At 36.3% G+C, this 116,633-nt stretch overlaps 14 protein-coding genes across 19 annotated transcripts; 9 read left to right on the top strand and 5 right to left on the bottom strand.

Moving 5' to 3' along the window:
* The first annotated feature begins 2,183 nt into the window (after nt 1-2,183).
* Nucleotides 2,184-3,352, top strand: LOC133864219 (methylesterase 10-like). The gene is made up of 3 exons (XM_062300496.1): nt 2,184-2,576; nt 2,694-2,807; nt 2,913-3,352. The coding sequence occupies exons 1-3, from the start codon at nt 2,214-2,216 to the stop codon at nt 3,192-3,194; spliced, it is 759 nt and encodes a 252-aa protein (XP_062156480.1). The 5' UTR covers nt 2,184-2,213; the 3' UTR covers nt 3,195-3,352.
* A 2,890-nt stretch (nt 3,353-6,242) lies between these two features.
* Nucleotides 6,243-8,433, top strand: LOC133864104 (methyl jasmonate esterase 1-like). 2 transcript variants are annotated; one of them, XM_062300320.1, is made up of 3 exons: nt 6,250-6,671; nt 7,013-7,150; nt 8,039-8,433. In XM_062300320.1, exons 1-3 carry the CDS (start codon nt 6,309-6,311, stop codon nt 8,315-8,317), a joined length of 780 nt encoding a protein of 259 aa, XP_062156304.1. In that variant the 5' UTR covers nt 6,250-6,308; the 3' UTR covers nt 8,318-8,433. The 2 variants fall into 2 exon arrangements, with proteins under 2 accessions (XP_062156305.1, XP_062156304.1); XM_062300321.1 differs by lacking the exon at nt 7,013-7,150 and having other exon boundaries at nt 6,243-6,671.
* A 15,288-nt stretch (nt 8,434-23,721) lies between these two features.
* LOC133864674 (uncharacterized) lies at nt 23,722-48,694 on the bottom strand. 4 transcript variants are annotated; one of them, XM_062301076.1, is made up of 15 exons: nt 48,436-48,689; nt 48,225-48,293; nt 48,075-48,125; nt 47,908-47,994; nt 47,415-47,501; nt 46,722-47,330; nt 46,003-46,482; nt 44,708-44,769; nt 44,515-44,620; nt 44,331-44,410; nt 43,115-43,444; nt 41,562-41,902; nt 40,968-41,424; nt 30,501-30,611; nt 23,722-24,034 (listed from the first exon to the last, which is right to left on the bottom strand). In XM_062301076.1, exons 1-12 carry the CDS (start codon nt 48,502-48,504, stop codon nt 41,854-41,856), a joined length of 2,079 nt encoding a protein of 692 aa, XP_062157060.1. In that variant the 5' UTR covers nt 48,505-48,689; the 3' UTR covers nt 23,722-24,034; nt 30,501-30,611; nt 40,968-41,424; nt 41,562-41,853. The 4 variants fall into 4 exon arrangements, with proteins under 4 accessions (XP_062157060.1, XP_062157059.1, XP_062157061.1 ...); XM_062301075.1 differs by lacking the exons at nt 23,722-24,034; nt 30,501-30,611 and having other exon boundaries at nt 40,152-41,424; XM_062301077.1 differs by lacking the exons at nt 23,722-24,034; nt 30,501-30,611 and having other exon boundaries at nt 40,152-41,380.
* On the top strand, nt 24,177-26,622 carry LOC133864675 (salicylic acid-binding protein 2-like). Its single transcript, XM_062301079.1, has 3 exons — nt 24,177-24,627; nt 25,844-25,981; nt 26,252-26,622. Exons 1-3 carry the CDS (start codon nt 24,256-24,258, stop codon nt 26,531-26,533), a joined length of 792 nt encoding a protein of 263 aa, XP_062157063.1. The 5' UTR covers nt 24,177-24,255; the 3' UTR covers nt 26,534-26,622.
* Nucleotides 33,819-36,089, top strand: LOC133864676 (salicylic acid-binding protein 2-like). Its single transcript, XM_062301080.1, has 3 exons — nt 33,819-34,210; nt 35,242-35,379; nt 35,623-36,089. Exons 1-3 carry the CDS (start codon nt 33,839-33,841, stop codon nt 35,902-35,904), a joined length of 792 nt encoding a protein of 263 aa, XP_062157064.1. The 5' UTR covers nt 33,819-33,838; the 3' UTR covers nt 35,905-36,089.
* Nucleotides 48,695-50,663: 1,969 nt separating the features above from the next.
* On the top strand, nt 50,664-53,069 carry LOC133864333 (pentatricopeptide repeat-containing protein At3g50420). Its single transcript, XM_062300632.1, has one exon. It carries the CDS (start codon nt 50,776-50,778, stop codon nt 52,897-52,899), a length of 2,124 nt encoding a protein of 707 aa, XP_062156616.1. The 5' UTR covers nt 50,664-50,775; the 3' UTR covers nt 52,900-53,069.
* An 878-nt stretch (nt 53,070-53,947) lies between these two features.
* Nucleotides 53,948-61,204, bottom strand: LOC133865038 (nuclear pore complex protein NUP58). Its single transcript, XM_062301508.1, has 6 exons — nt 60,692-61,204; nt 60,002-60,116; nt 57,296-57,769; nt 56,008-56,536; nt 54,718-54,758; nt 53,948-54,395 (listed from the first exon to the last, which is right to left on the bottom strand). Exons 1-6 carry the CDS (start codon nt 61,021-61,023, stop codon nt 54,357-54,359), a joined length of 1,530 nt encoding a protein of 509 aa, XP_062157492.1. The 5' UTR covers nt 61,024-61,204; the 3' UTR covers nt 53,948-54,356.
* Nucleotides 61,205-68,200: 6,996 nt separating this feature from the next.
* LOC133863590 (dof zinc finger protein DOF3.4) lies at nt 68,201-69,353 on the bottom strand. Its single transcript, XM_062299603.1, has one exon. The coding sequence runs from the start codon at nt 69,055-69,057 to the stop codon at nt 68,356-68,358; it is 702 nt and encodes a 233-aa protein (XP_062155587.1). The 5' UTR covers nt 69,058-69,353; the 3' UTR covers nt 68,201-68,355.
* A 6,382-nt stretch (nt 69,354-75,735) lies between these two features.
* Nucleotides 75,736-78,704, bottom strand: LOC133864983 (GDSL esterase/lipase At2g23540-like). The gene is made up of 5 exons (XM_062301441.1): nt 78,290-78,704; nt 77,651-77,781; nt 77,251-77,499; nt 76,894-77,149; nt 75,736-76,321 (listed from the first exon to the last, which is right to left on the bottom strand). The coding sequence occupies exons 1-5, from the start codon at nt 78,546-78,548 to the stop codon at nt 76,098-76,100; spliced, it is 1,119 nt and encodes a 372-aa protein (XP_062157425.1). The 5' UTR covers nt 78,549-78,704; the 3' UTR covers nt 75,736-76,097.
* A 1,436-nt stretch (nt 78,705-80,140) lies between these two features.
* Nucleotides 80,141-84,825, top strand: LOC133864440 (uncharacterized). The gene is made up of 5 exons (XM_062300777.1): nt 80,141-80,526; nt 80,815-81,051; nt 82,797-82,880; nt 83,608-83,737; nt 83,816-84,825. Exons 1-5 carry the CDS (start codon nt 80,237-80,239, stop codon nt 84,635-84,637), a joined length of 1,563 nt encoding a protein of 520 aa, XP_062156761.1. The 5' UTR covers nt 80,141-80,236; the 3' UTR covers nt 84,638-84,825.
* Nucleotides 84,826-92,105: 7,280 nt separating this feature from the next.
* LOC133862789 (uncharacterized) lies at nt 92,106-95,902 on the top strand. The gene has a single exon (XM_062298661.1). It carries the CDS (start codon nt 92,682-92,684, stop codon nt 95,529-95,531), a length of 2,850 nt encoding a protein of 949 aa, XP_062154645.1. The 5' UTR covers nt 92,106-92,681; the 3' UTR covers nt 95,532-95,902.
* Nucleotides 95,903-97,768: 1,866 nt separating this feature from the next.
* LOC133862386 (uncharacterized) lies at nt 97,769-103,794 on the bottom strand. Of its 2 annotated transcripts, none has more exons than XM_062298176.1 (11): nt 103,392-103,794; nt 103,073-103,251; nt 102,545-102,767; nt 102,288-102,429; nt 101,996-102,196; nt 101,477-101,608; nt 101,222-101,350; nt 99,969-100,387; nt 99,537-99,753; nt 99,027-99,217; nt 97,769-98,611 (listed from the first exon to the last, which is right to left on the bottom strand). In XM_062298176.1, exons 1-11 carry the CDS (start codon nt 103,742-103,744, stop codon nt 98,434-98,436), a joined length of 2,364 nt encoding a protein of 787 aa, XP_062154160.1. In that variant the 5' UTR covers nt 103,745-103,794; the 3' UTR covers nt 97,769-98,433. The 2 variants fall into 2 exon arrangements, with proteins under 2 accessions (XP_062154160.1, XP_062154161.1); XM_062298177.1 differs by having other exon boundaries at nt 97,770-98,611; nt 103,073-103,296; nt 103,392-103,518.
* Nucleotides 103,795-105,441: 1,647 nt separating this feature from the next.
* On the top strand, nt 105,442-107,378 carry LOC133862591 (putative B3 domain-containing protein At5g66980). The gene is made up of 4 exons (XM_062298430.1): nt 105,442-105,543; nt 106,295-106,664; nt 106,773-106,921; nt 107,079-107,378. The coding sequence occupies exons 1-4, from the start codon at nt 105,442-105,444 to the stop codon at nt 107,376-107,378; spliced, it is 921 nt and encodes a 306-aa protein (XP_062154414.1).
* Nucleotides 107,379-111,643: 4,265 nt separating this feature from the next.
* On the top strand, nt 111,644-114,447 carry LOC133864070 (cytochrome P450 CYP82D47-like). Its single transcript, XM_062300268.1, has 2 exons — nt 111,644-112,846; nt 113,665-114,447. The coding sequence occupies exons 1-2, from the start codon at nt 111,878-111,880 to the stop codon at nt 114,292-114,294; spliced, it is 1,599 nt and encodes a 532-aa protein (XP_062156252.1). The 5' UTR covers nt 111,644-111,877; the 3' UTR covers nt 114,295-114,447.
* Nucleotides 114,448-116,633: the final 2,186 nt, after the last annotated feature.

Here is a 116,633-nt window from a genome sequence, read left to right as displayed (position 1 = left end):
GTTTACAAAAATCATCATGGTTTAATCAGCTTGAACTAAAATGGTGTCCATGAAGAAGGCCGAATTCTAAGAATCATTAGGGCAATTTTTATTGGGTGAAAAAGTATTATAACTACCACAAATCATTTTGAAAAAAATAAAGTGTCAGATTAAAATAGAAAGATATATCGCTTGTGACCTTCCTCCTAAAAAAAAAATAAAAATTGTTTTATTGAAAAAAATTATAAGGTCATTTTTTTTGATCTTTTGGGGGACATTGACATTTTTTTGGTAGCTTATGGAGATATTGATACAATCGGTAGTTTGAAGAACATTGGCAATTGAATGGTAGTTTGAAAGGGTTATGTGTAATTTAATAAAAAAAAAAAAAATAAGCAAAAAGAAGAAGAAACAAAGGCTCGGGAGGCCGGCAGTGCATTGGTAGAAACGGGAAGAGAGCAAACCCTTTGAAGTGCCACAAAAAATGTATGGACTGATTTAGTTTTGGGTGGTCAGTTTTTGCTGTGGCTTCTCAGTATGAGGAGGCCGGTGATAGCAACAAGGCGATTGGCCAAAAAAAAAAAAAAAAAAAAAAGGAAGAAACACGTTTTGTTCTTTTCGAAAAATGCAATAGAGAAAAAAAAAAGAAAAAGAAAAAAAAATAGGAGACAAATTCTGTGCCAAAAATGCCGAGCAGTTTACAGAGGCGATCAGGGCCAGGAAAAAAAAAATCAAAGGGTAAAACACAATAAACATGTGATGGGAGGAGTTGCAATTAATTTTTCGGGCAAACAAAAAAAATTGAACGAAAAAAAGAAGAAAGAAGATCATCTGGATTTGTCTAATGAACCAGAGAAGTCCGAATTAAAACACCTTCATGAACATGAACTTGCAAGCCAAACCAAAAGAACTCAAGCAATTAATGCAGCAGATTTGGCTCTCCTTCAACCGTCAATAATGCTACCATGCCAGTATAAGAGACAAATTTTGTTTCAGTAGGTGGACAAGTCAGACGCGTACGTGGGACCAACGAGAGGACAAGAAAACTTGCACTGGTGCTCGACTTGAAGGGGAGAGTCTCGTTTGTGGGGTTCTTTCTAGAGAGCCGACGGTAGCTGGTTTAGTTTTTATTTTTATTTTTATTTTTATTTTTTTTTATAAGTACATCAGAAACTATTACAATGAAAATTTAAAAGAACAAAAAACAGAAGGGCTTGGGCAACTCAAATTTAAACTAAGAATGAAAGTACGCGGGGGCAATGCTTCCGAAGATGCGGGTCCTTTGGCTCGAGGCACTGATGCCACAAAGCCGGGGTCACCATTAAAGGTGATATCACAAGTGTATTGAGTCACAAGGACCCAAACACAAAAACAGGGGTAAACTGAGGGAGATGGATACAACAAATAAGCCCAAAAAAACAACAAAGATGCTAATGTTGCCTAGTTTAATGTCTAGCACTTTGATTATGAGTCCAATTATCGTAGTAATGAATGCTAATGTTTAGTTTTGTCTTATTTAATTTTTAAGCTTTGTAATTACTTCGGCGCTCTTTTAGTTTAGTCTGAGTCTATTGTTAGAGAGCCTATCATTTTTTCATTAATTAGATCGTCTACTTCTTCTTTCTTTTGAATTAGAAGTGGATATGTCCACTATTGTAACATTTTTTTCCTATTCAATAAGAGAAAAAGAAAAAAGAATGCTAATGTTTTAGTCAGATAATTGAGTATATAGGATAGGAATTAGGATTACTCACAATATTTTCCAATATTCCACAAAGTGTACGTTACCAAGATAATACTTAATTTTTGAGTAATTTTAAATGCATATTAACTGTTTATTAAGTGTTCATAAAAAAATAAAATAATTTTTAAAATTATCATTAAATAAATAATTGATCAAATTATAATTTTAAAAGACACTCTTCTTCTTCTTTTTATTTTTATTTTTTATGTACACTTAACAATACTTGACGTACAAAAATTCTTATTTTTGAGAGCTGGGTCGGGGTTGACGGTGCACGCGTGAATGCGTGCATGTATGATTTGCTTTAAAAGGAAAGGAAAGTCGAAATAGACGTCCACTGTAATAATAGATACAAAGAAAAAGGCACTAGAAAAAATAACGTCTTTCCTTCTTCCCGCCGTCCACGATTTTTTACTGTAATAATTATTGGTCAAAATCCTTGTATATAAACTGAGAAAGTGCCCCAAGCAATAAGTGCGAGAAACCGATAATGGAGGGTGTGAAGCACTTTGTCTTAGTTCATGGAGCCTCCCATGGGGCTTGGTGCTGGTACAAGCTTGTCACCCTGCTCAAACAGGTTGGTCACCGTGTCACTGCTTTGGACCTTGGCGCTTCTGGGATCAACCCCAAGCAGCTGACGGAGGTCATTTCTATTTGGGACTATCTGCAGCCGTTGATGGAGTTCATGGCCTCTCTCCCTCAAGGAGAGACGGTGATTTTGGTTGGTCACAGCTACGCCGGCCTCTGTATATCTCTGGCCATGGAGAGCTTCCCTGAAAAAATTTCAATGGCAGTTTTTCTCACGGCCTATATGCCAAGCTTAGAGTCTCCACCAGGAACTCTCATACAAGAAGTAAAAAACAAAAAAAAGTTACTCATTTCCTAATATATCATTGTAGTGCTTTAAGAAGAGATATTTAATTTATTCATGTGTTTACTTTCTGTCTTTTGTTTGGGCGTTGGAAACCAGTTCTTCAAAAGGAACCCTGCAGAATCCTTTTTGGATTCCCAGTTTTCATGGGATTCAGTAACCCTTGGCTCGGATTATATGACGACCAAGATGTACTCCCACTGCCAATCAGAGGCAAGCATTTCAAGCAGATTGATCATGCATGCTTTTAATTCCTACTATACGATATTTTTGTGGATTGTTTTAATTATTTATGTGCTTTAATTAATTTGCATGCAGGACTTGGAACTGGCCAACATGTTGGTAAGGCCAACTAAGATGTTCTTGGGAGACTTTTCCAAGGAGTGTATGCTGACAAAAGAGAAATACGGGTCAATCAATCGGGTTTTTATAGTTTGCGAAGAGGATGAAGTGATGCAGGAAGATTTTCAGCGTTTGATGATTGAGAACTGCCCTCCTAAGGAAGTGAATTTAATTAGAGGAGCTGCCCATATGGTCATGCTCTCAAAGCCCAAGGAACTCTGCCAAATGTTACTTGAAGTTGCTGGGAGATACCAGTAGACAAATTTTAGTATCTGTTAAATAAATATATGAAACTATGTTAAATAGCTTTGATACCATGTTAAAATAAATATTTGAAATAGAGAAAATATGTGAAAGAGAGAAAGAACGGAAGAGAGAACGGAAATATATTAAGAACTACGTTGTATTGAGTCTTATATATGTTTCTATTTACAAGAGACCTCTATTTATAGAGAGGCTAGCTATAAGTGATGGGCAAGTAATCTTAGACTAATTAAGGTAGGAAATAAGTCATAATAAGAAAGGCAATAATATATTATAACATCTCCTGTCAAACTCAACGTGCAAGATTGAGTTTGAGAAAAAGAAAGGGAAATTTGGCCGGCTTGGACAGCTGGGCCAAGGAACCGGGTCTAACCGCTGGACAAGGTTGACGAATTTGGGCTGGTTCGACAAATTTGGAGGCAGAACTGGGTCTAACTACTGCGCCGAGTTGACAAATTTGGGCTGGTTTGACAAATTTTGAGGCAGAATCGAGTCTAACCGCATGGCCGGGTTGACGAATTTGGGCCGGTTTGACAAATTTGGAGGCAGAACCGGGTCTTCATTATGAGGCCTAAAACCCACTGAATCGGGTCTTAGGAGGCTTGAACCGGATTGTAAAGGCATGAATCGGCTGAGAAAGGCAATTGGAAGGAATTGGCTCTGATACCATGTTAAATCACCACTTATCCCAAAAGTTTAAGCTAATAGGAATAGGTAAATTTAATCACTTAATCAATACTTTGACACTCCCTTTCACGTGTAGGCTCAAACTACCTTTTCATAGGTGATGCTCAATATGTGAAATATTTAATTAAAATAGAGGTAAATGACAGAGTCAATGTTTAAACTCAAGACTTTTGATCTGATACCATGTTAAATAAATATATGAAACTATGTTAAATAGCTCTGATATCATGTTAAAATAAATATATGAAGTAAATAATATATGTGAAAGAGAGAAATAGCGGAAGAGAGAACAGAAATATATTAAGGACTATATTGTGTTGAGTCTTATATATGTTTGTATTACAAGAGACCTCGATTTATAGAGAGGCTATAAGTGATGGGCAAGTGATCTTAGACTAATTAAGGTAGAAAATAAGTCCTAATAAAAAAGGCAATAATATATTCTAATAGTATCTAACTCGGATTTCAAGTGTTTCCAAAGGGATAGCTCAATTGGTTGAGGACCATGTCTCATGAAGTGAAGGTCACTAGTTCAAATTCTCCTTCCTCTCTTGTATGAACATTTAAAAAAAAAAGAAAAAAAAAAAAGAAAAAAAAAAAAAAAGGATTCCAAGAATGAGGCTGCCCTATTTCACGAGTACTTCAATTATTTCCATATCAGTTTCCAATTATTTTCCTCGATCTGTTCAATCAAACTGTGGAAACAACTTTTTCTCCACCACCTTTCCCTTATCCTCCTTTTCCTTTCCCCTCTTTCCGTTCAATTCTCAAGCCTCTTTTTATCGTTTTGCAGTGGTGGGCTAGGTAGAGTAGCTTGGTGTTGTACACTTTATTTGGCTTGATGCTCCTTTTACAACTCAGCTTAAAGATAGTTGTCCCATCTTGTTGTTTTTTTCTCATGTTATTATTTTTTTCTTTTAAAAAAAAAAAAAAAATCATTTGTACCTTATTGATAAAAGCATTGTTAACAAGCTCTTTAAATTTTAACTAAAAAATATATTTTTGTTATTTTAATTTTTAACTATTACTTTTAACAAATTTCTTACATCAAACTCTTCAAATATTTCTCTATTTCAATTAAATATTAATTTTTTATTCGTTTTAATCTACCACTCCTAACAAATGAGGAGAAATAAAAAGTAAAAAGTGAAATGATAGAGAAATGATTACAAGTTAAATAGCTCATGAAATTTGTGAGCCAAATTTAAAGTGGAATTTTGACAAGAGCTAAAATAGAGAATTTGTTGAAATAGATTTTTTTTAAAAAAAAAATTTCACTAAATTTTATTGAAAAATTTAAAATAGAGGTCCTGCTAAGAATGCTCTAATATATATATATATATATATCTACAACAGAAACCGATCACAACAAAAAATAAAAACCACAAATATAAAAGAGCTTGAGGAACTCAAAATTTAAACTATGGATGTAAGTACGCGGGAATAATACTTTCGAAGATGCGGGTCCTTTGACTCGAGGCACGGATGCCATAAAGCCGAAGCCACCATTAAAAGTGATTTGACAAATATATTGAATCATAAGGGCCAAACACCAAAACATAAATAAACAGAAGGAGATAATACAACAAATAAACACAATAATTAAATGTATCGCATCAAATTATTAAAGACAATAGTATTCTCAAAAGCAAGTCCAATGATGATAAGGTAGACAAAAAAAAAAAAAAAAATGATGACAAAAGTGCAGACGCCACTTGGTACGTAATTCCAAAATATTAAACCGCCGTTGTAAAATGTTTGTAAAGTTTCTTGAATGAATTATTTAGACTTAATTATTTCTCTACTTAAATTATATAATTTCTTTACCATATGATAACAAAATTTACTCATTATATCATGATGACAGAAATTTGATCATTATCACGAGATTTACATTCTTTGTACTGTACATCTATATAGCCTATAAATATAAATTTTTACTATATTATGGAACAAGTTAATAAGGTCAAGATGTAGCTGATCTCTCAAACACTCTCTAAAAGTAGATATATACGTGGGCCTTTAAGCCAAATTACCTTAAATTCTGTGAACTCTTTCTCTGGTTTAGGTTTTTTATATTTTACATATATATATTTTATAGGAAAAAATACATATTTCTCTTTCAAACAACCTTCACATTGTTACGTTTCTGTCAAACTACCAATTCTCTCAAGGTCTTTTTGTCCCTAAACCATGTTCAATAAGACAAAAACAACCTTATAAATTTGAAAAATGATAATAAATAAATAAATAAAACCTAAACAAAAATTAGAAAGTTACTGTATACTTTTCCCTATGTTATATTTTTATATTTTCTATATTTAATCTAAATTTGTGTCGTCGGACTCCTTAAAAGCCAAAAGGAGCCTCCTTTTACACCAAATAAAAGAATAGCAAACTGCAAGCCGCAAGGAAATTAAAATGGTGAATTCGAAGCACTTTGTTCTGGTTCATGGAATTTGCCATGGAGCATGGTGCTGGTACAAGGTTGCCACGCTGCTCAAATCAGCTGGTCACCGTGTCACCGCCCTGGACCTTGGTTCTAGCGGAGTCGACCCTAGGCGGCTAGATGAGGTATATTCCATTTCTGATTCGCTACAACCGTTGATGGATTCCATAGCTTCTCTACCACACGACGAGCGGGTAATTTTGGTGGGTCACAGTTATGGAGGCATGGGCATTTCCCTAGCCATGGAGAGTTTCCCAGATAAGATCTTAGTGGCAGTTTTTGTCACAGCCTTTATGCCAAATATTATATTTCCACCGGCTACTCTGGTGCAAGAGGTAGAGTAGTCCTAGCTTCTTTAGACACCAAAGTACTCACAATGTAAAACCTTGCACAGATCGACATGAATCTCCAACATTAATTAATCTGGCTGCTTTCACAATATTTTAGCAGTAACTTGTAGTCTTGTATATGGAAAAAAACATGATATTTAGCATAATACTCCGTTTTTAATTTTTTTAAATGTTTTTTTTTTTTAGAAAGTGTGAAAATTGTTTTTGAGTATATTGTAAATGTATTGTGTTTTGAGTTGTTTATTAATATTTTTATTTTAGAAAAGAGGGGAAAAAAAAAAATTTCGTCAAATAAGATTTTTTTTTTGGTGGCTTTTTGAAACCAGTTTTTTGAGAGAACCCCCAAGGAGTCCCTGTTGGATTTGTACTTCTCCTTCGATCATGGACCAGAAAACCCACCAACTTGGGCAATATGTGGACCGAATTTCATGGCAGCCAATATCTACCAACACTGCCAAGCGCAGGTGAGTGCCGTAAGCAACTTCACATGAGCTGATCGACTAGGGTTTGACAATTTTTACCCTATTCGCAAACTAGACACACGAAATTAGTGAATTAGAGTTAAGCCGTAAGGACATGCAAATACGGATGCGATTATTAATTTGCAATATTCTCATTATTTTTTACTAACCGCATCCGCGCAGTTATTATCTATAATCAGCATATTATGTAATGAGCCTTTTGGACTTATTTTAATCATTTAGGCTTTCTTCGGGTCTTTATTAAAATTTATTTTAAATAATTTAGGCCGATTTTTAGTGTTTTAAGATTGTTTAATTTTTTTTTTAAGCCCGAATTTTTTGAAAATATATTGATTTCATATTATTTTGTCTTTTTGCCCAAGTATTATATGAGAAAGCAACACAACCAACCAAAACAATGTAAACATAACCTATATCTAATCCAAAACGACATTATTTTGGTATTAAACACCAAAACAATGTTGTTTTGGTGAATTTATTAAATATAATATATATAAGAAATATATATTATATATAAAGGGTACGCGGATGCGGTTTATAACCATATTTGTATAATTTAAAACCGCTATCCGCATTCGAATATGCGGATAGTGGTTTTTGCTAACCGCATCCGTATTCGTATGTGTAGATATCGGATAACGGATGTGAGGGGTTAATATTCACTCGCATATACACCCTAATCGAGCTGTTGAGGGATGGTTTAACCTATTTAGTTAAATAGGCCGAATTAGAGCTAATTGATTTATATAGTTTTATATTCAAGCCTTAACACGACTCAAATCCAACACACGAACACGAATTATCACCCTTAGAGTTGATAGCTAAGAACATCAAAAGATTTTAACGGGTGTATTAAATTATTGAATGCAGGATTTGGAATTAGCCAAAATGTTGGTGAAGCCAAGTAAGTTATTCTTGCAAGACTTGGCAATGGAATCTCTGCTGACAGAAGAAAAATTCGGGTCAGTAAGTCGGGTTTATATAGTGTGCGATAAAGATGAGCTGCTAAAGGAAGATTTTCAGCGATGGATGATTGAGAAGAGCCCACCCAAAGAAGTGAAATCGATCGCAGGAGCTGACCACATGATCATGCTTTCAAAACCCAATGAACTTTGCCTTTCTCTCCAACAAATTGCTGAGAAATACTAGTGAATGAATTTAGTTAGTTATCTTCTGCTAGCTATTTCATTATTAAGGTTTAATATTGTTGTATTTAAATCTTAAAGGTTGATTTACGTTGATGGTTGCACAAATATTTTGATTAAGGTGATAACAATGGTATTTGAACTTATGAGAAGTCAAATACAATTGGAGTTTGTAGTATGCAATTCGCATACAAGAAAGATGAAATCAATTAGTGGTTGAAAAGATGAAGACTCTGTTGGGAAAAAAAATTTATCTGATTTATTTGTCAGAAGAAAAGCTTGATTTCATTTGTAGATATTGGAAGTGAAAATATTTTTGACAAAAAGAATTTTTCAATTATTTGAACTCAAATTTGTATTATTTAATTTGCTTGTCAAATAATCTTTTTGTGTTAGGTCACGAATCTTACAATAAAAGTTGAGACTTTTATAGATTTTTAGAACTTAGCAATTTCTATTTTGTTGTGCTGAGTTTGTTGGAGAACATTCACATCGATTAATTATAACAAATGTGAATGATTATTTATGTTGTAAAAGAAAAATAAACATTGCTAATTGTGTGCAAAGAATACCATTTTGCTGAAGATTATTGCAGACTAGAGTGCATGCTGAATTGATCGTCTTTTATGACACCCAGTTGGTGTGTGGTGACTTAACATATTTTGGAGGATCTTGAAGTAAAACCGTTGGCTCCGCTGTGAGTTATTAAATTATGTTTCATATGCTTTGATTTTTTTTAAACATGATATACAATTTCATTTATTAAAGAAGAAAAATCAAGTGATGAAGGTGGTCCTTGATTGAATTAAAGTTGATGAAAAATTATAATATATGAATATTGTATCTAATAAGCGGCATATGTTGATTGATCTATTTGAAAAAAAAAAAAAAGAAATAGCACATATCACTTATGTTAGCTATGGAATGCTAGATTAGCATAAATACTTTAAAAGTATTTGCTAATTAATTTTTGGGAAAACTTCAATTTACCCCCATGAAGTTGTCACCAATTTGCAATTCTACCACCGATGTTTCAATTTTGTTAATTGCACCCCATTAAGTATAAAAAATTTTCAATTTAGGGAATCCGTCCAAATCGACCGTTTGAATTAACGAAATTTGTCTCACGTGCCGTTCACGTGCCTGTTAGTGATGTAAACGGACGAGAATGCCCTACTTCTCAACGCACATGTGTCTTTTACACTTGTATGAAAAAAGATGAACAAAAGTCATCATTTTTAAAAGTTGGAGCCGAAAAGCACAGACCCGTTCGTCGTCTTCTTTAGGGTTTATACACACCTTATCCGTGTTCCTTTCAGCCTTCGTGATTTCGCCTTCCTGTGTGGGTTTTCTTCAACTAGCAAAACGACAATCGACAATGTTGGGGAAAGTTTCGTGATTAAATCGAAGTGGTGTTAATTTCCAAGGTATGTTAAATGACTCATCTTTTCAAATTAGGGTTTTGTGCAATTTGAGATTCTGTCGTATTTTGTTATGGAATATCAAATTCCTTTTGAAGTTAGTTTATTATGCCTTTCTTTTAGTTGCAGATTTTGCTTTCAATGATTGGGTGTCTTTTTCAAGGTCGAAAGTTGGTTTCACTTATTGGGTCCGTGGGTCCGTGTGTTTTGTTTAGGGTTTATACAGCTACGAATTTCTGTGGTGTTGGGTCCATGTGCTTTGCCTTTACTGAGTCTATGTGTTTGGTTTTTGTTAGACATGTGATGCTTTGTGTTTTGCTTTGGTTGGTTACATGTGGGTGTAAAATCCGTAGGTGGTCCCCATAGGATTTTGTATGCATATATATTAGTTGATGTTATCAAGACTCTTGTTTTAGCTGCTTCAAAATTAAAGTGCTTTGTGTTTTGTTGGTTGGTGACATGTGGGTGTAAAAACTGTAAGTGGTCCCCATAGGATTTTGTATGCATATATATTAGTTGATGTTATCAAGACTCTTGTTTTAGCTGCTTCAAAATTAAAGTGCTTTGTGTTTTGTTGGTTGGTGACATGTGGGTGTAAAAACTGTAAGTGGTCCCCATAGGATTTGGTATGCATATATATATTGGTTGATGTTATCAAGACTCTTCCCTTTTATTTAATTCCACTATATATGTGACTTATTGTGTTTTATATCATTGACCTCATAGGATGGGAAGTAGTGAATTGGTGGTTGAGGTTCATTATGGGGGTAGGTTCGATCGGAGGTTTGGTTGTGTGTATGTAGGTGGTGAAGTTGAAGTGCATCACGAGAAGGTTGACCTTGATAAATTATCATATTTTGAAATTGAAGGTATATGTAAGAAATATGGGTATAGGCCAGGGGATTTAATGTATTTTAAAGATCCTGGGAAGAATCTTGTTGATGGCTTGTATTTAATTACTTCAGACCATGATGTACTTTCACTGTCTGCTTGCCATACTGGGCGTGTAATATTGGAATTATACATTGTGTCTTTTGGGAATGAAGGGGGTGGTGAAGAGGATAGTGAAGACGATGATGAATACGGAGGGAGGGTTAATTTTGATGATCCTTGGTGGGCAGATAAGTTAAGTGAAGATGAAGACTTATTTGATGTTGATGTTGGTGCGGGTGCTGGACCATCTAATGTACAACCTGATAATCATAGGGTTGAGAGTAGTGAAGAGAGTAGTAAAGAGGGTAGTGATAATGATAGTGAAGATGGGGACCACACTGAAGCTGACCAAATGACATATGAAGATGTTGATGAAGATGTTGATGATGACTATAACTCTGATATGGGTAGAAGTGACATTCTTGTCTCACCAGTACCTAGTGATGAAGAATGTGAAATAACCTCTTCTCCAGGGCCTGAGTTCCATTCAGTTGACATGGTAGATCCAGTTTTGGAACTAGAGATGAAATTCCCAGATATACGGACATTTAGGGAGGCTATTAGGATGTTTAATCTTAAAAGGGGGAAGGACATCACATTTAAAAGGAATGAGAGACAAAAGTGTATAGTTGTGTGTAAGGAACCAAATTGTAATTATAGAGTATATGCCAGAAAGCTGCCTGATGAAGAGACATTTCAGATAAGGTCTATGCAAAGTGAACATTTGTGTTGCAGGCAATTTAAGAACTCAATTGTCACATCCACTTGGATTGCTGACAAACTCATAGACAAGTTTAGAGTTCAGCCTAACATGCCTTTGGGTGCGATTCAGAATGAAGTGAAAGAAAGGTGGAGGGTGGATGTAAATCCAAGCATGATGTATAGGGCAAGAACAAAGGCTAATAGAAAAATTTTTGGAAAGCATGAGCTTCAATATGTGAAGTTGTGGGACTATTGTGAGACATTGAGATCAACCAACCCGGGAAGTTGTGTTGTGATGAAAGTGGATAGGCCAATGCTTGAGGTCAATCCAAAGTTTTTAAGAATGTATTGTTCCCTGGCTGCCATGAAGAAAGGCTTTCTAGAAGGATGTAGACCTGTTATAGGGGTGGATGGGTGCTTCCTTAAAGGTCCATTTAAGGGGCAACTCCTAGCTGCTGTTGGACGAGATGCGAATGATAATATGTATCCAATTGCCTATGCTGTAGTCGAAGCTGAGACCAAGGACAGTTGGATATGGTTTTTGGAAACCTTAGTATCCGATCTTGGAAACCATGAGCAGCATAGCAGGCCAACATTTATTTCAGATCGACAGAAAGTAAGTTATGGTACATGATTACACTTCATTCATTTTTTATTGTTAATTTACAATGTTGTACAATCTTAATGTAATATATTGTTATAATTTTTGTAGGGGCTAATGCCAGCATTTGAGGTGGTCATCCCAAATGTAGACCATAGGATTTGTGTCAGGCATTTGTATGCCAACTTTAGGGACATCGGGGGGCATCGAGGAGTGGCCTTGAAACAGAAGTTATGGGCTGCAGCTTCTGCATACACTGAAGGAGATTTTATGAGTGTAATGGATGAGCTGAAGAATATGAACAATGATGCCTTTGAGTACTTGCACAAAATTGACCCAAGTGTATGGTCCAGAGCATGGTTTACTGAGGATACAAAGTCTGACCTTCTGCAGAACAACATTTGTGATGTTTTAACTCATACATTTTAAAGGCTCGTGATAAGCCTATCTTGACCATGCTGGAGATGATAAGGAGAAAATTGATGCGGAGATATCAAGCTAAGAGGGAGGGCATTCAAAAGCTGACTGGAAAGATAACTCCTAAAATTGCAAAGAAGTTGGAGGCATTAGTGTATGAATCAATGGACTGTGTTGCCCTATATGCTGGTGATGACATGTTTGAAGTGAGTGGTCCAACTGGCAAACAATTTGTGGTGAACATGAGGAGAAGAACATGTGGCTGTAGGGTTTGGCAAATGACTGGAATCCCATGTGTGCATGCATGTGCTGCTATACGACATAGTTGTAAGGATGCAACAGACTATGTTCATGACTTCTATTCTTTGGAGATGTACAAGAAAGCATACGAGCCAATTATATATCCAATGCCCAGTGAGGAGCAATGGATAAAAACCCAGCATGAGGAGTTGGAACCCCCAGTGGCTAGAGTGACCCTAGGTAGACCAAAGAAGTTAAGAAAAAGGGGAGTTAATGAAAGTAGGGATCCGCAAAATAAATTCAGAATTAGGAAGTTTGGAGCAAGGATGACATGTTCTAAGTGCAAGGGAAAAGGGCATAATAAAAGGGCATGTCCAATGAGTATGAGTCAATTAAGTCAAGAGTTGCCTACCCCACCTCCAGCAAGTGTGAGTTTTGCTATTGGTCTTATTATCCTTGTTGTTATTGTGTAGTACATGCAAACTGATTGGCTCACACATTTTGCTATTGACCCTGTGCAGACACAAAGTACTAGCTCCAGCATTCGTACACATCCCAAAACCAGAGGTGGTGCCAATCTAAATGTACTAGCATCGGGGGGCATCATTGATTTCTATGGTGTTTTTTTTTTTTTTTTTTTTTTAGTTTTTTCCTTTGTATAGTATGCTTACATAAATGCTGTTGTGTTTTGTTATTGGTGTAAGGGTTCAAGGACTCGACAGTCCGAAAGGATCAAGAGTATTTTTCGGACCACTGCATCCAAACCCACCATACATATTGATCTAACTGGGAGTGGGTCAGATAGTGGGACAGCAACAATAGGAGGTGCAGCAACCGGAGGTGGACATGCAATCAGAGGTGGGGCAGCAGCAAGAGGAGGTGCAGCAACCCAAGGTGGACATGCAATCAGAGGTGGGGCAGCAACCCGAGGTGGACATGCATTCAGAGGTGGTGGAACTAGTGGGGCAGCATCAAGAGCTGGGGCAGCAACCCGAGGTGGACATGCATTCAGAGGTGGTGGAACTAGTGGGGCAGCATCAAGAGGTGGGACAGCAACCCGAGGTGGACATGCATTCAGAGGTCGTGGAACTAGTGGGGCAGCATCAAGAGGTGGTGCAAATCCAACTGCTGATACGGCAACCAAAGGCAAACGTATAGTTGTAACCGTTGAAAAAGCAATTGAAATTGCTGAAGAGAAAAGGAAGAGAAGGAAGCCAGATTTGAAGATATAATTTCATAGACAATCCTTTGAAAGTTTTTTTATGAACAACACTTTAAATGTTGGTCTAGTGTGTAGTTGGTCTTTTGTTTAATGCACATGTTAGGTAGTTGAATTTGTTTTTGCATTTGTGTCAAGCATTTGCACTTTAAATGTAGTTGGAATGTTGGTCTTTTGACATGCATATGTAGTTGGATTGTTTTTTGCACTTTAAATGTAGTTGGAATGTTGGTCTTTTGACACGCATATGTAGTTGGATTGTTTTTTGCACTTTAAATGTAGTTGGAATGTTTGCGATTTTGACATGCACTTGGAATGTACAGAAATTTATGCGCGCAGTTTGTGTAACACATATCATTTATGTGCCCAGTTTGTGTGCTTTGAAAGTGACATCCAGTCCATGGCTCTTAAATGGAGAGCGTGGGAATGTTCTCATAGTGGCACTCATTTGGGTGAATAAGCAATTCTGATGACTTTGTGCAGGGTGCATGTATTGTCCCTTTGTTACTTTTCTATAGTTCCAGCCTTAGTGTGTTAAAGTCAGTATTTTTTTTCAGTGAAGTGGAATTGATATTATGCCATTCTGTCTTTCTTTCCTTTTTCATTCTGTATCCCATTTTGGGGCGTGAGATCATCGACGTATTTAACTTGTATTGGTGTAGATAGATCTTCAGCACCAACTTTGCACTTTCTAAAAAATGCTTAGGTGTTCCAACTTATATATTTTCAGAAGAAATAATATGAAAGGGTGAAATTGTTTTTACATTTTGCACCGTTGACAATCTGTGTTTGTTAATGCTTTTTAGAGGAATTTTCTTTTCTTTCTCTTTAACAAACAAAAAAAAAAAAAACGTTGAGGGGCTGAAAACGTTGTATTAGTCACATCCAGTCCATGGCTCTTGGCTCCCCATTTTTGGGACCATGATAAATGAGTGTCTGATATTGTGCGTTGGTTTGTAAATGGGACAGATGGTTTACATCGTATCCCTTTGTGATAAGAATTTGCCGATTTCTTAGGAGATGTCTCTATCAAATTCCTCATATAATAGCGATAGGGTGAGGTTGCTTTTGTTGCGTGATCAATGCTGAGATAGAGAGATTTCACTCCATTAAATTTAAAAAAAATATTTGTTTCAAGATCTCGCCGTTTGGAATAAAGAGGTGAATTAGAGAATGTATTTTGCTGTAAATTTATATATTCATTTTTCTCAATAATAGAGGTGAATCAGAGAATGTATTTGAGCAGTTTTATTTAAACTAAATAAAGTTATTAGGCCACTATAACCAATTAGATGGCATACAGCACAATCGGATTTCTTTCAAAATAATTCAGTTGACATACATATTGATCACAAAACAACTTGACACATTACTTCAAAAATTTGTGAGTGTTTGATACCACAACATGTTCCAACTTAATACATCGCAACACAAAACAACTTTCAACAAAAAACATGCACTGTTCCACGCTTGCATCCATCATAGCAACCTCAAACGACCAATTGTACTACCCTGCTGGTTTTGGGCTGCATATCCGAAGAAAAAGCACAGTGCAAACATAATCCATGAACACACAAGCATTGTATGGTAATTCTTCTTCATTGCTCCATGTTTGATATCCAAAATTTCGATTTCTTTACGATATTGAAGATTTTCAGTCTTCACAACCTCAACTTGTTTCTCCATTTCGGCCTTCACCTTCCCAACTTTTACTTCAACCATGCCTTCACATCGTTTAGCTTCTGCCACCAAACCTTCATGCCACTCAAACAATCGATCAACAACTCTCTTACCATGTTCACACATTTTGGGATCAACCCACTCAAAGAAACCACAATCCCTATTAATCTGCCAAAAAACAACACAAATCAAATTTCAAAAGTTGACATACTAGGTTCATCTACATATCAAGGTTCAATATTTCAGCACAAGTGAAACATAATTGAGATGACAAAGCCAATACTATTGCAGTATCAAAAACCCATATCACATTCTTTAATTATTTTTACAAACACTTTAAAAATTTCAACAAAGACGAAACCCTAAAATTTTGAACCCTAAAGTGATTAACTCAGTTTTATAAACCCTAAACAAAATCATACTATAAGCTTGGAAAAAACACACAAAAAACCCTACAATTTTTTGATCACCCAAATGTATAATGAAACCCTAAAATTGAAGAGAATAATTAGCACTTGCCTTCCAATTTTCACAACCCATAAACCTTCTTCCGAAATTTTTTCTGGTGTGTGCCATTTTCACGTTCATAGGCCGCTCGCAGTAGCATATTCGTTGCCGTGAAAACAATGCAACAGTCTGGGTGGACTCCGAGCTTGCATCTATCCTCTCCTTTGAATCCCCATTGGAGTTGGTTATTGCATCTATCCTCTCTTAATCTCTCAGTATGAAATAAGGGCACGAGAGGGAAACGGGTTGGGTTCTATAGTTATTTGAGAAAAAAGAACGGCTAAAAAAATGAGGGCATTCTCGTCCGTTTACATCACTAACAGGCACGTGAACGGCACGTGAGACAAATTTCGTTAATTCAGACGGTCGATTTGGACGGATTCCCTAAATTGAAAATTTTTTATACTTAATGGGGTGCAATTAACAAAATTGAAACATCGGTGGTAGAATTACAAATTGGTGACAACTTCATGAGGGTAAATTGAAGTTTTCCCTTAATTTTTTATCTATATCATTTAACTTTCAATTTTCCTAACATGCTGATTAGGAATAAAATATATGTGATGATTGATGTTCCTGTTAGAGCTCATTTAACATCTGAGAATTTATCATATCGTAAGATTGATAACAATGGCATATTTATAACAAAGAGCAAGTAATAGTTGATTACTATATGGTTGAGCCTAATACTCTGCATGTTTACTGTGGCTTAAGTTGAAAATATTTTTTTTATCTTGGTAAAACTTGGAAAAATTGTTACAAGCAGTAACAATTATTTAGTGAAGTTCCTTACAAAATCACAAGTAGTGATTGATATAAAAGAAAAAAAAAATGATAGATCGTACTTAGAGAACGATTGGCTCATGGAAGTCACATTTCTTATAGCACTTGTGTGCTATTAATGGAAATTTTTTTTCCTGTTTTTAGTTGGTTTATTCATTAATATTTGGTATAATAGATTTGTACATGTAAATCTTGACTACATCAAGCGAATGAGAATAAATTATGAATGCTACAGTTGTTAGTTTTGGGCTATCTAGCAATACGTGGGGGAAGCCAATTTTCGGCTTGTTACATTTACAATAAAGTGCTTCATAAGAAAATTATTAAAACTTCTTATGAATTTTTTTAGAAAGATATTAAGTCTACCTTGGAATACCTCAAAGTGTGGGGGTGTTTGGCAAAGGTTATGTTGACTGAGCCTAAAATAAGGAAACTTGATTCTAGAATTTGTGATTGTGAATTTGTTGGTTATGCTTGCAGTAATTCATGCTATAGATTACCTACTATCAAAAGTGACGTTTTAGATTACAATACTATTATTTAATCTAAAAAATGTTGTTTTTCTTGAGCATGTATTTATTTTGAAAAATAAGGAAAAGTTATTGCATAAATCATTTGTTGCTTCTAATAAATTCATTGATGATTTGTAAGAATTGAGAAGAAGCAAGCGAGCTAGAAAAGAAATGAATTTCGGTAATAATTATATTGCTTATATTGTTAATGATGATCCAACATGTTATTGTGAAGCAATTAAATCTATTTGATGCATTTGTTTTGATTAGAAGCTATAAATAATGAATTGGAATAAATTATGTCTAACCATATTTAAAATTTATTGAGTTACCTCCTTCAACCAAATCACTTGGTTGTAACTAGATGTTTAAGAAGAAGCTTAAACTGGATGATATGATAGATAAGTACAAGGCAAGCTTGATAGCTAAAAGCTATAAGCAAATGCCAAATGATGATTATTTAGTACTTATTATCTGTTTACTATAATTGCATATATAAAATGTTATTTGCCATTGCTTCTATTTATAAATTTGTTATACATCAAATGGATGTCAAAGCTGTTTTTCTAAATGGTGAAGAAATTTATATGGAGCAGCCCAAGGGACTTATAATCCTCGTTCAAGAACACATAAGTGTTCAAATTGGTGAAATTCTTGTAGGATTAAAGCAGACTCCTAAACAATGGCATAAAAGTTTGACAACGTGATATTGTCTAATGCATATTTGATTAATAGTGCAAGTAAATGCATAACATGTTTTTACAATAATGAATGTGTCATTATTTGTTTATATATATCGGTGACTAGCTTGTTTATTTTATAAACTAGCATTGATATTGTGGATGAAGCTAAAAGATCTCTTGCATATAAATTTGATATAAAATAAACGGGTAGAACTAATGTCATATTGGACATTAAAGTTCTTAGAGATAATTATTGCATTATTTTATCTCAGACATATCATGTTGAAAAGATGCTTAAAAGATTTGAGCACTTTGATTATTTGTCCATGTTTACACCATATGATTCAAAATACATTTGGTAAAGAATCACGGTGATGATGTTATGCAAGAAAAATATGTACAATTCATTGACAGCTTGATATTTTGACAAGCTGTACACGCCCTGATATTGCATATGTTGTTGACATGTTGAGTTGGTATACTTATAATCCTACTATTGGGCATTGAGATGCTATCTCTAAATTGTTGAGATATTTAAAGGGCACAATTAATTTTGGTTTGTCATATTATGATTATTCTCCTTTATTGAAAGGATATTGTGATGCTAACTGAATTTCTGATTTAGATGAGCTGAAGTCTATATGTGACTTTATGTATTTACTTTGGTTGTATGGACTATCTCCTGGAGGTCCTCAAAACAAACTTGTATAGCAAAGTTTACTATGGAGTCAGAGTTAGTTGCCTTTGAAAAGGCAGGAACTGAAGATGAATGGCTAAGAAGTTTATTAATCAATTGATTTGCCGCCTTTATATACTAATTCAGTTCCATTTGTGTTTTGATTGTGATTGACAGACTGCCATAGCTCGAGCAATGAGCAAGATCTATAATGAGAAAAGTGCACAATATTGTGTGGCAGCTTATTGAGACCGGTATAAATTCCATGGAATGTGTGAGGTCAAAAAGGAATTTTATAAATTCTTTGACCAAGCCACTAGCGAGAAGGCTGGTGAGTAAAACATCGAGGGGGATATGACTGATACCCAAATTATGACACTGATTGATACCCAACCTCTATGATTGGAGATTCCATGAATGAGGTTTAATGGGAAACGAAGTCACAAGTGATCATAGCGAGGTACTGTCATTCTATGTTTATCCATTATCTTGTTGAGAAGACAGTGATGAGTCCATCCTTATGATGTAAGACAGTACAAGATGCAGAGTGATTAAGGATGAGTTTAAAAACTCTTAATGGATCCATAGTCCCTACATGTTGGGATGGGGTGATAAGTTTGGTCAACTTGTGAATTTGGTTAAAAGAGTTTAACTCTACCACGATTGATTAAGTTTCTACTTATTTATTCTAGATGCGGTTAAAACTTTTGAGTACCACATTGATGCATGCTTTCAAACTTCTTATATTCTAGTGTTTGTAACATGTGGGGGATTGTTGTAATATGTGTTACAAACATTATTTCATTTTTAACCATCTTTAAATGTTTTACCAGTTATTAAAATATTGTTTTTATTTTGTGACCGTTTGGTTATTAAAAATTGTTTTACGGTTTTTTATCTCCAAACATTTGGTCATAGCATTTAACACACGGTCAATGATTTAATTGATTTTATTGCCTTGACTGTTTTTATCCATTGATGACCGTTTGTCTTTATGGCTTTTTCAAACGTTATAACGTTCATGGCTTTTTATTTTTGAATAATGATTCAATGCCACCCAAATATACAACTTTTCACCACCTTACCTATGTGGCAAGGTGGTCCCTCACTATTTTTTGAGTTTTTTTATTTTTTAAAAATAAATTAAGGTGAAGGACCACCTTGCCACATAGACAAGGTGGTGAAAAGTTGTATATTTAGGTGGTAGTGAATCATTACTCTTTATTTTTATGGCTTTTGTTCTTCTTGGTTATAACATCAACTTTTCATTTATGATACATACACTATATCATTCACGTGTATATACATAACTTGAAAAAGAACTTTAAAAGATTTAGCCTTTCTCTATACTTTCTGTCTAGTTTTAGTTTTTAATTATATTTTCTTTGTTTTCCAAAGTGTATGTATGTATATATATATATATATATATACAACCAAAGAATTGAGAACACCGAAAAGAGTGTTGCAAAATACTTGTTTCAAGGCACGTGGCCTAAATAAAGAAAAATATTTTTCGAAGTCCCTTATCTACTTTGATCAAAAGGTTGTTCTATTTGATCTTCGTTTTTGGAAGTGTGTCATTAACGAAGATAGACGTTATAGTATAATCCTGGGAGGTTGCGTGTCAAGATATCCAATCACACCGAGTTATACACTCCAGGAGGCAGGAATCAACCTTTAAGAACAACGCTCTTGCGTGATTCTATAGCATTGTGAGATCTTTCCTTATTTTATTTTTAATCTCTTGTATTGTATTTATTTTAATATTATAACTTTGGATTAATATGGTCTAGCATCAACAATAATATTTTCAATAAATTATTTGTGTAACAATTATTTATTTAATTGTGAATTTTCATATTGATATTATTTTATTTCAACAAAAATTTTGTGCAACATCCAATATTATTTCCAACATTTAATACTATAAATAATGTCATGACGTGATAAATATGTTGGCACGTCTTAACATATTGTAATAAGGATGTATTTGTAATTAGGATGTCACTTTCATCCTAATTATAATGAAAGTGTTAATTAATAAAAGAGAAATGCTAGGGATACTTACAAACCTTTACAAAGAGAAGTTTACAAACCTTTACAAAGAGAAGTTTACAAACTGATGTGGAATCCTACATGAAATAAATGTTAAAATACAAAAATGCCCTTCTCCCCTACAGTCGCCGTTCCAGACTCGTTTTCTCCTCCAGTTGCCGGCCGGTTGAACCTAGACATCGTCGGAAATCCAACACACCGGCCGACCACAACCCTGACCAGCTTGGTGGAAGCCCGACCAGTAGATTTGGTTGAACCCAGATTCATCGGTGAGAACGGAGAACAGTCAACGAGGACGAAGCAAGGGAACGACAACAGGGGTGGGTTTCCGGCTGGATCTAGGTTCGGGAATGGACACTCAATGCTCGGTCGGAACTGGGTACGAGAATGGACGATTGATTCTCGACCGGATCTGGGTTCGAGAAGGCTAGATCTCCTGACGGATTTGGGTTTCCGACTGGACCAACTAAACCCATGTTGGTGTGAGTGGGTTTCCAGCCAGAAACCCACACACATCGGCGTGGGTTTGTTGGATCTCAGATCCGGCTGGTGTACCCGACCCCGACCACAGGGCTACCCACATGCCGTCCTCTCACGGGATCTCTCCCCTCTTGCCGACCGTCCATCTGTCCCAAGCTCATTGCCAACCGTCCATGGAAGCTACCACCTGGATTTAGTGTGATGTGGAATTCTGTATCTAACTTTTTTAGTTAATAAAATGCCACATGCATGTCATGTCAACTTGTAAATTCTTTTTGTAAGAGTTTGTAAGTACCCCTAGTATTTCTCTTAATAAAAAACTGCACGTGAAAGCATTAATTAAAAACTGAGGATATATAATAGAAAATTGGAGATCGATCTGTACCCTTTGCTATATTCAACCTTTATTTATTTATTTATTTATTTTTAATTGTAAGTGGTATGGGTTGCACTGATTGATGTTATAAGAGATCTCCATTTTGCTATTCGGGCGATATGGACTACCTTTTGAATCCAGAAAAGGGTAGAGATCTCCATTGTCGTTTTTCTATTATTCTTAATTTTTAATTAATACTTTCACAGCTGTTATTGACCTGGATGAAAGAAAGACATCCTTAGTATAATGTCATGGCTTCTAAATTAGAGAAATGATACAAATCAGCAATTTCATATATATTATAAATTAATGCTTTCACATCGATCAGTTGTTTGCTTGTATGAAAGTGGCATCCTAATTACAATTAAATCCATATTATAAATGAAAGATATCCTTATTATAATGTGAAGGCTTCTTCGATTGTAGACTCCATCAATGTACATAGTCAAATTATTATCAAATTTAATTAGAAAAAAAAAAAACTATTATCAATTTTTTTTTCTTACACGTAATATTGGGTATGAAAAATGATCTCTACACTCATTTCTCACAACAGCCCCACAACAAGCTGACGTGGCTGGTAATATTTTATTATATTTTTTCAAAAAGAAAAGCAAACAAAACAAAAAAATAATAAAATATTACCAGCCACGTCAGCTTGTTGTGGGGCTGTTGTGAGAAATGAGTTTAGGGATCATTTCTCATTGGGTATATAATTCTGGCCGGCTATGATTCACATCCAAGAACATTTAATGAACCAGCATCTCAATCAAGCAAAATCGCGAAAAATAGGGACAAAATCAGTGCAAATCAAAAAGGTTCAACACCGAATCACACCAAGTAATCAAGTATGGCAAAGACCAACCCATCTTCTTCCTCTCTCTCTCTCTTATTTTTTTTTTTTTTTTCTTTTTTTGAGCTACTTAACTTGTCACCCCTAGATATTTCCTAGATCAGGATTTTTAACAATTTCAACAAAATTGTAGATTCTCAAATTACGTGAATTAAGTCATTTTTTTGCATCGAATGATTTGAAAAATACTACATATTAAAAAGGTAAAATGTTATTATTGAATATATTTTCATCAGGTTTTTCTACTTTACGTCGTATAAAAGCTCCGAGCAAAAAATTGTCTTTTAATTTATTAAAGATGAAGCGTCTATTTAAAAATGAAGAAAAAATCTTTTTCAATAATTTTTTATTTTTTATTATTTTTTATTTATTTATTTTTTTTTTTCAGACGCCTTGGTAATATATCCAATTTTTAATAAGTAGAATTTTTCAAATACAAATAACGACATAAATTTAGGTAATTTGAAAATTTGAGAATCCTTATCGATCTTCGATCCTCCCAATGTTCGCCACCTTCCCTTAGCTGGAATTAAGATCCCCTCAAATTCTTTGACCGAATTTGATAGAATTCGGGCAGGTAGTTGTGAGTGAGCATTTATGGGATCTACCTGACCAAATAAAAGTTCGGCTGCCTAACTGCTTATCCGGTCAAGTGAATCTCATAAATGCTTACTCACAATTACCTTCCCGAATTTGATATTTGAGGGGATCCTGATCCCCTTAGCTGGCCGACCCATTACGTACCCATATCATGTACATGCCTAATAGGACACTTCAAGAGCCAACCGGCCGTTCCGAACGGTGGCATCCATTTCCAGTTGCCAATCCAAGTTTGGCACTATATCATATGGACCCACCAATTCATTTCCGGCCAGTTGCCAAATGCCAATAACTTCTGGTTGATGGCTTATTTATGCCGGCCTGCCTAATTGTTTTGGATAGTTAATTAATGCAATACTTATGGTGGTTTTCCAACTTGGTGACATATTCATCAGTACCCACTACGTACATATGTAACGAGTAATGAAGTGTGGTCTCTCATTTTCATACATTTAATGTTAAGAGGGGTCACGTCACATAAATTCTGAAAAATTGAAATGGTGCGGGAGTGATGAATAGAATTACTCGTTTTAATAATGTGGTTGGACACATGTTAGTTATTTAAAAAAAAAAAAAAATAATACCATTTAATCACATATTGACACGTGCTTACAAATTGTAAAAGAGTTATAAGTCTAATATGGATAATACTACACTTACAACTATTTTCCAACTCACTCAACGAAACTGAACTACTGGTTTTTCTTTGAGTGCCGGCTCTCTTAGGTGACGCCTACCTGCTACCAGCAATATTATTTAATGCTCTCATTTCTACCTCGATTGGAGAGCCGATAACTTTGTTCTTAAGATTTTTCAATTATTTCATTCGATCCAAATCTAAGCTTCTCCTTATCCCGTTCTGGTTGGGCTCTGGACTCGCTGTCCTTGAAAGAGATAATGGATTCATTGCGTTCTTTTACTCCAGCTGGTTTTTTTTCAATCAGTTTGTGCCGCATTCTTCTTTGGTTGCATTCCCATTGGACCTTCAAGAAAAAAACATTAAAATAAATGGTTAGATTGAACAGTAAGACTGGGCCATTCATTCCATTTCTAGTTGCCAATTGAGACCCAGCAAAAAGTTAATCATGTAGCTTTCGCATGGTACTTTATTTTACCCCCAGGAGATAGACCAGAATTAGATCCACCACTTTGAGAATTTCTATATACAAAGCATCACTAAGGACATGAAAGACCATAACGAAAAATGGCAGCTTCAAGAGAGCAAACCCATTTTGTTCTAGTGCATGGGGCATGCCATGGGGCTTGGTGCTGGTACAAGCTCAAGCCAAGGCTGGAGGCCGCAGGCCACAGGGTCACGGCGCTTGATCTTGCGGCTTCAGGCATCAACATGAAGGCAATCCAAGACGTTCATACTTTTCATGACTACACTCAGCCTTTGTTGGATCTTCTGGCTTCGCTTGCTCCAAATGAAAAGGTGGTTCTTGTTGGGCATAGCCTTGGAGGCTTGAATTTGGCCCTTGCAATGGACAAGTTCCCGGAGAAGGTAGCCGTTGGGGTTTTCCTCACCGCTTTTATGCCGGATACCACCCACAAGCCATCCTATGTCGTGGATCAGGTACGATATCAAATACGTATTTCTATTTGGTATTAATTCTAAATTTGAAATTATATGTTTCGAAGCTGCGCTACTAATTATGTGTTGACGATTCCTCCGTGAATTTATTGACCGCTCGATCAATTGATTTTTCTTTTTCTATTCTTTTACCCAAAAATGAAAGAAAGTACGAACACGTCTTTCTTCGATCTATCATTTTTACGCCACAACTTATTAAAAAAATCTATCATCTAATCCGTAGAACGATCGATAAAGAAAAGTCAAAGAAGGTTACTTCGAATGGCCTCTCTCTCTCTCTCTCTCCAAATCTCATAAATGCCGTGTGCTATTTTGATAATGAACTGAGTTTGGTGTCATGGTCGTGAAGTTCGAGCACAAACAAATTAAAAGGACATGCCTACTGTCGCTTATCAGGTGGTCACGGCTCACATGCTATGCCTCTTCCACGACATGCTTAACTCAAAATAAACATGCTATACATTTTTTTTTTATTTTTTTATTATTTATTTTTTTTTTTATGTTATTTGTTCTTTGTCTATTATTTAACTTTTAACTTTTTAAAATTATCATTAAATTTGTTGGGTACATGGCCCCACAAATTCAATTGTGATTTTATAAAATAAGAAGATGAGAGAAGGACTATGGAAAGAAACGAATCATATTTCTGTTCATAGTGGAATGAGTATTCTATATACCAAGTGTGCCTTAAGAGTCGATTGGAATCATTTATTCACTTTACTGCATAAGTCAATTGACATTCATATTTTAATCTTTTCCTATCTTATCCATTGAAAAATGACATTCATAATATATCTTGTCAGTTAATTTATATTATGAACTTGATCCTAATAACCATACAAATTGTGTATTACACACACACACACACAAAATACAATAGTGGGCATGTCAATAAAAAAAATAAAAATACAATAGTGGGGGCAAAACATAAAATAAAAACATAAAATTTAGAGAAAATTTTTAGATTTATGAGATGGCCCTATAATAAGACGTCATCCATGTCATCAAGTTTGTAATTATCGAATAAATTTAAAAGATTAAGCACATGTAAACTCGTGTTCCAGTAGCCAAATCCGAATTGATTGACTTGTTAGAATAGAGGGCCCATTATATTTGTTAGTTGTCACCGAAATGAATCAATTATTCAAGTATTCAATCAAACCGAGATTTCTTCTTCTTGTCTTTTTATATTGAACAGTATGTTGAGAGGACCCCAGCAGACAACTGGTTGGACACTCAGTTTTCATCCTTTGGAAACGTCAATGAACCGTTAACGTCAATGTTGTTTGGCCCCAACTTCTTGTCCTTCAAGCTTTATCAACTAACCCCAATTGAGGTATTCTCTTTCTTTTCTTTTCTTTTCTTTCTTTCTTTTTTCTTTTTTCTTTTTCTTTTTCTTTTTTCTTTTTTTTTTCTTTTTTTTTTTTTAATTTTTATTTTAACAAGTGTGCAAATTGTCAAAACCTGCTCAAATAAATAAGCCATATAGAGGATTTTTTCATATATATTTTTTAAATTAATAGTAATTCAGACAGTAAAATTATTGAATGTACAAGACATAATTACATGAATTTTTTAATAGTAATTACATTGTAATTTGTTGAAGGATCTTGAGCTGGCAAAGAGTTTAAAAAGACTGGGATCACTATTTCGTGAGGATTTGTCAAAGGCAAAGACTTTCTCAAAAGAGGGATATGGGTCGGCTCAGCGAGTTTATGTTGTGTGCGATGAGGATTTAGGAATACCAAAGGAATTTCAGAGATGGATGATTGAGAACGATGGGGTTAAAGACGTGATGGAGATTAAGGGCGCTGATCATATGGCAATGTTTTCGAAACCACAGGAACTTTGCCACTGTCTCCTCGAGATAGCGCATAAATATGCTTAAAATTTTTTACATGCTATTATCAATAAAATCGCAATCACTGTATTAAGGAGGGTTCTTTATCTACTAATAAAGACATTATGTGCTCTCAAGTGGTTATATTAGCTTTTCAACGGTTTAGTATATCCTAGGATTGGCATATATCCAATACTATTTATAATGTTATTGACTCTATTCCAACTAATTCTTCGTGGTCAGTCTGAAAAATTAATAGAAACGCAAATTTTTGTGCCCACTCTGTGACACATTGGGCCGCAGCCAAGTTCAATTCTGATAGCATTCCCATTTATTCCCTCTATTCAAATAGTCAATGACAAAGATTTACTATAGGCTTGTTTAGATCCAACCCTAGCTATAGCTTTAGTTTTAGCTCTCTCCTAAGCTTCGACTTTAGGGCCAACTTAGATTTACATTTGGTTTTTAATTTGTGTCATTTGAGTTTAAGCTTTTTTAGTTTTAGCTTTTGCTGTAATTTCAAACGTCTTTATAAAAAAAATAAAATAAAATAAAATAGACATAATGTGTGTTTAGTGTGCATTTATTGTGAAGTCATGTTCATTTCAGTTTACATTATAAAAATGAAATGAAGATGAAATATTTTCTAGTCAAGATTTAATGGTTAATATATTGCTGTGTCTCATTAAATGTAATAAAATAAAATTTTGATTATGAAAATATTTATTTAATTTTAGGAATACATTTATGCAATTTCCAGTAGGTAGGAGAACAGCTCCTTTGGTTTTGAGAACATGATGACCATCTAATCAGAGCCATTGATCACCTTCACCTCATTTGTTGGATTATATTCAATCATCCACGTTTGGAAATCCTCTTGTATGACATAGTCTTATTCACAACCATGAACTAACCCAAAGACGGAGCTAACGGGGAATTGGGAATTGGCCATGGCCCTTTTCCCAGACTAAAGAGAAAGTATATAGTATACACATACTTTGAACAATATTATTATTATTATTTAAAATTTCTTAGACTTGCTTGCCCATAGATGCAAATTTTTCACAAATCATCTTCTAAAAATGACATGTGTCATTTAAACAATTAAAAAAAAACATGTAAGAAGAATATACTATTAAAAAAAAAAAGTATTTCTTACATGCAAGGGGCTCATGGATTCAACATCAATTTGAAATGTTGACTTTCGGAATCTAAAAAAAAAAAGAAAAAAAGAAAGAAGAAGAAGAAGAAGCTATGGCTCATTGGCTATATATGTTGATAAAAATAAGAATTTTTATGAATCCATAAAAAAAAAAAAAAAAAAAATGATTGTAAATAGAGACAAAACTCATTATAATTTGCTTGTTCTTGAAAATATTTTATCTCCGAAGCATCGTAGAAAACCGATATCCCTTCAATCAAGAGTTGGTTCTCACAATCACTAACTGATATGCTTTTCTCTCGTACCTTTGTAAGCTTTCTTCATTCATGATTCGATATTCTGGTATCCTATAGGCATAAAGGATCTACACCAATCCATCCTAAAAGTATAAAAGACATATAAATGAAAATTCAACAAGTCATTTTGTAGGTTTTATGTTGAAGATTGTTTCGTAATTTTGTTGACCACTCGATTGAGTTTTTTTTTTTTTTTTTTGTGGAGATGTCCACTCAACTTTAAGTGAGACATAAAATCTTCTTCCTCCAACTCGATCTAATAACAATTGTTATGTCTCCCTCTAACATGCGAAAGGAAAAGAGAGAAGGGAGATGAACATCTTTTTGGCATTGAAGCTTTAAATGCTATGACAGCTGACACGGAGTTGTGAGGAAGGCACTGCCTTGGTAGCCTCTTCAATCACTTCAATCTCTTGTATTGCTAAACCGCAAGGCAAAAAGCTAATTTGCAGATGGACGATGCTATTAACGCCACATCTCTACCATTCCCCCGAATTGAAGATGAGAAAATGATGGATTGTGTAAATTGTAAAAGGAGAGAAGTAAGAAGAACAAACCTGAAAACGAAAACTATGAAGGACAATTATCAGGTGTTTCCTCCAACCCAATTAGAAAAAAAAAAATTCCCTTCTAACTTTGTGATATTTTATACTTAAAAAAAGAAAATTATCGATAAAGAAAGCTCAAGGATGATTACTGACAAATTTTCTCTCTCTCTCTCTCTCTCTCTCTCTCTCTTTCCAAAACAATTAAAAAATCATTCATGCTTTACTAATTGCGTACGAGTTTGAAGTTTTTATTTTATTTTGTTTTTGTTTAAGCATAAGAGTTTGGGGTATTTGTGTTACGTGCTTACGTAATGCAAGATAAGGATCAACAAAAAAAAAAAAAAAAAAAAGATATGTTAAAATTTTTGAGAAATTTTAGACTTTCTATTGTAGGATTTTTGAGAAATTCTAAACCTTCCTAGTTGAACAATTAGAGGTGCTCGGAACTCATAAATACAAGGTTTGATAATTTACTTCATTTTCCCTCTTATTCAATAACAAAACAGTATTTAAAAAAACGAAATACAATATAAAATAGAGTTCTACATGAAATAGAACTTCTATTTGACTCCTAACTCAACAACTTAACTACTGTCAACAAGACTCCTAAAAGATAAAGATAAAAGAGATAAATATGAGACTTCTAACCAAATACAAATACTAAAAACTCGTTTATAACTAAAGCAACAAATAAAATAATACTACTAATAATAAAATACTAACAGATAATTCTAACATACCTAATGCCTAACAAAGACTACGACTACACGTAACAATTTGGTGTCAATGTTTTAGTCGTGACATTCATATTTTTCACTCTTCCCTATCTTATCCATTAAAAATAATTGACACCCATATTCTATCTTGTCAATCTTGTCAATTAATTTATATGAACTTGATTCTAATAACCTCCCTATCTTATCCATTAAAAATCATTGACACCCATATTCTATCTTGTCAATTAATTTATATGAACATGATTCTAATAACTATACAAATTGAGTATCTGAGTTATCTCTCTCTCACACACAGACACACGTATTTGTGTATGTGTAAATGCTTGAGGTATAATCAATTTTAATACAATAACCTAACAAAAAAATGTGACAACGTATATGAGTAATCATATGGGTTTAATTGTCTCTTCCTAAACCCAACTAGCAACCGCCCATTTTATTGATTAAGCACATATCAACACGTACGTGTCTAAGTGTCTTATTTGATTGACTCCTTAGAGGGCCCATTTGTTAGTGGAGAAATCAATTATTCAAGTATTCAACCGATCGAAATTGATTTTAAGACATTCTTTTTGAAGTAATGCTATATCCACAAACATTTTACAAATATGCCACAGAGGTTAGGCACCGAGTTTTCATCCTAAGGAAGTGTCAACGAACCTTTCACGTCAATGTTTACAGGCCCCAAGTTCTTGTCTTCCAAGCTCTCTCAACTAAGCCCCGTCGAGGTTCTCTCTCTCTCTCTCTCTCCTTTTTATGACCCCATCCCATGGACAACTGATCCAAGGACCACGTGTATAAGACATAATTACATTACATATGGTTGAAGACTTTTGGTTACATTACACGTGTTTGAAAAATTTTGTACTCGTTTCTAACAGTAATTACATTGTAATTTGTTCAAGGATCTTGAGCTGGCCAAGACTTTAGCAAGGCCAGCATCATTGTTTCGTGAGGATTTGTCCAAGGCCAGGAATTTTCCAAATGAAGGATATGGGTCGGTTCTGCACTTTATGTTGTTTGCGATGAGGATTTAGCTTTAATTGGGTCAGTCTAATTATAACTGTTTAAAAATCATGACACTGCATATTTATCTATTATCCCAAAAAATTTATATTGGATAGTAGATCACAACTCAATAGCGGACATGCATGCATCTTCTTCAGATCAAATCCCGGTCCAGAAGCTCAACCAATTTTTTTTTTTTCGTGTAATTTGTGTGTTTGAGAGAGAGAGAGAGAGAGAGAGAGAGAGAGAGAGAGCATGAAGTACCTCTTCTTTTAGAGTCAAGAAACTGAGGTCAGGACGTGTCATAAGGGCGGCAGCATATACGGCAACAGAGAATTTCCATGGGGAACCTTTCCACCAAGATCACCCTTTCCTCTGATAAGACAAAATTACATTACAATTGTTGAAGACTTTTGGTTACATTACAAGTGCTTAAAGAATTTTGCATTCGTTTTTAACAATAATTACATTGTAATTTGTTCAAGGATCTTGAGCTGGCCAAGACTTTAGCAAGGCCAGCATCATTGTTTCGTGAGGACTTGTCCAAGGTCAGAAATTTCCCAAATGAGAGATTTGGGTCAGTTTTACGACTTTATGTTTTTTGCTATGAAGATTTAGCGTTAACTAAGGAATATCAGATATGGATGATTAAAAACAGTGGGGCTAAAGACGTTATGGGAATTAAGGGTGCTGATCAAATGACAATGTTTTCTAAACCACATGAACTTTGCCACCGTCTCCTCGAGATAGCATGTAAATACACTTAAAATTATTTACATGTTATCATTCCCTGGTTGCATTCCCACTCGACCTTCACCTACTTGATTTTTTTTTTTTTTTTTTCTGATGCAGTGAGGTGCTAGTTGTTTGCTTAATTTGTATGTTCCGGTTGAGTTGCTTATATTTGTTTTTTTTTTTGTTTTTTTTTTGTGGGTTGTAGTTCTTTCTTATTTATTTAATTATAAAAAAAGATATAATTATACATAGAACATCAAGAACTCAAGATAATACATGGTGTGCGTTTAGTGTTATGGATTTATTGTTGAGTCATATTCGTTTCAGTTTACAAGAAAATATATGAGACTTTCTTAGGGGATGGTTATCCTTGAACAATTTCAATATAATGTCACGTAATTTAATTTTTTTTTTTTTTTAAATAACATGACACTATTTATATGCAGTCTTCTAAACAGCTTCAAGTCTTGCCTACGAGTCAATTTTCAAATGCATAGCACCTTCCCTCATTAAACACAGAGAATGAGTAGGAGCATAATTGGTACAGGTTTGATCTTACTATATTCAAGGCCCAAGTATATGATTGTTGATCTGAATCCATAAGATATCAAATTCTATTGCTTGACACAAAAGACATATGAAAATATATAAAGATGAACAAGACAATTAGACCAGCCTAAAGCATATCAATTTTTGAAAGAGAAATGATCCCTACACTCATTTCTCACAACAGTCCCACAACAAGTTGACGTGGCTGGTAATATTTTATTATTTTTTTGTTTTCTTTTCTTTTCTTTTGTAAAAAAATAATAAAATATTACCAGCAACGTCAGCTTGTTGTGGGGCTGTTGTGAGAAATAAGTGTAGGGATCATTTTTCTTTTTGAAATGTTGTTAATTAAGACCAAAAGAGGAATTTCCCTTTTTCTTATGGTGATATAAAGAAGAAAAATAACCATACTAATGCAACTAACCTACAAATAGTATTGAGAAAATAACGATACTATTAATGTTGTTGATAGCGCCAGTGTATAGAGGAAAAAAAGAAAAAGAAAAAAAGCAACCATGAAAATCAGTTTTTCCATCAAACTACATAACAGGTATCTAACAGGTATTAAGAAAAATGACAAGAAAAGAAAATACAGTCGTATCTAACAGGTATTAAGAAAAATCCACTCGTCTTGTCCAATTTTTCTTCCGCTAGCTATTAGATAATGGTTCTACGACCCTAGAAGCATGTACATGCAGAAGATCAAGACGAATATGTTAGCTTTAAGTCATAGTCACATGGTCAATGCCTGTTGTCTTATTCACCCCCCCAATTGTAGCCCAAGCCATAGATTGTGTCGCACACGTCCCAAAACGGGAGGGCCGATAATGACATGGCCCTCTCCAAACGGTACCATCCATCAAGCACCACGGCAAAATGCGACCATAATAGAAGGCTACCTTAAACATGCATGGGTAGCTCGAATACATGTTTCAGAAACTGTTGGATCTAGATTTGTGCCTTGGGCGAACATGGGTACGTTGTGTGTGTAAGATTTCCCAAGACCCTCTAAAGGAGGCCACCATTTGCTATGTGGATTCATCCTCGTCCTTGGAAAAGTTAATAAAAAAAAAAATTAAATAAATAAAGTGATAAAAATGGAGGCCGATCTTTTGCCATTTGATACGCTAATTTACAAAGGGTTTTATCTGTGAGAAATATGCTCTTCAAATTGTATATGAATAGATTAAAAATATGGTTAATTGGGTCAGCCTAATTATAACTGTTTAAAAATCATGACACTGCATATTTATCTATTATCCCAAAAAATTTATATTGGATAGTAGATCACAACTCAATAGCGGACATGCATGCATCTTCTTCAGATCAAATCCCGGTCCAGCAGCTCAACCAGTTTTTTTTTTTTTTTTCTGTGTAATTTGTGTGTTTGAGAGAGAGAGAGAGCATGAAGTACCTCTTCTTTTAGAGTCAAGAAATTGAGGTCAGGACGTGTCATAAGGGCGGCAGCATATACGGCAACAGAGAATTTCTATGGGGTACCTTTCCACCAAAATCACCCTTTCCTTTGATAAGACATAATTACATTACAATTGTTGAAGAATTTTGGTTACATTACAAGTGCTTAAAGAATTTTGCATTTGTTTTTAACAATAATTACATTGTAATTTGTTCTAGGATCTTGAGCTGGCCAAGACTTTAGCAAGGCCAGCATCATTGTTGCGTGAGGACTTGTCCAAGGTCAGAAATTTCCCAAATGAGAGATTTGGGTTAGTTTTACGACTTTATGATATTTGCTATGAAAATTTAGCGTTAACTAAGGAATATCAGATATGGATGATTAAAAACAGTGGGGCTAAAGACGTTATGGGAATTAAGGGTGTTGATCAAATGACAATGTTTTCTAAACCACATGAACTTTGCCACCGTCTCCTCGAGATAGCACGTAAATACACTTAAAATTATTTACATGTTATCCTTCCCTGGTTGCATTCCCACTTGACCTTCACCTACTTGATTTTTTTTTTCTGATGCAATGAGGTGCTAGTTTGTTTGCTTAATTTGTATGTTCCGGTTGAGTTGCTTATATTTGTTTTTTTTTTTTTTTTTTTTTTTTGTGGGTTGTAGTTCTTTCTTATTTATTTAATTATAAAAAAAGGGGTAAAAAAACATTAAAATAAATGGTTAGATTAAACAGTAAGACTAGTCATTTATGGGTCATTCATTCCATTTCTAGTTACCAAAATTGAGACCCAGCAAAAAGTTAATCAAGCAGCTTAGACCAGAATTAGATCCGCCAGCCACTTTGACAACTTATATATAGAAAGCACCACTAAGAACATGAAAGACCATAATGAAAAATGGCAGCTTCAAGAGAGCAAACCCATTTTGTTCTAGTGCATGGGCTATGCCTTGGGGCTTGGTGCTGGCACAAGCTCAAGCCACGGCTCGAGGCCACCGGCCACCGGGTCACGGTGCTTGATCTTGCGGCTTCAGGCATCAACATGAAGGCAATCCAAGATGTTCATACTTTTTACGACTACACTCGGCCTTTGTTGAATCTTCTGGCTTCACTTGCTCCAAATGAAAAGGTGGTTCTTGTTGGGCATAGCCTTGGAGGCGTGAATTTGGCCCTTGCAATGGACGAGTACCCAGAGAAGGTAGCCGTTGGGGTTTTCCTCACCGCCTTAATGCCGGATACCACACACAAGCCATCCTATGTCTTGGATAAGGTACGATATCAACAGCAGAACGAGTACGTATTTCAATTTGGTATTTCTAAATTTGAAATTATATGTTTCGAATTAAGCTGCTCATAATTGGCACTGTAGTAACCTTCTTTTGAATAATTAAATGGAAAGGAAAAAAAAAAAAAAAAAAAAATTGAAAGGACTGAAGAGAAAGTATAGAGTATATATACCCATTTCAAATTTCATTTCTTGTTTGCTTTTGCCTAAAAATATAAAATGAGATATGTTACATGTACACGAATCTTTTATAAATCTTTTTTTAAAATCAACCATTAAATTTATAGAACCTACATGTAAGTTTTTATGGATTCTACAAATTCAATAATTAATTTTAAAAAGAAATATACAGGAAATGTGCAATAAATGTCAAAAAAAAAAAAAAAAAAAAAAATCATTTCTCATATAAAAGAGAATACTTGCATATAGATGAAAATTATATGTTGAAGATTGTTTCGTGAATTTATTGACCACTTAACTGATTTTTCTTTTCTTTTCTTTTTTCTGGAACTGACCATTTAATTCTAGCTTTGTTATATTACCTAAAAAAGAAAGAGAAAGTATGAACGTCTTTCTTCTATCATTTTTACAGAGCTTTTTAAAAAATCTATCATCTAATTCGTAGAACGATAAAGAAAAGTCAAAGGTGATCTCTCCCTCTCTCTCCAAATCTCATAAATGACGTGCTAATTTTGTTACGAATTTGGTGTCATGGTCGTGAAATTGACTTGTAGATCGAGCACAAACAAAGGACATGCCTATTGTTGCATATCAGGTGGTCACGGCTCACAATGCCTCTTCCACGAAATGATTAACTCAAAATAGACATGCTATACATTTTTTTTTTAATATTTTATTTATTCTTTGTCTATTATTTTCATTGAATGACTATTCTCCTAAACACGTGTTCTAGTAGCCGAATCCGATTTGAATGACTTCTTAGAATAGAGGGCCCATTTGTCAATTTTCACCATTTATCAGTTTGTTCTTCTTGTCTTTTTATACTTGAATAATAGTATGTTGAGGGGACCCCAGCAGAGAACTGGTTGGACACTCAGTTTTCATCCGTTGGAAGCGCCAACCACCCGTTAACATCAGTTTTGTTTGGCCCCAACTTCTTGTCCTCCATGCTCTATCAACTAAGCCCCATTGAGGTACTCTCTCTCTCTCTCTCTCTTTTCTTGATCGACATTTTTTTTTTTTTTTAATCCTAACAATTGAGCGGGTTGTTCAAACTCCAAAACCTACTCAGATAGATAAGCCATATAAAGACTTTTTCATATTTATTATCTAAATTAATAGCAATTTAGCCTGTAAAATTGTTGTGTATAAGACATAATTACATTAGAGATGTTTGAAGAATTTTCTAACAGTAATTACATTGTAATTTGTTGAAGGATCTTGAGCTGGCGAAGACTTTAGTAAGGCCGGGATCACTGTTTCGTGAGGACTTGTCAAAGGCCAAGAATTTCTCAAAAAAGGGATATGGGTCGGTTCAGCGAGTTTATGTTGTGTGCGATGATGATTTAGCAATACCAAAAGAATTTCAGAAATGGATGATTGAAAACAGTGGGCTTAAAGATGTGATGGAGATTAAGGGTGCTGATCACATGGCAATGGTTTCAAAACCACAAGAACTTTACCACCGTCTCCTCGAGATAGCGCATAAATACGCTTAAAAATATTTACATGCTATTATCAATAAAACCTCTATCACTGTATTACCACCACTTAAGAGGTCATTTGGGGCTCTTTGTTTAATTGCCCAGTCCTATGTTTTTATTTGTTGTAATTTCTTGTTGATGTACTTATAAAAATAATAATAATAAAATAAAAATAAAAATAAAAACATTATGTGCGTTTAGTGCCATGCATTTATTGTGAAGTCATATTCTTTTCAATTTACATTATGAAATAGAGATGAACTATTTTATGGTCAAAATTTAATGGTTAATATATTACTATGTAGATCATTAAATGCAATAAAATAAAATTTTGACCATGAATATATTTATGTAATTTTACGAATACATTTATGCAATTTCCAGGAGGTAGGAGCACAACTCCTTTGGTTTTGAGAACATGATGACCATGTAATCGGAGCTATTGATCACCTTCACCTCGTTTGTTGGATTATACTCGATCACCATCTTTGGAAATCGTCTTGTACAACATAGACTTGGTCACAACCATAAACCAACACAAGGACGGAGCTAAGGGGGGACTGGGAGTGGCCATGACCCTTCTCCCAAACTAAAGAGAAAGTATATAGTATACACACTCTAGCAATATTATTATTATTATTTAAAATTTCATAGACTTGCTTACCCATTGATACAAATTTCCTACAAACCACCATCTAAAAACGACACGTGTCCTTTAAACCATTAAAAAAACATTTGAGAAACAAATGCTATTAAAAAAAAGGTTAAGACATATTTGGTACCTGTAGTTTGAAAACTTTATTTTTTTGGTACAACAGTTTCAATTCGCATTATAGATGGTACCTGGGTTTTGAAAAAATAAGGACTTGGTACATCCGTCTAATATTTAACGGTTTGCCACGTGTCAACCACTGAAGGTTGAAGACTTTTGGTTACATTACACGTGTAAGACAATTACATTACAGATGGTGGTTACATTACAAGTGTGAAGAATTTTGTACTCGTTTCTAACAGTAATTACATTGTAATTTGTTCAAGGATCTTGGGCTGGCCAAGACTTTAGCAAGGCCAGCATCATTATTTCGTGAGGACTTGTCCAAGGCCAAGAATTTCTCAAATGAGGGACATGGGTCGATTCTACGACTTTCTGTTATTTGCTATGAGAATTTAGCGTTAACTAAGGAATATCAAAGATGGATGATTAAAAACGATGACACTAAAGATGTGGAGATTAAGGGTGCTGATCAAAAGACAATGTTTTCCAAACCAAGAGAACTTTGCCATCGTCTCCTCGAGATAGCACGTAAATACGCTTAAAATTATTTACATGTTATCAATAACACCGCTATGACATAGTATAAGGAGGGTTTGTTATCTACTATTAATGTGCGAACTGTACGTATGGAATTGCTACATATTAATCGTGCCTAGTGCTATATCTACCTTATAGATGCAATCATATATAGAACATCAAGATAATACATAGTGTGCGTTTGGTGTTATGGATTTATTGTCAAGTTATTCGTTTCAGTTTACATGAAAAAATATGACCTTTTTTGGGATGGTTATCCTTGAACAATTTCATGGTTAATATTAGATTTTATAAGATCTAACAGTATATATAATATCACGTGATTTAAATTTTTTTAAATAACATGACACTATTTATAAGTATTCTAAACAGCTTCAAGTCTTGCCTCCGAGTCAATTTTCAAATGCATAGAACCTTCCCTCATTAAACAAAGAGAATGAGTAATAGCATAATTGGTACAGGTTTGATCTTACTATAGTCAAGGCCCAAGTATGTGATTGTTGATCTAAATCCATAAGATATCAAATCCTATTGCTTGACACAAAAGGTCCTTTCTTGGGTTGGTTTAGTTTCGGTCATGCTGGGTTGTTTGCCGGTGGGTATTGTGCGTGGGTGATCTTCTTCGCCGGTCTTTATGTGTAGATTCTCTAGGTTGGTCTTCTGAGTTTGGGAGTGTCCGTGATGGATAGGAACTTCCTAGTGGAGTCGAATTCCTTTTCTATCTTGGCTTTGGAGGGGGCTTCGACTATGCGAGTGGAGAAGAGAAAAAACTTCTTTGACTCGATCATCTTGAGCATCCAGTGCTCTGATTGGCTAGCGTCAACGTTGGAGACTCTCTTGGATTTCCCTAAAGTTCAAGATTTCGTCAAATCCTTTGGGGAAGGGTCTAAACTCGTGATTGCCCGTAGAGGTGAAAATAAAGCTAGCCACTACTTAGTGGCGGCAGTCTATGGGTTGGGTGGTCGAAAAGGTCTCATTCTGATCCCTAAGAGTCGCAGAGGATGGGGCTGGCGTAAGTTTTCCGACGAGTTGAGATTGGTTTCTGCTTCTCTCTCTGCTTCAGTGGATTGCGGGATCATCTCCTCTGATGCATCGATAAAGCAGAAAGGGTTGTCGTATGCTACAGTGCTTAGGTCGGCTTCGGTTTCTGTTGCGAAGGAGTTGCCCTTCGAGGCTGGTCATCTCTTAAAGTTGAGGACTCCGTTGGCTGAACCGCGTGCCCTTGACCTGTTTCCGACGGTGAGAAAAACTATCCCTGAGGTTCCGAGAAAGGCAGTGGACTGTTCATTTATGGAGTTCCCTCTGGCTAATCCTTTGGTCTTGGAAAAATCTCGTTCTTCGTCGGGCAAGCAACAAGCTCCAGTTCGCTGCTCTCCGTCTAATCCGACGGATTTGGGTTCGTTGCTTTATCCGCTGGGTAAGAAGAAGAAGACCTATGCTTCTCACTCTGTCCGAGGCACAATTCCAGGTAATTTGAATTCAAATCTGCATGTGTGGTTCCAGATGTTTCTCCGTCTTAACATAGCTTTGGGCCGAACTGTTGGGAAGATTTTGGGCCTTGCTGCTAGACCCGGTTCGGGCCCTAAACGTAGAAGTGTTACGTTGGGACGTTTCTTACCGAAACCCAAACCTTTAGCTTCTCTTCAGTCGGATTACACAGAGAGCGCGGGTCCAACGCCGTCGACTTCTCCTAAGTTTTCTTCTTGGCCAAAATCCACGTCGCCGGCAGTTCCTGAGGCGGTCCAATGTCAGTCTTCTTCCAAAGATGGGTCAAGCCAGGTTCCAGCCTCCAAGCAATTCGGCTTTCTCCCCTCGTCGGCACCGAAGTTGCTGGTTCCGATATCTGGCTACTCCTTTGAATCCTTTCCCTCTGCCAAGTAGTTCTGGTGTTGTTTTGGCAGCTCCGGTGGTCCCTCAATCCTCTCTTGAGAGATTTTCTCAGCCCTATTTTGCTCCTCCTTCTCCCTCTATGGCAATTGAGAAGAAAGCAGCAAAGCCTCAGCCTCCAGTGAAGCAAGGCCTTCTTAAGAAGGGCTTTTTCAACCCCCGCTCGACTGCAATAGTCACTCCCAAGAGAGATTGTATCATTCTCTCATCCGTTGAGGATAATGGTTTTCCCCAATCTCGTGCTTGGCCTGTCGATTTTGATCACAACAGAATGATTGTGATCTGAGAGGAGGACGTTGATTATTGGGATGGATTGCTCATGGAAGAAGATTTTTTACGAGACAAGATGATAACGCGCCAGAAGTCCAAAGGCAAGAGAGAGCTCCTAAATCTGCAAAGCTCCATCAATTATAGCAACGTTGAAGCTTCTTCTAGGCGTAGGAAAGGCAAAGCTCACATGCTCTAAGATTGTGGGCCTTGGTGGGTTTTGTGGGTTGTTTTGCGAGCCCTTGGTTTTTTTTTTCCTTGCGTTTTTGTTTGGGTTCCTTTGTGGGTTGTGTTTGGGTGTTGCTTTTGGGTTCTAGGGTTTAGGTTTTGTGTGGGTTTAGTTGGGATTTGGGTTAGCTTCGGTTGCTCCTGTGTACTTAGGAGTGTCTTACGATTTTTTCATTAATAAACTTTTGCTTACTTATCAAAAAAAAAAAAAAAATTGCTTGACACAAAAGATGTATGAACATATATAATGATGAACAAGACAATTAGACCAACCTAAACATATCAATTTTAGAAATGTTGTTAATAAAGACCAAAAGAGGAATTTCCCTTTTTCTTATGGTGATATAATGAAGAAAAGTAACGATAGTAATGCAACTAACTTACAAATTGTATTGAGAAAATAACGATACTATTAATGATGTTGATAGCGCTCGTGTATTGATAAAAAAAAATGAGAGAAAAAAAAAAAAAGAAATAGCTACCATGAAATCCGTTTTGCCATCGACTACATAATAGGTATCTAATAGGTAATAAGAAAAATGACAAGAAAAGAAAAGACAGTCGTATCTAACAGGTATTAAGAAAAATCCACTTGTCATGTCCAATTTTTCTTCCGCTATTAGATAAAGGTTCTGCCCTAGAAGCATGTACAGAAGATCAAGACGAATGTGTTAGCTTTAAGTCATGGTCACAGGGTCAATGCCTGCTGTCTTATTCACCCCCCAATTGTAGCCCAAGCCATAGATTGTGCCCCACACGTCCCAAAACAGGAGGGCCGATAATGACATGGCCCTCTCCAAACGGTACCATCCATCAAGCACCACGGCAAAATGCGACCATAATAGAAGGCTACCTTAAACATGCATGGGTAGCTCGAATATATGTTTCAGAAGCTGTTGGATCTAGATTTGTGCCTTACGCTTACATGGGTACGTTGTGTATGTAAGATTTCCCAAGACCCTCTAAAGGAGGCCACCATTTGCTATGTGGGTTCCTCCTCGTCCTTGGAAAAATTAATAAAGAGAGAGAGAGAGAGAGAGAGAGAGAGAGAGGCCATCTTTTGCCATGTGATACGCTAATTTACAAGATCATGACCAGAAAGGGTTTTATCTGTGAGAAATATGCTCTTCGAATTGTATATGAATAGATTAAAAATGGGGTTAATTGGGTCAGCCTAATTATAACTGTTTAAAAATCATGACACTGCATATTTATCTATTATCCCAAAAAAAATTATATTGGATAGTAGATCACAACTCAATAGCGGACATGCATGCATCTTCTTTAGATCAAATCCCGGTCCAGTAGCTCAACTAGTTTTTTTTTTTTTTTTTTTCGGTGTAATTTGTGTGACAGAGAGAGAGAGAGAGAGATTACGAAGTACCTTTCCATGGCAACAGATATGGAGACCCCTCCCATGCTGCGACCCACCTAGATCACCCTTTCCTCTGATGGAAGAGACGCCATGAACTCCAACAACGGCTCAAGGTATTCAGAGAGTGAATGTGCCTCATGCACCTGCTTTTAGTGGATCCCCAAAAGCAGCTGGGTCCAGCACCAACACTTGATGACCTGCGGATTTCAACAAAGTTGCCACCTTATACCAACACCATGCTCCATGGCAGGATCCATGAACCAGCATATAGTGCTTCTCGCTCTTCTCCATCTCACTCTTGCCCTCAAAAGTGTTTGATATTCATCGTTTTTGCGCTTTGGTAAAGCGTAAAATGTCTGAAAAATGGTAGCTTTCAAGGGGAGTAATGGATCTTAATGGTCTCCCGAGTGGCTAACAGGTACCTGCAGTCGATTAAATTGAAAAGAATCATGCATCTGTTGTCAATCTGCACAAACAGGGGAAAACGCAGTACCAAATGAGTCAGACGATGAGAAAGAATCCAGTTACACCATTTTCTCATCTTTTAGGAAAACTGCATAGCAAATTGAACAGATCATATAATAGAACTTAAATTTAATGCACCTCAACTGCTTGTTGCCGTCAGGTTAATTCTGTTCATCCACAGTTCAACATTCATTCAATTAATCCATCCAATCAACTCAACAGAATCTCCACAACAACATTGTGCAAGGAATCGAGCCAAGCTTTGGAGCAGTCTTTGCAACTATTGTCCGTCACAGTTGCCTTGATATGTTTCCATCACTAGCAACCACATTCATCTGAAACATCTGGAACAGCTAAGCCTCTCTGGCAAGACATGGTCTCATTTTTACCCTTTACCCCAAAGAAATAAATGATACTCCTAAACAATTCCTCAAAAAAAATTCTCTTCCTTGAAGCAGAGCTCCTGAAATCTTGTCAAACTGCAAGACAAGAGTAAGCAGTTCAGATAACTTGGTCTCACCAGGACCTTCAGTTCTTTATCATCACGCTGGTCCATTAATTCATAAGAGAAGAAAGAGACATTCAAGAACCAAGTGTACAATAAAAGTTTCTTTCTTAGGAAAAAAGAGCAAAAAGTATTCCCTTGAACCCCATTTCTGCATATGAAGTGATGAAGAGGTTCAGTTCTAATACGGGACTGGGATCTTAGACTTGTTTCCATGTATGTGTGCACATGTGTATTTGATATAAACCACAAGTAGAACTCAACCTTGAAAATTGGCTTACAAAGGAAGGGTGTCAAAGAGTTTATATACACATAGTTAAGTTTGCACTTAACCAATGTGGAACACTGAAAATTGAAACATACCATCATACTCCATTACTCCACAACTAACGTCCACGGCGGCCCTCTATCGAAACTGACCCAATGGCAACTTTTTCTCTTTTGGCGGCTCCACTTACCTATTAGTTTTCAAGAAGGGTGTTACAAAAACACCCCTTACACACTCCATACACACCCACCCTCTCAAATGGGGTGGGGCCCACATGTGGTGGGTCCCACCCCATGTGAGAGGGTGGGTGTGTAAGTGGCTCTTTTTTTTTAGTTTTTCCCAGTTTTCAATGACTTAACACTATGGTCATACATAATACAAGACATTTTAATCCAGTCTATAGGTCGCCCCCTCTGTGACTCGACTACAAAGCTGCACCCAATTCGATCCCATATATAAAGGACCACCTATAGAAACACAACCTTTAGATTACCTGCTGACCAACCACTCCTGAAACATTTTTACATTTAGCGGTATTATGTAATAAATACCAAGGAGTCTTATAGGTATTATGTAAAGGTGTAAGTTGTGTAATGTAACTACGGAGATACGAGTAATACTCGCAAAAGAAAAAGGCTACAAGTTCTATATCATATTTCCAAATCATTCGTAACGAAAAGAAGACTTTGTTGACATTAGTCAATATTGAAGAGATGGGGGTATGTTGACAAATACATTAGATTTATCATTCATACCATAGATATCAATTTCACAACTTCCTTTTCTTTAAGTAAGTGCAAAAGAAAGAAAAAAAAAAAAAAAAGTTTTTTCAATAGCTAAAATTGAACTCCACTAAAGTAACAATGATGAGAAAAGTTCACCGGAAGCCCAATGATATTTCATTGTCATGAAACCCACCGTTTCAGAAGCACTTCTGGGTTATATGGAAACAGCTTCTTCTTGTGAAGACTTTCAACAGAATTTCTTAATAAAAGCAAACACTCTCTGGCTCCTTCAAATGGCTGTGTTACATAGTGCTTGCAGGCATGTCCATTGTCTCTGTCGCATTCCTTCTCAAGTGATGTGAGAATTCCCTTGTTTTTCTCAAGTCTAGGTGTTACATATACCTGAAAATTTGAGCCATCCAATGACAATTTTCTTTTCTTGCAAGATGATTGATTTATAACTTTCCCATCCAACGAAAATTCCACAAATAAGTGCCATGAGTCGCATGCTATGCGCAAGCACCTATGAAGGAACATGTAAAACAAGGGCAAGTAAATGTCAAAGCTACACCAATATCAGAAATAAAGTATGAGAAACAGAATTCTGCTCATGTGCTGCCCTGCGGTATATATGTACCAAAGAATTCATTAAAAGCATGAAGGGCCAAGGCTAATGTTACATACCTAGGGTATGTAACATGGGCATTTTCGGAATTTTATTTATGTCCTCTTTAAGAGAATAATTAGGTTAGGTTTTTACATAAGGTAAGAGTCGTATTATATCTTGGAAAGAATAATAGATTATTATTATTATTATTATTATTAGGAAAATAAGGAGTCTTGCTTATAAAACAATATCTCCAATAGGAAAATAAGGGATTTGTCTCCCTTTAGAATTATTAATATTTATTTAGGGTTTGTAATATTTATTTATTTATCGTTCCATAATTCCAGCTTTGTAACCCTATAAATAGGGTATTGAATAATGAAATAATATCAAGAAGAAAAATTATATTCAACTCTAGTAGTTGCTTTGGGAGTTTTTTAGAGTTTCTCAAATAATCCTAACATAAGGAGGCCTAGGATACCCTGAATACTCTACTATCACACGCACCACTATCCAAATTATTCATCGTTCATCCCCCGGAGGTCCGTAACAGCTAACTATATACTTAATGCACCAGATATAATCCAATAAACCAAATAACCCAGAAGAAAAGGAAGTTAGACCATGAAATAATTAGCCCAACCTAACAACCTAAATAACCATAGATAAAGAACAGCAAACAAGCTTGAAGGTTATAGCGGGAAACAAGTCGCCATAAGTAATTTCAAATTATAGCTTTCAAAAGTCAACAGGTGGAAGGGGGGATAAGTGAATAATAAAATCAACCAACTAGAGTACATACCTTAAAAGATATTCTGCACAACTTATTCCTGTGTCTTTTGATATAAGGTAATCAAGAAGAACTTGGTGATCATAGTGTAACTGCAAGTCAGAAAGAGAGGCATATCATAATTCCGTTTCTTTCAAATTGGATTTAGTTCATATCATAATCAACCAACTAGACGTCCATTTTTTATAAAATTTACCTCTGAAAGAAATAGATGGAAAAGGTGTACAGGATTAAAAAGGTTTGGAACATGAAAAAGAATATCTTCCTTGACATCTTGAAACATCCTTTTTTTGTTGCAAAACCTGGGTACAATCCAAGAACTTGTTAAAATAGTTCCCAACCAACTTAATTATTAACCAGTAAAAATAACCAGAATGGTGATTGCTCACTGTTGCTCTGCGCAAAAAGGTATACCAAGCAGTTGCAAGAGCATTTTAAATAATATATCATCCTACATTTTAAGAGAGAAACAAGAAATTAGAATATAGAAGTCTAAGAAAATCAGAAAATATACAAGAGAAGAACAATAAACTACATCTGGACTAAAAGTATGTTGCAGCATGCCAAAGATGGCATATTCAGACACAGGAAAAAGAAAATTACAATTACCTTCATATATGCCTTTTTGTTTTGGTAATGCTTTTGTATATTCATAACATGATCATTATCATGTACCCAAAAATAATTCATCGCTTCAGAGTTCATGAAAAAAGTGTGTATACATATATATATATATATATATATATATATATATATATATGCTTTTGAATACAAATCAACAACCACGACTCGAGTAACCTGTCAAAGATTTCTTCCTTGCTTAGCACAATTACTTATCCTATAGGCACTCATGCTATTAAAGCTCCTGCGTTAACTCAAGTGATACCCAAGATCAGTGTTCAAGTCTCATCCTGAGCCTGACCACCTCTATTAACTCTTATAGCCTAACCGAAGAAGAGAGAAAGAGAGAAAGATATACTAGTTCATCATATTATAAATTATTTTGGTACATGTCCTCTTACATTCAGCATTGTACCAGCTACCTGGTTGTTTACCCCATTCAATTACGAGAAAAGGCGAGTAGACACAGAAACTGACACCTCCACTTTGATTGATCAGCTGATGTCTTTGGCCCATACATGTTGATCAAAATAGGGAAATTTTCAAATCCCTTTTAACTTGTTCTGTTGCTTGAAAAAATAAACCTCTGCATAACACCAAGTTGAAGATAGTAACAAAAGGGAAACAGAGAACTCAGCACTTCCCATCCCATAAAAATGCGAAACTAAGCCGCTGTTTATACAACCTAGGATGGATTTTAGATCAGAATGTCCAGGAATACTGAAGCCTCTGAAATCCTTCCTCACCAGAGTTCCAGAATTTCCATCTATTACCAAGCAGAATGTGACAGATTGCACAAAGGAAACTAGGCAAGGTTGTGCGTGTATGTGTTTGTGATACTTATTTATCTAGCTACACATACAAGCAATTAGCACAAATAAATGTTAAAACAGAAAAAATTGAAACCAACAAGAAGTATATAAGCTGAATAAGTACCAAATTTTCAACACGTAGGAAATGCAAGTTGAAGATCTATACATATTCAGGAAATAACAAAAATGTATAACCTTAAAAACTACACAACATTGCAAAGAATAACTGCAAAGGGTTGGGAGATACAAACCTCATGCATGAATAACTGGAGGAAGGATGAGGCAAATTTTACACATCTTTCAAAATACAATTCATGGCTCAAAAACATCTCAGTTGGAAGATTTCCTTGAAACCACTTATAGAGCTCTAACAAACCCTTCTTTCTACAGCAACATTCCAGGTCTGAATTTGATTCATCGGTTAAGCATGAATTTGGAGTTATGCATACACATTTCTTGTCAGTGTTTTCTTGACTGATCAAACTGAAGGAAAGCCTTAGGAAAAGAAAAACAGCCTGCCTCTTAATATGGTGGGAGTGCGGACTATTTATTTCTCCATCAGAAACACTCAATAAAAATGGAGAGCCTTCTAGACAATCATCCTGACAAGACTCAGGTTGAGTTATTGGCTGCTGCAAAACCTCTTGAAAGTAAGTATGGAGAAGTTGTAACCATGAAACAAGAGTGGAACATTCCAGACGTGTTTGAAAACTAAGCCTGACCATTAGAACCTGCAGAAAATATTTAGTTGGTTTAATTAGACTGGACTTATAAAGTGATAACATGCATTTATAGGGTAATGGACAGGGCTACATTCTTGTACATATGTATAAGTGATTATGACAACCATCTTTCTTGGAATCTGCAGTACCAATGACTATTTAAGTTTCTGTTCAGTTATCCCCGTTAAAATTTATGAAGTTTGTTGGATCTTTAAGTTCATTAAGTGAAAAACTAATTCAATCCTTACCAACAACTTATGTCTAAAGTACTGAGAGATGCAAGTCTCAACACAATCTCCTTGCTTGCCAAGGGACCAATATAAAACTTTAGGCACAAGGTTAACGATTTTAAGATGAATTGGATGCTTATCAATTGAAACACCTGTGGCTTCCACAAAATCACTTTCGTCAACCAAGGAACAGAGTAGCTGAAGAAAAGTTCCTAGAAATATGACACATTGCTCTTGCAACACACTGGTGTTTCTGAGAAATGAAGCATCCGCAGAAAAGCTCTTCTGAGAGTCACTGTTCTGACCGTCACAATTCTCATCCAATAAGTCCCAGTGCACATTTGAAAGACAAGAATCTACAGAATCTAAGTACACTTCAAGAAGGTGTTCATCATAGTCTTGCTTCAAATGTTTCAAGATATTACGTAAAACTCGAATGATGCCAGCCACTGTAGACCAGTTAGCATTTTTCAGCCTAGGTTTTACAACAGCATGAAAGTTTGATGAATCAGAATTTGAATCTTCGGCTCCAGTGGTTGATGGTGCAGAAGAATATAAAAGTGTGTTGGCCACTGCCAATTCCACACAAACACAAACCAAATGGACGAATCTTTCCCAGTCACTTTCCTGCAAAACAATCATAGCAATGAAGATAATGGGCAGCACAAGGGCACATACACTTAGCTTTAAACACAGTGAATTGCAACATACAGATGCTGCTAAAAACTCCGAAATGAAACTGAGAACATTGCCTGCCAGATGTCGAACATATTGACTCTCCAAAGTTAGCAAAACTATCTGCCAGGAAAAATCAAAACCAAGAGGTCAAACACGCCAAACCCAAGTATTGCAGAAACTAGAAACACAGATTTGCCAACTAGTAATTTCAAATACAAATAACACATAAACCAATAAAATCTTGAGAAATAAAGAAAATAGGGGCATTCCCAAGCAGGCTTAAGACTCCTGTCTTACTTAACGGATATCAACATTCACAAGACACCCTAAATTACATAGGAAACTTTTCCCATCAACAAAATCCTCATCCATCTCCTTCTAACAATGTCATAGACCCCGGCAAAGGAGTCCATAGTGACTTCTATACCGTTAAATAGTATGATCTTTTATGGGGCTGTATTACATTCCTATTACTAAACAAGCATAAAGATTCTGATTAATGCAGCAAGATGATGAGTAATATTACCAAGTCAGCTACGATCTTAGTCAAACAGTGATGGTCCTCAGAGTCTGAGCAGTACTCACTATTACAGGCCGATTCTGCTTCCTTACCCTGTTCAAAGTGTAAGATTATATATTGTAGGATTAATCTCACCATTTGTGTGTATGAAAGAGAGAGAGGAGGGGGGATACATTGTCAGAATAGCGGAGTTTTCGAGTCCAAAGCTGAATTTCTTTCAAGACCTGACATCGAAAGGAATTGAAGATGAGTCATGTGGAATGAGAGAAATTAGGGGTACATGAAGAAGCGAGCAACAGCGGCGATTTGAGAAGAGAAAGAACCTTAGAAAGAGCGATGAGGATCTGTTTCTCCTTCTCTTTCGTTAAAGAAACCACCATCGCCTCCGGTTCCTGCAAAACGTAATAGAAAAGTTGAGGAAATGAAGGCCAAGAAATTTGAGAAACAATTTCAAAAAAATAAACATAGAAATTAAGGAAATTAATTAAATTCACGAAACGAAACCATGAAGTGAGTGAGAAGCGTAAAACGAACCGTGCACGGACGGAGAGACTCATCGATCAGACGGCAAAGACGCGAGCAATCAGAAGAGCCGCCGGACATTTTCCCGGTTACTGGTTTTGCCGGGGAATAGCTTTGAATTCAGAATTGAGCTTCTTCTATCGGTTTCGAACGACGCATTTTGATGTGTCTTCGAAATAAATAAAAAATAAATATATTTTAAATGAATAATCGAACATAATTTCAGGACCTTTTACATTGCATTTACCATTGCACAAATGGTTTTACCATAATTTTCAAAACTTGAATGATACCGAAAATTATTAGGGCAAATGTATAATAACTTCACGAGTAAACACGCGCTTTTATGATTACTCCATCGATTTTTAAAAATTCACTTTGACAACTTAAATTTCGTTGCAAATTTGATATGGTTCATTTCGTGTATTTTTTTGTTCAATTGTGCAATTTCCATTAGTGCCAAATTAAAAATATTATATTAAAAAAAAATCTAAATGATAAAACTCTCATTTTAAAAAAAAAAAATTAAAAATTAAAAATTCCTAACCCTCAACCGCTAGCCCCCCTTGAATGTCCTACCCCACTAAAGGGAGGAAGGGTAACTACAACCATTAGCAGTGTCGCGCCTTTGAGCCACCCAGGTGGCCTGCAAGCCACTTCCATTGGTGGTTGGGGTGGCTCAAAGACCACCCCCTCCCACAATGGCCCACACGCCACCCTGACAATGAGAGTAGTTACCAGTTATTCTAGGTACTTTTGTTTGAAAGCATTTCTACCCATTCATCAACCCTTAAATTCATTCACTTTTTTTTTTTTGAGAAATGCTACAGACCCCGAAATATTTTCCAAACAAAGCGTTCCAAACTAACATGGATAGAGACGTGGCTAAGCCACGTTGGGTTTTTCTTTTCTTTTTTTTTTTTTTTAAAAAAAAAAAAAAAAAAAAAAAAAAAAAAAAAAAGCTGAGTCTAAGCAGATCGGCCCTTTCTCTCTCCCCCCTCTCACCGGCCCGCCTGACCGGATCTCGCCGGAAACCCACGCTCGGCCACGTTGGGTTTTTATAAAAACAAAAAACAAAATAAAAAACGCAATCTCCCTCTCTCTCACCCTTAAGCAAATTGACACTCTCTCTCCCCCCTCTCACCGGCTGGCCTGACCGGATCCCGGATCTCTAACCGCATCTGGTCAGAAACCCACGCTTGGCCGGATCGCCCGGATCTGATCTGAGATCCGGACGAAAACCCACACTCGGCCGGATCGGCTGGATCTGATCTGAGATCCGGCCGGAAACCCACACTATGCCGGATCCGATCTGAAATCCGCGAGGTCGTCGGGGTCGGCCGGATCTCTGTTTCTGGGCGGATCTCTCCCGAGCTTCAGTCGCTGGCTGTCCATGGCCTTCGGGAATGGCGAGTGGGACGGTCGGTGGTTTGAACGGAAAGTGGGACGGTCGGTGGCTTGAACGGCGAGTAGCACGGCCGGCAAGTGAGAGAGAACAAGAGACAGAGAGAGGACGAAAATATTTGGGGGAGCGTTTTTTAGTTTTATTTTTTGTAAACCCCCAAGCCACGTAACTGTCCATGTCAGTTTGGAACGTTCTGTTTGGAAAATATTTCGGGGTCTGTAGCATTTCTCTTTTTTTTTTTGAATTTTTTTAAAAATTCGTTTTACATAAAATTATAAATATTTCTATCACATTAATTTTGGCCATGTTTAGCAAAGAAAGAGAGGAGTCGGTCGTGCTTTTATTAGTATTAGGTAGAGCGCCACGTCTACTCAAGTCAGCTGAACAAAGTAAACTTCAATTTTGAATTGATTATATTTACTAATTTCTAGTTTTGCCCATAAAACTGAGAAGAGAGAGAGAGAGAGAGAGAGAGTGAAGACTAAATAAAAGTGGATGTCTTTTGATGGGAAAAACTGAAAATTAGTTAATATAAGCAATTCAAAGTTGAAGTTCACTTTGTTCAGCTGACTTGAGTAGACGTGGCGCTCTGTTCGACACTGACAAGAGCACGACTGATTTCTCTCTTCCTTTACCGAACACGGCATTCATTATTTTTAAAATATGATAAAATATCAATATTTATTTTAATTATTTGATTTAAAAATAGTGGTTAATTTGTCTTTAAAAAAAAAGAAAAAAAAGTAGATAACATAATATCTTTAAAATATTAGAGAAGCTAAAAGCCCTATAAAGGGTCCATTATCTGGTACACAATGCGCTTTTGTCTTTCCTTCTTCTGTTTTCGCTAGAGACCTCCCCTAGCAATAAAGAGAGTTCTAGGCCAAAATAAATGCAAACTCTGCATTTTTGGCGGGTAGAGCTCATTAAGTGATAACTAACCTTTTATGCCACCATTGTCTGAGACAGCTTCCTTGGCCACTCTTATACAAAAATGCACCACTGTAACCTCACTGAGAAAAGCGCGTCAAGTTCACGCTCTCATCCTAACCACCACCACCACTGTCGATGCCCAAACTCCCTATCTGAACAACAACCTCCTCTCCATGTACGCGCGGTGTGGCTTGCTCGGGGAGTCTCAGTTGGTGTTCGACAAAATGCCTCAGAGAAGTCTTGTTTCGTTCAATGCACTTATCGCAGCGTATTCTCGAGCACCGGACCATGCGGTTTTGGCGTTCGAATTGCTTTCCCAAATGGAAAGTGTGTGCCTGAGGCCAAATGGTTCGACTTTCACGAGCTTACTGCAAGCATCTTCTTCGCTTGAGGACTGGTTGGCTGGCTCTTTGCTCCATGCCCAAGTTGTGAAGTTTGGGTTCTTGAATGATGTTTTTGTTCAAACCTCTCTACTTGGGATGTATTCGAATTGTGGGGATTTGGAATCTGCGAAAAGAACTTTCAGGTTTATAAATGATAAAGATGTGGTAGCTTGGAATTCTATCATATTTGGGAACTTAAGTAATGATAAGCTCAGGGAAGGGCTTGATGTCTTTGGTGGGATGGTGAGGACGGGTGTTATTCCCACCGAGTTTACGTATTCAATGGTTTTGAATGCGTGTGGCAGATTGGGAGATTATCAGTGTGGACAACTTCTCCATGCCCAAGTTATTGTTTCGAACGCGCTAGCTGATTTACCTTTGCAAAATGCCTTGCTTGACATGTATTGTAATTGTGGTGATACGCGAAAAGCATTTAGTGTTTTTCTTAGAATGGAAAATCCGAATTTGGTTTCATGGAACTCAATGATTGCTGGGTATTCGGAGAATGAGGAAGGAGAGGAAGCCATGACTCTGTTTATACAGTTGCAGGGAATGTCTCTTCCTAAACTAGATGAGTATACTTATGCAGCCATCATATCTGCGACTGGTGCATTCCTAGCCTCTAATTATGGGAAACCTCTCCATGCCCAAGTTACAAAAGCAGGATTTGAGAGGAGTGTCTATGTAGGAAGTACACTGGTTTCCATGTATTTCAAAAACGCTGAAGCTGAATCTGCAGAAAAGGTCTTTAATTGGGTTTTAGAGAAGGATGTTGTACTCTGGACTGAAATGATCATAGGCCATACTAGAATGGCTGATGGGGGGAGTGCAATCAAATTCTTCAATGGAATGTGTCAGGAAGGCCGTAAGATTGATAGTTTTGCTCTTAGTGGAGCATTGGGTGCATGTGCGGACCTTGCACTACTGAAAAAAGGTGAAATAATTCATTCCCAGGCCGTAAAAAGGGGATATGATGCTGTAATGTCTGTCTGTGGGAGTTTGGTAGATATGTATGTCAAAAATGGGGACCTCCTGTCTGCTCAATCAATATTTTTCGAACTTCCAAACCCTGATTTAAAGTGCTGGAACTCAATGCTTGGAGGATATAGTCATCATGGAATGGCAGTGGAGGCACTGCAGCTCTTTGAAGAGATGCTGAATCATGGTATGAGACCAGATCAAGTGACATTTTTGTCTCTACTCTCTGCTTGTAACCACAGAGGGTTGATAGAAAAAGGAAAGTTCTTGTGGAAACATATGAAGGAAAATAGTTTTTCACCTGGTCCTAAGCACTATTCTTGCATGGTTAGTTTGCTAAGTCGAGCTGGATTATTGGACGAGGCAGAGGAAATGATAGCTGAATCACCTTACAGAGAAAATAATCCAGAACTGTGGAGAACTTTGCTAAGCTCATGTGTCATCAAAAGAAATATGAGAATAGGAGTTCATGCAGCAGAACAAGTTCTGAGATTGGATGCAGAGGACAGTGCAACCCATGTCTTGCTTTCTAATCTTTATGCTGCTGCAGGAAGATGGGATGATGTTGCAGAAATGAGACGAAAGATACGGGGATTGATGTTGGAAAAGGATCCCGGGCTAAGCTGGATTGAGGCCAAGAATGATATTCATGCATTTGCCTCTGGGGACCAAATACATCCCAATGCTGAAGAAGCCCAAGATGAACTGCATAGGCTACAACAGAATATGAGAAGATCAGAAACAGAAGAATTTGATGCAAGGATTTATTCTACGTAGGTTGAAGAGACTGAGACAAAGCAAGAACTTGAAGTATTATTAATTTATTAGTGTTGCCGATTCCTTTTGCCAAGTTTGGAAACTGATACAATATTTGTCCACTTTAGGTACAGAGCAAGTAATGCTACTCTTCACACCCATTTATCACACCAAACGTTGAGTGTTTTAAATAGTTTCTCATGTCATTTTTTTAATAGAAACAAAAAAAAAAAAAAACACTTAAAGCACACCACATCAACGAGCGTAAAATAAATGTGATAAATGGATACATTGAGCACTTCGCCTGCTACTTTAGCAGATATCATCAAGGTAAAATTTAGGAATGAAGAATATATTGGCAGTCGAACCAATTGCATGGCGTTGCCTTCACCCATTATTTGATCCCTTCATTCAAATTCTACTTCAGTAGCCGGAAGAAATTTAAGAAGGCTCTAGCTGTTTTAGTTTCAACCTGATAATACATTACTCGATTATGCTATGTTCACAAACTTCTAAGAGCACTCACAATGAATTCTTCATATTTAGTTTTTCTCTACATTTTTAACAAAAACCACAAAAATGACCAAATAACATACTTTTTAGCAAATGTTAAACTTGACATTTATCAAATTTTCTCTTTAGATTTAAAGAGTAAAAAAGAAAATGTTATAATTTTTTTAATAATACTTTTTGCAAACCATGCTAATAATTTTCATTTTTATAATAAATAAGAACTGCTTCATGTAACAATGTTATTATGAATGATTAAAAAAATTATTTAAAGTAGAGAAATATTTAGAAAATTTGTTATTTGATGATTTAAAAAAGTGACTAGCTAAAACCCTTAAAGTAGATTTTGAGAATTAAATTTAGAGAAATTATGAAGAGGCCATTGTAAATGCTCTAAGCAAAATATTTTTGAAAAGTTACATTAACACATGTAACTAATATCGTATTTGCAATGTTTTCCTAATGTTTCAATTTTTATAATGCCTCCAACCTATCGTTAGAGTTGCAATGTCCCCTTTCTACGCCCAAAATGACCAAAAAGAGAGAGCAACAAACAGAATTCCACAGAAAGCATCAGATTGAGAGTTTATTCATCACATTCCGATATCTCGACAAATGGGCTACAACTTTTTCCATGAGAATACACATCCCAAGTCATTTTACCTAAAAGATTCTACTCTACCATGTTACAATGACAATGATCTACCGGCCAGTATCTCACAGCAATATTTAGAAACAAAAAGGACTAACACAGAACTTGGATCTCATGACACAGCAGCATTTGATCTGCAAATTTTATTTTCCTCGATTGTTTGAGAAGTCTTAGGAGAAATGCCAACTCCGCAGCATAAGAAGCCATATTTAAGACAATGTAGAGAGCAAAGAAAATGGTTCTCGACATGAAACTCCTCAATATCTTTGGAAATACAAGAGATTTCCTCTGGATTAAATAACCAAAGCCGCTGTGGCTACCGTCTACCAGTTCGAGATTTAGGCTTTGACGATTTCTGCAAGAACATAGGACACATGGAAAAGATAATTAAATAGATCCATGCCATGTTGTAAGGCAATCATATAAGGGTAAAGCTGGTGACCAGATGATACTAGCACTGCAGCAGCCAGACATGAATTAAAACTAAATTCAAGTTCACTTTCTTTCAAGTAAATGTTTCTAGCTCTTCTCGGTACTTTAAATGATCATTTTTTTTGGACCAAAAACAAAAACGATCAATTTATTAGTAAGGACCTGTTCCTGGGTACTTCAAGCAAGAAGTACAAGATTGATTAAACTCGAACAGGAACAAAGTCAGAAACTGAAGATTTACTTACCGATGGAGCCCCAAAGCTAGACCCAGATCCTGTTGCGACACCTGGGAAGAAGTGAGCAAATTTATAAGACAAAAGAACCAAAAGAATTGAATAAAAAAGATCAACAGCAAACGTGTGCATTCAAATAACCAACACTATGGTCTGGTAACCAGTTGCAAATCATCAAGAAAGATCAACCCCTTTTCTTTTGTTAGGGGTGGGGTAACGCAATGTAAATTGACTTTAGCCCGTAACATCAGGTTGATACTACAAAAAATTTATAGTATCATTTGCTAACTATATTCAACGAGAAAAAAAAAAAAAAACCCAGACTTATTGTAAAGAATATCAAAATAAAAGTGATTCAATTCATATCATTATTATGATATTACATGTTCAAATCCAATTGTATACCAGAAGGGGTTAAAGTACACTTTTGGTCCTCCATCTTTCATCAATATTTCAATTCCCTTCCTATTTTTTAAATTGTAGTGTTGCCCTTAAAATTTTAAAATTGTTTCAATTTGTTGTCCTGTCAAAATCCGTCAAATTAAGAAACAAAACCAGTCAGACATGGCTAAAATTACACCTGGAAGTGACATATGCCATGCCAATTATAAGAAATTTCAAATTTTCAAAATTTTCAAAATTCTCTGAAACATTAAAAGGAAAACACACACACGCCCCTTCTTTTCTGGGCAAATAGAAAGAGAAAAAAATCTTTGGGTCAGTGTGATTGTAAAGTAGTGGATTAAGAAAAACTGGTGTAGTAAGCTTTTGATCCTAAGAATTTTCATATTGTTCATACATATTGACAAAGACTGAAATATAGCCTCCCAGGAGTTGCCATACTTTCTAGTTTAAAAAAAATAAATAACTGGCCACTGTTAATGACACATATTTTGTGTCATCCAGGGTGCTAAAAAAAATCCCGGTTCAAAGTTGAAAAACAAAAATTAATATTAGGAGAAATTACATTTTACCCAAGGTCGAGTTCAAATTACCAACCTATCGTTTAGAAAATTTCACTTTACCCATTGGGATCTAATTATATTTTCTTAATGTATTCAGACTGTAATGAGGTTACTAGAATGTTTTTTGGTCGTCCTTGTTGAAACACGTAATTTACATGTGAATTTTAACAATTTAGGTTAAAAAATTATTAGAAGATATGACCTCAAGTCGATAAATTGCAATTTTTTAAACCACAATTTGGCAAACCAAACTTGATCCACAACATGAAAAGGTAGAGTAATTTTATCAATTAACCATAAGTATTCTTTCATAGAACTAAGAAGGATAAGAAGGTACCTGAAGCAAATGGTGTTGAAAATAGTGAACTTCCAGGGAGAGTGGTAGAACCAAAAGGAGCAGCATTACTAAACAAAGGAGTTGAAGCAGACCCAAACAAAGATGCTGATGAAGAACCAAAGAGTGATGCCTGGGGCGTAGCTCCAGATGATCCAAATAGAGAGGATACTGGAGCAGAAGTGGTTGGTGTTGCAAACAAAGAAGATGGCAAAGAGGAAGGAGCAGAAGCAGGAGTACCAAAAAGTGACAACCCACTCCCAGATGAAGCTGATGTAGTTGCTGCAGATGTCTGTGGGGCAGTTGATGCCCCATGAGTCCCTGAGCTCGTTAACAACCCCGCAACTTGTGTTGATGGTTGTGAATTTGTAGGCAAATGAGAAGTTGGATGTACCCTCTTAGCAGCGGCTTCTTGTCGTGCTGTTTCGCGCCGATCAGCCTCAAGAAAAGGATCATTCCCATCCCCTCGGCGGCGCTGGTCAGCGAGATAAGCTGCTTTCATGGATTCAATATATTGATGAATGCTCTCCACCTAAGGAACACATTTGTAATGCATCTGCTATTAATCATAAGAAATAATAGGAAATAGCACACTGATCCATTTTGTGCCTTCCCGAGCACAATTTATTTTATTTATTTTTATTATTATTATTATTATTATTTTTTTTTTTTGGGGGGGGGAACCAAATACACAATACCTTGCAGTGACATATGAGAATCAACTCTAATTACATAAAGCATCAACTATAAAATGGCATTATATTTGTTTTATTTTAGACAATTTCTTTTTACATCATTTAATAAGTAAATAAATAATGTGTTTTCTTATATGTATGGATTATATAGATGAGTTGTAATGTACTTTTTCCAGAGGAAAGATAGGGTAACTGGTTCTAGAAAACTCCAACTGCTTTCAAGTCAATATAACCATTAATGGATAATAAAAGTAACAGATATATGGAGGGCATCAGCCAGCCTTCATTTCTAAAAGTACTACAAAAATATAAGAGAATCCACAATATTATGGACAATATTCCTTTTTTTTCCCCTTTCGTCTCAACTCGAATCAAAAGAGCCCTTATCCCAACAACAGAGGTTAGAAAAAAGTGTTTTCTCATCCAAATAAAAAATATATCCCAGAAGACACAAATGTAAAACAAACATAGAACCATTTCATCATCTGTACATTTAACCAAACAAAGCCAAAGTAGACGCATAGTATAGCTGAAACAATTTCACCACACAATAAGAGTAATGATGCATGTTGAACACAAGATACTTGCTGTGTTACCTTAGCAGCCACGTGAAGAAAAAAGTCATGCACATTTGACATGACTTTTGGAAGAGATTGTAATAATGAGGATCCAAGATTGGAAGAGCTCCTTTCAGGACCTAAGAGAAGAAGCTGCTCTAACTCTTCGATCCACTGGCGGCACTCACCAAGATACTTCTCAAATCTGGCAACCGTTTGCTGTAAAAAGGGAGATGGTTTTCTTGGAACCCCACTATAGAAATCAAAAACTGGCACTATAGAGGTTGCTGTCATTTGAATACTTGAACCAGATGGTACTGCTGTTCCTGGCGCTTGTGACGATGCAGTGGCATTCGAAGCACCTCCAGCATTTGGATGAAGGAACCTTGGGCGTAGCATCATGAAAGAGCGAATAGCAACCTCTGTGTTCCGTAACATATCTTTCACAACAGCCATTAGCTCATGAAGCAGAGCTTTCTGTCGTTCCATTGCAGTACTAACTCCACCAAGTTCCTGACAAATAACATAAGAGATATTTTCATGCCATACACTCACAGTTAACAAGCACCTGAAGCACTGCAAATAAGCAATAAGTACTGTCGACCACAAATAAAGATCATAATAATAGAGTTTTTAGTAATACTAGAATTTAACAAGAGTTTTTTTCGGCAATAGATTTCATTGTCAAACTTGCTCTGGTTTAATTCATTTCTAAGGCTTTGTGTGAAACTAAACAAGACTGAGGTATGTAGGTATTATATTACTGAAGCAACCCCAAACTCTCCTCTTGTTGAACCTTCTTGTCTTACATGTAAGTATGGAACGTCTTCCCTGCTAAGGCCACGTTTCATTGCCTAGAGTGCAGAATGGGAATGAAATTCCTATTGCAGACCATTTTCCTTCCAAGGCTCTTGTAACCATTATAATGTCTGGACGCAATCGGTCTCATCAAAAGAAACCATTATACTTCCATTCCCATGTTTGTTTCACGCAAGGAATGAGTATGGTGAACCCCCAATAGATACTGCCCTATAGCTGCCACCACCACTTCCACCCAGCATTGTCATATCCATTTCCAACCCATTTCAATTATCAAATAGCCTCAACTATTTTACTAGATGGGCAATACTGAGGTGACTCTAGAACAAATTCGATAAATATGAGGAAAAAAAATTAGATACCTAATAGACAACTTGAAACAAATCTATTTCCAATCAAGAAGAAATCAAGAAATTTGGTTCAAGGAGTTCAGGTCGGCGGATTTGCAGAGATGGTGAAAGTTTCAATTGGCTTGGCCTTAATGGAGTTTGCAAAGGCACTTCATTAAATCATGCTGGTTTTATTCACTGCACTTTATGTTTGCAGCTGGTATCCATATATTCTTTAGTTTCTTACCGTGTCAATTTCCAATTCTTGGTCATTGAGATTCATGTGCAATACAAATTAATATTTAAGAATAGATATTACCTCTCCCTTCCCCTTTCAAACAAATGAAATGATTGAAGTTTTGCTATTTGGAATTGTCTTAGGTCTAATTCCTATTACTTTGGCTGGATTATTTGTAATTGCATATTTACAATACAGACGGGGTGATCAGTTGGACGTTCCGCCCAAAATGGGAATGGGCTAGGGTGGGTTGAGTGCTGGTGTTTGAAGGAAGGACAATATAGTAGGCACTGAGAGAGAGAGAGAGAACCAAAGTGAACTCAGCGCCAGATTAAATGGTGGCACTCCAGCATTGGTATGCGGTTGCGTATCTAGCGATTATGCTGGCAGTGAAGAGAGAGAGAGAGAGAGAGAGAGAGAGAGCATTTAATTATATGGGTGTGAAGAACAAAATACCTACCCCTTCAATGGGTATGGTTTTACCCCCAAACATGTTATAAAACCATTCTCCAATTACTGGGAATTAGATCCTGAACACATTACACAGATATGGTAATGGCTTTACGGGAATCCCACTACATATTCTTTATTTCCCATCAATCAAATGGGCCTAAGGTCCAAATTCATCCAGGTAGGCACATTATCATTTATCAGTTTCCTCCATGATATCTTCCAGGTAATAGAGAAAATAATAAGAATTTGGGAATTAATTGAAGTATGAGACAAGTTTCAGTTCTGTTTGTTTGATGGAAACACAGAAATTAATCGAGATGCCATAGATCTTTTCTCCTAATATAAACAAGTAAAAAATCTTAATAAAGAGTGCAAAGGGGCACAACCCAAGTATGAGAATACAAGAGAGAGAGATGCCATAGATCTTTAAGCATCAATTGATTTTGCCAAGAAGTAAAGATTTTTATTTTTATTTTAAAATCAAGTAGCAACGATCATTTCATTCAATAGCATCTATAAAGACTCGATTTTTTATATGGACAAGTATTAGGGAAACAAACTGCATGTTCTTGAATTAATCTTTACCATACAGAATTTGAGTTACGTTTTGGGGCCATACACACAGCCAGCTTAGCCACTATGAAAATTGTAAAAGTTGGCTAAGACTGCAATTAAACACAAATTACATAGTATTAGCATTAAAGTACCAGATTCACAAAAATAAAAACCAATGTGATTCAATTAACAGAACTCATTATACTAACATTTGTTAGAGAATGCATGTGAGCATGCTTGATACATTTTTATACAAAACGGCAAAGAACAGACCTATCAGCCCTAGTCCCGTGAAGACGATGACAAACCACAGACAGCAGAAAAGAAATTTGATCAAATCAAAGAGTAAACCTGAACAATAAGGCTTGCATCAAGCTCGAGTGCATCATTGGAAACCGAAGAATCATAAAGACGACTACACTGATCTAGCCTCTGGCTCTCATCTCTATACTCCAATATCCGCTCCCTATATACAATCAATACTTAAGCAACTCAAAGCTCATACAAAACTATTATATCCAAACTATAAACTACAAACATGGAATTAAAAGTGAAATCCATATCTACATTGCTCCTTATCAGAACTGATACTAATCCTTGAAGTAAATTTCATATTTCAAAGCAAAAACCCCTGTTTAAGGAACTCAATTCAAATTAAATGTAACATTTGGGTAGTTTTCTTTATAAGCAAATTTGTTTAGTGAAAATTTGTAGCAAGGTGAAACAAAATTTAATTCGATTCTTTTTCTTCTTTTTTTTCCCTGAACCTGCAATCTCTCAGAGACCCAACGCTCCATTTAATTGCTGACATTATCGTAGTACAAGAAAAAAAAAATGAAACACGAGAAATTGAAATTTGACACAATATCAATCCCAATCCAGCAATTTCACTAAACAACAAACCAAGTAGAAAAGACAAAATCTTTGTTTCTTTTTCTCTCCATTTTCCCACATTTTCTCAGCAACCAACTAAAATGCAAAAACAGCAAAGAAAAATCAAGAACCAGAAAGCAAGGATAATTAAAAGAACGGAAAACATACTCGATCTTAAGGAGAATTTTCTGGGACTCGGGATGAAGTTCCGACCACTTGGTATTATAATTCGCCGGAGTCTTATCGTTGGTGAACAGAAATAAATGCTGCTGCTGCTGTTGCTGTTGCTGTTGCTGTTGCTGTTGTTGTTGTTGTTGTTGTTGTTGTTGCTGCTGCAGCTGCTGTGGTTGGAAGATTTGCTGCTGCTGCTGTTGTTGTTGTTGCTGTTGCGGAAAAGCAAAAGGGCTGCTCTGCTGGAAAGGCTGAGGTTGAGGCTGAAACAGCTGTTGCTGCTGTTGTTGTTGTTGAGGTTGTGGAGTAGAAAACAGTGAGAACGCCATTGCTGTTTTTTGTGATTTCCTTTTCAATGACAAAAGTGTTTTCTGGGTTTTGATTTGGGAATGAAATTGAAAACCCCACTCTTTAAAACCCTAGAGAGAGGGAAAGGCACGGAGTTGGAAGCTATTTGCGGTTTGGTCCTCTGGGCTAGTCCAATTTGCGATCCGTCCTCGGTTTTTGAAGTATCGGGCTCAAAGTGTTTATAGTTGTTTCCATAGAGAATTTGGGAGATTTTCGCCGTTTAAGATTTTTTTTTTGGGTGTGCGATTGTTTTTATTATATTTTCTTTTATTTAAAATTATAAATATCAATAAAATTTGTTTTTTTAAATTATGTTTGAATGGTTTAAAAAATTTAAGAAAAATTTTAAAAAAAGAAAAAAAAGTTGAATAAAACTTTGAGTAAAATTTTAGTTAAAAAAACAACTTAAACATGTTTTAAAAATAATTAAATATAATTTTTTTTTTAAAAAAAAAAAAAGACAAGTGTTATCAATCATTCCCTTAGAACATTTCCAATAGCTTATGTATATTTTAATCTAGAATAACTAACCAAAATTCACTTTATCTAGTTTAGCTAATGGGTTTTAAAAGGCACTATACATTCAATTATCTATTATTAACTTTGTATTCTTTTTTTATTATCATATTTTTTGTCCTTTTTTTTAATATTCATATTTGTCAACGGTCATTTTGTTAAAACGGTCATTTCTCTAATGCAAATTTTTTACGGTCATTTTCACTATTTTTTTAACAGTCATTTGGTTAAATCTATCATTTTTTTAATGCAATAATTTTTAAACGATCATACCAATATAAAGAAAAAAATTATCCTTTTATTATTACTAGTGATTAAACAAATGAATAATCTTAAAGCAACTTGCCTCACTTGTGCAAGTAAAATATCACAACTAATTGAGATATTTATGGGATCTCGTAGGCACAATTTGGCAGTATGCTTCATGTAGAACATGGAGTGAAAGAAAAATCAAAAAACAAAAAAAACGTGGAGGAAAAAAAAAATAGATATGTGAATAGTGCAATTCTACATGTAAAGTTGCACTATTTAAAGAATTAAGTAAAATATATTTTAGAGTTTGAATAGATAAGCCAATAAAGTCTCTTTTTAGCATTTTGATTATCTATTTTAGCTTAAAAAATGAAAATACATGAGCAATTGGGAGAGTAGTGGCCCTAGTGGGCACAATGACAGATTCAACTCTTTAAAGTGAAAAAAAAAAAAAAAAAAAAAAAAAAACCCTCTTTAAAGTGGAGATTTACTCTCAAAGCTGCTTCAATTTAAACTTTGTATATTAATAGGTGTTATTTATTAAATTGCACAACGAGAAGGCTCTCTCCTCCTTTGTTTATCTGTTACCGTTTTCGAAAATATTTTTTCATTTTTAAAAAATAAAACACTTTTTTTTTCAAAATATTTAACAAACAATTTAGTTTTCAAAATAGAAATCAAAAAATAATTTTGTTTTCATAGCACAATTTTTAGAAAACTTCACACACACACACACACACACACGTTCTTAGAGTAATATTTTGAAAAAACAATTTCTTAATTTTTCTTAGGCACAGAGGCTGATTTATTACTTTAAAAATAATTTTTTCTCTTTTTTTTTTTTCTTTTTTTTTTTTTTTTTTTTACAAAAAAGAAGAAGGAATGAGAGAGAAAGATGACTCCATAGACACCCATAATAAAGGAAGGTATTGGTTGCGTGGCAACCTTAAAATCTTAGGAGTAGTCACACAACTATCCCAACAGAACAGGAGTGGTCATACATCTATCTAAAGTTCCCAATAAGACTCTAATATAGAGGAGGGTAGGTTGTGCAATCATTCCAATAGGATAAGGGTGGCCATGTAGCCACCCAATAGCTCAGATGTGGTCGCGCGACCATCTCAATAGGACAAGGATATGATCGCCTAACCATGCATCCCAACAAGATAAGGGTCGCCACACAACCACTACAACAACTCAAGAGTAGTCGTACAGTCACCCCAACATAATAGGAATGGTCGCACAACCATTAACAAGGATGGCTGCACGGCCATGTACCCTGAACAAGATAGGAGTGACTATGCGACCATTCCTATCATATGCTAAGGACGGCTGCACGACCATTCTTTTTTTAAAATATATATATATATTATTAAAAAAAAAAAGTCAACCTCCAGGCATGATAAAATAAGAAAATATAAAATACTTTTCAGAAACGGTTGCCAAACAATTTTCTTAGTATAATTTCATTGACAATATTTCCCAAACGTGGATCTCACATAAAACATTTATCAACTTTCTATCATATTAACAACTTTTTCAAATGACTTAGGTGCATTCTAGAGAGAGAGAGTCTCGTTTCTTCTTCTAGAGAGAGAGAGCATCGGAGAGTTTGGTTTCTTCGGGGGAGGGAGGTGTCGCCTCCCTCCTCCCGGTGGTGTTTTCTCCCTTCAGTTTATTTATGAGCAAGAGTAGTTTTTGGTCTCCCATGGTTTGTTCCAGTGGGAGTTTTGTTCCCCCCGATAAGTTTCTTGTGGTGGTGTTTGTTTCTCCTAGCTATTGGGGCTATGGAGTTTGGTTATTTGTGCGTTTGTTGTTGTTCTCTTTTGTTTTGACAGATACATTTCGTTTAAGTCGTCTTGGGAGTGACCTTCGTTCGTGGTCTCCCGGCTTCCTTTTCTGTCAGATCTGTGTTGATACGCCAAAGATTTTACGACACGATCCAACAGTGTTTGTTCACCGTCAGTCTCTGTTCCCGCCGTCTCAACAACCGGCAATATTGAACTCCCACGCTCGGAACGTGGTTTGCACGCGTTGAGGGTTTGGTTTGCACGTGTGGGCCACGTTCCACTTTTCAGGCTAGCGGGGTGGTGTTTTCAGGAAGGATTGTTGACTGGCTGCAGCAGGGGTGGCCGGAGTGTGGTGCGTGTCTTACACGCGCCGATGGGTAGTCGTCCACTTGTCGACTCAGCGTTTTGTTTCTGTTTTATGTATATTCTTATTGTCTTTCACAGTTTACTATTATGATGGGCTGAAAATTACTTGGACGTTTGGGTGGCTTGATAGTTAGACCATGTCTTCTCAATTTTAGATGGGTGGTGTTTTATTGTAAAGAGAGGGCCAAAATGTTTTGTTCTTGTAATTTTTTGTTTGTTGCTTTGGTAACTGCTTTAAGCTAGGTTTGATCATAGCTTAGTATTTAGGGATTCTTCATCTCTATTCACTACCTTCAGCCTCTGGGCTTGTGTTGTAGATTTCGGGACTGATTTATTTGCCTTCGGGCTGCAGTATTTGCCTTTGGGCTTCTTATGAAATAAAATTTCCGTTCAAAAAAAAAAAAAAAAATCAAATAAAATACAATTGTCAAAACGGTGTTTAACAAATACAACCCAATGGAAATTTTATTGAAACGCCGAGAAAGTGCCATATGTCACTTTTACAGGGTGGCAAGGCGTATCCCGTTTGTTACGGCGCATTCATTTCCTAAGCTCTGCTGAGAATGTGAAAAATGACTTATGCAACTTTAGCTCTACTAAATGGGTATACCACATCTACAAAATGTATCAGATCATGGTGACACCATTTACTAGAGGCCCAATAAGACCCACTCATACCCAATAAAGCCTATTGCCCCATGGGCTCAGGAAGACTTATTTCTCCTTAAAATGGAGTGCCTTGGTAGGTTAACTTTCGTTCGGTGAACTGTAGACTGTCCATTACTTGCCCAATGGACACGTGGTGAGGAGACCATAGAAGTATATTCCTCTATTGACGAGCTTATCCATTTAAACCTGGCTTAATAAGGAAATGATATGTTGGATCATCCCCCAAAAAAGCTATTCATGAAAATATTTCACCTTCTATATCGAATACTTGACTCCCGATCCTTGCCATATTAAGCCCATTTAATTATCATAACAATAACAGTCTTATAAGTGAAGGTGATGAACCATGTTACAAGGTACGCACATTTTTTTTTATCCCTCTCTATTCTCTTGTTCATGAATTATCTCTAAAATACGGTAAATACTCCCATTAACTTAGGCATCAGAGTGTTCTCTGCCGACACCTCTGGCGAGTCACCATTATTTGTTCTTTGTATTATTAAGTTTTATTGATTAGACTACTAACGTGTACAAACACATTGCATCTCAATTCCAACTTTGAAAACCCTACAATTTAGAAAACCTATATCAATTATAGCCCGTTTATCTTTCATTCTTTTTCTTTTTCTTTTTGGTACAGAGCTTTTTGTTTCTTGCTGCGTTTGATTTGAATTCCACAAGCCTCCATATTTTTACGCAATTGTACTCTTCGCCACAAATACTCACAAAATGTAACTTATTAGCATTCACACCAAAGTAATTCAAAAAGCAAGCACACAAGACTTCAACAATCTACTTGATTTGATAATTAATTTTACCTATATCCACGAAAAAGAAAGAGAGGCACCAGCAAAAAGTTACCCTCAAATAACGTACACTGATTGATCATTACGTTTCTCTCATATAGCTCACATAATTAAAGATTACTATACTCGAATCAGTTTTCAATTTTGGCTGCGCCAATGTGCATGATTAGCGCTACTTTAATTAATTAAACATCTATAGCCACCACAGTCACAATAATGTTTTCTAGACTTCTTTCTTTGGGATAATTAAGTCGTATTTCATTATTAGCAGCAATGATGCACGCTTAAACTTGGGCAACCAACCTCTGCAGAAGAGAACAAGCTCAGTCGGAGACTTCTTGATGCAGCATATTGTATAGTAAGTCACATAATTAATAAACAAAAAATATAGAATTGTGATCGGGCCACAAGCTTACGGGACAACACCCTAAATTAAATTTTAATACGAAATAACCGTACTAATGAGCCATGCATGCTCGGTCGACTGAGCCATCAACCGAGTGTCTCGAGTTTTACTATCGGGATCTGTTGTATCACATCAGTCAATCGAACATTTATTGAACTCTTGTTGGAATTGGAAAATATTCATAAAATATGACTTTATAGAAACCTTTTAAATAAACTTTCCAACGCTACCAAAATTGTCAGTGGCATGATATTAAAATCACAAGATATATATGACCGTTCAATGTTAATAAGGGTAAAAACAACAGAGCTAGCTTTGCTTGTTCACGTCATTGATTACCACAGCAGCACAGCTTGAGTTCGAATTCCACCAGGTACACCCATCCAAGGAAAACATGAAACAAGCAAGTTTTTGCAGTGTCTATAATTCATTCGCCCAGATATTAAGGCCGACAAGTAGAATAAAGAGTACTAGAAAAACCAAAAACGAAATGAATCAAAGGATGATTGCACGGGCATGGATCGATGGCCTGCGTGAAGGGAAAGGGTACGGTCTTCCTCTGATACGCCACCCAGAATATATAATATCTAGTACTTCTCCGCAAAACAAGATGATCGATCAACATCATTGGCTATAAGAAAAAAGAAAAACAAAGTATATATGTATTGAGGAATATCGTCGCAGCCAGCACATAGGATGTCAGATGGCCATACCAATCCCATGGTCGGTGATATCCACGTCATGGAGCATTACAATGAGTCGTCCCCCTTCTGCTCCGAATCTCCATTTGTGCGATTCCAAAAAGAATGGCATTATCGAGACCTCTTTAATTTGTCTAAATCCTAATGAGATAGTCATGTACGTTTTCATACGAATTAAGAAAAGCTTAAAAAAGTCAGTTTAAAGTTCCCACTTGGGAGGAACCCAGCTGAGCTCTCGATCTCAAAGTCAAAACCCATTACACCTCTATAAATAATCATCTATAGCTCTTGCCATTTCCATGCCCGCAGCACCGCATATGCGATATGCTATGCAGGGAAAATGATCGATCTTTCTCCTTTCCTGCAGATTAATGGTGGTTAATTTGTCCAAGCCTCGCTCGATCACATGGGTTTATGGTATATTCCATCTCTTGCACACTGGACCAGTAGCTATCTCAGCCACTGGTTGGTGTGCATGGGATCGAATACACCATTGAATCATGCTATATACATGACGTAGCTGCTTTGGAACAGGCAGGTAGGTATCCAAAATCGTTAGTTTCTACTTTATATATGCTTCAAAATCATTTCTATTTTACTGCCGCCGGAAAGTACTGTAGACAATAACTTAGGAGGGAGAAAGAGGAGCAATAAGCTCTCATTGTACTCTCCCCCCCCCCCTACTCTCCGACGTCGACGTTGCAGTACTACCTCGTACGTCAACCCTCTCTCCCCTCAAAATTTATTGACGTAGCAGTAATACCGCTATGTTAGCCCCAAAAATAATTTGCTCAGCCCCTTCCCAACCGTACCTTCAAGAGTCGACCGTGGCCGATTTGGTACCGACCGCTCTGGTTAGGGGTAGTGCTGACTAAGGGTTTGTTTGATTTGTAATTTTAAAAAGTGAGGGTTTAAAATATGAGATTTTAAACCTAAAGTTTATTAAAAATATTTAAGCATTTAACAAAATATTAAAATTTTTATAAAAAGCTTCCGACTGCGTGCGATTTAAAAAGACAAATTTTATGCGCAAATCAAACAATTCATTTTCTGCTATTTAGTTTAAAATCAAATTTTTTTTCTACAAAATTACAATGCCAAACACATTCTAAGAAAGGATGTGCAAATTTTTTTTTACTTACGTGGTCGTGCTAGGGTGAGGAACATGAAAAGTGGGAATAAATGGGAGTATGGCTAGCATTCTCAACAACATATCATAATATCACACTTAGCATAATTATTGTTTCTCTAATTTTGATAAATGCTAGATGAACTCTCAACTCAATAGTCCTTATATGGCATTGAAAATTATCATTAAATTTAAAATCTAAAGATAATTTTTACTGCTATGTATGGACCTGAAAATGCATGTATCATCTTTGAATTAGATGGCCTATTTTAGCATGTTCCTTTCTAATAGGACTACTCTTACTCAAAATTTCTGTAAGGCAAATTCAAATAAACACGCATAGAAAAGCTTGCATTCACCAATTCAGGGTTAATATAAAAATCAATATGAAGAATGATAGTTCAAGGCAAGATCCAATTTTAGGTGGGATTAAAATTAAGCATCTAATAACTACAAGGCACATTAGCTACAGACAGAATTACATGGCACAGTCACTAATCAGAAAGAACATACACAGCAGACAGAGTCAAAAAGTCTACTTCTTTTTTTCTAAATTTCATACCCAATTTACTCTCAACAGTAGCAAATAAAAACCCTAAAAAACACAGTTTACCTTGAAAAACAAAAACAAGAAAAAAAGAAAAAAAGAAAAAAAAAAAGGTGGTGGAAAAGAGGAGTTCATTTGAGACCATTTCCAGGGGTCGATATTGCCAAATCCGGCCAAGAAAAGCAGTCTCCACCAGCAAACCCAGACTCTCCATTCTCGAACTGCCACGTGTTCCCCATTCCCGTTGCACCACCATTACCACCACCACCACCACCACCGCCGTCTCCAACCCCGGGAAAAGCCCAGATCCCTCTCCCAAGCCCAAAGCCCATTTCCTCAAACCCAGGTCCAAGCCCAAGCCCAAACCCACCCAGTGCCAAAAAGCCCGGCCCCTGAGTGTTCAGCAGAGACGTGAAACTCCCACAAACACTCGCATTACCCTTCACATCACCCCCATTGCCACCAACCCCGAACTGTACGGACGAACCCTGGCTGGCCGTGAGGGGGAGCAGGACCGGGGTGGCGGGTAGAGGGTCGACGTGAGAAGTGACGGCAGAGGAGACGATATTGGTGGCGGTGCGGGAGCGCTTGGCGTTCTTGCGGGAGCCACCGCCGACGGGGATGTCGCGGAGGGTCCCGCCGTGAGTCCAGTAGCGACGGCAGGACTTGCAGAAGTGGCGGGGCTGCGAGAAGTTGTAGTTGTTGTAGTAGCAGAACTTGGTGTTGGTAGAGTCGCAGCGCGGGCACGGCAGTTGCTCTTGTTCTGGTGGTGGGGCTCCCGGGTTATGGGCCGTCTTGGGTGGCCTGCGGTGCTCGCTGGAGTCCGAAGGCATTTGGGTCGATCTTCGCTTTGTGTTTTGTGGGTTTTCTTTTGTTTTTGAGAGTTGTGGATGTGGATGTGAATGGTGAGAGTACTAGAAGAAGAGGAACTTGGGTTAGATGAATGGTTTTGGTACTAGTCGGTTGGAATGGGTGGAGGGGGTTTTATGGGGAGAGAGAGAGAGAGAGAATATCTGTTGGTGCTGCTGCAAACAGAGACACAATCTGAGGCTTATATGAGCCAGAGTGAACAGCTTTTACAGTGTTCTGTTAAGCACGACATTTCAGTCGGCTCCATGAGGGGGTACTTCCGTTTGGGTCGGCTACACAGCTCGCTAGGAGAGCGCGCCCGGCTCGTGTTCAAGCCTTAATTAATCATATTTCTCTTCTCAAATTATTATTATTTTCCATTCTTTTTTGTTTGGTAGAAAGGTCTGCATCAAGTAAGAGGTTCCCCAGCCCACTGGATCCAAGCCCCCTTCCAATCACAAAATAAATCCAGGACCTGTGAGACGTATATTGACTTCCTTGCTCAGCAGAAAACACTATTTAATGAGAGAGAGAGAGAGAGAGATCTGTTCGGTTTCCCTTTTGTTTTTTTGCTTTTACTTAAAATAACATCCAACAGCCTTATCCTATTCTACATAGGTGGTACTTTGCCACTTGGTAGCTTATACTGTCCCTGTTTTTTATTTTATTTTATTTTATTTTTTTCCTGTTTCCTTTGATTCACCTTTTGGTGAATTTAGCTCAGATTTTTGTGTTGTTTCGACAGTCTAATCTTAATCCACTTTACTGTGTCTGCCGGCTTCGTGCCACTGTGCGTGGGGATGTGATGTTTATACAGGCTAGAAGGCAGGTGCCACATGCTAGAGTTATAGGCTGGTACACAATTTTCTTATACGCCATAAAATTCAACTTCCTTGAAGAAAATGTGCTGACACAAGGAAAAAAATGAAATTGCAAACCTATCAATGTTTGGTCGCTGTTTTTTCCATAATTGTTCTTTCTTTTTAGCAATTGGAGAATATTAATATTAAATTTTTGTTTAATAATAAAACACAGAATTAATGCTCAACTAACCTAACTAATGGATTATAAAAATACCCAAATGGTGATCCTAACATAAAGATCTGAAGCGGACCAATCATGGAAACCAGTACATTATCCTATATTCTATGATATCTAGGATTTGGAACGTGGCTAAGACATGGGGTCCGAGCCAAAATTGAAGGAGCTAGGGCGGGTGATCTCGTCAAAGAAGTAGAAGGGGATTGAGAGGGATTGATGGAGTGGGAAGGTGGGTGGGACAGGACCGACAGAATCATGAATGTCGGGCAGCGTGGGGAGCAATTATTGGGTCTCGCCTCTGATTTCGGGCGCGTCATGTCCGCATCAGATTCGCCCTCCGTACTCCCATCTCTCACCGGATTTCACGCTCCACTGTAGCCATTACCAAACAAAGTGGTTGCCCTTCTATCGGCACGCACCAACCTCATCAATATTCTCACCCTGGATAATCCTTCAAATGGACTTCATAAATAAGTAAATAAATAAGAATGCTACAAACTACATTTACATAAATTCCACTAATATCACATTCTTTTTGATGGGGGTAATCTCAATTAATTTTTGGAAATATTTATTAATTGAAGGTCGAGTTATGCTATATACTATAGCATTTCACTATATTGACATAATTATGTAGTATATAGTAGAATTCTTAAAAGTTTATTAACACGGCAACATTAACATAACGTGATAATAATAAAATAAAAGTATGGTTTATAACACATTACCCACAAGTCACACCAAGTAATCCAATAGCTTGTTGCTTGGTTGGACAATAGAAACTTGAAGAAAATGCTTTAGTATAAGCTTTCATTAATACCTCTTATAAATGTACGCGACCGTCTATACGGCGTAAACATTTGTGTAAAATTTTAAAAGAAAAATTGTTAAATCATTCCTGATTGTTTATGTTAAGTGATCTTTAAATCATTAGCAGTAGTTTTTTTTTTTTCATTTAATAGATGTAGAGAATTTTTTTTTAAAACCCTATTCAACATACTCTTTTGATGTTCCCTAAACCAAATGAACCAAAAAAGCTACCCTAAATATGGGGTAGCACCTTTTCTCTTTCTTCTACCATTTATTTGAAAATAATATTTAAAAAATAGCCTTTTCTTTTCTCTATTATTTCTAACATTTATTTAAAAGAATATTTAATAGAGAAATGTTAAAAGAAGTTATTGTGAAGTTTATTCGAATAGAGAAGTAAAATGTGGTTTAATTTATTAAATTTAAATAAAATATAAGGAAATCTTGTGTTAATGCTTTAATGCTTTGTATCATTATCCAACAAATTATTTCATTTATATTCTATTAACTTTTTTAACGGGAATGTTGTCATGTATATAGAAAATCTTATTAGACCCAATAAAAGGTTTTCACTTGTTTCAAGGTTATCTAAATTTGACATAAAAAAAATACAAAATGAGAAAAAACATTAAAAGAAAATATTAATAAAAAAATTCACTCGGACGGTTCTAAAAATTTAGCTTTAGGGGGTGAGAGAGCACCGAATATGGCTTATATAATGGAAATAACGTGGTTGAATCCCTGTTGCAAATTAATGAAAAGAAATTGGAGGTAAGTCAGCTCCATTTTCATTGTTATAAATATAATTCAATTAGACACTCTATATAATATCATATCATTATTGTGGTTTTACAAAAGCCAATAAAAAGATAAAAAAACAAAAAGAAAAAAAAGAAAAAAGAAAGAAGCTTTGTGATAAGACGCACAACAACCCTAAACCTCCATTACCTCACTAAAGATTTGTCATATTGCAAGCGAACAGTCTAAGGTATCTCGAAGGGCTGTTTGGAAAAATTTCTAGAAATGTTTTTAGTTTTTAAAAAGTTAAAATATTTATAATTGATTTGGTAGGGACTACATTTTAGAAAAGTTGAAAATTAGTTTTGATAAAATTTTGGAAGAATTTTGTAAAAATTCAAAATTAAAATATTTATTATAAAATAAAGGAAAGATTATTTATTTTTTTATTAATTTAGAACTGTTTTATATTTTGAAAAGAATTTTATAGTTTATTTTGAAGAGTGTTTTAGAGCACTAGTAGCAGTTACCCTATATTGGTTCCCTTCCCTATATTTAGGGAAAATTTCATGAAAAACATCAAAAAACTTCCCACAGCAGATGCCCTATATTTAGATGAGGGGGTTGGAAATGAATAGTAATTCCCAATGTGTAATGTCTACTATTCATTCCCTATGTATTATTTTAATATAAAAGAAGAATAATTAATTGATATAGTGAAGAGAGAAAAAGTAGGAAAGAGAGAAAAAGAATAAAATAAGAGTAAAAAAATAATATTTAATTGATATAGGGAAAAGTAAGGGAATCTATTGTGGGGTATTTTTTTATAGGGAAACAAAAAGTAGTTTTGTTCCTTAAATATAGGGAAAATGGTTGGGAATCTGCTGCTAGTGCTCTTAGTCGTCGGGGCTACATCTTAAATTCGTTTAGTAAAGTGGCATTTGAGTAGAGTTTCTAGGTTTGAGAAGTGAAAAAAGTGCTTAAAATATTTGCCAAACAAGCCTATGTTAAAGTTTGTTTGGTAACACTTTTTGTTTTTCTATTTAAAATAATAAATATAACAAAATATATAAAACTCTCAAAATTATTTTTATATTATATTAATTAAGAAAAAAAAAACATAATTTGAAAAGTAATAGGGAACGGAGCCGAAATTCTGTGAAGAGTGGCTCACTAGACTGCACACATGCAATGCGCACATACAGTTTGCTAGTCAAGAACATTCAATATATACCTACAGCAAAAGTTTTTAGATAATTGTGTATAGGGTGAGGAAATTGTATTAAAAAGAGTCTTTAGAATTCTAATTAATATTTTTGAACTAAATAATTTATATGTGAAAAATATTAATATAATATTTAGTGCTAAATATTCTAAAATCTAGGTGATGGTGCTACACTGCTACGGAAAAGAAGAGAAAAAAAGAAAGAAAGAATTTAATTAATGAAATTGGTGGGGTCTTGGAACAGAGACAATGTCAGTGAAGGATCGGTAGTTGTCGGTAAGGTGAAAGTGGGGGTAGGAGGGAACCTCTCATCCTCCTGGCCACCTGTGGCACGCTTGGGCTGAATAGCCATCTCTACATGTCCCTGGCAGACCCTCATACGTCGCTGTCAACGCTTCAAAACTTCTGAACCCCCAAACACCGTCGCTATCCCTCTCTTCAGTCTCCACTGCTTATTTGGTCGCCCATAGTCACTGACAATTATCTTCTTTCTTCTCTTCTACAGTTCTGCCTTTGAAAACTCTTTATCTCTCTTCTTTATGGCATTTTCTGCTTCAACATGATTCTCTTGTAAATTGTAATCACAATCTTAATCATAATTTTAAAAAATTATATTATTATTATTATTATTATTATTACAACACAAGAAAAACTTTTAATATTACTCAAGTTTATAAAAAAAATATTTATGGGTAACGTAACATTTGTTATGGTGATTATTTGATACCCAATTATTGAAGCAAATTACATGTATTAATAATGTATTTAACCCTCAATAATCTAGTTTATTAAGTATTGAACTTCAAACATGAGAGTTCAGTTTAGCTCACCTACTTGATGAACGAGTTTGAACAAATATCTTCGCAAGTCAAATTTGAACCGTTCAATAGTAGTTTGATTCGATTTGTAGTCTAGATGGTCTATTAAATTCCTTTTTTCACCCTTTTATTTAGGAGCATTTTTAATTCTTCCTATATTTCATGTCACTTACTAACATATGTTACCAAGTTAGTTGTAAATGAATTGTAAAAAGATTTTAGATTTAATATTTTTCTTCATTATAATATGTCTTGTTCCCTTGCAAAATAGAATCATCCAAGCCCCATGAGCTATATATTCGTGGAGAGAGGCAAGATGACAAGGGGTGGTTGTTTGTCTTATAATTAATTATCTGGATCGGATCAACCACCCTCAGCTAAATCGAATCTATACAACAAGCACGCACATTCATGACACGTAGAGAAATATTTTTAACAAAACCAAAGAAGATCAGAAGAAGGGAATTGAAAAAAAGAAAATGTTAGAAGATACGAAGGGCTAGAATATATAGAAAGTATAATATACTTTTCATATATTCCATATTTGATTGGTATTGTAATATTTCATATTTATGGTGTATCGTAATCAAATCATGGGGATCTAATTACCATATTTGATGAGGATTTGATTACCATATTTGTATTCATTTTAAACCATATAAATAAGGACTTTTGTATTGTAAAAGATTAAGCAAGAAAATGCAATGAAATAAAGAAGCACAATGTAGTTTATTATAAGCTTTCGCTTTCTCTCTTTCTCTCTTCCTCTCTCTCTCTCTATTTTTTTTTTTTTTTTGTAAAACGGTCTCTGTGTTGTTGGGTATTAAAGAGAGGGTAGAGGAGGAGGGTAGAGGAGGTGTTACACTTTATGTGTGGCTGGACAAATAGAGGGGAAGATCATGTGTTTGACAGAAAGACGCAGAGAAGCTGCAAAAAGAAAAAGAAGACGACGTTTGTCGATTTTGAAGGCTCTTTTTTTTTTTTGTGCCTTTTTTTTTTTGTTTGAGAAAAGAAAGGAGATTTTGGGAGAACAGTGGAGTGGAGAGAACTCTTTCTGCAGAATTTGAGTGGAGGAACTGAAATGGCGTTGGCCATATTAGAAAAAAAAAAAAAATTAAGACAGAAAAGGGATAGAAGAGAGGATCTTGAGGCTCAGGTGTTTGACAGAAGTACACTAAGAACTTCAAGAAGGGAAGAACGACGTTGGTCGATTTTCAGGCTCTGATACCATAGTAGAAAATATAACAGGATAGAAAATTTAAAAGACAAATAGTAGAATAATAGAATAGAGACAAGAGAATTTTATGAAAGAAAGAGAGAGAAAGAGAGAGAGGAAGAGAGAAAGCGGAAGCTTATAATAAACTACATTGTGCTTCTTTATTTCATTGCATTTTCTTGCTTAATCTTTTACAATACAAAAGTCCCTATTTATAGGGTTTAAAATGAATACAAATATGGTAATCAAATCCTCATCAAATATGGTAATTAGATCCCCATGATTTGATTACAACACACCATAAATATGAAATATTACAATACCAATCAAATATGGAATATATGGAAAGTATATTATACTTTCTATATATTCTATCCCTTCATATCTTCTAACATCCTCCTTCAAACTCAAGGTGGAAGATTCTAGAATCTTGAGTTTGCAATAAATGCTTATTCTTCTTCTTTTGGAGATGACAACGATCAACGACAGTCAACGGCGATGAATGGAGGAAGTCGGTGACGGTGAAGATGCGCCTTAAATATCAATGAGCCAACTATGGGCCAAAGAAAGTGAAAAGAAAAGAAAGATTGGGATAGAAGAGAGGATCTTGAGGCTAAGGTGTTTGACAGAAGTACACTAAGAACTTCAAGAAGGGAAGAACGACGTTGGTCGATTTTCAGGCTCTGATACCATGATAGAAAATATAACAGGATAGAAAACTTAAAAGACAAATAGTAGAATAATAGAATAGAGACAAGAGAATTTTATGTAAGAAAGAGAGAGAAAGAGAGAGAGGAAGAGAGAAAGCAGAAGCTTATAATAAACTACATTGTGCTTCTTTATTTCATTGCATTTTCTTGCTTAATCTTTTACAATACAAAAATCCCTATTTATAGAGTTTAAAATGAATACAAATATGGTAATCAAATCCTCATCAAATATGGTAATTAGATCCCCATGATTTGATTACGACACACTATAAATATGAAATATTACAATACCAATCAAATATGGAATATATGGAAAGTATATTATACTTTTTATATATTCTAGCCCTTCATATCTTCTAACAGAAAGAAATCCTTTGAAATGGAAAACCTAAGAAACATCCACTTGATCGATTAAGGATAAATATTTCGAACACCCACTACATGAACTGTTTCATGGAAATGAAAATCAGTGATCTCGAAGTTGTCTGAGATTCATAGGGGAGATGACTTTTGTGTCTCCATCGAGCAATTGCTTGGCAATTATAAGGTTGGCAGCCTCGCTCGGATGATAAGGATCCCAGAACACATGCTTATCGCGGTCCGAGCACATACTAGACGTAGGCCCGCACGGTATTATCCCCGCAAACTGGCCCCCATTTCCACAACATGCTTTACTTGCAGTTGTAAATCCTGCAAAAAGTGTTCATAATCTTAATTTGAATTCCACCTTGTTCATTAAAATTAAGGTATCTATCAAATTCCCGGGATATCGGTACTTAGAATTTCATAACAGAGAACGCGCCAGAGAGGGGTGCGAGACCATGGTGTCCAGAAATGTAGGCTTCTCACCCCGGGCTGCCTAAGAACTTGAATCCTTACATTATTACATTCCATGTAGGACTAAGATTATGCGTCAGACTTGCTCTTCTGTTCTGTAAGTAATCTAAAAAAATATATATTTCTTACCCTCTTCTCAAACAAGAGGGCGGCAATTAACCATCCGCTATTGTTTGGGCACCTTAGGCCCTGCATGGTAGTGCCTGAGAAGGTGAGCCTTGCACTTTGGACTGCTCGGAGACCTGTCCGAACGCCTCAGGCCTGGCACTCTCCTCTCTTGTTTTCAGCCCGAAATCCCAATTCCAATCCCAATCCCAATCCCGGACCCTTTTACATAGACTACTTTAGCTAATTAGGGAACTCATTGTGCTACTAATTAACCATAAATCACTCATTGTACAAATAGTATGTGCCATAAACTTTACCATGTTTTTTATAATTGATGATGAGCTCCAAGACCATATCATACACGTTTGCAAGAACAAACGTGGCTCCAGGGAGGTTGTCGTTTAGTTCAGCGACCAAATCCTTCAACCGGGCATTGTATTGAACAGCTAGCTTGTTAGGTAGTTCCACACACTCGTCTTCGTTCAACTGATTTATTGTCTTTTGATAAGGTATGCAGCCTATCGGCCCAACGTTCCCCACGACGAACTTCCGAGCGTCTAGCTGGTAAAGCCTCTGCAGCCATCAAACATATGCAAGCAATTATAATGTTTAAGACACACCATCCTAATTAATTAATACCCAATTTATCATTAAAGATGCCCTAATTTACGCACAGTAAGTTGGCCCCTTAGGTGCTCGATCATGTCATTAACGAAACTATCTGGGCTCTGAGAAATTCTTGCTCCAATGGAGAGCACTGGAAGTAGATAGTTGTTTAGGAAATCGTTTGCTCCAATTGTGACTGAAAAGAAGGATCGCTTCATTATGTAATCTCTGGCTTTTGATGCACCCATCGATTGATCAAACTGTTTTCTAGTGATGTTAAAGTAATCAATTTGGATGTCCATTCCAAGCCGATTAACCTGCACAATACATAAATCTTGAGATCAAATATATATATATGAGCATGTGGATGCACCTTTTCCTAGCAAAAATTAAATATTTGAAATCAAATAGGAAAGAATATTGATGAAAATGAAGAGAATTGAAAATTCTGCAGAAGTAAGTGCTAACAAATATTCTTCCAGTTGCATTCATGATTCCTCCTCCCCCTGATGCATAATTCACTCCAGATAATTTTTCTTTCGCAGTGGAATTCGGGTCCAAAAATGGGACAGCATAGTTTGGTGCTCCCAATTCTTCTCCTGAAAAAAAAAAAAAATTACAATAAATAGAAGAAACCAATACAAAAGGGTTCATGAAAAATTCTATCAACAAAACATATCCAGGAACAAAATCCTCTCAATTTCACTTACTATTTCATGGTCTACATTAGATTTTACAGTGTCTTATGGTGTATAAGTTACCTACACTACCCGTCATTTAAAAAGTTTAAATGACGTAACGTCATGTATAATACTTTAGATATTATGAAATGTAATCTAAATTATAAAATAGTTCATCTTCCATTCGCTTGAAATGGAGATGGAGAAGGAGAAGGAGAAGGAGAAGGAGAAGGAGAAGGAGGAGGAGGAGGAGAGGATCCTAAGAAAAGGTTTGCAGTCTATTTTAATTTAACCCACGCCAACAAAACAAACATGGAAAGGCACATTAGGAGACAGCTTAATTACCTACAATTAATATATATCATGCAAACACATAAAGAGAGAGCTTACCTATAATATCACCAGGCAAATTTAAGAGAGAGCTTACCTACAATATCACCAATGGTTCTCCCGTTGGTATACCGGCCTGTAGGCTTTCCTCCAGAAGCTTTAAAATCAATTCCATTAGGTGCGATATTTGCCTTGGACAACGTTGGGAAGTAGTTATTGTTCCCGGCATCAACTAGAGAATCACCAAAGATAAAAGAAGCTCCAAACACTTTTTGATCAGCAGCCTTTCCAAAGCAGCTCAAACTGATCATCACGAGCAAGAAAGCAACCAAGGCCACAGTACTGTATGATTCCATGGCGGTCGCTGCCTTTTAGTCCCCTCAAATTGATGAAGCCGATCGATAGGACTAAAACACAGACAGTACCATTGCTAAGCAATTAGCCTGGTGGTGAGCATATAAGTACATACCTTCTTGTTCACAGCTGGAGAAAAATATAAAATCCATGAGAGAAACTTGTAAACTTGTGTATAATGTAATTAAGTTGCATTTGGTTTGACCCCCTTTTGTAGAGGAAAGGTCGGCCAGTGGTTGATTGTAAAACGTTTCATGGGGTAGTTCATCAACAATGGCGGGATTTTCTAAACGTGTTACGAAAATTTGTAGATTTTGCGTCTGCAATAAGCAAAAGCCCTGCATGAGGGTCAAAGAGAGCGCACTCAAACACATGTTGGCGTGTTATCCCCACACTAAAGAATGTTCAAGGGATACTTAGGTGGTGTTTAGTTGAGTCGTTGGAGCTAGCACCAATCAAATTTACACAAATTTCAAAAGGCCAATTTTGAATGCAAATATTTTAATTAACAAATTTAGTAATTACGTTTTATTTCGATTTCAATTTAATACATGGGTTTTTAATTTTGACAATTAGGTCATTAAACTTTTCTCTCATCTCAAATAAGCCATTTCGCTTACGTCCCGCTTAGTATTTAATTAAAGGTATGACATCAATCAATTAATACCACGTGGTTTTCATTTGACACATAATGTGCCAATCGTTCGTACCATATCGAAAACTTATTTGAAATCATATAAAAACTTAACGACTTGAATGTTGAAATTGAAAAATCCAAGAACTGAATTAAAATCAATTGAAAATCAATAGGACTAATTTCGATTTTTTCCCCTATTTTAATTGAAAATTTCTAACAATTCAAGAATGCAAATATAGGAATATTAAACTTATGCTTGGTCCAATTTTCATGGGCTTTTATGGTAGAGAGCCAAAGGGAGTCCATACTCTGAATCAGCCCAAGAAGGAAATGTTGTTATTTGGACTAGTAACCAGTTTGATAACTTATCCATAGATTTAGCCAACACATTTGGATAAAGTTTTCTTTAAATTAGGTTGGATGATTTTATTTTATTTTTATTTTTAGAAAAAAACTTAATCTGTTAACTAACATTTTTAATAGAATATGTATTTTTTAAATTTCATATGAGAATGCATGTATTTTGGACACATATTCTTTTTATAGACTGAATTTGAGAAATTTTTCCAACTTTATTTAGAGAAAAACTTCATCCCCTTTAATGTGAGCTTAATTAGCTAATTTGTTATTATAGAACTTAAAAATTCAACATTAATAATTATGGCAAGTCTTCGTTCTTACAAAACTTTCTCATCTAATTTCCAAAACCAATAGGGGCACCGTAATTACAAGCATCACTCATTTCTTTCTTTAGTTTCCATGTTTTTAACTTGGGAAAAGAAAAAGTGAAAGAAAAATATCAAATAAAATGTTTTTTTTTTAAAAAAAAAAAAAAAAACCCAACCCAAATAAATAAAGAATTATTTATGTTTTGGAATAATTATAATTAATCAAAAATAATAATTTGTTAAATTCATCCCCCCATTCCAACTTTACTTTCACTCCCTCCAAGGTCCACTCGCAGTACGTATCCCATATTTCAGAACCCCTTCGCTGGGCTCCAAACTCGACCGTTAGAGATTCAAACCAGAGAGAGAGACTTCTTCTTTCCCAATGCCAACCCTGAGAGAGAGAGCTAAAACCCTGGAATCCCCTGCAAACCCTACCCATCAAACCGACAATGGCCAAGCCCAGACCACTGAGACCCAGGAGGTCTCGCTGTACGAGCAGTCCAGAGAGGAAAGAATCAAAGAAAACCGAGAGAGAATGATGAAACTCGGCATTTTCGACCTCTCTCTCAAGCTCAACTCCGTCATCTCCACCAAGCGCACCGCCAGGACTCGCAATACCGCTCCGCGGCCCTCTCCAACACCGCCGTCTGGACCGGCTCGCCGCTCTTCCCGGTAACTTTATCGTACCCTCTTCATGTTACTGGTTCTTCAATCGTTGCAGTTATTTGTTTAATCTGTTTAAATTTTCTGAGAAAATGGTAATTTTTATAAGAAATCATCGTTTTTAAAAAAAAAAGAAGTTTTACATTTTTATTTGAAATATATATAGTCTGTTTAGGTGCTAGTGATTATGAATGCTAAATGGGTCTCTGGTATTTTTGACCAGAATATGATTTTAAGTGGTCTTTGTTATTGCTTTTGACGAATTCGATTAATTTTACTTTTTAATGGTGGGTTTAGGTTGCAGAATGTGACGCCGATTAGCTATGTGGAAGTGGATATGGTGAAGAAGGGTAAGTCTTTGAAAGATGAAGATATTTCGCTGGAAGAGGGTTCGAAGCCGGAGTTTTACACAGAAGAGCATGATAAGCTGTTGGGCAACACTGAGAAGAGCTGGACATTATTTGTGGATGGTTATGGGAAGGATGGAAAGAGAATTTATGACCAATTTAGAGGAAAGACTTGCCACCAATGCAGGTCTGATGGTTTTCTCCGCTGTTGTATGACTTCCTCCCCCCTCCCTTTTGGATTACAAACTTGTCGTAGCTTTTAGGAATCTGAAAATTAGTGTATTATATGAGGGGAAAACCTTTGCCCACCAGAATGATATTAGTTAACTGGACAATACCAAACTTAGGACACTTTTTGAAGGCCTGAAAGTTATCCTTTTAGAGAAAAATATAAAAAGTAAGAGTGAGGATGTAAGAATGAGAGTTTATGGAAAGTAAGATCATTTATGATGAAGATCATTCAAAACTTATCCTTTTTGTTCATTAACATGTGAAGATTCTTTCAAAATTCATGCTTAATGAAATATGATTTTTTCCCAGTTACCGTTGGAATACTCATGTGTTAGTGGCATGATTAGCTAAGTAGCCAAGTCCCATAATGGATTGTAATAACAAGAGTGATGTCTTGACATAATATTGTTGGACCCAAACTTACTGGCCTTAAACTTTTGGGTTAAGGTAGTATTCTAACTTGTCATAGCAAGGTCTCACATAGAGGCGGTCCCCAAAGTGTTAACTCTTAACTCTCACAAATCCAAAATCCCAACAAATGGTATCGGAGGTGATGATTTGACAAGACAAATATTCAATGCGACTATGCTATGTGGATTTCTCCCATTATGGAGGTAGGTGACTCCAATGGTTGCTTCAACCTTAGTTGAGTAAACTCTAACTGCGAGTATTGGGTTTGGTGGTAATGTATGTCACTTAGATTGTTTAGAGAAGCTCCCATCCATGGGGGAGGCTAGCTGGTGGTGTGATCAAGTGAAAGACTCACAAACCAAAAGTCCCAACAGTTATATGTCCGTTAGTAATGTCCTTATGATACTAAAGGTTTGTCACATAAAAATACCCTAAGGTGTTCACTCTCAAATTTCAGAAACCAAAAATCCTAACAGTTATATGTCTGTTAGTAATGTCCTTATGATATTCAAGATATGAAAGAAAACTCATATCTACATTTTTTTTTTTTTTTAATTTATTCTGGAGGTGGGGGAGGGATTAAGGGAAGTCTACTTTATTTGCTTTTTCTAAAATGTCGCTTCCCTACAATATGAATTTGAGTTTCTGGTCTGGCTTCCAGTTGTGGTTTTGTTGGGAGGTGGACCATGAGGATGCTGGTGCAATTTGGTGATGTGGTAGTAGTATTTTGCTCTTTGGGCAGATTCGTCGTGGTTGAAGCATTATGGCCTGTTTAGCAGTGTGCAATTGGTGACATCCAAAGAGTTTTTTTCCCCATCCTTTTACCTTGTAAAATTACACACAAAACTTCTATATTTCTTGCAAAACAAAAGTTATCTGTCTTTTTTATGTTTATCAAATATATGCTTCAAAGCTGGTGGATTAATTTCACTTCGTGATTGAAGTGTCCTTTTTAGGGCTAAGGCAACATTAAAAGGTGGAATTTCAGTGGCATAGATCTCTTAGATTCTCTCCGCTTAACTAGAAGTACCATGCTAGTCCTTTCTTGTTTCAATGCTATCAGCTAATTAGACAAAACGAACATAAATGAAATGCACTTTCTAAGTTTTTCTTTTAAAAAAAAAATTTAGATATCACTTTCATAATTTCGGTGTTTCCCCCACATCCAGTTGTAAGATTTCCTCCTGCATTTAATTTTCTTGTTTTATATGGTTTATCAAATTTCTACCCTTGGCCTGAAATAATTAATGCAGTTTCACTTATTCATAAGATGAAAATGTTGTTTTACAGGCAGAAAACGCTTGGATATCGGACTCGCTGTAGTGAATGCAACATGGTCCAAGGACAGTTTTGTGGAGATTGTTTGTATATGAGGTATACTCTGTTCAGCTGTTATATGTCTGAAATGTACCGTCGAGTTGATGTTATGATTTTTCTTTTTTCTTTTTTGGTGAATATGTTATGATATTTATAAGAGCCTAATAAGTAATAATCAATGATTGCATAATACTTGGCACAATCTCGCTATGGCACCTTCCACATATTCGTACTTCCACTTTGAACTGCTTGATTGTCTTTGAGCCTTGAGTAGTCGAGTTAGTTCTGCTGATTTTATCAGTTTCTGGGACTATTTACTAGGTTTTTATTATGCACCTATCTATAATTTTAAATTAACACACCCCCTTTTTTTTTGTGCATTTTAGATTCTTTATATGCCCTGAAATATAATATGCCGATTCAGCTATGCTTGTTTTAAGAAATAATATAGGTTGGTTTAATTTCGAGGTTTAAAACAAAACACCCCAAGCTTTGCCTTAGATGTTCAATTGAAGTCGGTACTGTAACCCTGGGGAGTGAGCATGTGGACTGGGTAACAAGCTTGATAAAGGATATAAATAAACTGGTTAAGTCAAGTCAAGTCCTACTACATCCTACTCAGAAGCACGGCTAGGTTTGTTGTTGTCATACACACACAGGTTGATTGGAGAGCTATTACTTCCTGCTTTCTATTATTTCCATGTTAAACAATCACCAAGAAATGTGATGAAAACTACATGGAGGTTATTTAAGTCTACGGGGGGGTTCTCTTATCTTTCTGCAGATATGGGGAGCACGTACTTGAAGCCATACAGAACCCTAATTGGATTTGCCCTGTCTGTCGTGGAATCTGCAACTGCAGTTTGTGCCGGCAAGGAAAAGGATGGCCTCCCACTGGTACTCTTTATAGAAAGGTTATTCTTTCAACCATCTCTCTCTCTCTCTCTTCAAAATATGATTTGGAACTAAGCTCAATTTTGGCCACACTCCAGATATCAAAACTGGGCTTCAAATCGGTTGCGCACTATCTCATTCAAACTCGACGCTTACATGCGAATTTAGATAAAAATGTAGATGCTAGCAACCAAGTTTCTGCAAAGAGGTCACTGCCATTCTCAGATATTGAAGCACAGCCCAAGGGATCTCTTGAGGTTGACAGTATTCACCTTCAATCATTAAAACCTCAAGCTGAAGTCAAAAGTGAGGATGCATTCAAGAGTGAAAAAGAGAACAAAATGCAAAGTAGCCCAAATCCAGGTTCTAACAATAAAATTTTTGCAAGGAGGTCATTATCCTTTTCAGATATAGGAGCACAGTCTGGAAATTTGAATCCTCCAGAGGTTGATGATCTCCATGGGTTATCAAATTCGCGTTCTGAAGACAAGACAGATGACCAGTTCAAAGGTGAAAAGGAGAAGGAACTCCATTCTATGGATCAAGAACATGGTCATAGCAGTAATGTGATGGAAAGTCACCTAAAGGTTAACAAGCGTGCACTTCCCAATTACCAAAGCCCAGATGGTATTGCTGGAAGGTTAAGGCAGAGGTGTAGAAAAGGCAACAGCCTCGATGATGAAAGGTCACAAGGGGTGAATGAGAAAATTTCAGATGTCAAGGAGGCTGTAAAGAATATTTCATCAGAAAACAATGTAGAGAATAAGAAGGAAATGCATTCTAAAGAAATAGACAAGCAAGGTGCAGATAATGTTGCATCAGAGAGAAGTTCAAATCTTAAAAAAAAGCCAGCTCCTGCTGCTGAACCAAGCCTAGACAGTATTGCTGGAAGATTGAGGTCTAGAGGTAAAACAGCATGAAGATAAGAGAGTGCTCCTCTTTTGCCCTTCTGTACTGAACCCGTCTCTCTAAATTTTCCTCCCTTTTTGCCAGAGTATTGAGTTTACAAAACTCGTGACATGTTGCATAAAATTGTACGAAACAGTGTTTTGGTAGGTTTCAGTCCGAACTCCGTTTTGCAACATTTCAAAGTCTTTACTAATTCTCCCGAAAAAAAAAAAAAAAAAAAAAAAAAACACTTTCCAAGTTACATACTTGTTCAGTATTATCAGCTTGAGATTAGTATATACTCTGAATATAAATATCAATTTAATAGATTAAGTCAAAGAAAATTCTTCTGACCTAATTTGAGGGAAAACTTTTTCTTTTCTTCCTATCTAATTTGAAGAAAAACTTTATATCCGTCTAACTTAGCCCATCCTTTACATTAGGCAACATGATCTAATACCCTACACACCCCCCCCCCCCCCCCCCCCCCAAAAAAAAAAATAGTACCATTCAGACCAAAATATAAAAATAAAAATAAAAGCACTCAAAAATGGAGCCCAGAATTGAGCCCTAGACTGTCTTACAAGTTACAAGTACAAGCCCAACCTGGGCCTTTCGCTAGCCTAGAATTGAAGGATCATAGAGATAATGTAGATTCAATTTCAAACTCTTAAAAAAAAATAGTTTCTAAATTTTGGTTTTAAATGATATGTTACAATCTTATGAAATGGTTTCATTGTGTTTGATGTGGCGTGTATGGAGGGAACGGAACAGAATACACACTGTTTTAAATATTGTGAGACTGATTTGATGAACTTGAAGAAGTTAGTTTTGCAAACGTTGTTCAAGTGGAGAAAGAAACTACGGTCTATGTTTGAGTGTTCTTATTCTGAATTCCTAGATAGGTGTTTTCTTTTTTCTTTAAATTAGGAGTCTTATGTATACATCCTGTGTACTGTAGGTTGCGCCCCTCTGCGCTTTTTGAAATGTATTTTACTTATAAAAAAAGAATATATATATTAATTAGTCATTTTTTGTTTTCAAGTTTAAAAGAAGAGAAATGTTACGAATCACATTTTTATTCCGCTTTTATCTTGTTTTGCTAATGTGGCATTGCAATTAGTCATATTAGAAGGAAAAAAATGAGTAATATTATATACTACACTCTCATCCTACTCCCATTGTTTTTTTTAAACAAATACTAATTCAAGAGTTGATGAGTACTAACATATAAGTCCGGTGAGAATGTGAGATAAGAAGTGGGATGTGGATATACTATATAACATTTTTTTTTAAAAAAAAAAAAACAATCCAAAAAACTACCAATCAGGAAAGCAGGATAACAGTTAGATATAAGTGTAGTGTATAACATTATTCTTAAGAAAATTTCAATATTACATGTTTCCCGTCAATAAAAAATACTACAAATTATTTCGAACATGTGATACAATGGTCATGACACAAAATTAACTGCAAGCTAGGCCTATTTGGCACAATAAATGTTAATTGACAAAATTTTCTTTCAAATTAGCTTAAAGAAAGTTCCTTACGATTCAATTTATTAAATTAGAATCTATCCTTAAAGATTGCTGTTGTTGAGGATGGGATAATTGGAGCTTTGGATCCTCAATTTCGTCCTCAATTGGAAAACGAATATGACCCCCAAGGCAAAATTCATATGAACAACAAGGACCTCCGGTTGTGTATGTGTTGGATTGTTGGTTGAGGGTACACCACTTTCTTACCAAGAAAATACAAAAAGTCAAACTTCTGGTGGACAATGACCTAACCCAAAAAATCTTTTTATAGTGGACCTTGGAAAGAATTGAGAGCATCTTAGAGAGTGAGCTCACCAAAGAAAACCTCCAAAAAGAAAAGGCATTTGAGCACAAAAAGAGATCAACATTCAACCCAACCCCCCCTTACTCATGAACCCTCTAATCTCCCCCCCCCCCCCAACCTTACCTTTAACAAAGCTGGTACCTTTGTGCTTTGAGGCACATAAATTAGTTTACAAACACACAGACGGACACCTTATACTTTGAATCTTGATCATTGCCCTCCCTCCCCTCCCCCTCTTGTTTTTTAACCTTCTTTTCGTGGGAGCCATCTGATGGAAACCGTGGTGCCTCGTGATCCGATCAAAGGGTAAGTTGGTCCTTCAGGAAAGAGAAAAAAAAAAAAAGCATCGTTGACTAATCGAGTAGTCCTTCGATATTATAGTCCACCATCGTGAATTGACCAGGGGTAGTTTTGGTCTTCACGAAAACTAGTTGACAAAGCATGATTATATATGTTGCGTTGGCTTCAGATAAATACAACTATGGTCTATAGCAACCATGCACGTGCTCCACGATGACCACTTCAATTATCTTTCGACTTCTCTTAATTATATAATTGCATAATTTTATTATTATTATTTTTATATCATTTTATGTTTTTTATTTTTATAACTATTGATTTACCGTATTATTAAAGCAAACGTTGGACCGAATATTGTTTTCGTCATTCATCACTCATTTCAATTAAATATTTAAAGTGTTACAAAAGAGAGTTTGAACCACACGTGAAAGAGAGTAGGAGAATATTAATTTTAATATTTCTTATTCGCTTAAACTTTTAAAATAAATGGTAATTTTAAAATGTCATAATTAAGGATAATTAAGAAATAATAAGCCTATAAATGAAGAGGAGGATGAGGCTTCACCAATTACTCTCAATTTTTCTCTTATAATTAAACTACACTTCGTCGTTTTAATTTTTTTTTTTTCTTCTTCTTTTGTCGAATTAAGCGTCAGAACTGGAAATGCCGATACCTCGGATGAACTCCTTTAACTGCTTTGCCTTTCTTGTAGGTTTTTTACTCCAAGTGCTTGGCGTGCTGTTAGTATATATTTCTATTTCAACAGTTATAGTGATGTTCTAAATGAATGATGGAGGGCAAATAATAGGATTTGCAATACTTTGTGTAAAACCTTTTAAGCCTGAAATGCCCTGGGTTCTTAAATTAAGACGAAACAAAAAGGAAAAATGAAAAAGAAAAAAAAGAAGAAGAAAAGAAATGCATCCGATTATCTCCCACTTCTTTTTTTATAGATATTATCTGCCACTTCTTTATTGTTTGTAATATCTTGCTTTTGGGATTGTTTTTTGGACTGTAGTCAATTTCATCATGGGAAATTAAAAGTAAACTGCAATGCAGCCAATTGGTCATTTTCATTTCGAGGCAGCTTCTAGGGTTTTGTGCATTGAGTCCGGCTAATGAGGTGAGGGAATCCAAAGGCAGCCTGTAGTGTGTGTTTGTTTCTTTCTTCTTTCTTCTTTCTCCTTCTTCTTCTTTATATATATATATATATATTCTAAATGATCAAAGGGAAAGTACTTTAACAAGACCCCCCCGGCCCTGAACAGCAATGTGTCTATAAAAGAGAATTCCAAACCATATAAAATTATAATAATTATTATCATAAAACTGTTAAATTATAATTTATCTTAAAAAGCTTAAACTAATAAAAAAAATATAAATTTAACCACTTAATCAATACTTTAACACTCTTCTTTACGGGTGGGCTCAAACTCTATTTTAATAGCTGAGCCAAACACGTAGAATATTTAATTGAAATAAGAAGTAACTGGTGGAGTCAAGGTTCGAACTCAAAACATTTGGCTCTGATACCATGTTAAATTACAACTTATCCTAAAAGCTTAAGCTAATAGGAAGAGGTAAATTTAATATAGTGTTCCCTCTTCTTTCAAAGCGTCTTTTAAGAGTGAGTAAGGCCCGTTGAACTTTTACATGGTATCATAGCAGGTTCTTTGGACGATGATAGACCTTTCCTTCTTATTGTTGAGCACGTGTTTGGCCAAAGTTGTTACATGTGAAGGGACGTGTTAAAGTGTCTCACATTGTAAAGAGATACATGATCTATTAACTTTATAAGTCATGTTATTCCATCTTCTTTCAAGACATCTTTTAAGAATGAGTAAGGCTCATTAAACTTTTACAAAAACTTATCTCGCGAAGTGATTATCATGAAACATAGTTAATACCAAAACTCAATATTCTTGCGTGTCTTCCCTCATTAAGGCTCGTTCCTTTGAAGCACAGAGTTAAAGTAAAATCTCTTTTTTGGCAGCTTTTTGTATATATATAATGGCCAATAAATATCTCAACTTTACCTTTGATAAAAGTTATTATGAACATATAAAGTGCTATGACCATCCAACCCGACTCTTTCCCATGCACATGCACTCTTCAATATGATTCTGAAACAAAACATTCTCCCTCTAATAATGATTGCACCAGATCGATCAACATCTTTTAGCTTTTCTTTTTAATAACGTTTTAAATGGGCACCTAATTAAGAATCAAGATACCAAATTCAGTTTGCAGAAAGGGAATGCTAATTTGACCACACTCTAGACTCTAGAGAAAGGAGATCGAGGAGCCCCCTCCCCACAAACATTCTTTAATAATGGGAATTAATGCCATAATTCTAACAGTAAATGGATGCTTGAATAAATAGGTCATATTAAGCACTTTTGTTGCTATAGAGTTCTTCTCTCCCCCCCTTTTTGGTGGGCATATTGCTATGAGTATGGAGTTGGCTGTTACTTAACTTCTTCTTGATGTATTAATCGAGCCATATCATTTTCTTCTCAACACGATCATTGATAGATAGAGGAACCATATATATCCAAGAGACTATTATGATCATTGGGATTTGGGGGCATATGCAATACAATGTAGAATAAAATATTAATGTGCACAATAAAAATGTGGCTCCGTTTATTAATGTGTTTTTAGAGGTATTGTTTTTTTTTTAAACAAAAAAATGTTATGACGTGATTTAAAGATGAAAATTATTTTTGTTTTTAAGAGTGTTTTGTGTTTGAGTTGTTTGTTAATATTTTTATTTTAAGAAGATAAAATAAAAAACAAAAATAAAATATTTAACAAATGAAGCCCTAAGAGAGAAATGTAATTTTTAATTTTTCATTTATTTGAGAACCGCCAAGGTGATAGTTGAGTTGGTAAAGCAGCAGGGGATAGGGTTCAACTCCCCCTATCCTTTCTTCCTAGTGGTCATGGGTTCGAACTCACTTGCAGTAGTAGTCCGCGAACCAAATGTTAATAAGAAGAGCTTTACCAACTTGCATTTTGGTGGGGCTGTTGTGATGGATTCACTTTCTAAAACAGTAGCTATAGCTCAAACCGAACATTTTACAGCGGGTAAGAATTTCGATGGTCATGCACAAGCAAAGTAATTACACTGGCTGTCCCTTCCCATGTTTTACTATAAATAAATAAATAAATAAAAATATAATAATAATAATAATAATAAAATAAAAAGAAAAAGAAAAAGAAAAAAAAGAAGAGATTTTGAAATAGCATCTCTAACGTACAAACGGAGTTAAATTCACCAATAAGTATGGACATCCTAACAAGTAACAACCTAGTCCACGTGGGACAATTCATAGAAACGATGGAGATTTTTTTTTTTCGTTTGAAGAAAGAAATGATGGAGAATTAATTAGATACAGATAAAACTCCCTTAATAAATTATTTTTTATCATTGATTAATCCTCTTATGAGAGTTGACCACGTTACTTATTTTCCTGAAAATAGACTCGAACCGTTATCCAAAATTGCTAAAGAAAAAGACAAGTTAAACAACTGATCTATCTTCAGGTACCTACAGCCTACGACGTTTAATATAAGTTTTTCTCTTTCTAATTTGTTGTCTTCTTTTTTCTTTTTGTTTTTTTCTAAACACAATCTTAGTCTTGAACAATATAGCCTAGAAGGCTATAAACAGTTAAACACCCATCACCTGCGGCCCTGCCACAAGGAAGAGCCAAAAGCTGATCTAAGAGCCAAAAAAAACTTTCTTGATTTAAGAAAAAAAAACTAGCAATATTGGTTTTCACAATTTTAATTTGCAAATATGGCTTGGGCTCTCTCTCTCTCTCTCTCTCTCTCTCTCTCTCTCTCTCTCTCTCTCTCTCTCTCTCTCGCCTGTATTGACTACAGCCTAGTAGACTGTTGTTCGCCGGGAAGGGGGGCTTGTACACCTCCCTTCCCGGGTGGTGTTTTTTGTTTCCTCATGGTGTGTTCCATGGGGATGGTTGTTGTTCTCCCAGTCGTTTAGGCTGTGGAGTTTGTGTTCTCCGAGTCTTTCGGGCTCTGGAGTTTTGTGTTTATTTGTCTTTGATTTTTTTTCTTTCTTCTCGTTTTCTCTGGCAGGAGGTTCTTCCCGAGGCGTCCGGCGGGGTGCTCTTGTTTTCGTTTTGTCTCGTCGGTGGAGGGTGTTAGTGCCTAATCTGTTTCTACTTTTGATGCTAGATCTACGCTTAACCATCAGCTTTCTAGAGACACGCGCCGCTCAGATGGGTTCACCGGCGTAGTCTTGTTCCGCTGCTGTTTGTTTCGGCCGTCGGGATCATCGGTGACCGGCACGTGATCGTCACGCGCCAGTGAAGTTTTCTCTTCGACTGGCGCGTGGAGGTCTCGTTTCGGCGTTTTTTCGCCGGGCAAAGGCGGTAGTCGGGCACTGGGGGGCTGATCTGATGGCTGGCGGTTTTGGGGGAGGCGCGTGCTGTACACGCGCCGGTCTCCAGCGAAGACAGTGTTCTCCTCCGACGTTTGGATTGAATTTTCTGCTAGATGTGTTTGTGTATTCTCTTGTTTCTATGTACAATTGCTTATGTGTGGCTCAGGTTTTACTAGAATTTTCTTTGTTAGGGGGCTGATTGTAATTTTAGTAAAATTTGAGATTCTACATATGTAATTGTTTTTAAGTTAGATCCTTCTGACTTAAGAGTGTGGGGGGTATGTCCCTCATTTCTCGTTGTAGCCTTTGGGCTTCTAGTTGTTATAATAGCACATGCTATTTGTTCTAAAAAAAAAAAAAAATAATTTGCAAATAGGAAACGTATAAATTCTTACATTTGACCAAAATAGAACTTACACTCACATAACAACCCACGAGAAGCAAGGTGGATAAATTTAATTCATAAGAAATGAGAAATTTAATGTTTTAAAATTCATATATATATATATATATATAGCAACGCTAGGTGGATAGAATATGTTAAATCTATAAAAATAATAGCACAGAAAAATTTCGCTCTTAATAAATAATAAAAATGGGGCAGTTTTAGTTTGGAGAAAATATCCAAACACGCGAACATGACAATAATAATGCAATATATTTAAATAAAGCATGTGATGGAACTTGGAAGGGAGTGAATTTGAAAGGATTCAGGGGGGTTTGGGATGAGGTTGCCTAATTGGACAGAACACAGCTTTTACACACAATGCGCAGCTGATTCTTTGACTTTTAGACGAGGGTGGACTGTGTAACAAGGAATGGCTCGAAGTGGGTCCCGGCCACAGCACAGCAGAAGCTTAATTATATAATTTCTTCTAAGAAAATGAAAAAACAAATTAATTAATAGGAGAAATAAGAATAGCGTCATTTTACAAATTGGGGGGCCTTGTGAAAGTCAATGTCCTTTCTCACTGTTTGTTAAGGGCAGGAATGGATAGTGGAAGATTGGAGAGAGAGAGAGAGAGAGAGAGGTCAATGAGAAAGAGAGAGCAGAGTGGGTTTATCAGTACCGGTATGTCTTGGATTTACTATTATCAAAGTAAATGAGAGAGAGCATTTGATGTGGAGGGTTTGAGTAATTGCTTGCTTTTAATTGTATTATAGAGAGAGAGAGAGAGAGAGAGAGAGAGAGAGAGAGGTCTTTGTTTGAGCTCTTTCAGGTATACTGGGTTCATCTTTTCTGGGAAGCCCTTTTCTTCTACATTCTTTTACAGCGTTGTTGTGAATCTTGGGGATCTGGGTTCTAGGATTTGAGCCTTAAAGTTTCGATCTTTCTTGGGTTTCCTTGCAATTTTGTGTTTTTCTTGGAATTGTGTTTCTATAGTGCGATTTTTTACCTGGGAAATGGTCCACTAAAAGCCTAATTTTTTTGTGGTTGGATTCTCATTTTTCTTCACATTTCTTTGGTGTTGGACTTATAGATCCTTTGAATTGCTGGGTTTCTTTCATCTGAATTGCTTTCATGCATCTTTCCATATGGAAAAACATTTCCCAATGCGCCGCTCTGATTCTGGACAAGAAGAGCAGCAGCAGAAGAAAAGATGGGTCTGATTCAGCTCTTGAAACCAAGAAAAGCTCATCGATTCTCCGCAAATTGCAAGAGAACAAGCTCAGGGAGGCTCTTGAGGAAGCTTCCGAAGATGGGTCTCTCTTCAAATCCAAAGACATGGAGGATTCAGAGTCGCTGGCCAACCAGGACGAGAGCTTGGGTCGGTCCCGCTCGCTCGCGAGGCTCCATGCGCAGCGTGAGTTCCTCCGAGCCACTGCCCTTGCCGCCGAGCGCTCTTACGAGTCCGAAGATGCCATTCCAGGCCTCAGCGAGTCCTTCTCGAAGTTCCTAACCATGTACCCCAAATACCAGTCTTTGGAGAAGATCGATCAGCTGAGGTCCGAGGAGTACTCGCACTTGTCCCCTAAGGTATGCCTTGATTACTGTGGGTTTGGTTTGTTTTCGTATGTTCAGACTCTTCACTATTGGGAGTCTTCCACGTTTAGCTTGTCTGAGATTACTGCAAATTTGAGCAATCATGCTTTATATGGAGGTGCTGAGAGAGGGACTGTTGAGCATGATATAAAGACTAGGATTATGGACTATTTGAACATCCCTGAGCATGAGTATGGCCTAGTTTTTACCGTGAGTAGAGGGTCTGCCTATAAATTGTTGGCTGAGTCATACCCTTTTCATACCAACAAAAAGTTGTTGACAATGTTTGATTACGAGAGCCAGTCTGTGAATTGGATGGCTCAGGGTGCTAGGGAGAAAGGTGCTAAAGTGCACAGTGCGTGGTTCAAATGGCCAACCCTGAAGTTGTGCTCCACTGATTTGAGAAAGCAGATTTCTAGCAAGAAGAGGAGGAAGAAGGATTCTGCAGTCGGTCTTTTCGTGTTTCCGGTTCAGTCTAGAGTTACTGGGGCTAAGTATTCGTACCAATGGATGGCACTAGCGCAGCAGAACAATTGGCATGTTTTGCTTGATGCTGGTTCATTGGGTCCCAAGGACATGGATTCACTTGGGTTGTCCCTATTCCGACCAGATTTCATTATCACATCATTTTACAGGGTATTCGGGTATGACCCGACTGGTTTTGGATGTCTTCTAATAAAAAAATCAGTGATGGGAAGCCTTCAAAGTCAGTCTGGGTGTACTGGGGTTGGAATGGTGAAGATTACCCCCGAATTTCCTTTGTATTTGAGTGATTCTATGGACGGTCTGGACAGGTTGGCTGGAATTGAAGATGATGAAGTTGCTGTGAATGGTGATAAAACCTCTGAAACTCGCCAGGGAACACAGTTGCCTGCTTTTTCTGGTGCATTTACATCTGCTCAGGTGAGGGATGTATTTGACACTGAGATGGATCATGATAGCTCTGAGAGGGATGGGACAAGCACCATATTTGAAGAAACTGAGAGTATTTCAGTTGGGGAGGTGATGAAGAGCCCGGTCTTCAGTGAAGATGAGTCATCAGACAACTCGTTCTGGATTGATTTGGGTCAGAGTCCGTTGGGGTCTGACAATGCAAGCCAACTGAACAAACAGAAGGTGGCCTCTCCCTTACCGCCCTTTTGGTTTACTAGCAGGAAAAACCACAAGCGGCTATCTCCAAAACCCTCTTCCAAGATATATGGCAGCCCAATATATGATGACAAGGAGGTTAACCATGGGCCTCATGGTGACCGCCATGTGCTATCGTTTGATGCTGCTGTCCTGTCAGTTTCCCAGGAACTGGAACGGGTCAAGGAGGTCCCTGAAGAAGAACAATTTGCTGCAGTAAACCCCACTTCAAAAAATAGTAGAAAGTGTTTAGATCGTCTTCATGTTCAGGAGATCGAAGAAGAGCCTACAACCAGCAAACCCCTTCCTAGTGGGTCTGTTTCCAATTCTGCAGTGAATGGATCCTGTGTCAACGGATCATCTTCTGCTTGTCAACATACCAGCCAAGAGAATGGTTCAACCTCTGAAATTTACGTGGAGATGAAAGAGAGCGCCATAAGAAGAGAAACTGAAGGTGAATATCGGTTGTTGGGGAGAAGGGAAGCAAATAAATATTCTGGTGGTAGATTTTTTGTTTCGGAAGACAATGAACCAGCAAGCAGGGAAAAGAGGGTATCCTTCAGCATGGAGGACAATCGTAAAGAGCGCGTGAGCCAAACATTGGAGACAGGAGAAATATCTGTGACTAGCCTGGATGAAGAGGAGCAAACTACTGATGGCGAGTATGATGACGGGCAAGACTGGGACAGGAGGGAATCTGAGATAATATGCCGGCATCTTGATCATGTTAATATGTTGGGTCTCAATAAAACCACCCTCAGGCTGCGGTTTTTGATCAATTGGCTTGTGACCTCATTGCTGCAACTAAGATTACCTGGTTCAGATGGGGATGACAGCAAGAATCTTGTTCACATCTATGGCCCAAAAATAAAATATGAAAGAGGTGCAGCGGTGGCTTTCAATGTGAGGGACAGAAACAGGGGTCTCATCAATCCAGAAGTTGTTCAGAAGCTGGCTGAAAGAGAAGGTATCTCTCTTGGCATCGGCTTTCTTAGTCACATAAGGATTCTAGATAGCCCCAGACAGCAACGAGGCACTTCGAATTTTGAAGATACAACGCTGTGCAGGCCGATGGAAAATGGCCGACACGATGGAGGAAAAAGTGGGTTCATAAGGGTTGAGGTTGTTACAGCTTCTCTAGGCTTTCTAACAAACTTTGAGGACGTTTACAAGTTATGGGCTTTTGTGGCGAAGTTTCTTAATCCAACATTCATCAGAGAGGGTGCCCTTCCAACGGTTGAAGAAGGTTCTGAGACATAAGACCATACATATCCACAGCTTTGTTCTATTTTGCATATAGTTGAATGCTTTTGGCATGGAAACTTCTTCCGAGGAATCTCCCGCAGTCAGAGTGTAAGATTCAGAAGCCTAAGGAGAGGGATGGGAAAGCCTCAGCAAGGACGGGAAGGTATTAATTTCTATGTGGCCAGATACCTGGGCTCTTCCTCAGGACTCGACAATGCATATGGCTGAATTTGTTAATTCATGTTTGTTATTGCTCGGAATTTTTCTTTTTCAAACTTTTGGGTTCCTGTAGAGTTGGCTTTAGAAATTTATATGTTCCCAGGAAGTCATGGTGAACTTGAAGCTGAGAGATATGATAATATGAACACAGTTTCATCATCACATAATAGTTTGTTTGCTTCTGTTAAAAAAATGTAGCTAATTTTGCCTACTGTAGTTTACAATTCTACTCAATGGCATGCTTATTTTACCCTCTCAGGGAAAGGATAAGAACTCTGCAAACACAAATCATCACAGGGAAGTTGCCATCTTCCTCCATTTCCTAGTACATACATACCTTCCAATCAGTGATCTGGACTTTCTTTCTCACACAACCGTTTTTATAACTGTACATGGTCGAAAAGTCCTCCGCATCTGTTATCTAAATGGGATTTAACGATAAGGGTGACAATTTGTATAAGTATGTTGGGTTCGAGTCGTGTCAAGGTCTGTGTTTTATATTGGTTAATTTTAACTTGATCTATTTAATTAAACAAATTAGACTTTTAAACTCTAATTTGTTAATTTTGTGTTAAATTTGTGTCAAGAACATGTGTAAAAAATTGCTTCCAGGCCAAAAGGAAAGTAGGTATCATTTTCGATTCAACTCGGTTTAATCCTTTTGCCAATTGGAGGGGGGACAAAAAGGAGCGATTGAATCTGACTGGGCGTGCTCGATCACCAAGAAAGAGGGATTTGACGTTAGTAGGAAATAGATATTCCTTTGCATAATGGGTAGAGCATTATCAAACTGGAAAAAGTAAAAGCAATCAAAGACAGGCTTGTTTAAGTGTATGTGGGATCTCTTTTTTCGTTTGTAATTATCATAATTGGGGCCATAATCGTCGAGTTTTGTTCCCGTGGAAATATAGTGGCGAAGGTGGAGTCATTCTGCTTCTTTTTCCTTTTGATATGTGGATTCTGTGCTCTATGAAGATTGAGAGGGTCCTTTTTGTTAAGCTGGTAGGGCAGTGCCTGCTTTTTCAAACTCGATAATGATCACCCAAATCTCGAGTGGCTGTCTATTAATGTTTGTTGGGGGGTTTGTTTGATAATGTGTTTTGAATAGGGGTGACAATTCGTGTTCGTGTATTGGATTTAGATTGTGTTGACTGTTAAGGCATGAGCCATATAAATATAAGATTATATAGGTCAATCTTAACCAGACTCATTTAATTAAATGAATCAAATCTCTCAATCTTAATTAGCTAATTTCGTATTGGGTTCGAAGGTCGTGTTAAAATTTGTTAGTCCTAAATGTTGCGTGTTGTGTTCGAGTCGTGTTGAGGTATGAGTGTAAGACTATATAGGTTAACATTAACTTGACTCACTTAATTAACCAGGTTAGACCCTTCAACCTTAATCCGCTAATTTTGTGTTGGGTTTCATCTCAGGTTCGCAAGTCGTATAAAAAGTTGTCGGCCTTAGTTGTGAAGAGTATTTTGAATTATTTGTTAATGTCTTCAGCTTGAGAACTAAGAACAAAAGACGAAACGAAGTCGTTGGCAAATATGGCCAGATTATTATTATGTTTTTTTTTTTTTTTTTGGGTGAGTTTGATTATCCAAAACCTGCTTCTCTTAAAATAGGAAAGGAAACAAGCAACCTACCCTGGACAAGCATCTCTTTCAATATATTATTTTGTTGGGTATATCTTTTATGCCATCCAAAAGATTGCATAAAGTAGGAGAGAAAGAATGGTTTGCTGTTTGACAAAACCCTTCTGGTAGAGGCCTAGTAAGGAAGTTGTCTTCTGAAGTGGATTTCATATGGTAGTTGGTGACAGTGATCCGTTGACAAATCTTAATCCGATAGAAGATGTAGTTGGCTGCTAAACTAATGGATAGAAGACGTAGTTGGCTACTAAACTATTGGATTTCGAAGATTTTGCCTGTCTATAATCGTCAGCATCATCAGAAAATACATACTATAATAGAAATATAAATTAACAGATCAACTAACTTCTGTAATTTAATAAGCCCGTACCATAACATTAAAAGATAACGTCACCTTCAACTTCAAGAAAGTTTTGTATTTCATATATAACAAGGGGATCTGCTAGAAATCCGGGTAGCAAATGTGAGAGATCTTATGGGGAACTCATCTATTTGAGCAGGAGGGCAAGTTGTCCAAGAATTGTTCGATCAGATAAGTCTCAAAACCATAAAAGCTTTTTTTTTCTCACATTTACTGTTCGAATAACTAGCAATCTGGGTAACAAAATTGTTAGGGATCTCTATCCCAATAAGTTACATGAAAGTGTACATATACAAACTTAGTGATCTCAACTAAAAATAACCATTTTTTTTTTTTAAAAAAAAAAAAAAAGGGAAAAATAACCTCAATCGAAGGTCTTCTTCATGCACCTACTACGAAAGCCCTTCTTGTCTTGATGCAGTTGGCTACTTCAGCAAAATGAGCCACCAAGTTAGGCCAGACCATCCACACCCAAAAAGACTAGGCTTTATATGGTCCACACTCCACAGCAACCAAATAAGACTTTGATTATTAAATAAAGAATCCATACTCGTAGGTCCAGATTGGATCCTGGTTTGAAACTGAGGGATTGTGTGGATTTTAAAATTTGATCCCTGAAAAGATGCCTCTCCATTGGTAGCAATTCTGTCTTGCCGAGGTCATAGATTTGGTGGAAGCACAACTAGGATTCCATTATCTTTATAAGAAATGCAGTCTCCAATGCTGATTCCTTGCACTGTAGGTACCTGTTTTCCTCCACTATATCTGTTGTTAAATTAAGTAGTATTGGACGTTTTGGATCATAAATAGCAAGTTCACGGACTCGTGCAACCCATTTTGCAGCTTCCCACACTCCGAATCTGAAACATGTCAAAAAATAAAGTGAGTGCTCCACTATATCTGTTCAGTAGATTGGCTCATAAAAAGGCAAAAGAAATAAAAATCAGCACTTCTACAAGGCCTTAAACAGCATATTTGGCTGATTACAGATATATGCAAGTAGATCCGTTTTCTAAATTTCTATCTTTCTTAATTTATTTATTTTGATGGAACTAGTATATCAATTATCTGTCCAGGAGGCCTCAGCAGGCCATTATTTGGGAACAACTACTGAATCTCCAAGTTAAAGTAGCCAACTTCCATTGTTAACCATCAAATTTTCCTCATCCAACAACTGTCACAAATTTCTCATTTAACAGTGGTTCTGGTCTTAATTCACTTCCACAAGTTAATAAACATGGCATAGAAAAACCTCAAAACAGTTTAAAATCTTACCGTGTATTGAAAGATGAGGTAACCAACACAGCTGGATAAAGAGCATCCTTCTGAATATTATCGTAAGGAGAAAATTTCTGTATGGCATGAAAATCATCAACATCTCCAGGGTACCCAAACTCTTCATAGTCAACAGCTGTAAGTGGTAAAATGGGATAGAGAAGAGTGTTGGTTGGATCCAGAAATGGAACCTGAAACAGATACAGAAGATGGAGTGACATACAAAGAAGAATGTACATCTGCATCCAGTTCTACTATAAGTTTTATATACTCAATATATATATAACCAAAATAAAAATTCACATTGCCTCCTTACAGCTGTGAACATGCAAGTGCTCAACTTCCATGCCATTGGCTTTCTTTAGTGAGAACATAACAAGCATTTCTTACACAAGACTTTTCTACTAAGAACAGTGGATTCCATCTGATCAAAGATTCAGACAAAAAGCTATGCAACAAGAACAATGAGAGACTCAAAAGCGTGCAGATAGACTCATTACTCATGCATACCTTCAAAATTGCAGCACGAAATAAATCTGGGAAACAATTGATGGCGGAAGCAACCAAAAGCCCTCCAGCACTAAACCCCCAACCAGCAAGCTTGTTTTCTTGCACAATCCTTTTCTCAATAAGAAATTTGGCACAGGAGAGATAATCTTTTATGGAATTATGCTTTTTTGTACGTCTGCCTTCATGATGCCACTTTTTACCCCCACCACCTCCACCCCTGTAACAGATCATCCAGACCATCACAGTTAAATTCGGCACAGTCAATTATTTCCCGTGCATCTGAAGCAAATAATAAAAATTCCACAAGGGATTTTGAGAAGAGATAACATAGCCACAGGAATAAAATGCAGCTCAGTTCACAGAATACCTACATTCAGTGTAAGAATAAAAGTTCCAGCTAAACAGGATGTCAGTAAATAATATGAAACAAACCTAACATCAGCATAAGCAACAACCCAGCCACGATCAAGAAGGCTTTTCAACTCACTACGCCATCGTTTGTCAAGTAATTCACTGTAAGCTCCATGCCCATGAAGTAATCCAGGGTTCTGATTCTCTTTCTTGTTTTTGTGTGAGTAAACAATAGTTAAAGGAACCACAACCCCATCATAAGAAGAGACATCATAGTGTTCACAAGCATAAAACTCGGAGAGGTCATTCCACATGTTGTCATCTTCAACATTGACTTCATTCATGGAATTGAAATTTTTGGTATTTGAGTTGTTTTCAGCAATGCTTGCAGAAGTGATTGTTCCATACAATATTCGTGTTCTTTCATGAAGAATATTTTGCTGTTGAATGATATTCCACTTGCCATTTGAGAGGTCATAATCGACCACAGCATCGGGCATCTGAGAAAAATTCAAGAGCATGGGGTTGATTGGCTGGGAGATACATACTGCCTGATAACAACGTTAAAAGAAAAGATACCTAATCGTGACCTTTCAAATGAAGAACAATAAGCTACCATGTGAGTTACCAAATGGTATAAATTCAGCAATCCATAGGGCGGAAGCATGTATGCTATGCCCAATGAATCTATGCTCAAAGCCTCAGCTACTGAAAACTCGAAATTAAAATCAAAATCCCTACTCAGTGATACAAGAAAGAATTGATCTGCATGGCTTACCTTGAAAGCCAGAGGTGTAGACTGTAGTCTCGAGGCTAAAATAGTTTGGCTGGTAAATAGATGTGAAGTTTACCGGGCACTATGTGCTAACCGATTTGATTTGAAAATCCAAAGGCTCAAAGACATTATTGGAAGTAATCCAAAAAAATATTAGATGGTCGCTAATATTTCAGTACTATGTTGTAAACTTTCTTCCATGCACTAGCGAACAAAATACTACACTCAAAGCACATCACTCTCATAATAACATTTAAGATTCTAATAGCACTTGGTATTAACTTGGTGTTTTGAATTAGTCGTAACTTTGATATTCACAAACAAAGACACACAGACACATAAAAATAGTTAAACACACATTAGTCTCCTAGTAACAACTATGACAAATAAATTGAACCTGAACAACATTTTCCACTCACACATTCCAACAAAGGTTTGATCAGGATTCATTAATAAATTGTGGGCCATTAACACAAACTAGAATTGATATCAAAATAATTAATAAAGTGGCTTCCTCAAACCATTGTCAGAAGTAAGAAGACAATATTTACTAACATACCACAGGCGATGAGATTGTAAAGCGCATGGATGATGAATAGTAGTCATAATTAGGTCCAGATGAAATTTGAGAAACATGTTTCGGAAGAGAGAGGAAATATGGATTTAGATCTTTCAGATGAACTGCTCCCTGCCACAAGATTGAAAAAGATGAGTGAGAGTTGTCAAGAGCATGAGACCATCATGCTTATGGAGAAACTGTTGCTGTCAATGCATGATGTGCACAAACCCCAGATAGTTGTTTTTATGAGCCTACCTTCCCAACAGGCAAAGGGAGAGTAACTGAACAAATTCTGAACTTTTGACTTTCCTTTGTAATAAGGACCAAGTGTGTATCGCTGAAATCAACATCCTCAATGATCAAATCTCTGTCATCAAGAAATACACTCTGCAGTAAAGAAGACAGTAGTTACTTTTTTATATATTGAATTTTTTTGTCATCAGGTATCCATCTAAACAAGACAGGACATTATTCAAGGTGTATATTAACTGTGAGTAACAAACAAGAAAGATAAAGACAAACCATGCAGACATAAGCACAGAGTAACTGCACGCTAATGATCATTAAATATGGAAAATCACTAATAAAAGCATTCATTTAAAGAATTAAAAGCAAGCAAACGAGAAATGCAACAAACCACAAACATATCTCAAGCAGCAAAAGTATCTTGCTGAAGACACAAAAGAGACTCAATGTATTACAGCCATCCAATAATCTTCACAAGAAATAAGGGAGGATTATTAGAGCATTAAAAGACATAGTTGACCCACCAACCTCCCATATTCTTGGAATGGAAGAAGCATCAACAGGACTACGAAGAAGATAATGATAATCAACTGATTGGCCCTCTTTGGCAGCATCTGTAAATAAATAAAGGTATCCTCGGTGATGCTCAACTATGCAGTGGGCTATACCTTCACAATCCCAAACTAATGTCATGCCAGACAATGGATCAGCTGCATTTATCAGAAATACCTAAAAAATGGTCAAGACCATTATATCACTTCAACATAAATTAATGTCAAAAGATCCTTACTTCACAACAAACTGTTTTGCATAGCGATACCTTTGAAGATGTAGTAGAGAATGTGTTTACAGTCACAAATCGAAAATCCTTTGTATGTCTTATGTTAATATGAACATTATCATCTGATTCTTCCATAAGCAACACATCTTCATCAGTCGATCCAATCATGCTGCAGTATATCCTGATTCGAATAATAAGAATGTCAAACTCCCTTATGTTAAATTCAATGCACAACTGAAAAGACAAATAGGAAATCGACATAAAGTGAACCATTACAAAATCTAACAGTCACCCACCGGTATGGCCTCTTATTTTTATCTGTGACAACATAGAGCAATGCCTGTCCATCCTTAGCCCATGCCAAATTAGAGACACGTTCTGATTGAGGTTTACTACATAAAGCACCAGAATTTAAGTTCCTTACGGACAACCTGAAGTAGTCATTATCCTTATCATACATGGTATATGCAAGAAACTTATGATCGGGAGACACTTCTGATAATTCCTCATAAGCATAACCTGCAAGTAAGTGAGATAAACAATAATAAACTTTGTGCTTAAAAAACTACTTGCTTTCTCAAGCATTCCAAGTTATTTACCTTTCCTATTTTTTGCTTTGTTCTTTCCAATATTCGAAATCAGGCTAAATTATTTCATCTTTTAATTCAATTTTTTAAGTTAGACATTCGAACTCAAGATTAGAAGCTCTAAACACTGATAAATTACCACTTGGTTTAAAAATTTAAGCTGATGGAAATAATGAATTTAACCATTTAACAGTTATTATAACATTGAAAAAATGATTTATATATATATAAAAGAACCTCCAAATCTCTCAGCTTCCTGATTATAATCAAGCAGCTTCTGCTCAATTCTCTTGCCAGAGGTAAAATCAAATCCAGCAGAAGGAGATTTGTGAGAAATGAACTCTTCATTCAAGCTCGCCAATCTCCGACACAGCACTGGATACTGTTTTCCTTCTTCCACCCGCCGATAGTACAACCTGCGCGGCGACCGAGGATCCACCTTGAATGACATCATTCAGACTCTGAAACAAGAAATAGTAATGCTAACAAAAATAACCAACCACTCCCTCACTCGCATTTACGCATGCATATTGGAGACAAAATAAAGAAGACCTACCAAGGGCCCCAGCGGAGGGGAGGCGTGGAGAGGTCGAAGGCGAGGCGAGAGGCCATCTCGGACTGGAGCTTGGACTGGAGGCGCTCGGTGTCGGACATGACGGCCTCTGTGTACTTCTCCTCCTGCTCCATGTACACGTCCATGTGCCGCATGGCCACCTTGTCGCCCAGGCTCGACATCCAGCTGTACGGGTCCTCCCAGGTCGAGTCCTGGAACGTGAAGCTCTGCGGCTTCCGCGGCGGTCTCGGAGGCTTCGGCGGTGCCGGCGCGGTCGGGACCTTGAAATGGGCCCACCGGAAGAGCAGGCGGCGGCCACGGCGGCTGCGGAGGAGTGGGGTTAAGAGGTGGCGCATGGTTGGGTAGTTAGGGTTTAGGGTCTGGAATTGGGAAATGGCTCGACCCGTTAGGGTTTAACAGTCCACGAAAATGGACCAAGCCCATTGTTTCATGGGTCATATGCACGTGTCCAAGATAGTCAAAAGATTATTCATCTGATGTATGCCATAAATTTGTAACAATTTTTAATCAAATAATAGATTAAAGTTTTACGTGTATTTTTGTGAATTTTTTCTCTACAATTTTATATTAAGGGTTAAATCCAAAACTGGTTTACATGGTTTTATGTTTAAGGTTAAATCACCCTCACGACCCACCACACTTTTGGGGTGGGTTCGCTCCTCACAGATGGTAAGCACTAAGCAGTGGTAATTTCTCTTGCTTTTTTTCTTTTTTTTTTTATTTATTTTTAATGAAGTAGAGTAATGTGGTGAATAAGACAATTATCAGATTTCAAGAGGTTTTGACGTGGTATTCCGTTAAGTTTTTTTTTGACTAAATATATATAGACAGAGGGATTAACTCCTTTAATTATACTATGATTATATTGTGTTAAAAAGAAAAAGAAAAGAAAAGAAAAAAAGAGCTAACAGGTGAGACGGTAAGCAACAAATCAATTCAGCCCAGGTATTTTATACTAATATCAAATATGGATGATGGATAGGCACATCGATCCCACATGAGCCATGACAAGTGAACGTGATGTTTTGCATATAATTAAGTGCAGAAGTTGCATGCATACAAGATTAATGCCAGTTATTCGTATATATTGGGAAGTAGTAGTTTCTTTGACTCTGGGTCCTGATCGAGAAGTACTTTAAAACACAGAGAAAGACGTTGCAGAAAGGCAAAAGAGAAGAAGGCTTTTTCAACGCACAAAAAGAATTGAATAACTGGTCGGTAGTTAACCAAAACTCACAAAACGTAAATTGAATTATATATATGATATGAAGCATCAAAACTCAAGAAAAAAGGACTCGAAACATTCAAATCCCCAGTTGCATCACCGGCCACACTCTCGTGTCAATGTAATAATCACAAAAAATCAAACACAAAAGAAGCGCGATTCTGCATGTCCCTGCTGTGGCAATGGCACTGGCACATGTGATGAACACAAAAGAAACATGGGAGGGGAAGAGGGAGGACGGACGTACGTACAGTCAAAGATTTTCTCCATGTCTCAGATCCCGATACAGAATTTTTCCCAAGTCCTATTCTCGGTCCGAGATATGTTATTTCTACACGGGATTAGATAGAAAGGATGGTCCTGTCCCTGCCGTGGCACTGGTATTGAAAATCACATTGTGGTGTGAACCACAATAAAATATTGTACAATCAAACACAAAAGAAGCGTGATTCTGCATGTCCCTGCTGTGGCACTGCAGGCACATGTGATGAACACAAAAGAAACATGGGAGGTGAAGAGGACGTACGTACAGTCAAAGATTTTCTCCATGTCTCAGATCACGAATTTGACCAGCAAAATCAAGAGGCAAGCATGGTTTTAACCTATTCTCTTTATTTGAAAAATATCATTTACATGGGTTTATTTTTATTTTTTTAATCTTTTGGGACATCTCAACACAAGCCTCTTGTCTGTATATAAAATGCAGCAGAGAGAACACAACTCAACCCTACAACAGAGAGAACACAAATCATCGCAAAATTATTTCGTATACACATAAGAAACCAACACACACAGAGACAGAAACAAATGGCGAGGACTCGCGGACACAAACAGGGACAGGCATCTTTCTCCGATGACAGCCCTGAGTTCTTCAAGATTTTCCTCCCCTCTACCAGCTCTCACCGACTAGTACTCTCTCTCTCTCTCTCTAGCGTTTCCATGAGCTCAGTGTTTTCTAATATTTGGTGGGTCATGGGTGTAAGAGGCTTTGTTGTTCAGGAGTTTGTGTTTGTTTTGGATCAAAGGGTGAAAGACTTGTTATTTTTTTGGGTTCGTAGATGCATAAATTGTCTTTTTCGTTGTTTCTTTGAAAATATTATTTCAAGCTTGACTTGTATATGTGAACTGTTCCTGGTTAATAAGATTCCATCCGTTCAAAGGACAATATATGATGAGTGGACTGTGTGTGTTTTTATTTCATTTAACTACATGATCAATCTCACATTCTTAATTTGAAGATTTTAAATGCAGTAACTCTCTCTCACAACGTACATCTAAAGCACCAAATGATGAGTGTTGAACGTCTCGAATTTCTAGTTCTCCACATCTAGCGTTGATTAAACCATTGAACGAAAAGGGAGTATTTCTTGGGTTTTTTTTTTTTTTTTTTTTTTCAGCGTTGATTAAACCATTAACCATAGATTCCATTTGGACATTTATAGGTACTTCTAGAAGCTAAAGAGGTCATTAGTCTTCTTGTATAGGCTATTTTTATCCGAAAACCATCTCTATTCAAAGGAAAAATGTGGATAAGTTTTAGGCAGATCTAAATTAGAGAAGTTAACACATACCGGAAAGGAATGAGTATTATATGCAGTGTATTTGAAAGTGGATAGACTGCTTAATATCTGATGAAAATTCAATCTATTTTATACTGCAGTCCATACCACCAGATTTTATCAGGCACTTCAATGGAGCTATACCAGAAAAGGTATATCTCATTGATAATGCTAGGAATTCTTGGCGTGTCTGGCTAGAAGAAACTGGTGGGCGCTTGTGGTTGACGGAGGGCTGGCCTTGCTTTAAAAGTGATCATCATCTGAATTGTGGGGACTTCCTAATCTTTAAATACGATAGAAGTTCTTCATTTGAAATCAAGATATTCAGTGTAAGAGGATGCAGGAAGGAAGAGACTTTTGCCATTTGTAATACTGGTACTCCAGATGTGAAATTGGAAAATTCTGAAGGAGAGCAGGATTGTAGCAAGCGAAGGCATTCCGAAATAGGCCTTGAGAAATATGAGGCAGGCGGTGAGTTTTACATATTCAATATTTATTATTCTCAGCTAACTGCCCTTCTTCCATTTTTGTTTTGTATAACATTAATTTTCATATATTTAGAAAGTTATATACTTCCAGATTCATCTAAAGCTTCTCGGCATAAACCGCAAAAAACTTTCCAAACAAATCTTGAAGAAAACAAGACCCCAGACGTGGTAGCTCGATTGGTAGCATCAAAGACTCCACATTTTGTGCTGCGCATTTCTGCTTGTACACTAATCACCGTGGTGAGTTTTTTTGTGGTATATATATGTAGCATTACTTATGTGTGTATATATATATATATATATGTATTGTTGTTCCAACATCAATTGGGGACATGGGGGTTTTAATATATAGATAAAATAGATTTTCGATGAGTCATGATATTGTTTTTTGTTACAGTATATTCATAGATCGGTGGTGCAAGCATTCAAGATTGTCCTTAAACCAGAGATGGTACTTCGTGATCAGAATGGGAAGTCCTGGCCGGTGAAAATCATTTTCAAAAATGATGGGCGAATAGCCATTGGTTCTGGGTGGTCTTATTTTGCAAAGAGCAATGTGAAACCAACAGACCAATGTGTGTTTGAATTTCTCCTTCGGAGTGGAAATATATGCGAAGAAATACGTGTGCATGTTCTTCGTGGAAATGCAAGAATGAAGAATCCATCTAGCCATTGGCATTGGCACAGGTGTCTTTAAGCATATAATTTATTGTTCCACCCAAAGGATACAATTCCTTCGCTGTATAAACTGTAAACATATGTTTAATTGTATTGTGCTTTGAATCAAATGCATTGTGCGCGGCTTAATAGTGGCCGTTAATATTGGTGCACCTAACCCCACTGGCTCTTAAGGCTCACCTCTTGAGAATTTGCTATACTAGTTGGATATTTCTTGAACCAACCCATAGCTAAGTCGACATAGGAAATTTGGGCGACTACACCTAGCCACAGGCATACCCTCCATTGTCAAAAGGTCCGTTTGCTGAAGAGTGTGCCGACCTATCAAGGACAACAGAGCTAGCGAGCTCAAAAGAAGTTTGTCGGCTTGGCCCAGGGACCTACCCTAGTTTAGGATCAAGATACTCTTATACGGCTATACCTCAATATATAGGACGTGCCACATCCAATTCTCCTTCTTGCTAGGTTTGATAACAGTGTTTTCACGCTAGGTTTGGCCAATATTCGGATATCTCCAAAGCCCTACTAAAGAAAGGTGGGAACAAAAGGCATATATAAGGAGGCCGGGGAGGACCCTTCACCAAGTATGTAAGTACGTATTCTTATACCCTTAGTTATGTATGCTTCTTTGATATTGAAATTTTTTGTATTGGATTTATAGATGCTAGTAACAGATTCGATCTATGAATGATGATATTGGTTAACATCTATGAATGTTTTTAATATTTATTTTTATTTTACAATTAGAAAAAAAATGTAAAATTAGTCCGATTATACTGATTTGCAATAAACTTATTGTAGTATAAAAATATTTTGAAAGCTTATGTGGTATGCAAGAATAATATTAAACAAGTCCTTACTATATGTCTACTTTCGTTCAAAATATTCACCTCTTTTGAAAAGCTTGGAATCTTCAAAGAGAGTGTGCTGAAGTTCGTTTTATTTACAGCTGAAGTGTCTTGGATGTTTGTTTTGTCAACACATGCAGTCACATGTTCTACCTATCTGCCCTCACAATATGAGAAAAGTAGGATCATACCAATTTGTAAAAATGATCACTTACACCTTGAATCAAACTTAAAATCTCCTATAAAATTATTCAATTGAAGTTTATTTTGCAACTCCTCAATGACTTTCCTGCACTTCTAGTTTGCCTACCACTTTCAATGAAAGATAAATGCAAGGGAATGGTCCCCATTTTTGAGTTCTAGCTCCCCCACCCCTATCTCACCCTCTTCTCAATACCCCCAAAAAAAAAGAAAAAAAAAGAAAAAGAAAAGGGAATTTGAATATGTTACAAAGAATGATTTCCGGTATGATTTGATGGTTCAGATTAGATTTCATAGTATCTAATAATGTATATTTTAGCTACAATATTGTCACGTTATCTAAATTTTTTTAAAAGATATGATATAGCACCTTTAAAATCTAACCTAAACCATTAAAAGGAATGCTATAATTCATTCTAGTGTTCTTTTGGTGTCCATTTGAAATGACATAAATGTAATAAAAAAATTATATTTATATCATTTTGGATGATATAAATATAATTTATATCATTCAAAATGATTGGTTGATCTTATTCCATATATATTATTAAGGGTTGGATGCCAATTGCCTCGTGCAAACCGCCTCAAATACCCATAGCATCTAAACTTTCCTATACATTAAAATAAAGTAAAAAATTAAGAGAAGAAAATAAAAAATTAATGTGAAAGCTTACTTGACTTGCCCCAATAAACAAGCTAGAGCAATTCCTCTATGCCCTATTACTACATCATCGGCAAATACTTTCCACCAAATTTCAAAATATTCAGATCCTACAATTTTTTTTTCTTTTAAAAAAAAAAAAAAAAAAAAAAAAAAAAAACGAAATGAATCCCCTTATGAAGATGAACTAATTTCACTTGCAAAGTAAGTTTACTTGAACTGTTTTAGTTACTGTTCTTCCTTAGATGATTTAACCGTGCCTACAATATTTCAAAGTAGGTGCACCATACCAATTCAAATGTCAGAACACATGGTTCGTCAGTCTCCAAAAACAAAAAATATTCTACCAAATTATTTTTCGTGTGAACAAAACTTAGACCAGGCCGGGGATATGGGAGGATAGCTAGTGCTACGGTGCTAACCTCAGAATGTCAAGTCAATTATAATTATAATCATATTTTATATTTTATATAACTATAATTATATGACTACGGTGCTACCCTCAGAATGAAAGCAGTGAGGAATTTCCGTGCACATATCCACTTTCTACTCTGACCAAGAAAAGTCGACTTTGAGAAATAAAGGAGATGTGACATTTGCTATAAATCCAAGAAAGGTTTGGAAGTTTATCGCAATGCAAAGAATCCACGCTTCTTAAATTCCACGTGAAAATATATATAATTTTAAGCTATTTTAAAAAAATAAATAAATAAATGTAAATTGCAGGTTGATTAAGCAATACGACTCTCTCTCTCTCTCTCATAGAAAGGAATACATTCATGTAAATCTTGATCCACGAGGCATGATATTTACACGTAGGTCATTATGTTAGCTCCACTAATTAATCACAGCTCCACTTCATATAATTGCGGACTTACTCGATCCTTAAGAGTACTATTTCTAAAGGAAAACGTATTAGATCCAAATGTATAGCTGTAGTGCTTGTTGTGTTAGGCTTTAATGCGACTAATTACACTTTTTTCTTTTTTCATGTGGAGCTATTTTTACTTAATATTTTTTTAAAAAAAAAAAACAAAATATTTTCAAAACACAAAATAAATATATATACATATTAATTTTAAAAATGCTTTAACAATCCTCACCATTTTCAAAATCAAAACACATTTTGATTATTATAGAGAAGAGCATACATAAATGAAGGTGTCTTGAACTTTTACTTAATAATAATATGCCAGAAACCAAGTAAATACCGTAAATTAACCCAAAATTTATGCACAAGGCCCCATTTGGCCACAAGTAGTTCAGTCATTTGTATTTGGCCAAAAGAGATAGTTGGGCTACTCCTTCCAGATTTTTTTTAAAGTTTTCATCTATTTATAGTTTTGATATTTATATAAATTTTATTACAAGTGATACGTGTTGTTATATAATTGGATCTAGCATGACACAGCAACATAATCCATCAACGTTTTGGATGAAAGTTGATAATAAAAACTTATTTGTTATTTTTGCATATTACCGGCCGAAAGCTCCCATAATGTTTTTATGCCCGAGGAAACTTAATTATCGCAAATCCGTATAACTACATAGATTGAATTTGTATTTTTTCCTATATTTAGTTGCTCGATCATATTGGTACCCATTATGCCCCTCCATGGGGGTCAAAGCCCAAACATGACTGGATTTCATTGAACTGTATTCGATCTATTTAGGCGAGGTTTGATGGTAATCCTCCATGCTCAATCAACATTTATATTGCTCTTTTCTTTTCTTTTCTTTTCTTTTTTTTCTTTTTTTTTTGGTCTTCGCTGAGATTCAAAATGCCCAAGATTTAATTCTTGTCCATTTTGAAGACAATTTTTGGGCTGAGAGTTGTGATACCTTTTTTATGTGGCAATTTGACTTTTAGCTAATTACAAAAGAGAGGCGTTCGAGTAAAGGTCTCGTCTACTTGTAGGAATGCAACTTAAATTCTTTAGTTACTTGTAAGGACAGAACCCTAACTTTAAAAATTTGTTAAGCAGAGAAATCCAATAGTTTGTTATAGATTGGAGCACCCACTTAAAATGGCAATATATAAAAAACGTACAATATTGACTGGAAGTCTGGAACCATGAAACGAAGGGTTAATTGAATTTCATAAAACAAAATATTATACCATATAATCACGAAAAGACACTTTTATGTTCAAAATTAAATATGGAAGAAATTATTCAAAAGGTTGCAATAATATATACAAATTAACTATAAATTGACACATTCCCATGCATCTCACATCTTCCTATTGGACTGAATGGCCAGTACAATCTTCAATTTTTTATTTTTATTTTTATTAATTATTGATCTAATGGCTAATAGATACTCTCACATCACGAGACTAAGATGGTGGAATAAAGATACAGTCTGTATCATTACACTTACAAGATATAAAGAGGCATATATGGACAAATCTATAATGCTAAAAATCACACTTTATCCCACTAGTACCCCACCTTGTTGGAGTAGTAGTACCAACTACCAACCAGCCTTTTGGTTCAACGTTTGTTTAAAATAAAAAATAAAAAATCAAAGGTGAGATAATCAATTACCTTTTTAAACACCCTAAAGCCTCTTCTCTCTAGCTAACTTTTCTCCTCTTCTACAGACTTTTTTCGTTATATTTTTCTTGTAAAAGTTTGCATTTCTAAAGGCAATTTTGAGTTTGCTTTTGTTAGTGTACAACTCAGGCAAACAACTTAAGATTGAGCTTCCTTCTGTTTTGGAAGCAAATTTGCTTGTAAGCCAATCCAAAAACCTGTCCTCTTAGGTGGCCGGGCCAAGCTTTTTCCACTACCTCTATCAGCCTGAATGGACTCTGCAGTACTCCTCCAATTGCCGGCAGCAATAATATCTACCCTCCTTGCCCTGCTACTCTTACGTGTTTTGGTTTATCAAAAAAAGAAACCTACTACTTATAAGAAAACGACCTGTAGCATACCTCAAGCAGGAGGTGCTTGGCCTATCATCGGCCACCTTCACCTCTTAGGTGGCCAACAACTAACCCACAAGACACTTGGTGCCATGGCTGATACATATGGACCAGTTTTTACTATAAAGCTGGGTTCACATAGAGTTCTAGTTTTGAGCTGTTGGGAAATGGCCAAAGAGTGTTTTACCGTCCATGACAAGGTTTTCTCGACCAGACCAAGCATAGTTGCTTCAAGACTACTAGGATACGAGAATGCTATGTTTGGGTTTGCTCCTTACGGGCCTTTCTGGCGTGAAATGCGCAAGATTACTACAATTGAGCTTCTGTCAAACCATCGGCTTGATATGCTCAAGCAAAAACGTTCTTCGCAGGTCGAGACTGCAATTAGAGAATTATTCGAGTTGTGGGTCAGGAAAGGTTGTGCAGAAACCGGGGTTTTGGTTGATATGAAACATTGGTTTGGGGATTTGATGCTCAGTGTATTTTTGAGGATGGTGGCAGGGAAACAACACCATATAGGTGGAGCTGATCATTGTGAAGAAGGTGAGGCGCAGAGCTTTGAGAATGTGATGGGGGATGTTTCCTTTCTGTTTGGGGTATTCGTGCTGTCTGATACAATGCCGTTTCTTGGGTTCTTGGATGTCAATGGATATAAAAAGGCAATGAAAAGAACTGCAAAGAAATTGGATTCTATGATTGGAAGGTTGCTGGAGGAGCATAAACAGAATAGATTGTTGGGTGGGGAGGGAAAGGAAGAGCAGGATTTCATGGATGTGATGCTGACCATCCTAGGAGATGCCGAGATCTCTGGTTTTGACGCAGATACCATCAACAAGGCCACTTGCCTCGTAAGTATTTGCCTACTAAAAATACTAGCTAGGGATATTATTTTGTTTCATGGTTGCACTAAAGTTATGCATTTCGGCCTAAAACTTAGGCTTACGAGATATATATCATGTTAAGATTACATGTCATAAAAGTTTAAACGGATAAAAAATAATAAATTTAATTATATTCTAATAGGCCTATCAAAGTTAAACTTGACACTTCATTCATGCTTTGCATCTCCCAATAACAAATCCTAGTTCTATCCTTGTTGGTCGCGTCTCGGTCGGTCTAATTTTCTATCTCATGTTGAAAAAAAAATATATTATTTCTGTAAACAAGGTACGTACTTGACAGTAAAGGCTTCATCGATATATTTGAAACCAATATATCACTCATGTAATTCTCCCGGCCAGCTTCTGATGAAAGATGATCGGTATATAAGAAAACTTGGTTTATTTTGTGCTTTAGTAAACTTTGTAGGATTGGGATCGCTCAATTGGGGTACCAATTTTACTGAAATTTGGGTAGTTCACCTAGAGGAGGGGGTTATAGGGCACGGCTGCCAGGGACAAGTGGACTCCGCAACCCTTTCTCTAAATTATTGAAATTTCAGTAAATTTGAACATCCAATTAATTGTAGGGTCCTCATTCAAATTTGTACTGTATACGGAAGGGTAAATTTATAAAAAAAATAAATAAATAAAAAATAGGGGGTGGGGGGGGGGGAAGGGGGAGAGGTGGGGGACATATTGGAGGATATATATATATATATATATATATATATATATATATATATATATATATATTGGAATACTAATTATGAGACCTAATTTGGCAGAATTTAGTCATTGCGGGAAGTGACGCGACCATGGTTCTTCTAACATGGACCCTATCTTTACTACTCAACAATCAACATGTGCTGAGAAAGGCCCAAGATGAGTTAAACATTCATGTTGGCAAGGACAGACATCCGGACGATTCTGACATAAAAAACCTGGTCTATCTCCAGGCCATTGTCAAGGAAACATTGCGCCTATACCCACCTGCCCCAATCATTAGCCTTCGTGCCGCAATGGAAGACTGCACCCTCTCACCTGGATATCACGTTCCTGCTGGAACGCGTTTAATGGTGAATGCCTGGAGAATTCACCGGGATGAGCACGTGTGGCCTGACCCTCTCAAGTTTCTGCCGGAGAGATTTCTGACCAGCCACAAGGACATTGACGTGAGAGGTCACAACTTTGAGCTCATTCCTTTTGGGTCCGGAAGGCGATCATGTCCAGGAGTCTCGCTAGCTCTTCAACTGGTGCATCTGACTTTGGCTAGCTTGTTGCATGCTTTTGACGTTGCTAAGCCATCAAATGAAGACGTGGATATGACAGAGAGCCCTGGCTTGGCAAACCTGAAAGCAACCCCCCTGGAAGTTATCCTTACTCCACGTCTTAACTCTCAACTATATGCGCAGTAAATTAGTTTATAATATTGCCATGATGTGATTAAGGAGACTAGATTTGCTGTTAAAGCTAGCTTTCTTGATCGATCAGTTGAAGAGTACTGCTATCTATGCATTTTTCATGCACCAGAACTTGTCGATCATTTCATAAATTTCTGCAGAATTTGATGATATTGTTCGAAATCCATATATCTTTAAAAAAAAATTGGTAATATGTACTGCATTAATAAGAAGCAAAAGAAACACGAGGGTATGGTTTGCAACTTTGCACAAGCCTATTCCTTGAGAGTCTGAGGCACGAACTAATAAATAGCAAGTTGATGAACTATTAGATTAGTCAAACATAGAATATTAATTAAATAATTTTTTTTTCTTCTTCTAATTTTTCTTCCTCTATACTTGGAGTTTATTTAGAATTGCGATTCCGTGTTGTGTTGTGCCGTTCATATCTTCTATGGCCATTGCTACTATTTACTTATTGTGTTTTTTCTTTGAATAAGAATTTTATTTTCAATAGATTTACCCTCATGGTCGATTTATGGAATGAAAATTAGCCTTAGTCAAGTGTGAAAGGTTATCTCTTACAGTCTGTTTAAATAAAAATTTTCTAAAATATTTGGTTACCATTGTCTTAAATCTAGTCTACTTGGAGTAGATTTGCTCTTTAACTATTTTTGTACATAAGTTAGCAAAAGATTAAAATCATAGATAACACTTTATTATAAAAATTTTGTTTGTATCTATGACATTGTAATCTTATAGCATGCAGTTATGATTTTACAGAACTTTAAAGTTTGTGATATAAGAGTTTTATGTTCATGATCTTTGATCAATGAAATATTCAAATATTTCGTTAAAAAAAAAAAAAAAAAAATCATTTTGCAATAAAACATTTATGGTAAGTGGCACGCCCCCATTTGTCCCCCTTGAGGTCCAATATGGTTTGGACCCTACAACTAGAAGCCCAACAAACCATTGGGCCCATTTATCCTTCTTAATGGGCTTAAACTAAGTCAGACCTAGTACTTTAAATTCTCTCGCATTTTGAATTTTGAAGAGATAATCGGAATTAACGAGGGAGATTTATCAAACCCCGCCCATTTAATTTGGAGAGTTTCAACTATCGGTGTCAGCCAAGAAATTAAGGAAATAGGCTGGACTTTTCAAATTTTTGAAAGAGATATGAGTCGTGCACAACAGTTGTGCATCTGTTATGCAGGATTCAAGAGATATAGTAGGTCCCACGTGGTGAGTCTTACCATATAGATCTCACGTGAAACTTACCCTTTATCTCTTGTCTCCTGCACGACAGTTGCACAACTGTTGTCCAGGAGACATTAGCCTTCTTGAAATTCCCATATAGGCAAATGAAAATTTCTCTCTCCTTTCCCATAAACTTTTGAGAAAGGAATCTGGAAATTAAACTTAGCGACCGCCTTGAACTTATTTTTTTATTTTATTTTTATTTTTTTTATGAAAAATTGTTTCAAATAGAGAAATGATTTTCGCACATCTCTTGTGTATCTTTTATACATCACTTTTTCAAATCAACCATTGAATTTATAGGACCTACAAGTATCTACATGTGAGTCTTACAGATCTAATGGTTGATTTAAAAAAGTAATGTACGTACAAAAGATGTACAAGAGATGTTCATGTAACATATCTCATGTAAAGTTGTCACCGATTCTTTCTTGCATTTATTTTTTAACGGACAAAAATTTCCTACAAATCGATTTGTAAGAAATTTCATACAACACACATATAAGAGTAACATGTGTCATTTAAACATGTGAGAAGCACAATGTTTTTTTATTAATGCTATTAAAATCTCACATGCTATTAAACATATGTTTCTTACATGTAAAGGGGACACATGTCAATCTTATATGTGGGTTGTATAAAATTTCTTACAAACTAATTTGTAGCAAATTTTTGTCATTTTTTAACTGTCTCTATGCTAAGATTGTCTAAAGAAATTCATTTTGGCTTCTTGACTCCACAGCTCTCAATTTCCCCAACATGTTAGACTGGATCAATGTTATTCTCTATCCAGGGAAACATATCTTGGTATTCCCTCTGAGGGCCATCACTTGTTTCAAATTTTTGCCTTTATGGCTTGCGATCTTTTATGGTTTTACAGGAACAATAGTCATCATGAAAGTATTATTCAAGATGCTCTGACTATTTGTTAGATTATTCACAAAGTTTCTCTGAAACATCACGATGCCTGGAAATTAAACCTTTTTCCTCCTGTGGGAAAATGGATTCCTGTTCCTCTACATTGGTTTAAGATCAAGTTTAATTGACACGGCTATTAGGGATACATTCTCTGCTCAATAGTTGTTGGCCGC

This window comes from Alnus glutinosa, chromosome 3 (genome assembly GCF_958979055.1).
Source record: "Alnus glutinosa chromosome 3, dhAlnGlut1.1, whole genome shotgun sequence".
NCBI lineage: Eukaryota > Viridiplantae > Streptophyta > Magnoliopsida > Fagales > Betulaceae > Alnus > Alnus glutinosa.
This window is presented reverse-complemented; position numbering and strand designations above follow the sequence as displayed.

Coding starts and splice junctions, on each gene's coding strand:
- LOC133864440 (XM_062300777.1), top strand. CDS start 80,237: ATGCCAACCCTGAGAGAGAGAGCTAAAACCCTGGAATCCCCTGCAAAC. Junction 81,052..82,796: donor AAGACTTGCCACCAATGCAG/GTCTGATGGTTT, acceptor GTTGTTTTACAG/GCAGAAAACGCTTGGATATC. Junction 82,881..83,607: donor GGAGATTGTTTGTATATGAG/GTATACTCTGTT, acceptor ATCTTTCTGCAG/ATATGGGGAGCACGTACTTG.
- LOC133862591 (XM_062298430.1), top strand. CDS start 105,442: ATGGCGAGGACTCGCGGACACAAACAGGGACAGGCATCTTTCTCCGAT. Junction 105,544..106,294: donor CTACCAGCTCTCACCGACTA/GTACTCTCTCTC, acceptor TTTATACTGCAG/TCCATACCACCAGATTTTAT. Junction 106,665..106,772: donor TGAGAAATATGAGGCAGGCG/GTGAGTTTTACA, acceptor ATATACTTCCAG/ATTCATCTAAAGCTTCTCGG.
- LOC133865038 (XM_062301508.1), bottom strand. CDS start 61,023: ATGGCGTTCTCACTGTTTTCTACTCCACAACCTCAACAACAACAACAG. Junction 60,117..60,691: donor AAAATTCTCCTTAAGATCGA/GTATGTTTTCCG, acceptor GATTGTATATAG/GGAGCGGATATTGGAGTATA. Junction 54,759..56,007: donor TTCAACACCATTTGCTTCAG/GTACCTTCTTAT, acceptor ACTTCTTCCCAG/GTGTCGCAACAGGATCTGGG.
- LOC133862789 (XM_062298661.1), top strand. CDS start 92,682: ATGCATCTTTCCATATGGAAAAACATTTCCCAATGCGCCGCTCTGATT.
- LOC133864674 (XM_062301076.1), bottom strand. CDS start 48,504: ATGTCCGGCGGCTCTTCTGATTGCTCGCGTCTTTGCCGTCTGATCGAT. Junction 44,770..46,002: donor TCCAGTTATTCATGCATGAG/GTTTGTATCTCC, acceptor CTTAAAATGTAG/GATGATATATTATTTAAAAT. Junction 41,903..43,114: donor CCAGAAGTGCTTCTGAAACG/GTGGGTTTCATG, acceptor CTTGTCTTGCAG/TTTGACAAGATTTCAGGAGC.
- LOC133864333 (XM_062300632.1), top strand. CDS start 50,776: ATGCCACCATTGTCTGAGACAGCTTCCTTGGCCACTCTTATACAAAAA.
- LOC133864675 (XM_062301079.1), top strand. CDS start 24,256: ATGGCAGCTTCAAGAGAGCAAACCCATTTTGTTCTAGTGCATGGGGCA. Junction 24,628..25,843: donor CATCCTATGTCGTGGATCAG/GTACGATATCAA, acceptor TATATTGAACAG/TATGTTGAGAGGACCCCAGC. Junction 25,982..26,251: donor ATCAACTAACCCCAATTGAG/GTATTCTCTTTC, acceptor AATTTGTTGAAG/GATCTTGAGCTGGCAAAGAG.
- LOC133864983 (XM_062301441.1), bottom strand. CDS start 78,548: ATGGAATCATACAGTACTGTGGCCTTGGTTGCTTTCTTGCTCGTGATG. Junction 77,782..78,289: donor AACCATTGGTGATATTGTAG/GTAAGCTCTCTC, acceptor TTTTTTTTTCAG/GAGAAGAATTGGGAGCACCA. Junction 76,322..76,893: donor CATCAATTATAAAAAACATG/GTAAAGTTTATG, acceptor CACTTTTTGCAG/GATTTACAACTGCAAGTAAA.
- LOC133863590 (XM_062299603.1), bottom strand. CDS start 69,057: ATGCCTTCGGACTCCAGCGAGCACCGCAGGCCACCCAAGACGGCCCAT.
- LOC133862386 (XM_062298176.1), bottom strand. CDS start 103,744: ATGCGCCACCTCTTAACCCCACTCCTCCGCAGCCGCCGTGGCCGCCGC. Junction 103,252..103,391: donor CCCCTCCGCTGGGGCCCTTG/GTAGGTCTTCTT, acceptor GTCGCCGCGCAG/GTTGTACTATCGGCGGGTGG. Junction 101,351..101,476: donor TCCCTTTGCCTGTTGGGAAG/GTAGGCTCATAA, acceptor ATCTTGTGGCAG/GGAGCAGTTCATCTGAAAGA.
- LOC133864104 (XM_062300320.1), top strand. CDS start 6,309: ATGGTGAATTCGAAGCACTTTGTTCTGGTTCATGGAATTTGCCATGGA. Junction 6,672..7,012: donor CGGCTACTCTGGTGCAAGAG/GTAGAGTAGTCC, acceptor TTTTGAAACCAG/TTTTTTGAGAGAACCCCCAA. Junction 7,151..8,038: donor ACCAACACTGCCAAGCGCAG/GTGAGTGCCGTA, acceptor TATTGAATGCAG/GATTTGGAATTAGCCAAAAT.
- LOC133864219 (XM_062300496.1), top strand. CDS start 2,214: ATGGAGGGTGTGAAGCACTTTGTCTTAGTTCATGGAGCCTCCCATGGG. Junction 2,577..2,693: donor CAGGAACTCTCATACAAGAA/GTAAAAAACAAA, acceptor GTTGGAAACCAG/TTCTTCAAAAGGAACCCTGC. Junction 2,808..2,912: donor ACTCCCACTGCCAATCAGAG/GCAAGCATTTCA, acceptor ATTTGCATGCAG/GACTTGGAACTGGCCAACAT.
- LOC133864070 (XM_062300268.1), top strand. CDS start 111,878: ATGGACTCTGCAGTACTCCTCCAATTGCCGGCAGCAATAATATCTACC. Junction 112,847..113,664: donor TCAACAAGGCCACTTGCCTC/GTAAGTATTTGC, acceptor CTAATTTGGCAG/AATTTAGTCATTGCGGGAAG.
- LOC133864676 (XM_062301080.1), top strand. CDS start 33,839: ATGGCAGCTTCAAGAGAGCAAACCCATTTTGTTCTAGTGCATGGGCTA. Junction 34,211..35,241: donor CATCCTATGTCTTGGATAAG/GTACGATATCAA, acceptor CTTGAATAATAG/TATGTTGAGGGGACCCCAGC. Junction 35,380..35,622: donor ATCAACTAAGCCCCATTGAG/GTACTCTCTCTC, acceptor AATTTGTTGAAG/GATCTTGAGCTGGCGAAGAC.